General features: G+C 41.2%; 3 protein-coding genes across 3 annotated transcripts in view; all 3 read left to right on the top strand.

The window, feature by feature from the left end:
- The window catches only part of LOC126176865 (monocarboxylate transporter 13-like), a 6,281-nt gene extending 2,427 nt beyond the window's left edge, over window positions 1-3,854 (top strand). Inside the window, exons 2-3 of the mRNA XM_049924056.1 lie at window positions 255-446; window positions 3,082-3,854. Coding sequence (XP_049780013.1) covers window positions 255-446; window positions 3,082-3,221 — 332 coding nt within the window. The 3' untranslated portion in view covers window positions 3,222-3,854. The remainder of the gene's footprint in view (window positions 1-254; window positions 447-3,081) is intronic.
- A 61,949-nt stretch (window positions 3,855-65,803) lies between these two features.
- On the top strand, window positions 65,804-124,348 carry LOC126176464 (uncharacterized). The gene is made up of 4 exons (XM_049923620.1): window positions 65,804-66,085; window positions 80,030-80,156; window positions 103,222-103,709; window positions 124,211-124,348. The coding sequence occupies exons 1-4, from the start codon at window positions 65,804-65,806 to the stop codon at window positions 124,346-124,348; spliced, it is 1,035 nt and encodes a 344-aa protein (XP_049779577.1).
- A 19,829-nt stretch (window positions 124,349-144,177) lies between these two features.
- Window positions 144,178-144,179, top strand: part of LOC126176864 (monocarboxylate transporter 13-like) — a 16,645-nt gene continuing 16,643 nt past the window's right edge. The window contains exon 1 of the mRNA XM_049924055.1: window positions 144,178-144,179. This exon is cut by the window's right edge and continues 115 nt beyond it. The gene's annotated coding sequence lies outside the window, so the exon portion shown is untranslated.

Genomic DNA, 144,179 nt, shown 5'->3' with positions numbered 1-144,179 from the left:
GGGATGAACGATGATGATGAAGGCGACACACCAACACCCAGTCATCTCGGGGCAGGTGAATACCCTTCACCCCGCCGGAAATCGAACCCGGAAACCCGTGCGCGCGAAGCGAGAACACTACCGCGAGACCAGGAGCTGCGGACATGCACTAAATATAGTCTCGTGCAATCTAACAAATCTTTTCGAATCACGCTCCCTTTTCTACACGCAGCTTGACATCAGCGTGACCGCTCTGTTCGTGTTCTGTGTTCCAGTGTACATCTTCTTCACCGACTTCATGGCCATCGCGGTGCTGTGTGCGCTGCTGGGCTTCTGCAAGTGCTTCATGTTCGTGCTGGCGCCCCTCGTGGTGGCCGACTCGTGCAGCCAGGAGCGCTTCCCCGCCGCCCTCGGGATCCAGACTGTTATGGGCGGCGTAATGACCGTGGCGTTTGGACCTGCCATCGGTAAGTATACTTCCCAGGTTAATCAACAGAAAGGAAAAAAAACAAACAGGTGTTCCACAGTCGGAGACATGACGTCTAGAGGTACCGTGACAACTTCAGGTTCCGTCTGAGCCACTTTTTATGTTTGTGAAGCCTGACAATATCAGGAAAGGAGACAGAGGACTTACCATAATTTATTAAAAATTTTTTAAAAAATTACGAAACATTTTTACCGTTTCGACAGCAATTCACATAGGACAATTAAAACATGATAAAAGTTTCGGTTGTGTGTAACAACAACCTTCAGATTGTTCAAATCGTAAATGGAGGCGAATATGCATTGAACAGCATCAACAGAACATCGTGCAGAAACAAGCAATCGTATTAAAATAACAACTAGACCAAGGCAATACTCGTGTTAAAACAACATCAAGATGAACCGGGTCGTAACACATAATCTTGTGAGACGCAGGTAAAGAAAGAGGGGGGGCGGGGGGGTGAGGGGAGTTGCACCAGTAAAACTGCGTTAGTCTTCAATGGTTTAATGGGTCTAAGCACTATGGGACTTAACATCTGAGGTCATCAGCCCCCTAGACTTAGAACTACTTAAACCTAACTAACCTAAGGATATCACACTCATCCGTGCCCGAGGCAGGATTCGAACCTGCGATCGTAGCAGCAGCGCGGTTCCGCACTGAAGCGCCTAGAACCGCTCGGCCATAGCAGCCGGCGTGTCAGTCTTCCATTATGTCCATTTGTAAAACAGGTAATACACTGAGAAAGCCTTATGCAACGACCAACACGAATTAAAAACTGTTCTACATCGCGCTAATGATGGACTTCTCTCGTGTCAACCAGGGTTTGAAACAGTTTTTAATTGTAGTTGCCGTTGTATAAAGTTTTCTCCATATATTACCCGTTCTACAAATGGACATAATGCAAGACTGAAGAAATTTTACTTATGCAATTGTCCCCTCCCCCTTCCCCTCTTTTTTACCTGCATTTCGCAAGATCATGTCTTACCACCTGGCTCATCCTTGACGCTGCTTTTAATATCCGTGTTGTCTTAGTCTGTTAGTTTTTTTAACACAAATGCACGTTTTTGCGTTATCTTCACTACTGATAATGTTCAGCGCATATTCACCTGCACTTACGAGTTGAACATCTGAAGATGGTTCTTATGCACAACCAAAACGAGTCATTATGTATTAATTGTATAATGTCTAGACAGCAATTTTTTGTATAAAATTTGTTAATTTTAATAATTTTAATAAGTTTGTTTCAATTACCGCTTTCCACCTTTACTGCAGAACATTAATACATTCTGGATCTAAACAGCAAGGTCCAGCTCAAAAAGATCACATGAACGGTGTCTGCCTTTTCTCGTTATATTAAAAAAGCTATGGAGTGTGTTTGATCTTCATGTACGGAACCCTAGGGACGCACCACTGTATTTCATTAATATACTGCAATTAGGCAGTCCAATTTTACTGATGGTATAAATTCACATTATTGATTTCGAAATTATAATACTCCATGACAAAAAAAGTAAAGCACCCAAATGGAGAGGAATAAGCGAAAGCCATGCCCTGGTTCGCTTCCTCGATATCCTGGACGCCGACACTGGGACGGAGTTGACGTGAACTGGTTCCACACGTGTTACATCGAGGACTGATGTGGTTAAAAGCTGCGTACAAACTCTTTGTGAAACCGTAGTGTCGTAATATCTCCATAGCATGTTTTGATACAAAAACAGCCTAAGTGATGATTTGCCTGTGTGTGATATTCTGTGTAATGTAGGAGGCACAATACTTGCAACTACACTATCTCCAACATTAGCATGTAAAAACCTTCAAAGATTCATTTTGTCCGATTATCCCAGTACAACCCCCAAAAGACTACTACAACACAAGAGAGGCAGAAAAGCAAACATGTTAATGTCACAAAAATATTTATGTAAACAAACTCAGTTGAAAATTAGAATAATTTCTCCAAACGCGTTGCGCTAAGCATGAAAAAATAAGCAACTGGTGCAGTTTTCGTTATTTAAATCATGAAAATCATGAATGACACACGTTCAGGCTTTCCAAACACATTGATTACATTGAACAGAATTAAGCAGTATATATCCTAAGAACGCCATGAACTTGGACGTTTATTAAATAAAAGTCTGATTTAAGAGCTTTAATTTCTTGTTAAGAATACGAAGGTTAAAGAACTAACATAGAAACCAAAATTAGAGTAAAGTAATAAATATTATCATCCTCTCGATTTTCGTGTTCTCCAGCGACCAGATTTGCCAATATATTTATAAGAATGGAAACTGTAGGGTTCTATACAACCCATTACTAAAAAAACATGCACAGTATTTGTGTCACTCCGTTTCCACGCGAGAAATGTGTACATGAGGTAAACATCAGGCAAAGGTCGTAAGTTCTTACGAATGTTTTCTCTCAACACACACAACCTCATATTGCTTGTTTCCTAAAGTGCCAAATAGTAAATCAGCCAAGGCCTTTTTTCTACAGTAGAAGGTTTCTCCTACCATAATTATAAACAATCATAACTGTAATTTTTTTCTTCAACTTGGAAAGGATTATCTGGTTGTAGTATTGTTTGTTTCTAATCCAACTTTTATGTTTTTTGTTTTTTTTAGGTAAAGTCAGAGATGTGACTGGCAGCTTTACCGCGAGTTTTGTTGCAATCACTGTCCTCGGCCTCTTTTGTGTGGTACCGTGGACTCTGGAAATGGTTGTAACCGCAGTCAGGAGGCGGCGAAAGGTGATCAACAAGTGAACGACGCTGCGTCATGTCAAGTATTTTCTGCTCTAGAGGGTATAAGAGTCATCAATAATTTCCGTAAGAAGACTACAATGATTCACATCAGCTGTTACGAATCTGTGAGATAGAAAGGCTCCAACTTGACAAAGGTGTGAGAATCTTACTTTTTCTGAGCACGTGTATGATCAATTGATTTTTGTGTACAGGAAAATCACATTCCGAATAATGATTCACACAAGTATAGAGAGACCCAAATGAAACGGTGTGCCTCAAAAGGTGTGCTGTATCTGATTTTGTAATTAGTGTGAAGCTCATTCTGGAACAAAATAATACTTTATCGTAGAGTAATATCGTTTCCAATAATACAAAAAGATAACGCACACTATTTGACACGTGGTTTTATTCATTTTTCTGGTTAGCTTCATTGAACTCTGAGGCACTAAACGCTGCCCACACGCCTTTCGGTCTCCTGGGGACTCAACCAGTCCATCACAGCAACTGTAATTTTCCAACAGAGTGTGCAACATCATCACGAGAAGAGCTTATCAGCTATTACTGCGATACCTTTACAATATAGAGATTGACCGAATCTAAGCCAGCGGAATTCGTCTTGAACTTAAATGGGTCTGTAATCTGATTTGCTGTTATACTGAATGGTCTTGAAGATTACTACAAATGTAATCATTATTTGTTAGTAATTTATATCCTCTTGGACAATTTAAATATAATATTTTTTTCTCGTTAGAGAGAAATAATGCATAAAGAAATTATGTAAATATGCATGTAAATGAGAAAACTGAACTTTGTTAACTGAAATATATTTTAATTTATTTGGTATTCTATGCTCGTCCATTAGTTACAATTATTGTATTAAGTACACTTTGCATTTACAGTTATTATACATGTTTAAGACATCAAAATACCTCTTTTGAAAGACTCACGAGTATATTTTACCTGTTGGAAACCGTTCTTACGTCTGCTTTTTTCCTTCATTCTCTACTCCAGTGGGGCTACATTACATCCATGCCTGAGCCTCAGCGATTTTTTTCAGGCAAATATCACACGAGCTGGTAGTGCATCGTGACGAAATCTGGAATTTATAGATGGATAATTATTTTCGTCAGGTGATCACGGTGTCAAAGAAATGTCAGAAATTAGACACCACTGATAGGTTCAGGGCCCAGCTGATCAACATTTGAGCTAAAATCGTTCTTTGTGGCTAATCTGAGTTTCCACAGTAAATCGTCCCGCATTACATGTAAGAACGAAGCTCTGGAAACAACACCGCCTTATATCAGCTGACTATGGACCGTATACTAGTTGTAAAAATTACTTGTGCTCAACATAAAGAATAACGATTAGACTTAGATACAGGTTTCGCATCTATTTTTAATGCTGATTACATCTTCATTATTTGAGAGTAGAAATTAATACCTAATAGTAGCATACATTCAGATATAAAAATGACGTATACTGTACTGTTTTAATTGATAACGTATTTATTATAGATTTGAGGGTATATAATTCCTCCTCCTTGTTGGTTAAATGATTAAATGTTGTTTGTCCCATGTGATTAGCGAAAAAGCAGAGAGGAAGAAATCATGTTAACGACGGGGGTGAATTATTCGCCGTCAGCACAATCTATTGTTGGTCCGCTACTAATAAAGCGACGCATGGCGATGGAGAGTAATGTAGGTATTCCAACGCTGCTATTAGTGGAGAGGAGCAACAGTTCTTTGTGTGGATCGGATTTCTAAAACCAAATTCTTGTAAGACACTGATTCTTTATGAATCGTGCAGTTTCCATTTAAGGCAGCAGCAATGGCTGCCGATCAATGGCTTCACTGTATTAATAACAGCGACGTCGTCCTGTGCCCCTGGTTACAGCCGTGAAAATGCATTCAAAACAAGGTTAGGACAGAGAATAGTAACAATCAGATTCAAATCAAATGTAATCAGTCTAGACAGCACAACAGCATCACTTTTTGCTATCCGTGCAGACAGACAAGATGCTAAGAGACAAGTGGAGGGAAAGAAATCAAGATGGGGGTATCAAATGTTTGCAGACAGAAATATACCGAAAAATTACACAAGGTATGTCTTAATGGCCGTAGTATCTAATACTTTGGAGGTTGTGGATTTCCTTTCTTCCATTTTAAATGTACTGTTATATAGCCCCTTGGATGGAGTAGGAATAGTTTGTGATAGCTGACTTCACGACGCCGTTCAGCTAATTCCCACTGAGCACATGCATCACAATTCATTTGTAATTATAACCATTGTCGGTCAATACACATTACATTTTACACATACAGACATACTGACATAATTAAAACATTTTTTTTTTCTTTTCATCGTCCATAAATTTCTTGACTTGTTCCTTTTACTCCGAGTGTAGCGTCAATGCACCAGATACAAGTAAACACCCTTTAGATAAGTCATTTATAGAAGACTGAGAACTGTTATCACTACGCTGTTACAGTGAATGTAAGATAGTTCAGTTGATACAGTTTCAGTACTCGTCGATATGAACGTAGGAACAGGTGACAGGTGACAGATGACAGATGATGTCAGCAGCTATCACATACCGCCAGTCAGAAGGAGTGAGCCCAGGCGATGAGTTGTAGGCTTGGACTGGAATGTGGCATCATGGACCAACTGCGGTATCACTCGTTTAGGCCTCAGTTGTCTAGCATGGGCGACGTTCCATGGAAGAGTCGTACAGTGATATCAGAAATGTCTTTGAACGACTCACAACGGTTTTGCAGAATTAAAAGATAAAACGCAGCACAAGTGCATCCTTACAGGTCATTAAGAGATCCGCATATTACTTCTACAGTGACATCATTTTAGAGTTTATTTCCTATAACAGTCTATTCGTTTTACCTCGTAGTGGAATTCACTGGTTTCTTATTTATTATGCACCGCAATGAACGGTGAATCACCAAAATTCATAACAGGCACAATTTGCGCCCTCATTAGGCATACTTTCATATCAAGTCCGTTTCTGTTAGCTGGACACGTTTTAATGGTGCCGCCTGTGCGAAACTGGGCTTGACGCTGCGTGCATGCGCAGCTAAAGCTCACAGAGTCAGCTGGCGAAGAAGTGCGGTTGATGCCAAGTTCACTATATTTCTTGTTTAGAATTCCTCGTCCTATAATGCAAGAACATGCTTGTTCTGCACAGCGAACCACAGGCAACGAGCAACTCAAGGATTTGAGATCAGGTAAGTGAAATTTTCACCTCTTTACACCATCTGTGTCAACGAAATTGTCCGGTTGCACTATGCAACACCGCCAGACACAGGATTTCACTGACACATTATCCAGTACGTTAACACCCTTATTTCTGTCACGAGCGTTTAATTGTCCTTCTTCCAAGTGTACGAATAGGTTACATAGTAATTCCGACACTGGTTTTCACTTCATCATATTGTCATTTATGTTATACAAATATACTTCAAATGATTAACTGCAGATAGCGTTAGTCTTATTGTAACTAAAAGTAGTTTCATTATATTTACATGAAGGAAATGAAAAATGGTTCAAATAGTTCTAAGCACTATGGGACTTAACACCTGAGGCGATCAGTCCCCTTAACTTATAACTACTTAACCTAACTAACCTAAGGACATCATACACATCCATGCCCGAGGCAGGATTCGAATCTGCGACTGTAGCAGCAGCGCGATTCCGGACTGAAGGGCCGAGAACCGCTCGGCCACAGCGGTCAGCTGAAGGAAATTAATTCCACATCTATCTTTACACTTTCTTGTCATTATTTACAAAAGTACTTACGTTCTATAAAGTACCCCTCCTTTTCTGCGAGCTACTGATCGATTTATCTAATTCCTTTTCAAAGAATTACCGCAATAGGAACTCATCACGACTTAAAGTCGTCATTCCAGAACGTGACTCATCTGTTTAAAGCAGAATAATTATTACGTGCATGTGCAACAATACACACAAACCCAATTAAAATTCCAAAGTTATGCTCAATCAAAGGAGCATCATATCTTGTTATACGCACAACGTCCACGCTAAGGTATTCGTCCTTCGCTTAGTTACGTCTTATCTATTTACAATTAATGAACTAGAAATTGGCCTCATTCAGGGTAATGAATTTTCATTTTACAAATACAGACAATCAGAGAATAGTACAGCTATACTAAACCATTAATTATATCATAAATATTTACATTTTGTACCCTGCTTATGAGCTCATATTATCCTCAACTGCTTTACTGTTCTAGTCAAACAACCACTGTTTATTCAGAAAAAATCATCACGACTAATGTATACACATACAAGTAAGAACTTTTGACATTATAAAAGTGATGACCACTTTAAAAAGTCTATTTAGTTTACAGCAATTTAAGTAAGAGGCCCTTTTCAGAGTTACACTAGCTTTCCATTACCGTGCTTCTTTGCTTTTATGTGCATCAGTGTCACATATGAAATTATAAACTACATATGCAGTTTTCTTTTTTCTGGTTTATCCAGTTACATACAAAAAAAATTGTCTACAAATTTCAGGCAAAATAGCCCAGAGTTTTATGTAGCATTCGTTGTACGTAAATTGGTGCATCATAGTAAAACTATTCATGTACGAAATTGCTTAGAACAGATTTTTTACGTAAGTTACTGATTATAGATTTACACCTTTCACATTTTCCAACTCTAAAGAACCAATCATCACTACTACTCATGCAGATACTTTTGCAAATCTTGTTGGTGGTAAAATTCTTTAATTTTGAATGTTTTCGGAAAATTCAAAAGACAGCCCTCTGGATTTCGAATTATAGCCTGTTCAGTGAGTGGAATCAGTGTATTCCTTTTCTCCAGTGTTAATTCTTCTTTCAGCATCATAGCAGTGAGTTAATCCACTCTTTGGATTCTTTGCTGTTCATTAAGAGATTTGATGGTTTATACGGGGTTCTGTAAATGGGTGGGTTGTTTACTGTGTGTTAAAATGGTTCAATGATTTCCACCCAAAGTGTGTGTTGTGAACTTTCATCCGTTAGTGTTTTCAGTCGAGTTACTTTTCAAATGAAATCTTAGTATCAAAATGTGTTTGATGTTAATGTCCTCTAGGAAAGTGTTTTGCATGTAAACCTCGAAGCATTATTTGCTAGGAATGTGACAGGCTTACAGACTGCCTGTATGATATCCATAAGAATACTTCTGTTGATGCCAAGCGCTGTTGTGTCCTTTACTGGATACAATCTAACGTATTTCAAGAAAAGATCATAAAGAGCTACTAAGTATTTAACTCCACTTTGTACCTTTTCACATGAATCATCTGAGTACAAATTCAAGTTCTGCCAATGAACTGCCCTTTTGCACCTTGTGTACGCGATACTACCGCCGCCTAATATGTGCTTATCGCTATCCCATGACTTAACGTCACCTCAATGTAAATCTTTGGTTATGATACAAAATCAAATGTAGGTGCAAAGACAAATAACAGTTATTATTGTATGCAGAATAAATCGGATTTAATTAACAACTGAGGAAGAACGACTGAAAATGTTAATAAGTGTTGTTGTTTTGGTGTTAAGTTCAAAGACTGGTTCGATCCATCTCTCCGCACTAGTCTACCCTGTGCAAGCAATTTTCTCTCTGCATAACAGTTGCAGCCTACATCCTTTCGAACCTGCTTACCCGATTCTTTCTATGGTCTCTCTCTACAATTTTTAAACCCTCCTATACTTCTCTCTGATACCAAACTGACGAGTCCCATCAGCTGATATATTGTTTTAGTCAAGTTGCGCGATAAATTTACTTTCTCCGCAGTTTGATTCATTACCTCCTCATTAGTTACACGATCTACCTATCTAATCTTCAGTACTCCTCTGTATCACAGTATTTCAAAAGCTTCTGTTCTTCTTGTCTGAACTGCTTTTTGTCCAAATTTTGGTTTTGTACAAGCCTTCGCTCCAGACAAACGCCTTCAGAAAAGACTTCCTAATACTTCTATTTCCATTAGATGTTAACAAATTCTGCTTTCTCACAAATGCTTTCCTTACTATAACCAGTCTGTATTTCATCAAATTCTGCTTTCTCATAAATGCTTTCCTTGCTATAACCAGTCTGAATTTTATATCTCCTCTACTTCGGCCATTATGTTGTTTTGCTGCCCAAATAGCAAAACTCATTTACTACTTTTAGAGTCTCATTTCCTAATTTAATTCTGAGTTAATTCGACTCCATTCTATTAGAGGTGTTTTACTTGTTGATGTCCAGCTTATAACTTTCTTTCAAATCACTATCCATTCCCCTCAGCTGCTCTTTCAAGTTCTTTCCTGTACCTGGAAGAATTATAATGTCATTAGCAAACCCCAAAATTTTTGTTTCTTCTGCATGAACTTTAATGCCTTCTTCAAATTTTCTTTGCTTTCCTTTACCGCTTGCTTAGTTTACATGTCGAATAAAATCATGGCAGGCCGCAAGCCCTTCTTACTCCCTTCTCAGTCACTGATTCCCTTTCATTCTCTTTGACTTAGAACTGTAGTCCTGTTTTTGTACTAGTTGCAAATAACCATTCACTCCCTATATTTTATCGCTGCTACCTTCAGAACTTCAAAGAGTCAGTTCATTCAACATTGTCAAATGCATTCTCTAAGTCTACAAACACTGTACATGTAGGTTTGCCTTTCTTAACCATTATTGGAATGCTCTGTAGTAATTTACCAACTTCTATGTATTAAGCTCTTACGTGTCTATCACTCGCGATGAATCTTTGATGTCATATTTGAGTCCACTAATCGATTTTCGTTTTAGTCATTAAGATTTGTGAAGCGAGAGCGTCCTCACCTAGTGATAATTAAGGCGCTGACACTCCTCCATGGCTTTGGACTTTGGAGGCGAACAAAGCCTTCTTCTTTCTATTTGTTTTGAACTATTCTGAAGCACTGGAGTCCCTTTTTGTGTGCTATGATGTAATTTTGAGTGTGGCTGCACTGAATTACACAGAAATAGAGAAAGATAGACAGCAACATATGAAAGCAGGATACTGTCTGTGTTTATAATGTTTTCTCTATACGTCTACTCTGGAATACAAAGTAATGTGTTTTCTTATTTTCGACTTGTTGATCCTTAATGGAAGAGTATTCTTTCGTTATTAAAGCAGGAAGGCTGGCGGAGTGGTATTCTCGTTTATGACTAACGTGGGGCAGCTTCCAATCTGTTTACCCTTTGTGTTTGTTCATAATGAAGTTAAGCATTTAATTCACCTAAAGGTTTTTCCACATTGTGTATTTCACGGCTTTGTGTGACTGTTTTGTGGGTACCACGTTTCTATGTAATGTTAATCTTATAGTTGTTTGTAAAAACATTTTCATTCATTTATTTATTGATTCATTTATATTGCTTTCCTTTCATCAGTTTAATTGCATAAAGTATATTTTTCATTATGATAGTATGAGTGCCCAAAAGGGCTTGCAGTAATGCCTTGCATATGCAAAGTGAGGGAAATGATCTTGTACCTTCAGATCTATCACTGGATCGATAATAACCACGTCTCATGTAGTATGAACTGTGCACTGTGTTTACATGGGATGAACTGTGTTCACTACCCCAGTAGAACGGATCACTGATTGGAAATGGTTCTGTTCGCCTACTTCGAGACCATTCTCAGCAATTCATGGACTTCATTTTCCCAAACAACCGTGTCTTGTCACTGGACCACAGGTGTTCGTAAGTGGTTTGAAGAACATTCTGGACAATTCGAGCGAATGATTTGGCCACCCAGATCGTCCGACATGAATCCCATCGAAAATTTATGGGACATAATTGAGAGGTCAGTTCGTGTACAAAATCCTACACCGGCAACACTTCTGCACATACTGTCGGCTATAGAGACAGTATGGCTCAATATTTCCGTAGGGAAGTTCTAACAACTTGTTGAGTCCATGTCGCGTCGAGTTGTTGCTCTACGCCGGACTAAAAGATGTCCGACGCGGTACTGCGAGTTACCACATGACTTTTGTCACTTCAGTGCATAAGTTTTTCTAATATGGTGACACACAGTAAAGCTAAAGATCAGATGGACAGTTCGCGTAACCAATGAAGAGGTAATGCACCGAATTGGGCAGAAAATAAATTAACGCGTAAATTGACTTAAAGTATCATCTGATACATGCAGTCTGAGGCATCAAGGGCTCTTCAATTTAGTATTAGAGGGAAGTATAGGAGGGGTTACAATTGCAGAGGCAGAGAAAGAGAGAGAGAGAGAGAGAGAGAGAGAGAGAGAGAGAGAGAGAGAGAGAGAGGGGTCGAACCAGTCTTCGGACTGATCATCAGAACAGCAATAGTTATTAACATCTTCAGTCATTCTTCCTCAGTCCAGTTTGTTCTTTATACACAATAAGTGTTTATTGTCTTTTACAGTTGCATTTAATTTTTTATCATAACCAAACATATAAGTTCCTACTGGCACTGATATGTAGAAGGTATTAAGTTTTACAGCTGAAACACAGGAGCAAGCAGACCGTGTACATTAAGAAATAAATAATATGCACCACAAGATAAAACAGATATGATAACACACAAGTAATCAACCCGTTCATTTTCTCTGAAACAAGCAGCCACAAGGCACATGGTGCACAGACTCTGCAGAACACATCCAAACAAAGTTAACCATCGAGAAAGCAGCACATGACTATTAAAATAACAGAATTGATGTAACAGAAAGAACTTCATGCACGTACCTCAGTTATACTGTTGATTTTGCTGATATTTCAAAGCCAACATTTTAACTGCCAACAACTTTCCATAAATTAATGGAGTATTGCTTGCATCGAGGATGCTTGTTTCGGTGAAGGGTGGCGTAAAATTCCAGGCGGAGCGTCATTCAATTGACTGCAACAACAGCTCTGAAATTCTCTTCTTCTTAGCATTTTTAAACTCTAATTTCATTATAGGCCCCAAAAGTGCTATAACGTTGTATTTTACTCATTCATAACTGCAAATCTGAGGCACAAGCGTTTCGTGAAAGAAAAAATCTAAGGTGTCACTGATCAATGAAGATGCTAATCGCTTTCGTCATTGTTTCACAAGTCCCCAGTTGAGTTGAATAGAGACTGCAGATTTGTTTAAAAGTTCCATGCTTTTGGCAAGTTTCTCATTGATCTTCCTCAGGGTACTGAGATGCAGATGAAATGCCTGGGCTAGCAGGACAAGGCGGATTATGTCGTGGAAAGGGGCCAAAATAAATTGCTGTCAGTTGCACTCAACATACAAACTTTATGTATCAACACACAATATTAAAACACGGATGCGAAACACTCAAAACTTTAATCGACCTCCATGATTAACTTTAGATCAGCTGAAGGTCACGCTCAAAATCCAATACACAAGGCCTAAGCAAGAAATTGAAATACGAGGTTCTTCTGGAGCTTTCACCGAAAAATATTTTCAAATTAAACAGGCTGAAGGCCTTATCAATTCAATTTTCATGGAACTTGGCTGGAGGCCGCATATTAAGCAATAAGAAGAGTTTCAATCAAAAGGCAGAAGGCCTTATATTATTTCATGCAAAATTCGGCTGAAGGCCCCATAGAAAAGCATAACAATCTTATGCCTTAAGGGCAAGACAAGAACATTAATTTAAGAGATATTAAAACTTGGTTGAAGGCCGCACATCAGCAAATAATTGAACGGCTTAAGCCCTAGAAAGAAGAGTTTAAATTTTAAAAGGCAGAAGGCCGTATCTTAAAACATTTCGTATAAAATTCGGCTGAAAGCCCCCATAAAGAATAACAATCTCATCTATTAAGGGCAAGCCAAGAACATTAATTTAAGAGATATTGACACTCAGCTGAAGGCCACACATCAACCAAAAAACTAAAACCCAAACAGGGAAATTACTATGTAACACACAAGGAACGGCGCTTTAGAAGTTTCCGAGAGTCGGCCTGAGATTGTAACACTAACGCCCGTTTAGGTGAGATACGCAGGCTGTCATCTTAATCTGAAGGCAACCCAACCGACAGACAGCCGACCGACCAATCAACAAAATCAGTTCCGCTCCACGCAACCAGCAAAACGTCCATCAGGTTTTCAATACAATGACACACAGAATATTGGGGCCCAAAACGATCAACAACATCTCAGCTGTCGAACTACAAGCTGTGCTGGACAGCAGCAACACGACGAGGAAAATACACTGCGGAAAATTAAGTCAACGACCAGGGCAGGTAACCGGAACGTCAGCACCCACAAGGCAGAAGATACCGCCGATAAACTTCAATAACAGGGAATAAATTAAGTTAAACTCCACAGGAAGACTGCTGGAATCTTAGCCAACTTGAATACACACACACGTTGTTGCTCGCAGGAAAGTCCCAAAAGCGACAACCAGGATCAAACGAAGAAATGTAAACAGTTGAGGCTCGATAGTAGGTTAAGAGAGGATTCAACTGTCCATTATCGGTGGGCGACGAACTTCATAGCACCCGAAAGCAGCACCTCACGCTCCAACCGCGCGTGCACACTGCCAGCGGCCCCAGCCAGAGCACGCGCGACGGAGACTTCGTTGTTGCTCCACGCCAGCTGACCGACTGCCCTGGCCCAGAAACGGCGAATGGATCAAATATACGTCGGCCGATGAGACGTCCAACCGAACGTCCAACCAACGATCGTCCCACTCCAATCTCCCTCCATCGGATAGTTCATGTGTGTCGCCGCGGTCGGCGAGCACTGGCTGTCCGCACCTCACCAGCGCTCCGTCCCTGACTACACTGCTACTGCATCCCGACTGCACTCCTGGTCCGTCTCCAACTGACTGTCAAACACACGACAACCCGGAAAAATTAATTTATGCGACACAGATGTTCGTTATGTGCCTCAGAAATGTCATACTCCTTGCAAAATGAGCATCACTCATTAATTCACATTCACTGCACAAGGATGTGCTTTGAACACACTAACTTCACACCTTCCTTTTTCTAGAATTGTACGTATAGCAAAAAATATTTTAAAAAACACTATAAAAACGCATATCAGAATCACCTACAATCACGTAGCACAATCTTCGCGTCGACTGTTGCTTTGAATGCTATAAGCAACTGTTACAATGCACCACATTCTAGAAGCATCTCAGTGCACCACTAGAAGTCTGTTTGTGGTTTCATGCGAAAGGAATTGACACTTTATAAAATTAATAGAATGGCGTTTTCGGGCAGAAAATTTGCTTTGCTTATATACATAACAGCACGATCCGCAATCTTTGGAGATTTACATTATCATCCAACTGTTAGTTGGCAACCCTGTTAGCAGGCTTTACTTTACTACTTTACTTCATACTAAAGCGTCTCTCACAGTTCATAATGAAGTATACAACTTGCTGACAACCTTTACTCAATATAGTGTCCACCACAGGCAATAAGTAAACGTATCTAAAGCACATATGTGCGGCTTTTGGCGCTTTGAAACTTATACACTTATGCGTGTAGTTCGACATGCGGCGACACCTATGTTTGCAGCAACCGTTGCTGCTGTCTATTGGCGTGGTAGATGTCCCCTGCATGTGCTTCGATTTAACACTACCTATGGGTTTCTCAGGAGGTAGGTGGTGTCCATGGATTGACCACATGATTACAACTGTTAAGTCGGCTGAGGTGAGTACGTATTCACTGGACTTCTTCAAATGTCTCTAAATGTTTGTCCATGTGCGTCAATCGTAAGGGCGTCCTGTTGTAGCGCAGCAAGTTATTACGAGATAACTTCGTTGCAGGAAGGCACGCAGCTGTCTAGTACGGTGGCTGCAGGAGGACTATGTTTCATTTCGCTCTGCTCATAGCACAGCTGACGCTGCCTGCCGTGAGGACTGCATAGCGTAATATTAAGTCGATACGAAGATTCATACCCTCTGCGAATCTAAATAATCCACATTAGTTATTATCCGATTTTGTTCAAATTTGGTTCACAGCCTTTTCTTAGTAATGGAATTATGTCAAAATTTCAGATATTTATTTATTATAGTTCCGGAGATAAAGAGAATTACCTAAAATTCCTAAAACCTACGCTTGTTTTGTAAAACCAAGTTAGGAACAATAAGAGATTGACTTTCATTATCGTTGGAAGCAATTACAAAGTTGTCAGTGCATAAAAATCAATTATTTAGAATTTTCTTTTTAAAATTTTAGTCACTTTGCATTACGTAATACAAAAATCGGTGAAAATTATTATTTGATTATATTTTGTTGTGTGAGTGCATGAGAATTATTGAGAGAGTGTATGTGGGGCATACGTTTAAATTTAATATTTCATTTTACATAAAACCTTGCACAAATGAACCATGGGAAAGCTATGTTGCAACCACGATTCAGTTGACGTATATGTGAGCACACTTTTGTCTAAAAGCAGCCACAATGCAAGTTAGAGGCGGAATAAGTTTATTTATTAATTTGAAGAATATTTCGCACTTTCCTTATTTTGATTAAACATAATACAAGAAGTTGACGTTTTGCTGATGTTAATTACTGTCAAATTAGTGATGGATTTGCCGTGAGAATGATCAGGAAGGAACATTCTGATTGGTCGTTTAGATCAACAGCCAATCAGAATTAAGCTGTTCCCACATGAGAAGAGGAGTGTCCAGAGAGGAGAATACCCCGAGAGAGTCGCTTGCTAGCCGGCCTATGGACAACACGATGTTAGATCGCTCCTTAAAAATACTGTGTACGATGAGGAAATAGTGAACTAATTTCGGTTCGAACATATCGTGACTGAAGCGAATGGAGATACGAACATTTTAATGAAAATTTGGCATTTCCAAGTTAAATAGTTTAAGAGATATGAGGGTGTAAACTTTCTGGTCGTAGTAACAACTCCGCGTGGCATGTTTCGTGCTCTGTACGGAATATTTTGGCGAGCATTTCTTACGAAGAAGACCACTGAAACAAGCGAATGTTAAACTCGCGAATAGTTGTGGTTCTGTGACTGGTAGAACGTGAAAATTAGTCGGGTCGGACTTGGTAAACTTCTGGTTGCTTTTCGAGTGAATATTTGTAATACAGACAGTGAACTTTCAATGATAACGTTTCACCATATTAAATACGGGCTTCATAGCCATTTGATGTGTTTCAACATAAATAAAAAACGGAGTTAATCTAATTTTAAACGCTTTTCAGCAAATAGACTGAATATCCCGAATACCCGATTTGTTAATCTTGAACTTTCAGGAACTGACTTTCAACCAGAGTTACGCGACCTCTGTGTGGTAAGTATTAGGTAGTGGTTTCATCAACGCTGCTTTTCACTGCCTAGCACTTATCTGCTACCACACAGTGAATGACATCGGCAAGAATCTTATCAAGGTAGGTGGACTGAACGATAGCGTTAACAGCAACACGACCGACCCCGCCCTGCCGCACTGGTTCTCCACTTTAGTAAACATCAACTGTACTTAGAAGCACCAAATTCACACATTTGTCCATCTGCAATTACTTTTACACAGGAACGTATAAAGTCTCTATTTTAGACCCCGAGTCGTAAAATTTTCTTCTGTGATAGCAAGGATCAAATAGCCTAACTGTAGTTACAGAGTTCAGATCATACACAAAATCTTTCTTTTTTAGTAATATTTGGCAGTAATTCCTTGTATTGAACACAATGGCCTGACACAAATAAAAGTAAAAGAAAAGAAAATTGCATATTTCAGTACGGAGGATGCCAGCGTTTTATACCTGCACGTTAGGATATCTAACATCTCTCAGAACGAATCGGCAAGAAAAGTGGAAACAACCCAGCGTGACACAGTGGTCAGAATACTGGTCTCACATTCGAGAGGACGACGGTTCGAGCCCGTGTCCAACCATCCTCATTTGGGTTTTCCGTGATTTCCTTAAATCACTTCAGGCAAATGCCGGAATGGCTCCTTCGGAAAGGACACGGCCGACTTACTTCCCCATCCTTCCCTACTCCGATGGGACCGATGACCTACCTGTCTGGTCCCCTTTCACAAATCATCCTGCCAGCCTACCATGTATGCGAAAGAGAACCTGCATCCAAATACATGTAGCAAAAGATTTCTGGCTTCAGTTACAATCACACATGCAGTGAACAAGTCATGGCCCACATTACAAATGGCTCTGAGCACTATGGGACTTAACATCTGAGGTCATCAGTCCCCTAGAACTTAGAACTACTTAAACCTAACTAACCTAAGGACATCACACACATCCACGCCCAAGGCAAGATTCGAACCTGCGACCGTAGCGGTCGCGCGGTTCCAGACTGAAGCGCTTAGAACCGCTCGGCCACAACGGCCGATCCCACATTACAACTAATACCATGAGGTTCGGTTATTTATTATGTAAAGAGATCAAGAATTCACTTAAATAGCACTAACACAAATTAATCATTCATCTTACTTTAATTAAAAAGTACAAGAAACACCTCATGATTACTGGTATTTTTAAAAAAATATTACTCTGGTTTTTTTTTAAACTAAGATGATTTGTGTTGTACTATTTGTATATTACACACTGTATGAACAATTATGATTCTTTTATCAAATGTTCTATCTTCTAATTAGAGGATATATTATACTTAATCTATGCGACACAGAAGTTCGTAATGTGCCTCAGAAATGTCATACTCCATGCAAAATAAGCATCACTCATTAATTCACATTCACTATACAAGGATGTGCTTTGATCACACCTTCCTTTTGTACGTATGGCAGAAATATTAAAAAAACACAAAATGAAAAATAAATAGCTGTTTTCAGCTAGTAGTTACATAGATATCCACAAGAAATTAATGGTCGAAAGTCAACCAATTATCTCTGTCTTGTAAAAATGTCTCATGCTGAATGTGTAAGGCTTGTTCACATATGTACAAAACTGGAAGTCCACAGTTTCACCCACCTTTCACTTACTGAGTATGCAATAGCATCTTAGTAAACTACAATACTGATTTATATACAACATAGAGAAATGGACACGTAATGCTTGAATTTCGTCGATGAGCATATGAATTTAATTATCTGAAACCTAAAACCAAATACAAAATGACTGTAATACTGCAGGTACGTAACAAAAAATTTGGTATACTATATGGAAAAGCGCAACATGTTCTTATCACCTGAGCAGCTCGCACAATCAAAGTTAACGATACAACAATATGTTACAATTTATAATCAAACTAAGCAACACAACTTTGCACGGCAAAGTAAGCAAGTAACAAGCTGCTCATTATGTAGATAGCACTACCGCAATTTGTTAGACTTACATTCCTCCATATCAGCTCACATGCACCATTCAGCACGAGACAGCGGCTGCCTCTCAATGACGGTCTAGAGATAAAATTCCTAAATCTAAGTTCACAGCTCTCTACTACATACTTGCAAAAAACTTTACATGGAAGGGATGACCAAATTCTGTTGTCAATGTGACGGACGAGAGTATCACTTATTTCACGAAAAAAAAAAAAATAGGGGAACGCAACGGAATCTTCCCACTCTTAAGGTATAAAATGCTCATTAACAAACACGAGGTCAGTACCAGCAAGGAGCAGAGTTTCCTTGATTAGTTGGACTCTTCACACCAATTCAGTTCAGTTGGATAATCAAAATTTTGAAGCAAAAGCAAACGTCATTTTCATGCAGGCTGGGTAGTGTTGCTGCTCTCAGCGTTTGGTGTCCTTGCAGGAGAGGCAAGAAAACTAAAATTTTCTCTAGGGATGCCTGTGGCATCACGATGCCTCCTGCCCACAGCCAGCCCAGGGTGCTGGTTCTGTCCACAATATCACGAAGCAGACAGCAGCATAATTTCCACAAAAACTGCCTAGCTCCCTGTGGAGGGGCTCCTCTCCTAGCTAGATACACTGACTGCCTTCTGCTGACATCAGTGGTAATGTACCGTCCCAGGTTGAAAAACATGAAGCTTTTCTGATAAGCACTCAGGTCAAATGCTCAAAAAATACTAACCAAGAAATAGTGGGAGAGACTGAACCTTTATCACATAGCGATACGTGAGAGTAATGTCCCAAGCTGCAGCCATTGTTGAACAGGTGGTTCGACAACCCACATGCAGTGGAAATATTTTGGAGCCTTTATTTTCAAAGAGGCCTGACCTTATCCACAGTGTCAATACAGAAACAGTGATTATTGATCATAACATCATAGCGATGATGATTTCAGAGGTTAATAAATCCATCAATAAGGCTACGAGAATATTGTTGTTAGGAAGAGCCGATAAACAGTTGTCACAGTTTCACTTAGACTATGAATGGACATCATATACCTCCAATATGTTGGATTTAGAGGAATTATGGGGCAAAGTTCAAACTCATTATAAATGGCGAGAACTATGTGCCAAGTAAGTGGATTAAGACGGAAAAGACCCACTGTGGTTAAATAACAAAATTGGTAGAATACTGAGGAAATAGGGATTTTTACATTCTCAGTTCAAATAAAAATAATGGAAATGTCGACAGGTAAAGGGAAGTACAAATCTGTTGACCTATTTTATAAATTGAAGCTATAATTAAATATATAGGGTGATTATAATTTAAAAAACTTTCAAACCGCTGTACAAATAGCACAACTGGTCAGAATTACGTCATATTGGAACGGAATATTATCGGAGAAGGAGGAAAACCTAATAAATAGTTACAAAAAGTAACAATAAATGACGCTGTTAGCATCATCATTTAATAGTGGTCGACTACAAATGACAAATGAATCTTACAGCAATGCCTAAGTTGTACGTTTGACGGAAAACAAACTGTACTACTCAGTGTGCATGGCTGTACAGGTGTGATACTGTTAGTTATGTAAGTAAGGTCATAATATGTCACAGCATGGCTAGTTACAACAAGGTCAGATCACATCGGATGGGAAAAATCGGTTTTTAATTGTCCTGAGGCCAAAAACCGCGTAAAAAGCATCACTCACATCAGTTTTTAATTGTCCTGACGCCAAAAACCGCATAAAAAGCATCAATCACATCGGTTTTTAATTGTCCTGAGGCTAAAAACTGCATAAAACGCATCAATCAAAATTAAATCGGATTATTAATTTCCGTGTGACTGGCGCAAAACATGTTCAATATGCTGTCTACCGTTTTCTGCAACAAGTTGAAATCTAGAAACAGCATGTTCCACAACTGATCCAAATGATTCCGGGTAACGTTCAAAATGTGTTGTGCAATGCGTGCCTTCAATGTAGCTAAGTTTGCAATCGGAAGACTGAACACAACATCTTTCAGATAGCTCCACAACCAGAAGTCAGACGGATTAAGCCGGCCGGAGTGGCCGAGCGGTTCTAGGCGCTACAATCTGGAACTGCGTGACTGCTACGGTAGCAGGTTCGAATCGTGTCTCGGGCATGGATGTGTGTGATGTCCTTAGGTTAGTTAGGTTTAAGTAGTTCTAAGTTCTAGGGGACTGATCACCTCAGAAGTTAAGTCCCATAGTGCTCAGAGCCATTTGAGCCAGACGGATTAAGATCAGGTGATTGGAACGGCCAGGCTGTAGGGAAATGGCAGCTGATAATTCTAGACTTACCGAAATGGCGCTTCAGCAACTGCTTAACTGGATTTACAATGTGCGGAGGTGCGCCATCTCGCATAAAAATGATCCCATCCACACATCCACGCTGTTGGAGAGCTGGAATGACGTGGTTACGCAAAATACACCCATGGCGCTTACCAATTACGGTAAAGGTAACAGAACTGGAAGCACCTGTATCTTGGAAAAAATATGGCCCTATACTGAATGATGCCGTAAACCTGCATCACACCTTTTCAGGATGAGGTACTACTGGTTGATTTGCTTGGGGATTTTCCGTTGCCGTATTCGACAATTCTGTGTGTTGACTTATCCTGTAAGATGCAGGTGGGCTTCGTCTGTCCACAAAATCTTCCATGGCCAATCACTGTCCACTTCCATGCAAGCAAGAAATTCTAAAGCAAAGGTCACTCTTGCTGGCATGTCGACAGGAAGCAACTCGTGCACATGGGTAATTTTTATTGGATGGCAGAGAAGGATGTTTCATAGGATTTTACGCGCCATGCTCAGGGTATGTCCAATGTGCGGGCAATTCTCCGTGCACTACACATTTGCACACCACGACTCGTCTCCTCCTGCACTGCTGTGGCCACTGTTTCCACTGACGTCGAATCAATTCGTTTCCTCCTTCTACCTGGTTGCACAGCAAAAGAACCTGGCTTTTCGAATTTCCGAATTATTTTCTTCAGACCCATGGGAGTCATCGAACCAACGCCTTTTTTTTCAAAGTCTTCAGTGTCCGGAACTTCTGCACAGCGACGTGTGCGTAGTCATTAGTCTTGTAATACGCATTCTTGTAATACACATTCTTGTAATACACAGCTTACAAGCAGAGTGTGATCTTGCTCTTTCCGCTCGGGAAAACCACAGTAACTGCTGGGACTCGTGACTGTCTCTTGCCTACACTCAGCTCGCCCGTCACAATCCATCTCACAGCCAGCGATGGGAACAACAAATTAAAAACAATCGATTCAGTCGGTTGCTGGAAAACAATCGACGCATTCGGTTATAGTATTAGGTATCGGTTGAATAATTCATTCATTCATTCTTTGGAGTAAAACCTGTCTGTTGGAGTAGCTGCATGAAAACCATCGAGCAAGTCGGTTGTAGGTTTAGGTGTCAGCTGGATTATTGTTGATTTATTTCTTCGAGTGAAAGCAGTCTGTGGGAGCAATTGAATTGAAACATTGGACACCGTTGCAGCTTTGCCTACTGACTGAATTATTCACTCTTTCTTTTCAAATGAAAAACTCGTTATACAAAAAAGTTTTATATTTAAATAGTTATTTCCTAATTATTAGTCGGGAGTGTGTGTGTGAGAAGATTACAACAGAGACATGTGGTAAATGTCAGATTCATTTCATTTTCCCTTCAACTGAGTCAACCAATATATTGCTGCTTCCTACGTGTATCTCGCTGAAAGACCCCAAATGCAGAAAATAGGGAGAATCGATCTCAGGAGGAAGCTTAACAGCAGTCACTCTAAACTGCGAACAGAAAAACAGGGAAACAGCAGTGCTACACCAAGTGCTCTACTCCACACACGAGAAAACAAAGCGAGTTAATATTGTGTTGTCGTTCAGTTCTGAGCTAAGTTGAAAGTTTCAAGTATTTAGCTCATCGGAAAGCTAGCTTAAAATTAGTAGCAAAGTTTCTACCGAACTGACAGACATAGCGAAAAACAAACTACCCTTCAGCACACAACAGACCCTAAAGCGAGTTGCTATTGCAGTGTTATCCATTTGAGAGCTATGTTGAAAGTTTCAAGACTCTAGCTGATAGGGAAGTTAGCTTAAAATCAACAACAAAACTTTTACTGAACAAACAGACAAGAAACAGACCTAAGAAAAACGTGTTAAAAGTGAATGATCATTGTACATAAATTTGCAGTTCAGGACCAGATATTAAACTTTTGAAACCAACCAAATATTTATTTTTAGTGTCTCAATTAAAAAATTGGTATTTAAGTAAGTAAACGTGTAAATTTTGAAAATACTTTGTTTTAGAAATTTATTTTTATGCATGTCGTTGAAATAAAGCACTTTATTTTTCCCTAAAAATATTGTCGACCCTAGTCATGGTTCACGTATATCCGAAAACTCAAAACAAGTTTATAAAGAAAATCACTCAAACCCAGAGACTGAGTAAAAACATTCATATAACGGTTGCAGCAGACAGACTTCTGAGTCGGTTGTCTCGCATTGAATGAAACCACTGAAGCCCGGTGAGTGAGTGAAAACATTCATACAGCCGGTATGTCCGCAGAGACTAGTTTCATTCGGTTCTTTCATTCTACAGAAAAAAACCGACTGAACGAAAAAGCAATAGACTGGCCAATCGGTTATCAAAAACAATCGGTTGTCCCAAAGCTACTGACAGCTGGGCGCTCCAACCAACATTCACGCTGGCCCAAAACCGTCCTGTCAGATTCAGTCTGCCCTGCTGATAATGTAGCATGTGCTAGAAGATGTCCTCCGTCAAGCACTATACGTTAGCTTGCGAAGTGTGCACTACACCTGGTTGTTTTAAGCGTGTTAGATAATAATCATTGGCACGCCTGTTGTGTATTAATGTAAATTGGCGACATTTTCAACATTTCTAAAACAGTATTCGTCACACGGCAGTTTGAACACAACCTTTTAACAGCACTAATGTCAAAGTCAACACGAAAATCCCTAGCGTGGTGTAATCTTACTCTCACACACAGCACCATTCAAGTTCTCATTCTTCGCACAAAATTTGAAAACTCCGCGAGGAGTAAGACTACAAAAGAAGAACTTTTTTTACTTACCTTGATTATCTCGTTGTTGTCGATGGCTCAATGTCTTGTCTAGGGGTGCATTCTTGCAGCTGAAATTCTGATTTAACGTTGCGCGTTTTTTTTCACTAAATAACTGATGAAGATTTGCCTGTTGCTGTAAATATTATTTTATTTTATCCCATTCTTCTAAATCTCACCGACTTTACAATTTCCACATTCAAAACACCAATAATTACACTGTTGGTGACAAACTTAAGAAAACCTCTACTTCCACCTGACGCATGCCCACTGCTATTTACATTCTGCGGCACTCACAATTTCCAAAGAGTTTACAAAGCAAAAGAGTTTGCAAGCATTCTCGACAGGAGAACAATCTTTACCAAATCATATCATTAGTTCACAAATAAATCCAGAAACAAATTTAATAATTAGAGTAACATTAAGCAATTAATAATATAAATTTTAAGTATGCCACAGATTTTGTAATTTCAATTATTTCTAAAAGAAGAGTCATTTTAACTGTTAATACGTATCGATTGCAACACACTAATTTCTTTTTTGTACATTTTAGCCTGAAATAGAATACATCGTATATAAAATCATATGAATTCTTTTAGTGAAACAGCTGAGATATTTTGATCTATGCAAGAATCGAAGATATACATGGTATCAGTTATTTCTGTAAAAAAAAGGCAATGTTAGAGAAGGGTGACCCGTTATAGCGGTCACATTAAAAATTGTTTCTACCTCCTGTAAACCCTCCCTAGATGTGGTACACGTATTTTCGTTACCTTGCACATATGTATTAATATGTACTCGTCCGCATTTCTCCCAGTTTATAGGATAATGATGATGATGATTTATGGCGGAAGTTTATAGAAGTACAGTCCTGCTGAAAAGTATCCGAACTACTTTATTACATTTCGCCTGATTCGCATGCAACCCACATAACGCAGCTGTCTAGTAAGTCCTCTACTCGCTCCTCGGTACAGTCGTTTGACTATTGAAAATGGTACCAACAAGTCACCACTAGAAAACACTGCTCTGTATCGCAATAACTCAAGATGTAAAATAATACCAAAGTACTACAAGTATCAAGGAACCCCTTATCACAATTAAGACTGCCCTTATGACTTGTAAACTCACATTTATTACAATAAATGACATACCTGAAATGTTACCACTCTCATTATTACGTCAGATAGGTAATGCACGTAGTAAGTTCGTCGTATTCGTGATATCCTCTTCAAAGTAACATACCATACTTATTGTTTAACACAAAATGACAATAAAAATTTAAGTTATTCACGAGAAGCTAGTTGAGAATACGTACAAATGACACGACGAACAGCCTCGTTCTGGATATGGATTCAAACTCAGGTCATGCAGACTAAGCAAACTCTTCGGAACTGACGGAAACTAACAGTCATTCCTGACTAGGCGTACAGAGAGTGATATATCTTGATTTTAGACAGTATCATTTAGCAAATATTAACTTCAAATTACATAATGTAACCATTTTTAAGGGACGGGAATTAGTACCCAGCATCTATTGTCCTTTTTAACGAACTACGAAAGATGTTAAATATTGCTTCTTCACAAGTAACTTACTTGAAATTCCGTGCGGTAAAGCTTTGTATTGGACAGGGTTTCGAACCGAGAAACTAATCGTATTGTTATCGAAGCACAATCAAATCTGACATATCGCATTTTCTCGGAAGCAGCTAGATGTTTTAACTGAAATGACGAGACGAAGCACTAATTTTTTCCTTCCCAGAACTCCAACCTGCCACCTATTGCTATTATATTCTAGAGAAAACGAACGTTAAATATGGGTTTGTTACACTAGCAGCGCCATGTGATCATTCTTGAACTAGAAATAATATGAAGAAGAGTTCAGTGCTGACTGGGAATCGATCCACACACATATCGTTGTTGACTGCACACGAAGAGACGTCAGCTAGCGAATTTTTCTTCACCAGCAGCTCGGAATAACATCCTTGAACATACAATGATCTCGCAAATTGTTCTGTGTCCCACAGGGCGTCAAAAACGTCAGATATCGTTAGTGTTCACAACGAATGAAAATACATTAAAAACCTAAATTATTATCCACCAGCAGATAGGTGTTCTCATGCTAGAGCTTGATAATACATAATGGAAACTTTAGTGCCGGGCCAGGATTCGAACCCATTCACGCGCAATATGTGGAGATGTTGAGGAATCTGCACTTTTGAACAAACAACAAATTGTAGTCGAGCTGTATTGTCACAAAGGGATCAAATTCCGCGTTAAAGGCGGTCTGAGTTCCATTCCCCGTTCAGAAACAGTTTTATGGACATACAGAAGCTCAAATAAAAGATGGAATAAGTGTCCTGTGACCCTACATAGCGTTTGTTTCCTCATTAGAAATAAATAACTAGTATAAGAAAGATTACTGCTGTTAAAGCTTCTACATGACGCGACTTCTGACTTTATTGTGGTTCATCCTAACGTCTACTTGGTAAAGAAGGAATATCATGTTTAACGTGAATTTCAGACCACAGTGCCATTATACCTCCTTCACTTGGCGAAGCCAGAAGAGAATAGAATCTGTCTCTCATTATCAAGAATCGTGAGCAGAAGTTGGAGTCGAATCAAGACCATAAGTATATGAACTTATCATCAATCCAATAGACCAGCAAATCCTCTTCTCTGTGACTCTTCTTTCTATCATAACGACGTTGTGTCACACTAAATGAGAATTCGGACACACAGGCTCCCTGTAGTGGTTTGCAGCATGTTCAGTATATTCATTTACTTGGTTGACCGAGTCGCCATGAACTAGCTGCCTCGGCTACCCAGTGCATACATTTGACTATTTTGTAATCACCGAAATAAAATCACGTAACTGCCACCTACACAGAACTGCCAACAGTGTAGGATGCACAAATATAAATAGGAAGTGTTCCTTTCCACTTGAGCTACTCTATTGCGCTATCTGTTTGTTGAAAACGTCGTGAAGTACAAAAGTGAAGCTCTAACTCTCTGTCTTTCAGACGTTATCAGTTGGCATCGTGCCAAAATACGTCAGAAAGGTATTTTCTACGTTAACTGTCGTGTGATAGTGGAATTTTATTCTTCATTAAACCTTGTTTGACATCATTTATTCAGAACAACTTTTCTACGTGCATGTAATCAATAAACTGCATGTGCATTGTCAGACTGTTACAGATAACATCAGAGAATTCGCATATATCGTTGATGATTAATTTCTCACTCATGTTTAGTATTGTTTTAACAACACTAAAAGAAACCTTACGAAAACTGTGCTCTGTATTATAAGAAATGAAATAAAACTACCCACGATAACCTTACGACGAAACTCTGTTTCAATAAAACTGAGTATCTGTGCACAAGCGTGCCTGTATCGGCACGAGTTAGTAAACTACTATTCACTTAGATTTCGATTGGTCAATGTTGTGTTGACTGGTATTCTGTGACATACTTAAGTGGTATGCAAATGTGGCATTTCATAAATAAAGTTATGTATTCCTAGAAACCCAAAATTTGCTTGTCTGTAGCGGAAAGAGGCGTTACCTGTTGTGCAGCTTTGTAAGGTTTTCACCATTGCATTATGAGCCGGAAGTATTTTCTTGCGACTTCCTTATCGATGTTTGATCTGACTGCTTGTAGCTCTTTCACAGAAGAGACAAGAACGTTACAGTCAGCAGTACGGGCACCGCAAACTGTAACAAACACTTTCTCACAAATCAGCACGTTACCACATAGCTAGGGAAGATGCATGTGTCTACGCTTCCTTTTACGAGGCCAATAGTGGCTATAAATCGTAAACCGCTATTTATAGGACGGGATTAGTTGCAATTTTCACGTGCAACGACTTTCCGGGGCCGATAACCGTAAATTTACAATCTTTTGTTACACTTCAAGCAATAATAACTCAGAATATTCAATAAAAATGACAGGCAAAATCAAGTGAACTTTGATGCTTAATTCCGTGTACACCAGGAAGTAACTCGTCGATTGCAGAGTTGCCAAACATACCTTGCCTTGTTCGCAAATCTCAGTTACATTACCAGCAGAAAGAAGTTGAATCGATGTGATCCTCCAGCGAGCTGAGATGTGACCATAGCTGGCGTCTCAAAGATGCGGCTGCTACGGCCTGGATAGCGTAATCCGTCTGGTTCACATTTCTGTAACTAGGTTTAGGGAGTGGAGCGTAGTTACTAATAATACTCGGAACTGACTGAAAACTAAGCATCATAAATCAGTAACTCTCATAGTTGTTTTTATATTTATTTCGTAAGTTTACTCAAAACCAAAAAACTCATTGACAGACGTTTTCGGCCTCGCCGATAGTCGAGCACAACAAACAAACAAAAATAAAAAAGGAATGTGTGTGTGTGTGTGTGTGTGTGTGTGTGTGTGTGTGTGTGTGTGTGTTTGGTGAGTGAGAGAGAGAGAGAGAGAGAGAGAGAGAGAGAGAGAGAGAGAGAGAGAGAGAAAGGGGGGGAGGGAGGGGAGAGAAAGAGGGAGAGAGAGATGAAAATAAAAAAGAATAGGAGAGAGAGAGAAAGAGAGAAAAAAATTGTTGTAAAGAAATTGAATCATGTTTGTAAAGAAATCTTTAATTAAAATGGCATGTTCCACATCATTGCGAAATGTCGTATTCAAAATCTATGGGACAAGTACTAATCTAATTAAATCTAATCATATCATAATGCTGACTAGCCATGGAGAGGCATGAACTACCGAAATTTTCCCCAATATCAGTAACGAAATCTAAACTTGAAAATAAAAGACGTCAGTTTTCGTAATAAACCGAGACTCCTATCAAGACTATTTCGTCTCTGTTAACTAACCACGAAAGATGTCTGACATACTTTTGAATACATTATGGGCGTGACAATGATCAATGTGTTATAAATATTTACTATAAAACCAGTCTTGATCACGATTTATTTATTAAGGTGACCGGTTTCGACCACTACTGTGGTCATCTTCAGACCTACAAGTCGTATAGGTAGCTATAATTAGAGGGCTACATACATAAGGAAAATTCATAAAGCTATAAAGCTATAAAACGATGAATTACCATTGAGTAGGAACCTCTTTCTGCTGGAGAATCACTACTGGAGAAACCAGTGCACGTCTTACTGTATGTAATGGAGGCTCCACCCACTTCTGACGGCATGATGTCATTACTAACCAATGAGTTATAAGTCGAATAACAATGTAAAATTTCTTAGTAAAAGAATATTGTCAAGAAATAAAAATAAACACACACTAAATTTAGCTTATTAAACAGCTATTGTCAATTAAGAAGCGTTAAAAATATTTAAATATATAAGATAAATGAACATCGGTTTGGCAGTTCATGGGTTGCCCTCTGAAGGCCTGTTAGTGAACCATTTGGAACCACTGGTTGCCATGGCGAAGTTGGACGCCGTTCCAAATATGAGGCAGCAGGCTTCTTTCCACTGAAGCCGCTGTCAAGTCGATAGGCAAACTAGTGGTTGCCATGGTGAGGATAAACGCCAGTGCAAAGATGTGGCAGCAGGCTTCTTTCCGACGAAGTTGTTGCGAAAGTGGAATGGCGAAGACTGTCACGTCAGACGATGTATTATTGAGCAGCAACATGTCTTTATTGAAACGATTTTCAATGAGTAGGCTGCAATAATCTTTAGTTGACATGCATACTACATCCTGCACAAATACGATACGAAGTAGTTGTCCATATTTATGAAATATTGTCTATGAAGTTCGTATGTAGATTGCATTTTTTTAATTACATGTGACAATTTTTAAAAGGCATTGCTATTCCTTAAGTTGTATGCCAGTCTTATAAACAAATAAAAATAATGAAATAGGAAGGAATTTAAAATTATAATACTATGAGCTGTAGTGTCAAAAATAAAAGGATGTGAATTAGCAGTATGCAGTCTAAAAGCATATAATCAAACATTCTAAAACAGATAGTCAGTCATAAAATAATGTTTGGTGAAATAAAATTACAAAGTAAAGACAAAATATTTCCTAAAAATCTTGATAATTTTAAAAAAACTAAGGACAGAAGAGTGAACATTCTAAAGCAGATCATCGAAAAGCTGAAAGAAATGTTTTCTTTGAATTGAAGTTGTTCGTTTAAAACAGATAATGAATTACTTTTGTGAAGTGAAAAGATTTCAATTTCTTCTAAAGTATTTAGCAGTAGTTCTTTTGCCACAGTATGTAATATTTTCAAATTGTTAGAAATGCAACCCTCAGAATAATTGTATCCATCAATATGTTGACCAAATATTGATTTGGTACGTGCAGTACCAGCAGTATGTTCGATAAAACGTGTTAGAAAGTTACGGCCAATTTGTCCAATATACTGTTTCTCACAGTCATTACATATTATTGTGTAAACGCCTGACTTTTGGTATATATTTGATTCCCCAATTGTGTGTTTCAGTTTCATCTGTAGTGGGTTATTGGTTTTAAATGCTATTGTCACGCTTGTATTCCTAAATAATTTATTTATTTTATCTGAAATAGGTCCCTTGTATGTCATTTTTGTAAATCTCTTCTTGGAATTTATAACAGCAACATTTGTTTCTTCTAATTTTTGATATAATAGATAAACCTGACGGGAATTATACTTGTTAGCAACTGCTATCTGTTTTAATGTATCAATTTCCTTCTGGATTGCATCAGGTTGAAGAGATTTATTGCAGTATCCTATGCTCATAGTGTTTAAAAATGCCATTTTGTATCTTAATAGATGGCATTATGTAGCATTTATTATTACGTCGGTTGATGTGGGTTTTCTATAAACAGAAATATTATGTTTTCCATTTTTGTTTGTAATTGTGAGGTCCAGGAAATTAATGCTATTGTTACATTCGCGTTCTACTGTAAATACAAGTTTTGGATGTAAATTATTTAAGTTGTTAGCGAAAGCTTCAATTTCTTCCTTAGAACCGTTATATAATAGCAATATTTCGTCAACATATCTTTTGTAGTATAAAATTTTATTTGTTATTTCTGGATTATTTTTGAAATATTGAATTTCAATATAATTGACGAATATATCTGCTATAGTGCTAGCTGGGGAATTCCACATTGCAAGTCCACCTTCCTGAATATATATTTTATTATTAAATGCAAAATAATTAAAATCTAGAGTAATTCTTAACAGTTCAATGAACTCTACTATTTCTTTGGGGCTCATGATTTTCTGATACGTTAAGTTATCATTAATAATAGAGACAGTCTCTTGAATAGGTATATTCGTGTAAAGATATGTGATGTCCAATGACGCGAACCTTGTGTTTTTTAGAATATCCTCATCATAAATTAATTTAGTTAATTCGAAACTGTTTTTAATACTATAATTTCCTTCATAAATGTAAAAGGATTTTAAGATTTGATTAAGCTTTTTGTTCAGGTTATAAGAGGGACTGTTGGTATTATTAACAGTTGGACGAATTGGTAAATTTGGTTTGCGTAATTTGATTTGCGATCTCAACTTAGGTAAAGTGGGGTTCATAACTTTAAGTGTTATTTTATCTTTAGGTGAAAGTAAAGAGTCACTATCATCAATCAGCTTTTTAATTTTTGTTTGAAATCTTGAAGTCGGGTCTTTATTAACCTGTTTTTACAGTAAAAAAATGTCTGATATACCTCCATTCAGAAGTAACAAAGTGTGCATACGTTTAAAGATGAAGCGCATGATGTGACGTTCTGTGACGGAGATACGAACCCAACACGTAATCGGATTGTTAACTAAGTAAAATCAAATGTTATGTATCGGTTTTTCTTACCAGCTGCTAGGTGTTTCAATCTAAAATAAGGATACAAATTTTGTGCCTGAGCGACAATCGAACCGCACACCTACCGTCCTCCTTTATCACCCAAGAATACAGCTTAAGTATCAATTGCTTACTCACCAACAGTAAGAAGTGTGCATATTTGACCAGAAATAATGACACCTATTACGATTGTTGGCAACACATGAACAGACATCAAAAATTCACGTTAATTTTCACTAGCAGGCCGGTGTGCACGTGATAGTGCTTGAAATGAAATTATGAATATTTTTCTTCTGGATCAGGATTCGGACCCACATACTTACCTTTGGAGGAGACCTAGAGAAGATTGCAGTCTTGGGAAAAGGAACGAAGTAATTGAACTATAGTGTTCCGAGAGATTCAGATCCTCGAAAGAGGAGATACGAATTCGAATCACAGCCCAGTACCAAATTTTTCAACGTCCCTAGTTCAATCAGGTACCAATAAAATAAGAGCCCTGTTCCTTTAAATGGCTATCGGTTTATCAGATAAAATAAAATTTTCTAATGTAAGTAAGTTTCCTGGCGACAGTATTTCTGTTTACCATGACTTACGCCTATGTCATTTCCCAACTTAATGAAGGAACGTGATGTTTAATGCGGAATCTGGATTATAACGTCTTTCTCTTGACTTTACCAGAGGTAAAGGAAATCTGTTTGTGCCTCTTAAAAGTAAGTGCCTGAACCCACGCGTTGGACCTGTGATAGTTCGTTCCACCAGACAATTGTGGCCACATTTCCCAGCCCCAGGAGTGTGCTGTAACGGATGATGTGCTTAGGTTACAAAATTAGTCACGGTGTAAAAAATGCGAGTATATTAAATGGTTAAGTAGAAGCAAGCTTCTGACGCGGAGATTATGCTATTCTCATGTCAGCATGATGTAATGACTCTTCCAGGCATCATAGCCTCGATGCGAAAACATTTTGAAATTTTCACTAATTCAGCAAATTTCTTAGTTCGAGAAAACCCACTGTGAAGTGCGAAGTTACCGGATAATTCGATTATTACCGTCATTATTACTGTCATTTTCTTCATACCACTGCTGGAACACATGTGATTGAAGATCATTTAATGCCTTTTTGTCACTATAGAAGTAGTTGCCTACAAATGGGTTCTTTCCCTGTCTACGGAATCCTTTTCATGTTAATGTCAAACATCAGTAATTACTCGTAGATTACATTAAAACTAAAGTAACTACGCTCCAGTCGTTAAACCTAGTTACAGAAATGTGAATCAGACGGATTACGTTTTCCAGGACGTCACACAAAGATAGTAGATGGAAGGATTCTTATTTTTAATTTGTTTTCGGCGGAGCACGAAAACGTCTGTCAATGAGTTTCTTAGTTTTGAGTAAACTTACGAAAGAAATATAAAAACAACTATGAGAGTTACTGGTTTATGATGCTTAGTTTTCAGTCAGTTCTGAGTATTATTAGTAACTACGCTCCAGTCCCTAAACCTAGTTACAGAAATGTGAATTAGACGGATTACGTTTTCCAGGCTGTCACACAAAGTTAGTTGATGGAAGGATACTTTTTCTATTTTTATTTGTTTGTTGTGCTCGACTATCGGCGAGGCACGAAAACGTCTGTCAATGAGTTTCTTGGTTTTGAGTAAACTTACGAAATAAATATAAAAACAACTATGAGAGTTACTGATTTATGATGCTTAGTTTTCAGTCAGTTCTGAGTATTATTAGTAACTACCGTCCAGTCGTTAAACCTAGTTACAGAAATGTGAATCAGACGGATTACGTATTCCAGGCCGTAGCATCCGCGTCTTTGAGACGCCAGCTATGGTCACATCTCAGCCCGCTGTTGGATCACATCGGTTCAACTTCTTCCTGCTGGTAATGTAACTGAGATTTGCGAACAAGGCAAGGTATGTTTGCAACTCTGCTATCGACGAGTTACTTCCTGGTGTGCACGGAATTAAGCATCAAAGTTCACTTGATTTTTCCTGTCATTTCCGTTGAATATTCTGAGTTATTATTGCTTGAGGTGTAACAAAAGATTGTAAATTTACGGTTTTCGGCTTAGGAAAGTCGTTGCACGTGAAAATCGCAACAAATCCTGTCCTTTAAATAGCGGTTTACGAGTTCTAGCCACTATTGGCCTCGTAAAAGGAAGCATAGACACATGTTGGGAAGGCGGGTGCCACGTTGAGATTCGTTGGGAGAGAAACATCGATAAGGAAATTGAAAGAAAATACTTTCGGCTTATAGTGCAATGGTGAAAAACTTACAATGCTGCACAACAGGTAACGCCTCTTTACGCTGCTGACAAGCAAATTTTGAGTTTCCAGGAATACATAACTTTATTTATGAAATGCAACATTTTCATACCAGTTAAACACAGACCCAATCGAAATCTAAGTGAATAGTATTTTACTAATTCGTGCCGATAGAGACACGCTTGTGTACAGATACTCAGTTTTATTGAAACAGAGTTTCGTCGTAAGGTTATCGTGGGTAGTTTTATTTCATTTCTTACAATACAGAGCACAGTTTTCGTAAGGTTTCTTTTAGTGTTGTTAAAACGATAGTAAACATGAGAGAGAAATTAATCATCAACGATATATGCGAATTCTCTGATGTTATCTGAAACAGTCTGACAATGCACATGCAGTTTATTGATTACATGCATGTAGAAAAGTTGTTCTGAATAAATGATGTCAAACAAGGTTTGATGAAGAATAAAATTCCACTATCACACGACAGTTAACGTAGAAAATACCTTCCTGACGTATTTTGGCACGATGCGCTCTCCCCATACGTAATACAAAAGTTTCGAAATGCATCTACTGCCTGGCCGTCTATTAAACCTGAAAAGAACAAAATGTCTCAGAAGTTAGCCCTTTTTCCACGTGCGAGTATTTTGAGTTGAGGAGTGAAGAGAATTATGTTCAAAGTTCCATTAGACTGATAACGTCTGAAAGACAGACAGTTAGAGCTTCACTTTTGCACTACAAGACGTTTTCAACAAACAGATAGCGCAATAGAGTAGCTCAAGTGGAAAGGAACACTTCCTATTTAAATTTGTGCATCCTACACTGTTGGCAGTTCTGTGTAGGTGGCAGTTACGTGATTTTATTTCGGTGATTACAAAATAGAGTCGAATGTATGCACTGGGTAGCCGAGGCAGCTAGTTCATGGCGATTCGGTCAACCAAGTAAATGAATATACTAAACATGCTGCAAACCACTACAGGGAGCTGTGTGTCAGAATTCTCATCCAGTGTGACGCAACGTCGTTGTGATAGAAAGAAGAGTCACAGAGAAGAGGATTTGCTGGTCTATTGGATTGATGATAAGTTCATATACTTATGGTCTTGATTCGATTCCAACTTCTGCTCATGATTCTTGATAAGGAGAGACAGATTCTATTCTCTTCTGGCTTCGCCAAGTGAAGAAGGTATAATGGCACTGTGGTCTGAAATTCACGTTAAACATGATATTCCTTCTTTACCAAGTAGACGTTAGGATGAACCACAAAAACGTCAGAAGTCGCGTCATGTAGAAGCTTTAACAGCAGTAATCTTTCTTATACTAGTTATTTATTTCTAATGAGGAAACAAACGCTATGTAGGGTCACAGGACACTTATTCCATCTTTTATTTGAGCTTCTGTATGTCCATAAAACTGTTTCTGAACGGGGAATGGAACTCAGACCGCCTTTAACGCGGAATTTGATCCCTTTGTGACAATACAGCTCGACTACAATTTGTTGTTTGTTCAAAAGTGCTGATTTCTCAACATCTCCACATACTGCGCGTGAATGGGTTCGAATCCTGGCCCGGCACTAAAGTTTCCATTATGTATTATCAAGCTCTAGCATGAGAACACCTATCTGCTGGTGGATAATAGTTTAGTTTTTTAACGTATTTTCATTCGTTGTGAACACTAACTATATCTGACGTTTTTGACGCCCAGTGAGACACAGAACTATTAGCGAGGTCTCTGTAAGTTCAAGGATGTTATTCCGAGCTGCTGGTGGAGAAAAATTCGGTAGCTGACGTCTCTTCGTGTGCAGTCAACAACGATATGTCTGTGGTCCGATTCCCAGTCAGCACTGAACTCTTCTTCATATTATTTCTAGTTCAAACATGATCACATATCGCTGCTGGTGTAACAAACCCGTATTTAACGTTCGTTTTCAGTAGAATATAACAGCGATGGGTGCCAGGTTGGAGTTCTAGGAAGGAAAAAATTAATGTTTCGTCTCGTCATTTCAGTTAAAACATCTAGCTACTGCCGAGAAAATGCGATATGTCACAGTTGATTGTGCTTCGATAACAATGCGATTAAGTTCTGGTTTCGAATCCCTGTCCAACACAAAGCTTTACATCACGGAATTTCAAGTAAGTTACTTGTGAAGAAGCAATATTTAACATCTCCCTTAGTTCGTTAACAAGGACAATAGATGCTGGGTACGAATTCGCGTTCCTTAAAAATGTTTACATTATGTAATTCAAAGTTGATATTTGCTAACTGATACTGTCTAAAATCGAGATATATCACTCTCTGTATGCCTAGTCAGGAATGACTGTTAGTTTCCGTCAGTCACGAAGTGTTTGCTTGGTATGCATGACCTGGGTTTGAATCCATATGCAGAACGAGGCTGTTCGTCGTGTCATTTGTACGTATTCTCAACTAGCTGCTCGTGAATAACTTAAATTTTTACTGTCATTTTGTGTTAAACAATAAGTATGGTATGTTACTTTGAAGAGGATATCATGTATACGACGAACGTACTACGTGCACTTCCTATCTGACGTAATAATGAGACTGGTAACATTTCAGGTATATCATTTATTGTAATAAATGTGAGATTACAAGCCTTAAGAGCAGTCGTAATTGTGATAAGGGGTTCCCTGATATTTGTAGTACCTTGGTATTATTTTACATCTTGAGTTATTGCTATACAGAGCAGTGATTTCTAGTGGTGACTTGTTGGAAGCATTTTCAATAGTCAAACGACTGTACCGAGGAGCGATTAGAGGACCTGCTAGACAGCTGCGTTATGTGGGTTGCATGCGAATCAGGCGAAATGCAATTCAGGTAGTTCGGATACTTTTGAGCACGATTGTACCTGCGCTTAGTAAAACTGAAACATAGAAAAGAAAACTTCTACGAGTATTAATAACGAAAATAAACGGTTTACTATTCTAGACAACATATTAGAAACTAGGGAGGAGGAGTCTGTACGTTACACTATGAAGGATATGAAACAAAGATTTCGCTGCTGACACAGCAATGCTAAGTACGTCAGAGAGGCTGAATATGTCACCAGAGTAAAGGGAGCCTCTTGCCTTATCTCGCACTCGTGTGGGTGACGAGGACAATTATATACGAGCGGCAGAGCCAATTATATAATTCCATCCAGGTATGCCGAGTACCAGTAGAAATGAAACTGTAACTCTTCCACAGTGTCCTAGGTATCCTACTAAGGAGCACCGTGGTCTGTACAGAAAGGAGGCGTCTTTCCTACATCAACGTGACCCAGAAATCATCACATTATCTACAGGTAAGTTTCCTTCCTCTAGATTTCTTAAAGTACTGCACGACTAATGTAATACATACGACGGAGAGTGGCTTACAAACAGCTTGTTTTCACATACTTGGGAAGGAAGACAAATTTTGCAGGGTTCATAAAACCCCTCCAGGAAATATATCGTCCGGTATACGTCAAGCATATATGTGCTAAGCATGCTTTACCAAAGTAAAAGCTCCAGTTAGGCCAACGTCCAAAAAGTGCTGAAACTATAGTCGAAACCGAATCTCATGGCTACAAGACAGTCGGTTTGTCACCACCTTGTCTTACTCTGTAAATAACAATGAAAGCTGCTCATCTTCATTTCAATAAGTGCAACCTAAATGCATTTCAACATATAGCGAGATGACACAGAATATGATTTGAAAATTTTAAATCGATTGTTAGCAATTACGTTTAGACCCCTTGTTGCTGGTGTACTAAGGCTGGCGGCAGAGAAAATTAAATAAACTTGCCAAATGATGAATGTGGATCCAATGTGACGGGACATGCAATAGGAAAGTGAGTGCCGTGCACGAGCCACGGGCACTAGCTAGAAATGGGAGAAAACTACCGGTTATAACGATACCTGCATTTTAGTTCCGAGTAACCTTTATTTTTCGGTATTTCTTTGGTCTCGGTTATAACAGGCTTTTTAAATTTTTCGCTAGTAATCGGATAAAAAAGCAGCATATCGGTTTGCCATAGCAGCAGCGCCAGAACTATTGGCTTTTAATTTTTTAAAAAAAAAAAAGAGTCATATCTATTCGAAAAATTTCCATTGCTTTGAAATATTACATTATTATAAATTAAACCAAGGTCCGTCCGAACAAGTCTTGGAAGGCCCATAGTACATAGTGACGCCTGTCATAGTCAGTGGATGCGGTTATGGAAAAGCATGTTATCAACACGTCATTCTCCTGGCAGTTGTCAGTTTTCGTCACTTCGAGCCGCTACTTCTCAATCAAATAGTTCCTCGAAACTTCCTGGCAGATTAAAATTGTGTGCCCGACCGAGACTCGAACTCTGAACCTATGCCTTTCGCGGGCAAGTGCTCTACCATCTTTTTTTTTAACTCATTTTGTTCGCTTTTGTTCGTTGCATCTGGTCGGGACGGACGCCGTAAGACATCCGTTGAAGTTCGTTGATGATCGCTTCACTCATTTTTTTTTTTTTTATTACAGAGGGCACGTAGCCCTCTGACCGAACACGCTGAGCTACCGTGCCGGAAAAATATTACGCACCAAACAAGGTTTGAACTCAGATCCTTTCGCTTCGCAGCCAAACACTTTAACCACTACACTAACGCAGCTAGTCAGAAAGTAAACTTTTCACTCGAGGGAAGACTTAAACCAAGGACCTCTCGCTCCGCAGCTGCTCACACCTAACCACGGGACCACGGCGCCCCTTTTCATTGCATCTGCTCGGTGCGGACATCGTAAGTCATCCGTTTAAGTTCGTTGTTGATCGATTGACTCAGTTTTTTATTACAGAGGGGAGCTCACCCTCTGACCGAACACGCTAAGCTACCGTGCCGGCTATTTTTAAACCTAACTAACCTAAGGACATCACACAACACCCAGTCCTCACGAGGCAGAGAAAATCCCTGATCCCTGACGCTACCGCACGACCACGACCTGCGGACACCATCTGAGCTACCGAAGCACGACTCACGTCTCGGTCGGGCATACAGTTTTAATCTGCCAGGAAGTTTCGTATCAGCGCACACTCCACTGCAGAGTGAAAAACTCATTCTGAAATAGTTCCTCAATTGGTGCAAAGGGCTGAGTGCACCCCACTTCCTAATAGTTCTCGGCAGACCCGAAAGGTCACCCATTCAAGTGCTAGCCAAGACCAATAGCGCTTAACTTCGACGATTTAATGGGAACTAGTGTTACCATACCAATGCGGCAACGTCGTCGGCATTGCATTATTACAGAAATTGGGAAAAGCGATCATCACTATTCTACTAACAACGCCTGTAGTTAAATACTAGCAAGAAATGGAGTCGATAGAGCATTGCAAAGACGATAATGAATCCGTGACGGTGTGCTGTGGCCGCTTAGACGGCACGTCTATACGTGCAGTGTGCGAGGCTAGCCCCCACGTGGTCTGTACAGTAGTTTCTTGCTGCCACCCTTGGACATCAGTTGTACTGCAGAATGGTACCATCCCTGTTTTGGAAGTATTTTACGAACAGTGGTAGCAATGAAATACAATCTTCCATTTGCTTTAAAAGATGAAAAACTGGAGGAGCACAACGAACTCGCGACGTCATATAAGGAGAAAAAAATCCACAGTCATCCTTGGAATAGAAGGTAGATTTGACTGATAACACCTACTTTTTATTGAAGTGTTCTAGACCTTGGTTAATAAATGAACATTTGACTTTGTGGTTGTTTCAAGGTGAAACACAGACGACGTTTAAAAGTGACGATGCTGGGAAGTCATCATCTTGTGTCCTCTCTCTCTCGCTGTCTTCGCGCCCATCTGCTTCACCTTCGCAAACTTTGCTCGAGGCAATAAGATTGATTTCTACCGCAGCCGCAACCCCATGCCCATTGTGATCTCCTACACGTTCAGCTCCAATACAATTTTTCAATCTTTGTCCTAAGTTTATGATTTTTAGTGGAAGTAGAAGCAACTAAAAACCGAAAACCGGTTATTTCAGAAACCGAATATTTTGACTGGTTTTAACAGTAAGTTTAAAGTGGAACCGAGAAGAACCGGTTTAATCGAAAACCTGTTGTTTCAGTGACAACCACCATCCCTAATGGTTCAAATGGTTCTGAGCATTATGGGACTTAACAGCTGAGGTCATCAGTCCCCTTGAACTTAGAACTACTTAAGCCTAACTAACCTAAGGACATCACACACATCCATGCCCGAGGCAGGATTCGAACCTGCGACCGTAGTGGCCCCGCAGTTCCAGACTGAAGCGCCTAGAACCGCTCGACCACACCGGCCAGCCACCATCCCTGTAACTGGCACTTTGTTAAAAGATAGTGGGGGGGGGGGGGGGGGTTGCTGACTCGAAAGGCGCCAAATTGTCTGGTTTCGATGGTAACTTCAGTGACATGTGTTTTAGTGCTGGGTTCTTCGCTTTCTCGAGAATACATCGCCAGTATCTTGTTATTTAAATGGCTACTACCGTGGGAGTGGACTGCCCCTTTGATATGCCCTAGAAATAAGAAATAACAGCAAGGACCGTGATGCTTTTTGTTTTTAGTCCTCAGCTCGTGGTGTAGTGGTTAGGGTCGCTACCTCTAGACTGCGGGGTCCTGGCTTCATTTCCCAGACTGGGTGGACGTTTTCTTCGCTTGGGGACTGGATATTTATGTTGAACTGGTCATTTCATCTTACCTTCATCACATAGACACGCAAGTCGCTGAAGTGGCTCAGGTACGAAAGTCTTGCACCAGGGGATCACCCTAGCGAAGATATGAGTTGCAAATTGTGAAATTTATTGAGATAAGAGACTTTGACAAAGGGTGGATTATTATTACTACGCACAACCTCTGAACCAGTATCTCGAAAACGACGAAGCTGCTCGAATGTTCACGTGCTACTGTTGTGAGCATCTACAGAAAGAGATAGGACAGTGAAACTACCACTAGGTGCTAAATGGCTGGACATTCACATCTCTTCACAGAACGTGGGGTTCGGAGGCTTGTCTACTCTCTAAGGTAGGACAGATGGTGACCCGTGGCATCTCTGCCGAAAAAGCATAATGCTGGTGCACGCACAAGTGTTTCGTAAATTGTTGAACATGGAGCTCCGCAGCAGACCACTCCTAATTATACACAAGTTGAGCCAACGACATCGTCAATGGAAACGTGTCGGTTCTTCGGGTGAATCACATTTTTGCTACACCAGGTCGATGGTCGTCTCCACAAACGCAGTCATGGAACTGAACGGCAGCTAGAAACGTGCAGCGCTCCACTGACGCAGATTGTTGGTGGCAGTATAATGCTATGGGAGACACTCACCTGCTCTTGTATGGACCTGTGATAATAACCTAATACACGCTGACAGCTGCGAACCACTTGCACTTCTTCAGGCAGGATGTCTTCCACTACGGCGACGTCATCTTTGAACAGTGTAATTGTCCGTGTCTCGGAGCCAGACCAGTGCTACAGTAGTTTGAGAAGCGTTATAGTGAACTCACGTTGATGTTTCGGGTACCGAATTCGACTGACGTAAATCCTATGGAACCCATATGGGTCGCTATACGACGCCTGCACTGAGTACGCTAATCAGCGGCCGATTATTTACGCGAATTACGTGAGCTGTGCGTAGAGGTAAAGAGTATGTACAGGGTCAATAGTAGGTCGTATGGTTGCTTTAGTAGATATGTCATTAACTAACTTCTGAAGCTGGAGACGTTATTCAATTCTGTAATATATTGCTGGAGGTTATTCCAGAGACGGTTTCCTGCTAGTGAGAAGGACTTCTAGAGAGTGGCTGAACGATGGAGTGGGACAGAAAGTATTTGGCTTTGATGGGAACAGCGGTGTTGTTCGGGTATGATTGTTAAGATTGAGGAGAGATATGAGGGAGAGAGTTCGTTGATAAGACAGTAAGGAAGACAGAGGGTATGGAAATCTCTGCACTTGTCAGCACGCAGCCAAGATAGCTGTGCATACGAGGTGAAATGCAATCAAAGAATCGAACATCACATATATAACGAGGACAGGCGTTCATAACCAGTTCCAGTCACCGAGAGCTTTTCTGAGGAGGGTCTTGTAGGATAACATCGTTGCAATCGGTAATTGGAAGTATAGTGTTTGTACAAGTTTCTCTTTCAGATCAGGACAGGATAACTGCTTATATTTTTGTAGGTCATGGAGAGACGCTAATGTCTTCCTGCATATTGCAGTTATGTGCTCAGTCCAAATAAAATGGTTCAGATGGCTCTGAGCACTGTGGAACTTAACATCTGAGGTCATCAGTCCCCTAGAACTTAGAACTACTTAAGCCTAACTAACCTAAGGACATCACACACATCCATGCCCGAGGCAGAATTCGAACCTGTGACCGTAGCGGCCGCGCGGTTCCAGACTGAAGCGCCTAGAACCGCTCGGCCACATCGGCCGGCCTGTGCTCAGTCCAATTTAGATTTTTCCGGTTGTTACTCTTGGGCTATTTGCTGAAGGAGAGAAGTTATTTGTCCCATTTAGAGTTAAAGACAGTAGAGATTGCTGATATTTCGGTCTAATGATCCTATAATGACCAACCAGTACCTCTTGGGTTTTGGATAGCTTGAGCTCTAATCCTATAACCTGCGCCCATTTTGATAGTGCACACAGGTCGGTATTGAGATTCTTGATAGCTTTCTTCAGGTTATTTGATTTGGCTTAAATACAACTGGATGTCATCAGCGTACATGTGGTATTTACAGCAGGACAAAACTGATGAAACATCATTTACATACAACGAAAAGAATATAGGACCTAACACCACCCAGGGGGGACGTCTTACATTACCTGCCTCAATTGTGACTTTACATTGACCTGCCAGAACATTATGACCACCTACCTAATAGCCGGTATGTCCAACTTTGGCATGGATAAAAGCGGCGACGTGTCATGGCATGGAAGCAATGAGGCCTTGGGGGGATCTCTGGAGGGAGTTGGCACAACATCTGCACACACAAGTTGAAACGTCCCCTTTGAACATTTATACAAGACTGTGCTTAAACTGACACACAATATTTTTTTAGCGCAACGCAATCTGACTTTCAGAAATCCCTACAAAGGAATGGCCCTGACTAACATTAACCTGTACCTTTCACAAATCACTTACCTCAGCAAAAATCTTCGTTACTCGAACTACTGCAATACAGCGAGCGCCACTACTACCAGCTAAATAAAAAATTCAAACTACTGAAGGCACTAACTACTGATAGGCATAATTAGCAAATGAAAGATTTTAATAGAGAACAAACAATGTATTTACCTTAATAATCATAATATATATCGCAGTTCATGACATCCATTTTTACAAATTTCAAAACTGCGCCATTTCTCTCCCCACATCCACCACTGCTGGCGGCTCACCTCCAACTGCGCAACGCTACGCGCTGTTCACATCCAGCTGCCGCTGCCCAACACTACAATGGCAGACAACAATGCAAACTAGCCACAGACTGCACACAGCACAGCCAGTGATTTTCATACAGAGCGCTACGTAACGTTGCCAATAAGAAAACCTAAACAGCCTACTTACATAGCGCCCATGCTCCCCACAAAAAATTTTACAAATTGTTTTGGGCAGTGGCCAATAATGATTTGATAAAATTTTTCAGAAGTACAATAACAAAGATATCAAATGCACACACTTATTGATAAAATGTTGGCCAAAAGCTAAAAATTCCTCTCAGTCCATAAAGATAGTCCTGATCATTCATCATAATAGTAATTACAGTTTTTTTCACAAAGTCTCATTAGTAAAAGAAATTGCACACAGAAGTAGTGGATTTCCATGCAGTCTTGAAGAAGTAGTGTTGTCCTTCCAACGGAAAGACAGTGCTGACTCTTGACATGCAGACAGGTAATGGGCCACAACAGAGCAAACCCACAGCAGAGTCAGTCGAAGTTTTGAAGAATATTGGTAGGTAGGTCATCACAGAGTAGACCCTCTGTAGTCCTGGTAGAGATTACGGTATTGGTGGGCCACCAGAGGTGCAGACCCACTGCAGTCCTTGTAGAAATAATGGTACTGGTGAGTCAGCAAAGGTGTAGACCCACTGTAGTCCTTGTAGAAATAATGGTATTGGTGGGCCATCAAAGATGCAGACCCACTGTAGTCCTTGTAGAGATGGCCAGCAGCCATCTGCTGCGACTGTGCAGGTGCACAATCACCATCGAAGAGTCTTGCAGAGAAGATAGCAAGTCCATAAACCACCACTTGTGCACGCACAAAGTTTTTGGAATTGTCCTTAGAAGTCTTGCAGACAATATAGCAAGTCCATAAACCACCACTTGTACACTCACGAAGTTTTTGCAATTGTCCTTAGAACCAGCAATGCTGTTATCCAGTCCCTTGCTGAATTATTAACACATGTGTAAACACTAACAGTCCCTGCTTCTCACATATCGTCCATATACTATGACCAACAGAAACGTGTGCAGTGAAATGTAACATACAAGTTACTTAATATGATGAACTGGTGTCAATTACAATTTTATAACAATAGAATACAATTACAAAGGTACAAAATACATCATTAAAGAACATAACAATACAGATAACATTTGTAGTACAAGCTTTACAAAAGAATCGAAATAACATATACATCAGTGTTACAGGAATTATGACATGAGTACATTCATAAAAGATCAGAATAACTTGTGAAACATCAACTTCACACTTGAGCGTTAAAACAAAACAGAATAAATAATGTCTAAGCATATTTACAAGGCAAATAACATATTATTAATGCCAATTATATTTGAGGATAACAGTATTCCTCATCATAGTGAATATAGCTTAGTATTAGAAGAAGAAAAACTTCTATGAAACTTCACAGAGACAGGAAGAAAACAAATACACATGGGTACACAAAAACATAGTGGGATAACACAAAAGGAAAGGACAGGGTTTGTTTTCAATGTAACATTTGGTACTGCAGTCCAACCCAAAACTTCATTCCATAGATCTTTCGTCTTATTTCAACCTTTGTTTCCACCAATAAAATCCTATCCAAGCATGCTTTCTGTATTTTTCTCGCATAACCTCTCAGTGCATTTCTTCAAATTCCTCACAACTCATTCTCTTATAGGCTACCCCCTCTTAAGCTAACTTAAATCTACTGAGCTCAGATGCTAAACTAAGGGACGAGGCAATGCAGCAGCACAAAACAATTAACACGAACAGCAATGACAAAAAAATTCAAATTGGCAAAGTAAGCAACAATATTACAACTAATATAAGGCAATGAGCAGCAAACAAGAAAAATAAATCAGTAATAAACTGGCTTAGCAGAGTAACACAAAGTCAAATTCAGTAACACTATGCCTGGCAAACAGCAGCAGCAAATTAAATAACTTATATCTAAACATCACATAGCTCAAGCAGAAAGAAACATTACACTAAAGACAACAATGCAGACAAGGGAAATGTATATTCACATCTTAATGTCTATGTAATTAAAGTGGTGCACCACAAATTATTCTACAAAAGAAATTACCAAGTACTTGAAAAGAAAATTCTGTATGCAATTCCTGTGAAAGGAAATGTGTTTTTGTGCTCCTTCGTTTTTTTTTTTTTTTTAAGTACATCAAAGTTATTCTTTTTTTCTGGATCTGTAGGCATAAAATATTTATATTACTACATCTATAAAATTTTATTTTAACCAATGCTGCAGTGCAGCTAGGAACAAGATATTAAAGAAAATGAACAAATATTACAAAGGAAGGCATGAAACATCATTCATTAGCCATATGGCATTTCATAAGGTAGTTAAAAAATCTCTCAATTCTCGTAGAAAGGTACTTGTCATAATCAGGTGTGCAGATGTAGGAATGTTTCCAAGTAATGAGCGTGTCGTATTTTCGGTGCTTTCTATAAAGGAATGTCAATAGCGAGGTTAATGGCCTCCCCTTTTTTTTCTACCTGTGCCTCTGAAAAGGAAACACTAATGGCTTTTTCTCCAGCCGTCTGACACAGCTGGGTGCCCACGACGCGTTACGTGCAAGTGGTCACTTAACTTTCTGACGGAAATATTTACGACAGCAGTTTCCGCTACAGTGACAGTCTCATATAAAAATATTTCACAGGTCAAGAATTTACGTTGCAAATGTGTAGAAACAAAATCCTATAAATATAACAGTGTCCAAAAAATTTTCGCCGGCATCGTGATACATTCACGCATATACACACACAAATCATAACTCTTAAAGTACGATTCTTGGTTTCCAACATCCTTTATCACAAGTCAGAATCCCTAACCACTACTCATTATTGCTTACCTTATTACACATATATATATTCGTCGACACCTCTTCAATATTTCATCATAATAAATACGCAGCACAATCAAATTCCTCATATAACATCGGCTTATTGATCATAAACATACATCAACAGCATAATACACATCGTCGTCGTAATAATATCATAATATCTCAGTCAATTCTCAAAATCGTCGTAGCTTCCTCCAATAATTAAAAAAAATTCTCTGCTCATGTCAAAAGTGTCATCTGCCTCAAACGTACTTTAAAAATCGTGATCCCATACCAAATATATCATTCAAAGCTCTCATAATACCACAATGGGTCCGAAAAAATATGAACAGTTCACAAAGTACAGACAAAACACAATTTCGTAAGTGTGAAGTTATCCAACGGTGTAATTGCGTAAACGTGTGTCACTGATGTAGTAAAAAAATGTTTATCTCTCAGTTAAATGATCAGATAGCTGTGTAATTTGTGTATTAGAGAAATATGGTACCGATGTCTAAAGTTGTATAAGCAAATACCATATTAGCTAGGGCTGCTTGTGCTTGCCAAACACATGGTACACAAAGTAGACGTGCCCCCCTGAGGATTAATGTAATTATACCCTCAGGTGTTACAGATTACAGCAATGGAATGAAATGGATCACGGAAAACTTTCTCTGTAATTCAAAAATCTTTCAAAATAAATGTTTTAAGTACAAAATTTATCACAAAATGCGTGTCCTGTAGCGCTAAATGTGCATCTTGTTGTAAGGTAATATCTATGGAAGTGTCGTAGTTATTTTCCTCCAAAAGCTAAGTTCTGCAGAAGCCAATGTACTTACCTCATGATAAACAAAAGTGAAATGCTTTGCGTATAGATATCTTAGTTATTACGCTTATTGTTATGATGATGAAAGTACTGTGCTGTAACGTATTGTTGTGCTACGGAAAAGGCTGTCTCCTTGTAGCTATACCACAAAAGTTACTACTAAAACATGTTTTACTTTACAGAAGAATTCAGAAAAAACTGTGCAGATATAAAACAGATACACCGGAAAAGCAACATTGTAAATTGTCACTAATTAGCAGCGTCGTGATAAAATCGTGTAGCTGTCACACAAACCAACCACTGTGTCATCTGGCATTTCACAGAAAGCACCTCAAATCCAGAATTCACTCACAAGCAAACCAAAATGTTGCATTAAAATCTCATTAGCAGTGCCGGTTTATGTTCCAAGTATGTGAACCTCATAGTCGTCACGCGATCGTGCAACTAACAAGCAAGAATGTACAAACAACAACACTGCATCGTCCATTCACTATAACAATGCATTCGTAATTTCTGTTTAAATAAGTTCTCTTGGTTGTTGACTGGATATTTAACTTCAAACACTGTTGCATGTTAACAGATACTAAGTCTGACAAAGCATACTGGTAATGTAAAGTGAAAAGTTATATGGCAAAGACAAAGTTAAAAAGCAGATTATCTTTCAATAAACGGTTTTACATGTGATATGTGGTGTAAACCTTTACTCTTCCTAGTATGCAGAGTTTCAACTTCAACGCAATTTTCATGTGGTATACGTCAGATTCTGTAAGGTCCATTGTAAATTAGAAAGAATTTGTGACTCAAGTGTTTCTTCTTATGTGACAATGAATGAACTTTAATGAGAACTTTCTGACCAATATATAATTTCTTTGCATTTGCTTTACCGTGTAGTTTTCTCCTTTTGTCTGCTGCAGATTTTATATTTTTAAGAGCCAAATCAATTATGTCTTTGTGTCGAAGTTTACGTGTATTCGGAAAAGGTACAAGCTCTCTGATTCTGTTCGGTGGTTCTTCATTCTTCAGTACAAGAGTAGGTGGTAAAGCAGTGGAGTCATGAGGCATTTCATTCAGCACGTTTTGAAATAAGTATAAATATCTGTCCCAATGCTGAAGCTTTCTGTGACAATAAAGTCTGCAAAGCTTATTGATTTCTTGCATAATCCGTTCGGAGGGGTTACAATGTGGTGAGTACAATGAAATAAAAACAGGTTTGATTTTATGATTCCGAAGCATGCGTGACCAAACAGCAGATCTGAATTGCGGTCCGTTATCTGAAATGACTTTACGAACGTGTCCAACTTCACGGAAGAAATTTTTAACAAAGGCATTGGATACAGACCGTCCAGTGGCTTTACGTAACGGAGTGAAAGAAACAAATTTTGAAGTAAGTTCAACAGCGACTAGAACGTACGAAAATCCATTCGATGTTCTGACAAGGGGTCCCAAGAGATCAACAGCAGCAAATTCTTTTAATTTAGAAGGAATGATAGGAAACAGCGGAGCACGATGGTAGATAGTAGATGGTTTCGCCTTTTGACAAAGTTTACAAATAGACAAGACTCTTCGAATTCTCTTTTCCATATTGTTAAAATAACAAGTCGTTCGAAGAATATGATAACTTTTTCGTGGACCAAAATGTGCATAGCTGAAATGAATGTACCAAATGAGCTTATTAACAAAATCGTCAGGAATGCAAAGTACCCATAGCTTGTCATCCACAGTGTAGCGTTTGAACAGTATGTTGTTTCTAACCAGGTAATAATGCCGAATCTGAGTGTGTGTCTTTTCATGCCATTTACTTTTGATGTCTTTCCAAATCGGATCTTTATCTTGTTCATGAGCAATGTCCTTTAAAGATGTGGTGATGAAGTTTTCAAAGGCGACTTTCTGAATGTAAAGAATACTGAAATTTTTCTCAATGTTGCCTTCTGTGTTACTTTTCTCAAGCCCAGCCGGTGCGCGTAACAGCGCTTCCGCAACAATGTTCTCCTTGCCGGGAATGTAGACTATTGTGAAGCGGAATTCTTGCAGAAACAATGCCCAACATTTTAACCTGTCATGATTTAATTTTGAAGACATAAGAAATTGTAATGCACGATGGCCACTGTATACTTTTACGTGCTTACCAGAAAGAAAGGAACGGAATTTGTTAAATGCCCAAACGATAGCTAAAGCTTCTAATTCAGTAACGGAATAATTTTTTTCAGATTTTGTTAGCACACGGCTAGCAAAAGCAATGGTTTTCTGAACAGTAATGTCATTTTCTATGGCTTCTTGAAATAAATGGGCACCAAGACCGACTTTAGAAGAATCCGTGCTAAGGCAGAAATCTTGTGACAGATCTGGATGAGCTAATATTGGCGCGTGAAGTAACGCTTCTTTCAAAGAATTGAATTCCAACTGTGCTTGTTCGTCCCAGTTCTAAATAGTATTTTTTCCAGTGAGAGAACAAAGTTTTGGTGTAACTAGAATTTGCATATTCAGAAAACGAAGGTAAAAATTTACGAGACCTAGAAAACTGCGGACTTGTCTTTTTGTGGATGGAACTGGAATGGCTCTGATTGCTTCTAACTTTTCAGGATCCGGCTGAATGCCTTCAGAAGAAATAATATGTCCCAAAAACCTCACCTTTGACCTACCGAATTCAGACTTTTCCAAGTTAACTGTAATTCCAGATTCTGCAAAAATACGTAACAAACTGTTGAGGATGCGATTGTGTTGTTCCCATGAGGCTTCTGCTATCAGAATATCGTCCACATATAAGGTGATGTGACGTTTTAAGAACTCAGGTAATATGGAATTTAGCCCGCGAATGAATGCTGCTGAAGAAATGTTCAAACCAAAAGGAAGTTTCCGAAACTGATGATAAATACCGAAACAAAGAAAAGCTGTGTATTTTCTACATTCTGGATGAAGTTCGATCTGATAAAAGCTCGATCTGAGATCAATGGAAGACAACACTTTTACACCATTAAAATTTTGAAGAAGTTCTTCCATCGTCTGCGGCCTGTCTGTTTCAGGAATAATGATAGTATTTATTTGTCTCGAATCGAAGACAAGCCTGATCGATCCATTTTTCTTCTCAACAACATGTAACGGATTGTTGTATGAGCTTACTGCAGGCTCAATAATGCCCTCGTCAAGCATAGATTGTATTTCTGTTCTAACACGGTCCCTATAATGTGCTGGAATTACATATAGTCTAACACAAAATTTAGTATGCTCACGAACACGAAACTGGTATTGAAATCCCTTGATTGTTTCTGTTTTGTGAGTAAAAACTGTGGAATGTGCTTGTAAAATCTCAAAAAGGTCCTGTCTATCAGTGTCATTACAATTCTCAATTGTTTGAATTTTATTCTGAATTAACTCATTAACTTCAAATATGCCGTCGATATCATCCCTGTCAGTACTTGCAGAGTGATTGTTATTGTCTAGTTCCGTAGAAAATTCCGAACTGTTGTCTAACAGAAGGTAAAGCTGATTAATTTCCTCGTCATGGTTTGAGAGCCAATCTTCAAGTTTCAAAGCTATTGGCTTACCTTCCTTCTCTAAACTTATTTCAGCATCGTGAAAGTTTAAGATTGCTTTGTATTCATTCAAAAAGTCTACTCCCAATATAATTTCCGTCGACAATAATGGAACAATGAGAAAGTTCATAGAGAAGCTGTGGCTTTGACAAAAGAATTCTAAGTTGGTTTGTTGGCGTACATCTACACTTTTTCCGAAGATTGCACCTTGTAATTTAATCTTACGTAACGGAAGTGTGGGGCAATCGTTCGATTTGTTGCACTTGCTAAAAGCTGTTTCACTAATTACTGAAATGGGACTGCCAGAGCCAAGTACTGCCGTAAATTTTACGTCATTTACAGTAATGTGAATCACAGGATATGCAATGTTGTTAAGTTTTACGTCGTGTTCCTGGAGTAAGATGTCCCTAATGTCTTCAATTTTTACGTAATTACTAGCTATGGCAGCTGCGTCGTCAGTTTCATAAGTACGTTTTGCGGCTGCCAGCGGTGTGAGTCATTGCCTATTGTCTCTTTGTTGGCGCACGTCGTTATTGGGATTTGGAGACCTAACTTCTACAAATTCACCATGACGAGAGGGCCCTGCCCTGTTTAAATCCCGCCAGTTCTGATGCAGTTCAGGTCTGTCGTTCAGATCATATCGTCTGTCGTCATGTCGGTAGATTCCATAGTTTCTTTCTTGTTGGTCACGTGGTGGAGAATTTCTCCCTGAGTCGTAACTGCGCGCTAGACCGTTGCGTCTAAAGTTATTCTGTCTCCCTTGATAATAATTGTTTTGGATCCCATATTGCCTGTTTCTATTGTTATCTCTGTCATGTTCATTACTACAGAAATGCGATTTTCCTCCGTAACTATTACTCTGCCAGTGGTTGTCATATGGGTGGCGTCTGTTTTGGTCACGATTTGCGTTGTAAGAATAGACTTGTCGTGTCCAGTTATTGTTTCTCTCGTCACGGAATTGTGACGGATGTGACCTGTAGTGATTGTTTTCCTGTTTTCGCATCCCGCGATTGTCAGTGTCAATTTCCAGTTCTTGCAACAGTCCCTGAAAAGCTTCAATGTCGTCTTTGCAACGTCCTGCTAAAATAATATATCGTAAATGTTCAGGCAGTTTGATTAAGCAAATGCGGATGAGTTCTGAGGGGCTGTATGGGTTTGACAGGTACTGATTATTGTGCAACATGTCTTCAAAGTATTTCATAAGACTGGAAAATTCAGGTTGTTCGAAACGTTTCATCATTATGATGCTATGTTTTACTCAGTCTTGTGTGGCTTGAGACCAATATGCATGGTACAATTCTCCTTCACTGTGGCAATCGAGACTGACCGATCGCATTCTTACAGCTGGTTCATTCTCCAAGTAGCCACACATAAATTCTAATCTGTGTTCTAATGACCAGTTGGGAGGAAAACAATGAGAGAATTGATGGAGCCACGCTTGTGGATGAATGTCGTTGGCAGAATTCTTAAACGTTTTGAATTTACGTGTAGTAATTAACAGCTTATAGTGAAAATCATCATGTCGGCGAGTCGCATGTCGGTCATTGTTACGTCGTTTCGGCGGTTCCATCTCAAAATCCGGTGTACCTTGCCAATTTCTTTCATAATTTCCGAAGTGCTCTGTGTTATTATTTTGTGGCTGTTCCGTATTTCTATGTCCCTCTTCCCGTATTGGAGCGCGAGTGTCCTCTCAAATACGTAATTCTTGTATTACCTGTGTCAGCTGATCTTGTACTTCGCGGATTTCTCTTTGGTATTGTGTATTAATTTGATTCAGATTTTGTTTCAGTTTCCTAATTTGTTCGCTCTCTTCTGTGTCATTAAAGACTACTGGTTTTGTGTCATTCAGATTATCATCTACTTTCGTAGATAAATTATTTAGCTGATCCGAAAGTTCAACTACTTTCTCTGATAATGAACTAATTTCCTCCATGTGTCTTTCTACTGTGTCCTTTAAGTTTTCCTGAGTTTTTGCAAGTTGCGTAACCGAATCGGTAGATGCAACTGAGTCCATTTTAGCTTGCAAGGTCTCATGATTTTCATGAACAATAGTCTGCAGTTCTTTTATGGCTGCTTCGTGATTCTGTAATGCATTTTCATGACGCGAAAAAATAGGTTGGAAATGCTCACAAATTTGTGTTTTTACGTCATTACAGACTTTTTGACATTTCGATTCGATGTTATGTAACTCAGTAGTTAAATCTTCACGTGTTTGTTCAAGCATGGTGTCTAACTTTTGAAGATTTTGCTCCACTGTGTCTAACTTTTGAAGATTTTGTTCCATTGTGTCTAACTTTTGAAGCTTTTGCTGTGTTTGTCTCTGATTTTGTTCCATTTGTTGCATTAGCTGTAATAACAATGCATTAGTGTCTGGAATCTGTTCCTCTACGCTTTTCGGCAGTGTGGTTGCACCGGCAACATTCACATTTTGACAAGCAGAAAATGTGTATTGACTTATTTGAGGAAACGGTGAGGACGCAAAACCTGAATCTACAGTATTTGCAATATTGTGTTCTGTCATTTTGGATTCCTGAGGCGAGCTGTTGCCGACCGATCGATCGATAATGCTTCCCTGTTCACTAATTGTTTCACTGCCTACGCCATTGTTTGCCGCCCGCTCCATTTCCCTATGCACAATTACCAAATTACTATGTTGAACATTAGTTAATTCATTACACGGTGGCGCTAACACACTGCTTTCGTCTTCACTGTCATTTCTCAGTTTACTTTGGAGCCTAGTATTACGTTTTTCACACGCCATTATTGTCACAATATTTCACACGACAACACAGAAAAACACAATTTGAAGAGCAAAAATAGGGGAACACATTAACATAGCACTGAAAATAATATCTAGTTAATTGCAAGCGCAGCTGCGAAATACTTGGTGCAAATCTACAGGCATGCCACAAGTGTTTTACTGTACAACAATGTAAAACTGCAACTACAAAGGAAATTCTCTCTACAATTACGCGCTAGCAATAAACAAAATCTACACTAATTACACAAACTACAAGAAAAAAATCAGGAGATTCCAGTGAGGTATCCTGGCAGGGTCGACATATAAAACGTCCCCTTTGAACATTTATACAAGACTGTGCTTAAACTGACACACAATATTTTTTAGCGCAACGCAATCTGACTTTCAGAAATCCCTACAAAGGAATGGCCCTGACTAACATTAACCTGTACCTTTCACAAATCACTTACCTCACCAAAAATCTTCGTTACTCGAACTACTGCAATACAGCGAGCGCCACTACTGCCAGCTAAATAAAAAATTCAAACAACTGAAGGCACTAACTACTGATAGGCATAATTAACAAATGAAAGATTTTAATAGAGAACAAACAATGTATTTACCTTAATAATCATAATATATATAGCAGTTCATGACATCCATTTTTACAAATTTCAAAACAGCGCCATTTCTCTCGCCACATCCACCACTGCTGGCGGCTCACCTCCAACTGCGCAACGCTACGCGCTGTTCACATCCAGCTGCCGCTGCCCAACACTACAATGGCAGACAACAATGCAAACTAGCCACAGACTGTACACAGCACAGCCAGTGATTTTCATACAGAGCGCTACGTACCGTTGCCAATAAGAAAACCTAAACAGCCTACTTACAAAGTCACCCAATTCTCGTAAATTCCGGGGAGGGACACGATTATATCTGACTCCACGTTCAATCACATTCCGGATGTGTGCGATCGGGTTCAGATCTATCGAGTTGGGGGTCAGCACATCAACTGGAACTCGCCACTTTGTTCCTCTAATACTCCATCACACCCCTGGCCTTGTGACATAGCGCACTATCTTGTTGAAAAATACCACTGCCGTCGGGAAACATGATCGTCATGAAAGGGTGTACGTGGTCTGCAACCTGTATATGATACTCTTTGGCCGTCATGATATCTTGCATTAGCACCTCAGAGCATAATGGAGCTGCTGCCAGCTTGTCTCCGTCCTGCAGTACACGTGTCAAGGAGCCGTTCCCCTGGCAGGAAACGGATTCGCGCCCTTCCACCGACGAGATGAAGGAGGTATTGGGGTTCATCATACCATGCAACGCTCTGCCATTGCGCCAACGTCCAGTTTCGACAGTCACATGCCCATTTCAGTCGCAGTTGCCTATGTCATGGTGTTAACATTAGCACATGAAAGGGTCGTCGGCTGCGGTGGCCCATAGTTTGTAGTGTTCGGTGCACTGTTTGTTCAGACACACTTGTACTCCGCCCAGCATTAAAATCTGATGTTACACTCCTGGAAATTGAAATAAGAACACCGTGAATTCATTGTCCCAGGAAGGGGAAACTTTATTGACACATTCCTGGGGTCAGATACATCACATGATCACACTGACAGAACCACAGGCACATAGACACAGGCAACAGAGCATGCACAATGTCGGCACTAGTACAGTGTATATCCACCTTTCGCAGCAATGCAGGCTGCTATTCTCCCATGGAGACGATCGTAGACATGCTGGATGTAGTCCTGTGGAACGGCTTGCCATGCCATTGCCACCTGGCACCTCAGTTGGACCAGCGTTCGTGCTGGACGTGCAGACCGCGTGAGACGACGCTTCATCCAGTCCCAAACATGCTCAATGGGGGACAGATCCGGAGATCTTGCTGGCCAGGGTAGTTGACTTACACCTTCTAGAGCACGTTGGGTGGCACGGGATACATGCGGACGTGCATTGTTCTATTGGAACAGCAAGTTCCCTTGCCGGTCTAGGAATGGTAGAACGATGGGTTCGATGACGGTTTGGATGTACCGTGCACTATTCAGTGTCCCCTCGACGATCACCAGTGGTGTTCGGCCAGTGTAGGAGATCGCTCTCCACACCATGATGCCGGGTGTTGGCCCTGTGTGCCTCGGTCGTATGCAGTCCTGATTGTGGCGCTCACCTGCACGGCGCCAAACACGCATACGACCATCATTGGCACCAAGGCAGAAGCGACTCTCATCGCTGAAGACGACACGTCTCCATTCGTCCCTCCATTCACGCCTGTCGCGACACCACTGGAGGCGGGCTGCACGATGTTGGGGCGTGAGCTGAAGACGGCCTAACGGTGTGCGGGACCGTAGCCCAGCTTCATGGAGACGGTTGCGAATGGTCCTCGCCGATACCCCAGGAGCAACAGTGTCCCTAATTTGCTGCACCTTCCGCCGACCACTGGCGACAACATCGATGTACTGTGGAGACCTCACGCCCCACGTGTTGAGCAATTCGGCGGTACGTCCACCCGGGCTCCCGCATGCCCACTATACGCCCTCGCTCAAAGTCCGTCAACTGCACATACGGTTCACGTCCACGCTGTCGCGGCATGCTACCAGTGTTAAAGACTACGATGGAGCTCCGTATGTCACGGCAAACTGGCTGACACTGACGGCGGCGGTGCACAAATGCTGCGCAGCTAGCGCCATTCGACGGCCAACACCGCGGTTCCTGGTGTGTCCGCTGTGCCGTGCGTGTGATCATTGCTTGTACAGCCCTCTCGCAGTGTCCGGAGCAAGTATGGTGGGTCTGACACACCGGTGTCAATGTGTTCTTTTTTCCATTTCCAGGAGTGTAGTTCCACCACAGATCGCCGCCTATCCTATTTTGACTGTAGGCAGGCAGTGGGGATTGCTTGGGTGTCAAGTGGTTGCCTGTCTATAGGCACCTAGACTACTTCATATGTTTTCCCTGTAAAGACACATCTTATAAATTTTTCAGTAACTGTCAGCGGGTGCCACTGACGACGTTGCCGAACTTGGATGTCTTAGAGGGAACCTTTTAATTTTATTCACACATGTGACAATGTCGCACCCTTTCATGATCACACCACAGGAGAATGTGAAACAGGAGAATTCAAAAAGATGAATACCTTTTGCTACTTCGGATCACGTTCAAATTTCGGCGATTTGTTTTAAACGTTTCCTAGTGTTTCCACCTGTACATCAGAACAAAAATTGTGGTCACATTGCGCTCAAAAGGGGTACAATCACATTGACTGAAACTGCTAGGCCACGATGTCCTTAGAGAAGGGTTGAAGTTTCCAGCAGATCTCAGTAGTATCAAAGATTGTTAAAAACATCTTCTTGTTGCTCATCACACTGCAAACTGTCCTTTTAAACCTCGAAATTTTTGAGAATCAACGCCCCAACGGAATTGGTGGTCCCACTGACGACCTTTGCGCCACCTCCTAAGCCTTTTCGTGTTGCTTCTGAGCGGCGGTGTGTCTGAAATGTTGCCTTTCACCACCCGTAAGAAAACTGCTAGATTTCAATTAGGGGATCGCTTTTATGACCTACATCCCAGAGGCAGCAAAAGAAGAGGGGTGAAGTATGGGTAAGAGAGGCTGTCTCTACCTTCCCACCATGTGAAAAGTCAACAGTGGCATTCGACAGCATTGTGGTGAAATTTTGTGCTAATGAGTCATCATTAACTTCTGAACGTCATGAACTTCTGAGTTCTGGCCTTTATTTTGCATGTGGCGACACTTTGGTGTTTGAAGCGAGGGCGACGATGACGTCTCAGAGCGCCAGGCTTTTGCACCAGTAGAGAAACTAAATTTCTAACTTAGGCTTCGCAATGGGAGACAGTTACTGGGTGTCGTAGGTGATCCTTTAATTCTCTTGCGCAGTATATATTCTGGGCCTCTGCAACACTGACAGTGAATTAATAATACGGAAGAATGCGCCGCGATGGAGAATGGATGCACACTTGTGTGGAGACAACATGAATTGGAAAGCTGAGCTCACACTTCATGAAACTAGTATACGCTTAGCACTGGGGCTCACTGCTACCCTTCGGTCTAACTACTTTACAGGGTGTCCAAAAACATGTGTCAGAAACTTAAGGAATTTATTCTCGACGTCAAAACATTTCAACAAGTTCACTTGGACATGGGTCCGAAAATCTTTTGTTACGGATGTATGAAATTATTTATTATTGATGCCACAAAAACGATACGTTTACCAAACACATTTACATGTATGAAAGGATTCATTACTCATGGCACGTGGATGATACATTTACCAAACACATTCACATTTACCGAAACTGTTCCAAGTGACCACCTCCTAATTCCATGCATCTCCTGAGCCTGCGTTCCATGCTTTGCCACACGTTGTGGAAAACTCCTGGTGTGTTACGTATTTGGTCAGATACGTAGAAAAGCAGTCTCCCACTTGTCCATGAGCATTTCTGCTAGAAAGGGGGATAAAGGTGAGCCCATTGCCAGACCACCTGCTTGCTGATAATAGCTCCCTTAAAAAAAGAAATAATTTTGATTTAAATAACTTTCCACTGTACTGACAATGCTCAACTGCTCTTCTGGATTAATGTTGTGTGAAGAAGCCTGATCCAACCTTTGCAGAACATTGCCTGAGCAATAACCAGAAATACGTAATAGATGCATAACTTTTACACACAGAGGAAAAGGGCGCTAAACTCAACCAATTAGAGATTTTAGAAATTAAAAGACAGATGGGTACATCCCCATACCGATTATTAAACGAGCAAACCCAATTCAGTTATTCACTTCTTTTAGATGAGATCACAATCTTAGGATAGAAACAAAACTTTGGGCCCCAGTCAATCGGGGTTAAAAAGTTGTTGGCTCATGGATAACTTTAGACCTGTCATGTTAGTGTAATTGCTGACTTGTGTAATAATGTGTGAATTTGTGAAAAAAATGCTCACTGACATAGTTTTACATCACCTTAATAAGTTGAGATTACTATCTTTTCCTTGCCATCATGTGAATTTGTGCATTATCATCTTTGGGAATCAGTAGAGTACTTGAAAATGGGCTTATAACCCGAAACCTAGGTTGTGCAGTAACGTTAATAATAAAATTGTGAAATAAGGCAAAAAAAGTGTTTGTTTAGTTAATTTACAATGTTTCACAAGGAACCCACGATTGATTCAATTAAAATGACTCTTACTAACTTCGGCGACAGCGTGAAACATGGGCTAAAAAACACTAATTGAGAACGTACATCTTACCAAAAGGCGATTCTGGTAGCTGGAGTTGGTGTCTGTTAAACCATCCGAAAGAGGTTTTGTGGTGATACGCTAACACATACGTCTTTAGAAGTCAAATACCAATTGTCATAGAAATAGCTTTAAACATGTTCAACATAACGAAATATTTTCATAAAAATCTTCATCCCTTATTTCACCACCTAAGGGGCTGAATTTCTAAAAAAACACTAAAGCACTGAAACAAGTATTCTTTTATTTTTAACTGAGAAGCCAAATACAAATTTTCAGAGGTTTAGTTTCAAAAGTGCTTTCGTAATGAAATATTTCCATCAAAACTTTCATCCGCTATTTTACCCTGTTAAGGGTTTAATTTCCAAAAACTCTGAAACCCTTTTTTTGGTTTTACTTCTGACGGAGAAATCAAATACCAGTTTCCATAGACATAGCTTTAAAAACGTTTTAGTAGTACTTTAATAACAATTTATTTTCACAATAATCTTCCGCACACTATTTGACCCAATTAGTGGTTGCATTCTCCAATAATTCTGATATTTGTCGACGCAGAAACCAAATATCAGTTTTCATAGACCTAGCTTCAAAATTGTCTTAATAAAGACACATTTTCAAAAAAAACTTTCGTCACCAAATTCACCCTCTTAGGGACGAAATTCCGAACAATCCTTTACTAAACTATGCCTATTGTACAAAATCATACCCTTCTTCTTAATTTATGTAAACGACTGAATTTACATTGATCAGGGGATGGCCTCAGATATGGCCAAACCGATGCAGGTCATATTGGTAGTTCGCTTGTGTACGTCCTGAAATCTAAGAAACCAAAGACTACATCTTCTTCGCAGAATACTTAGATGATGCAATATATCTACTGACGAGAGTGCATATTCTATGTTTGCCCGTCCTCTGTTAGAGTGTTCCTGCGTGGTACGGGATCTTTACGAGATACGATTGACGGTGGACATCGAAAAACTTCAAAGAAGGGCAGCTCGTTTCTTATTATCGTGAAATATGGTGGCGAAATAGGGTGGCAATCATTAAAACAAGGCCGTTTCCCGTAGCGGTGAGATCTTTTCACGAAATTTCAATGTCCAACGTTCTTCTCCGAATGCGGAAATATTTTATTGACACCCATCTGCATAGGGAGCAACGATCATCATAATAAAATTAGAGAAATCAGAGGTTGCACGGGAAGATTTAAGTGTTCGTTTCTCCCGCGCGGTGTTGGAGGGTGGAACAGTAGAGCAATAGTGTGAAAGTGGTTCTATGAACCATCTGCCGAGCTCTTAAGTGTGCATTTCAGAGAATTCATGTAGATGTAGACTCAGAATAGTAAGAAGGTAGGCAAAAAAATTTGTGTAACGAATTGGGTTAGTCAAGAGTTGAAGTATTAAGTGTCGTTGTATGTAAGCAATTCCGAGTAATGCTTCTGTGAATTCATCACGAGGGACCACAGAAAATAGACTGCGAGGTGGTTATTTACATAGAAGCGGAGTACAGGATGTTTCAAAAGAGAAATGTGCTTGGATAAATGCAGCAGGAATTGCACAGCCGTGCGGATACAAGAATGATTCATAACATAATTCATGATCAGATTTCAGCACCGACTTTTCACGCGTTGTTGTGTGAGGTCGATCAAAATTAATTCTCGAAAAAAATATTTTTAAATGCAAACCAAGTATTTTTCTGCAAAATCTTCTGAACCAACGATGTAGTTGCGCGAAGATTCCATTCATTACATATTCTTGGTGCCGCTAGTACATTTGCACCGAATGACAAGTTGTTGTTTGTTGTTGTTGTGGTCTTCAGTTCTGAGACTGGTTTAACGCAGCTCTCCATGCTACTCTATCCTGTGCCAGCTTCTTCAACTCCCAGTACTTACTGCAACACTGCAACCTACATCCTTCTGAATCTGCTTAGTGTATTCATCTCTTGGTCTCCCACTCCAATTTTTCCCCTCCACGTTGCCCTCCAATACTAAATTAGTAATCCCCTGATGCCTCAGAACATGTCCTACCAACCGGTCCCTTCTTCTTGTCAAGTTGTGCCACAAACTCCTCCTCTCCCCAATTCTGTTCAATACTTCCTCATTAGTTATGTGATCTACCCATCTAATCTTCAGCATTCTTCTGTAGCACCACATTTCGAAAGCTTCTATTCTCTTCTTGTCCAAATAATTTATAGTCTACGTTTCACTTCCATACATGACTACATTCCACACAAATACTTTCAGAAACGGCCTCCTGACACTTAAATCTATACTCAATGTTAACAAATTTCTCTTCTTCAGAAACACTTTCCTTGCCATTGCTAGTCTACATTTTATATCCTCTCTACTTCGACCATCATCAGTTATTTTGTTCCCCAAATAGCAAAACTCCTTTACTACTTTAAGTGTCTCATTTCCTAATCTAATTCCCACAGCATCACCCGACTTAATTCGACTACATTCCCTTATCCTCGTTTTGCTTTTGTTTATGTTCATCTTATATCTTCCTTTCAAGACACTGTCCATTCCGTTCAACTGCTCTTCCAAGTCCTTTGCTGTCTCTGAGAGCATTATAATGTCATCGGCGAACCTCAAAGTTTTTATTTCTTCTCCATGGATTTTAATACCTACTCGAAATTTTTGTTTTGTTTCCTTTACTGCTTACTCAATATACAGATTGAATAACATCGGGGAGAGGCTACAATCCTGTCTCACTTCCTTCCCAACCGCTGCTTCCCTTTCATGTCCCTCGACTCTTATAACTGCCATCTGGTTTCTGTACAAATTGTAAATAGCCTTTCGCTCCCTGTATTTTACCCCTGCCACCTTTAGAATTTGAAAGAGAGTATTCCAGTCAACATTGTCAAAAGCTTTCTCTAAGTCTACAAATGCTAGAAATGTAGGTTTGCCTCAGTGTTCCAATATTTCTACGGAATCCAAACTGATCTTCCCCAAGGTTGGCTTCTACTAGTTTTTCCATTCGTCTGTAAAGAATTCGCGTTAGTATTTTGCAGCTGTGGCTTATTAAACTGATTGTTCGGTAATTTTTACATATGTCAACGCCTGCTTTCTTTGGGATTGGAATTATTATATTCTTGTTGAAGTCTGAGGGTATTTCGCCTGTCTCATACATCTTTCTCACCAGATGGTAGAGTTTTGTCAGGACTGGCTCTCCCAAGGCCATCAGTAGTTCTAATGGAATGTTGTCTACTCCCGGGGCCTTGTTTCGACTCAGGTCTTTCAGTGCTCTGTCAAACTCTTCACGCAGTATTGTATCTCCCATTTCGTCTTCATCTACATTCTCTTCTATTTCCAGATTATTGTCCTCAAGTTCATCGCCCTTGTATAGACCCTCTATATACTCCTTCCACCTTTCTGCTTTCCCTTCTTTACTTAGAACTGGGTTTCCATCTGAGCTCTTGATATTCATACAAGTGGTTCTCATTTCTCCAAAGGTCTCTTTAATTTGCTGTAGGCAGTATCTATCTTACCCCTAGTGAGATAAGCCTCTACATCCTTACATATGTCCTCTAGCCATCCCTGCTTCGCCATTTTGCACTTCCCGTCGATCTCATTTTTGAGACGTTTGTATTCCTTTTTCCCTGCTTCATTTACTGCATTTTTATATTTTCTCCTTTCATCAATTAAATTCAATATTTCTTCTGTTACCCAAGGATTTCTAGTAGCCCTCGTCTTTTTACCTATTTGATCGTCTGCTGCCTTCACTACTTCATCCCTCAGAGCTACCCATTCTTCTTCTACTGTATTTCTTTCCCCCATTTGTGACAGTTGTTCCCTAATGCTCTCCCTGAAACACTGTACAACCTCTGGTTTAATCAGTTTGTCCAGGTCTCATCTCCTTAAATTCCCACATTTTTGCAGTTTCTTCAATTTTAATCTACAACTCATAACCAATATATTGTGGTCAGAGTACACATCTGCCCCTGGAAATGTCTTACAATTTAATAACTGGTTCCTAAATCTCTGTCTTACCATTATATAATCTATCTGATACCTTCTACTATTTCTAGGATTTTTAGGATTTTTCCATGTGTACAACCTTCTTTTATGATTCTTGAACCAAGTGTTAGTTATGATTAAGTTATGCTCTGTGCAAAATTCTACCAGACGGCTTCCTCTTTCATTTCTTTCCCCCAATCCATATTCACCTACTATGTTTCCTACTCTCCCTTTTCCTACTCTCGAATTCCAGTCACCCATGAGTATTAAATTTTCGTCTCCCTTCACTACCTCAATAATTTCTTTTATCTCATCATATATTTCACCAACTTCTTCATCATCTGCAGAGCTAGTTGGCATATTAACTTGTACAACTGTGGTAGGCGTGGGCTTCGTGTCTATCTTGGCCACAATAACGCGTTCGCTATGCTGTTTGTAGTAGCTTACCTGCACTCTGCATGACAAGTATGATCTCTTTAACTGATCGAAGGAAAGTGAGGATGTGTAACAGAGTGAGTGAAAGAGCCATTCTCAGGCAACCAAGATTAAAATTTTAATTCTTTACTAATCCAAGTCGTGTGAAATATTTTTAATACCTTATTATTGCTTATTCATTCCCTTATTAACCCTCCTATTCCTACCAATTTCGATATGGAGAAAAACACAAATAAAAAGAAACTGCACAATGCATTTGAGAAACGAAGGCAGGTTCTCTAGAACCCATCGAAATGCCTTGATCGTTATTCCACTGGCGGTGTCGTTGAACAACCTGTGTGGACGCGTAATTCTTATATTCAAATTAAAAATATTCTTGGTTGCAATTTATTCTTTTACAGTATTTTAAAAACCTTAAAACGGCTCTATGGTAGAGTGAAGGACTCTTCAAATCACATGAATTCGTAGAGACCCTTTCGTTTTACAACATAAAAAAAACCATAAAAGGGCTCTGTACTACACTGAAACACGCATGGAATCAGATGAAACCTCAGATACTTTAATAATGTCGTATCAGCAGGTCAGAATGGTGCAATGGTAGAATCACACACACACACAAAATTCTACACATTCAAACGTAGTCCACCGTGCTGCCGTCGTAACTTCACGGCAAGAGCGTCAAGTGAGCACGCACACAGGTGAGCTGTAAAATGCCGTAGAAGGAAAATTTTGAGGTAATTTGAAGATTCCCTACGAAGGCGAAGCGCATCGCTAGTAAGGGAATAACATGCAACCAGGACTGGTTTTAGATGAAATGTTGCACATAAGTTTGCTGTACCAGAATGCCTAAGGGTGTGGAAGAAATTTTAGCTAAGTATCAGTTGTAAGACTTTTTCTTAGGTTTGCAGAAGAATACGCGTTTGCGAACACCTCTTATGATGATGAAAAATGCTCAGTTTTTAATTAACTGTTGTTCTCGTTAATTCTGAGGCGATTACGCGTGTTGAAATGTAGGTATGTTTTCTTAAAAATGAGGAGCGGGCGTTGAGTCAAACTATCGTAAAGTCTTTCATTTTAGGTTGTACGCAAGCGAACAGTGAAATATAAGCCGAATCGGTTGCCTGTATCAAAAACTTTCCGCTAGTGACTGCTAAAATTTGTGGGCTAGCATTGGGACACAAGTTGGCCGGCTGCTGCTGAAACACATGGAGTGCGTTTGTCACCCTACAGCCCAGACGCCCCAGTTCATACCGGCTGTAATCTGAGTTTCAGAAGACCGTGGATCGCCCTGTATGGCTTCGCGAAGGCGACGTGACGTCTGTTTGTCCAACAGTTGTGCTCTGCATGTACGGCGGTTTACGAGGGTGCAAACGTTGTCTCTCCAATATTCAGCATCGATACACGTTTCTGAAACAGGCTGTTCAGACATCTCCTCTACTCTCGCGCCACACACCACATCTAACCAGAACATTCGGGCGTGATGCAAGACCCATCAGCAAATATGACCAACCTGCCCATGACTTTTGGCATCTTAGTATATAAAGCTCAACTACACTTGCCGATCTTGCTGGTGCTCGAATACAGAGAAAGTGGCGTTCTTACTGTAACGCTGGAAATGCATATCCTCTTATTTCCAACTAGTGTACTGTAATTTTTTTCCTTGTTTTGTTACCTCAAGATATGACATTTCTGTCTCTTTGTATATTGTAATGGTTTTACTATTTGTATATTTATGCATTTATGTCGATGTATAATTGGTTTGTTTCGTAAATATTATTTGTATTTTTACGCTGGGTCTTGCCTAGGGAAAACTGCTATCGAACGATTACGTCGATAGGTCGTGTGAAGAATCAAAGTGTGTAGGATCTTTGGTAGTGTTAACTCTGCCGCGGAGAGCGCGGGCTGAGCAGACAGAGTCTGGCGGGAGTAGCGAGTGGAGCAGGTGTGTTGTGTGACGCTCCCGCGAGTTGCCGCGCTTTCGGGGTTTGGCAGCATGTAATTGCGCTCGACTCGCGATGATAGTTTCTAACATGGTGTCGCGGACGGGAAGCATTATCTGGCGCACATCAAGAGCCCGTTTCGTCTGGTGACCGTGTCGAGAAGAAGGCGCGCCAACATCAAGCTTCTGCAACAGCGACGGCCGACAATGAGTGACTGTCGCCACCTCCTCGATCGACGGCTTCAAACCTTCAATCAACCGACGAGGAAGACTGGACGCACGTAAAGTTTTAGAACTGTATGGCAGACCTCAGCTTTTCAAACTGTTCCATTTTCGTCACTATAATTACAGCAACTTAGCATGAACTTTTGTTGCTCATTGTCCCAATTGCATTACCAAGCAGAGTCCCTTCCTTTTCCGAAATGAACCCGAGTGTCGTTGAAATTCAAACGCCAGCATTAAAGTAATATAGCTAACTCGTTTTCACTGCTTTAATTTCAAAGTTCAATTATGGCATTAACAGCTGGCTACAATATTCAGATTACACAAGCACGAATTAAGAGTGCGAGCTTTGTTACCGTATTTTAGCTTACCTGTGACTGCAGCTCAGCTTGGTACGTACTAAATTTTACTATTGTTAATTGTTCAGAATCATTTAATTCAAGTTGAAAGTTAAATCCCTTCTTTCTAAATTGCGTAGATTCAAGTAGCTTCTGAAATGATTGTTGAGGTAGTCCAAGACTAACCGTATTTTACTGAATTTCGATGTGCTTCAGAAAGAAAGCTCACTATTAACTTCAGTCACTAAATTAACTTTCGATTTTCCGGTTTTATTAATTCTTTTGCTAAATTAAGTCAGGATGTAGCGAAATTTATTACTTCTGACAAACTTTCAGTTTTCACACTACACGTGTCAACCTTCAGTTGCCACGCTTCTAGTGCTAATTATATGTGTAATAACCTTTCTTTTTCAGTTACTATAGTAATTGTCCTTAGGACTGGCGACCGTGATTTCCCCCAAATCTCAAATACCTAATTACCGCTAGTTAATTGTTAACGTAACGGCTGCACATTTACTTTCTTTATTAACTTTACCCCTTTTCAAAATTAATTTCCACCAGTTTCATTAGCACATTTCCTTTCATCTAGATGTAACCCTTTCCTCCCTCTTTACCGACAGGTTAACTTCGGTGACGATTGCTTTTCCAAAACTCCCATTAGGTACACGCGGTTTCATTTTTCACTGTCATTAAGGTCGGTAAGTGAGGGGGAGGTTACATTACGACTGTTTCTTCTCGTTTCAGCGTTTACAGCGTGCTGTGACAATGCTCAACGACGATCAGCAGCACCAGACTGATGGGAATCGCGAAGAGCATCAGAGTGAGGAGGAGGAGGAGGAGCAGGAGGAAGAGGATAAGCAGATGAGGCCAGAGCAGCATGAGACCGAGAAGCTGCTGGCCACAGAAGAAGAGAGGGCTCGCGCGGCGTCGCCTGAACAGCAGCAGCAGCAGCCGCCACAGCAGGGGGGTGCGGTGGACGGCGGGCAGCCGCCGGCTCCAGATGGGGGCTGGGGGTGGGTCGTGGCCGCCGCAGTTGCCTTCTGTTGTGTGAGTAGCGCCGCGACAAGCCACACCGTGTGCTCACGTGTAAACGCCTTCCAAACACTGGAAAAAGTTTCAGGAGGAGGTGGTACATTTAACAAAACATTAGTTCAGAAACCTGGCGTTGCCCGAGTATTTTTTTATTCCAATCTTCTATTTAGCCTACCTCCTCCTCACTTCTCTCTGCGTCCATCTCCTCCATCACCCTCTCTCTGTCCATCTCTTCCTCCTCACTCTCCCTGTCAATTTGCTCCTCTCGCCTTTGTCCATTTGCACTTCAATAGTGGCAAGTATTTACAACTTATAGAAAACAGACACATGTTTTAAAGTTTTTACTGTCCTTCAGAGTAGTCACCAGCGCTGTTTATAATCTATTGCCAGACATGTGAAAGTCGTAAGAGACTCCTACGAGAGCCAGTTGTTGTGTTCTGCCCACTCGTCTAATATACGGTGCCTAGGAAAGATGCTTTCTCGGATCACTAGACAATTCAAGCAAATGGTATTAATGGAGTGTATTACAGTAAGATAAATGACAATAGTTAACTTCCCGTATTCACATAGGTGTGTCGCAAGCAAATGGCGACATGTAAACAATAAATGTCTTTCGGTATATACAATTCCAATGCAAGCAAAACAATACAGTTCATAAGTAACTACTGTAGCGTTCGGAGGACGGCTCCAGTCATGCCGCGGGTAGGCGACGCGGCTCTTATACATTCTCTTCGAGTAGAGGCCGCTCCTGTCTCGGAGTCGTCCTAGAGAGTGGTCGGTCAGCATATTATTGGCTGACGTCGTTTCACAGCCCTCTCTGCTCTTCCGTTCTTGATCGTCGTGCCGGCGCTTGATGTTACGCCGGAACACCAGTTACGTTGATAGTCCGAATGTGGCCGTCTATTCCCCGACGAATCTCTGTAATAGTTCTGAAGCGAAAGTCGTGAAGTTTTTCCTGATATTTAGGATTCAAAGAAGCCACAACGGCTTAAGTCCAGAGAGTGTGGTGGGCGGTACAGCATTTCCCAGCCCCATCGACCGAACAAAATCAGTCGCTACTTGCGGCTTATACGTCCGAGCATTGCCCTGCAAAACGATGGGAAGTCCTGTAGAAAGTGTAGCCGCTTCTTTCTCTAAGCTGTTCATTTTTGGAACACAGCCTGCAGCTAGCTTAGACAATAAACCGTCGACACATTCTGCAGCACCCGCACGTTATTTTGGAGGACAATGCTCAGGCGCATATGCCGCAAGAGGTGACTGATTTGTTCGATCGAGAGGGCTTGGAAGTGCTGTGCCATCCACCATACTCCCCGGAATTGAGATCTTCAACTTGATTCGTAAACCGAAGTAACCACTTCATGACATTTGCTTCAGAACTTTTACAGAAATTCGTCGCGCAATACACTGCTCCAGTCGAATTATCAACACAACTGCCTTGCTAAAGGTGTCTACGACTTCCGCATCGCTGCAGTGGTCTATACACTATGCTGGAGGCTACTCTGAAGGACAGTAAAACCTACGAAGCATGTATCTGTTTTATGTGATTCGCAAATAAACAGTTGCCACAATTAAAGTTCCAACCCTTGTAGGCGTAAATTTTTTATTGGTTGCAAATATACAATTGTGTGTGTGTGTGTGTGTGTATATGTGTGTGTGTGTGTGTGTGTGTGTCTGTGTCTGTCTGTGTGTTTTGTGCGGTGGCCAGGGCTCTACGTACGGTGGAGGTTACTTCCTCACGTGTAGAGTTTCTTATCGGGGACACCATTTATTTACATAAAATGGGGCACCAATTTGGTCTTTTGAGGGCATTTGGACACAAATATTGGTCCTTGAGGCACTCATACCTGGTATACTTAAGCGATTTCTATTATTCTTGATTTTTTAAACAGCTCCTAACTTACTCGTATCCTTATTCTTGATTTTAGAAGTGATCCTCACTTATTCGTGACCTAATAGACATTGGTACTCTTACTTTGTGCCAACGTGCTGACTGTACTGTTGCTAAATACTGGAGTTGGTTGCGTGTAGGCCTGAGTCTATGAGTCTATCTGCCTTTCAAAAAAGTCTTCTTGTAGCCTGGATAATTTGAGTTTCGGCTGTGGGCATGGCGATTTCTGTACGAATTTAGTCCGTGTTTGTCCACCATGGTGCATTTAATAAAAGTTTGAAGCATCTGTACCTGAGCACTCGTAGCTGTCTTTTGTTGGACTTGCTTGTAATTCCCCATGATGAGCAGCCATACAACATCATGGGTTCTATGATGGCCTTGTACATGTGAAGATTAGTTTTGTGGCGCATGTCCTTGCTTGCAAGTAGAAGATATATTCCATGAATTGCTCGTGATACTTAGTCGTTTGCCAGCAATGTATTGTTTGAAAAGCATCTTGTCGTCAATCGCTATTCCTAGGTACTTTACTTTGGTGGTCTATTCTGTTTGTCTACCATGTAACTCAATGGGGTCGTGAAGTATCGGTCACCGACGGGTGAACATAATTGCTGTAGTTTCTTCCTGGTTGATTTTCACTCTGTTTAGTGTAGCTCATTTTTCGGTGTTATTTACTTGTTCCTGGAGTCTTGTTATTGTGGTGTGGAGTCGTCGGTGCCGTGTCTTCGGCGAATTGTGCAATAATGGAGTTTTCTGTGGTTGGAATGACAAAAATGGTTCAAATGGCTATAAGCACTATGGGACTTAACATCTGAGGTCATCAGTCCCCTAGACTTAGAAATACTTAAACCTAACTAACCTAAGGACATCACACACATCCATGTCCGAGGCAGGATTCGAACCTGCGACCGTAGCAGCGGCGCGGTTCCGGACTGAAGCGCCTAGAACCGCTCGTCCATAGAGGCCGGCGGTTGGAATGTCGTTTACTTATACTGTGAAAAGCGTCGGTGACAGAAAGGAGGTCTGTGGTATTTCTTCTTGTAGTACTTCGACTGCAGATAGCTTTCCGTCACTTTGGACAAAGCATCTTCTGTTCTTTAGATAACTGTCCACGATCTTGGTGTAACTATCAGATATGTCTGTATCTTCCTTAATTCTGGTGACCAGATTATCCTTCCATAAGTTATCATATGCCTTTTCGACATCCAAGAAGACTGCAGCTGTATACCGAGAATAATTCATGTTTGTTGTGATGTATTCTGTAATTCTTAAAACTTCTAATTCGGCAGAGTGTGTTTCTTCAAAAGCAACCTGTTCCTTTCTGCTTATGTTTAGGTCTAGTAGTGGTTGTTTGGTGCGTGATAGTAGCACTCGCTCCAAAACTTCTTTAGGTCTTTTCCTGTTTTTGGTATTGAAAAGATTTGGGAAATCTTCCACACTTCTGGAAAGTAATGTTGTAAGAGGCAGGCGTTAAGGATTCAGGTAAGAAGGTCTACGGGTTTTCTCGGAAGATGTTGTTGTTGGGTGTCGGTAATTAGATCCGGTCCGGGTGCTGAGTTTGTACCAACTCAGCTTATAATTCTTTTTATTTCTGTTGGTGTCGTTATTTCTTGTTGGTTGCTAGGCGGTGTTTCCCTTACATTTCGGGCTACTGCCATAACACACCGTTCGAACTTCTTGGGAATATTCTTCTATCTCGATTTTGTTTTGCTGTTCGTACGTTGTAGCGTAAGGCATCAAAGACTAGGTTGTTGTCTTGCAGCAAGGCCGATTTATGTGGTCTGGTGCCTCTGATATTTTTGATTAATTTCCAGTCGTCTCTATTTCTAAGTTGAAGTGTGCTCATTCTATCTTCCCAGACTTATGCTTTCCACTCCAGCACGCGGTGGTGGATCTCCTTAGTCAGTCTGTTGACTTCTCTCTTGCCTTGTGGCTTCCGGGTGCGAAGCCATCTACGTATTGCTGTGTTTTTCAGGTATTTGAGGCCTTGGATAAGGGGTGGAAGGGTATGGAGATTGGAATGCTGGAAGATCACCTTTGTGGGTGCGCATCTGTATGCTGTTTTAATTTTGTCAGTCAATGTATCTATTGATTCCTCAATTCGTTGGTGTGAGCTGAGGTCTATTGTCGGGCGGGTGTTGTTGTTGAGCAGTCTTTTAAATTGTTCCCAGTCTGTGGCCATGCTGTGTCGCGGCTGAGGTAGTTTATTGCGTTTCCTATGTTTCCAACAACCGGGAGGTGATCGGAAGTGAGCTCCTCCATTGTCCTTAGGTGAGGGTCAGGATTCAAGTTTTTGGTGATGAAGATATCGATCACGTTGGTGTAGGTGATTGAAGGTGATCTAGGTCACCTCTTCTGGGGCCGTTATTACTGCATGTAGGCGTCCCTCCAAATCGTGTAGCTGATCACCGGGTGCATTGTTTCTACCTGAATTCCAAGCAGTATTTTTGGAATTTACTCGTAGATCCCTGCGGAGTAATACACGGTCATGGTTGTCGAAGATCTGGAGAAGGTCATTTTCGTCGAAAATTGCCCTGGGCCTGAGATAACGCAGCCACCAGGGTGACCTTGCCTTGCGATGTTTCGATAGTGACTATTGTAGCTTCGAAGGGCATCATGGGCGGTGTGAGTTCAGGGTTATGTCTGATGTGCGATCGGAGAAAGATGGCTGTGCCTGCTCTCTGACTGTTGGTACGGTCTGTCCTATGGCAAATCATATTTCGTAATTTGAAGGTTTCTGTGAGCTGAAAATGCGTCTCCGTAACAAACAGTACGTCAGTTTTTTGATTTTCGACAATTTCATTTAGTAGGTCCTTTTTGTTCTTCAACCCTGCGGCGTTGAAGTTACAAAAACTTAGGTTGTATCGTCTAGTGAGTCTAATTTCCATGTGTGTTTCCGAAAAATTTCATCACTCCTACAATTATGGTCAAAATTTTGGATAGTAAATCTGGTGCTGTGGTGAATTGGTGGACGGTTGATGTTACGATGGAGATGATGTTTGTCCATTGTATCCGTTCCCATACACTTTAAGTCTGGTTGATGACGTCGAAAAAGGCAGAGAGTCCGGCGATTGATTGGTTAATGTTGGAATGTGTTGGTTGTTGTGGTTGGTTGTTTGAGGTAGTGGGCTCGTTTGGTCGAATGTTTGCCGAAGTTCTCCTTCCCCTACGATAGTCTTCTGCAGGTATGGGCATTGGTGTTATCTTAATGCCTGCCTGAGTAGTTCTGGTTGCTGGTGCGGTGGTTTGAGTTCTTTGGGGGAGATGTGCCAGTATTGTCTTTTGGAACTGTTTACATCGTCTGAATGAAGCAGGGTGACAGTCTTGATTGCAATTGACACAACATGGGGTGGTGGTTTTCGGTTGCTCACAATCTCTCGCCCTGTGATCTCCACATCGTACACACCTCGTCGGCATTAAGTAGTAATTCGCTATGTGTAAGAATCTCTGATATTTTTTTACAATGAGGTGGGCCATCTTCGCTCTGACATGATTCTACTGTTATATTTGTGTCTAATATGTATCTTACGTGGTAGATTGTGTCGTTCTCGAGGTTCTTGTCGAGAGTGACGCAGAAGACGACCATGGGGCGTAAATCTTTGGTGTATTTATCCCTCTTTTTGTACTGGTGTACATCATGCAGCAATCAGTTTAGTAATTTGAGATCTTCCTCTACTTCTTGTTCTGGATCCGTTTCTTGGAGACCTTTTATGACTACTTTGAGGTGTCGTTCGCTCTGTGGTTGGTGTGTATAGTCATGGATGTTACGATGGCGGAAGAAATGCAGTGCGGTTCTTTGGTCCTCGATAGTTTCAAAGTGGTAATTGATAGTTTTACCCTTGTAAATGGCTTTAATTGGTCCTTCCATGTACTTTTTAATGCAGCGTTGAGTGTTAAATAGTGGCCTTCATACTGTATTGTAATTGGTGGTATTCTTGGTTTTTTCAGTGTAGTTTGAGGCGGGTTCAACGGAGTTTTTGTTTGTTATGTTGTGTCAGCAGTATCGGTGGTGTCTGTCGGTTTGCGGGACCTGTTAATTGATCAAAACGGTTTTCCGTATGTACATTAAACTGTTTCTGTGGTGCGCTGTCGTCACCAGAACTTTGCCGTTTGATTGTCTTTCGTGGAGGCAGGGTTTGAAATTCCCCTTCCCCATCGTCTTGTTCCATTTCTTCTGGTTCGCTTCATTCAGGGTCACAAGAATGATAATATCTGGTGTATTTTTCGTCGTCATCTGTTTGGTGATTGTCGTCGTCGTTCGTCTTGAGTTCGTTGGCGTCATTTGTCGTCCTGCATTCGGCCATCTTGGCGTCACGTTTGGCTGCCATTTCAGTGTCGTGTTGCACCTGGAACTTTTGAATCTGTCGATGCAGAGTCGTCTCGACGCTTAAGTCCGGTGCGGGGTTTTGGTTAGGCTCTGACCTACCCACGAGAGCTGCCTGTTCCCTACTCCTTGTTCTTGGCCTAAAGGAACGCCGGAGTACACCCCGCGGGGGTGGGGGCTCCTGTCGGTCCTCCCGGGCATGAGGCCCTGGCTCCTCATCATTACCTACGCTAGCCATCCTAACCCCAGCTAGCCTGGGTTTTCTCGCCTATCTCCAATCACGTCCTATGGCTCACATGGCTCTGAGCACTATGGGACTCAACATCTTAGGTCATAAGTCCCCTAGAACTTAGAACTACTTAAACCTAACTAACCTAAGGACATCACATACACCCATGCCCGAGGCAGGATTCGAACCTGCGACCGTAGCAGTCCCGCAGTTCCGGACTGCAGCGCTAGAACCGCTAGACCACCGCGGCCGGTAATCACGTGCTATGTCACGACAATTTTGCTTGTTATGCGCCAGGAGGTAAGACGGGTTGTAATACCACGTTCCTGTCGTGCACACACAGCTAGGCTGCTCGGAGAGCGATGAAGTTCTGTTTGAATTTGCATTAAGAAGTTTTTTAACTATGATTGTGATTGTTACTTGTTGGCAAATTCGACTGCATCGTTTAAGCATTCAAAAAGTATTTAGAATTGCTGAATACACCAATATGGTACTCTGCACGGGTTTTACAATGGAAAGTAGACTACTTATAGAAAATACGGAATAAGAATTCACAACCTCAGAGTGCCAGATTCAAGAGTGTTTATTTGCGTTTTCATTGCCCAACAGACTTATTTCATCTCAACGTACAACTGAACAGATGTGGGAAGGCATTATTCAGTTGGTAGAACGTAGTCCCTCAACAAGCACAAGTTGGATTTGTACACTTCTCGGTGTTCCACATACATGAATATACATGGACATTACGTATGTACGGTCTCTATCCTTATCTTTAAAACTGATTTAATACCTACTAGAAGGAGATTAAAGTAGAGGATTGGAGTTTTCTCGTTGACATATTCCAAATCGCTGAGTAGTCTCATTAATACTCTTAACTGACGAAGCCAATTACACTCGCGATTTTGTCAATAACACTCGCGACTCAGATCGGTGGACCGACGAATACACACAAGCCATTGTGAGACACAGTTTCAAGAACGCTTCTCTATAAATGTGTGGTGTGTTATTATACGACAATCAGCTGATTGGGCCTATTCTGTTACCTCATCCTACTACAGACCACGGTTACTCAGGCTTACTAGGAAACTAGCTTCCGGCCTTACTGAAAGAGGGTCCTCTGGCTACAAGGATGAGTATGTTCTTCTAGCATAACAAAGCTCCTGCACATCGTCAGGTAAAACACTATCTGAACCTAAATCCACCAGATAATAAACTGACAGATATGGCCACGATTCTTGGCCACCAATGAGCCCAAACATTAGATCATCAGATTTGCCTATGAGTACGGTAGAAAGGCGGAGTCGATACAGAAAAAGTAAACACAAGAGAAGAATCGATCGTTCGGACCTTGAGCAGTTCTGTCCTCGTAAAAGAACGCGAAGATGATCTTAGAACACCTATATGGGGTGTTTTGATGCAATAATTTACCAACAGCCTTATGTATTGTTGAAATGTATTTTATTTTATGCACTTCTATGTGCTACCAGTTTCGGCATTTCATTGATGCCATCTTCGGGCCCCACTCGTCATAGTCGTAAAATCGCTATACAGGGAAGGAGCCATATAGCTGGATCCGTGAATCAAATCGTCCTGCAACAGCTCAGGGTGGCCAGGCGACACAGACTCTGAGTCTGTCGGCGAACCTGAGAAGCTATATTGGATTCCCAGATGCATTCTCCAATTTTTTTCGCTTGTATTTTTTCATTTCGAAATTGGTAGGAATAGGAGGGTTAATAAAGTAAGTAGATCAATAAGGAATAATAACAAGGTTCGCAAATCAATTTCTCGAAAGACCTGGATTAGTAAAGAATTAATATTTTTATCCTGGTCGCTTTTAAATGGCTGTTTCACCCACTCTGTTCTATATCCTCAATTTCCTTCGAACTGCAGGATGGGCGTATAACATTCGAAGAAAATTTACCCTCGGCTACAAGAATATGTAACGAACGCAATCTTTGTCCCTTCGAATATTCGTCGGAAAACAGATTTGGTATTACAATTAAACATACATCTTTTTCGGGAATTTATTTTCATGCATATCACACATATGATAACATTGCCTGAAAAATCGGTACAGCAAGTTGGTCATCAATTGTGCTGTGAACCGTTATTGCATCCGTGCGATTGCGCAATTACAGTTGAATTTCCAGAAGCAGACTGCAGTTTAGAAGACACGAAATAATTTTTTTTTAAAGTTGGGGATAAAATAAACATCACATGGCTAAAACACAGATGCACAATTCGGTGGTATTACTTCTACCGTGTAAGTTAGTTGGCCCTTATCAGCTATGAACACGCTGTCATACTTGCCTGTATTAGTTTGTGCACATCAGGTATCTAGTAGCATTCAAAAATTGTTATCAGCAACGCATGGTTTTAAAATGTTCTCTAGGTTTTTTTTTTTTTTTTTGGTCATCAGTCTACTGACTGGTTTGATGCGGCCCGCCACGAATTCCTTTCCTGTGCTAACCTCTTCATCTCAGAGTAGCACTTGCAACCTACGTCCTCAATTATTTGCTTGACGTATTCCAATCTCTGTCTTCCTCTACACTTTTTGCCCTCTACAGCTCCCTCTAGTACCATGGAAGTCATTCCCTCATGTCTTAGCAGATGTCCTATCATCCTGTCCCTTCTCCTTATCAGTGTTTTCCACATATTCATTTCCTCTCCGATTCTGCGTAGAACCTCCTCATTCCTTACCTTATCAGTCCACCTAATTTTCAACATTCGTCTATAGCACCACATCTCAAATGCTTCGATTCTCTTCTGTTCCGGTTTTCCCACAGTCCATGTTTCACTACCATACAATGCTGTACTCCAGACGTACATCCTCAGAAATTTCTTCCTCAAATTAAGACCGGTATTTGATATTAGTAGACTTCTCTTGGCCAGAAATGCCTTTTTTGCCATAGCGAGTCTGCTTTTGATGTCCTCCTTAGCAGATGTCATTGGTTATTTTACTGCCTAGGTAGCAGAATTCCTTAACTTCATTGACTTCGTGACCATCAATCCTGATGTTAAGTTTCTCGCTGTTCTCATTTCTACTTCTTCTCATTACCTTCGTCTTTCTCCGATTTACTCTCAAACCATACTGTGTACTCATTAGACTGTTCATTCCGTTCAGCAGATCATTTAATTCTTCTTCACTTTCATTCACGATAGCAATGTCATCAGCGAATCGTATCATTGATATCATTTCACCTTGTATTTTAATTCCACTCCTGAACCTTTCTTTTATTTCTGTCATTGCTTCCTCGATTTACAGATTGAAGAGTAGGGGCGAAAGGCAACAGCTTTGTCTTACACCCTTCTTAATACGAGCACTTCGTTCTTGATCGTCCACTCTTATTATTCCCTCTTGGTTGTTGTACATATTGTATATGACCCGTCTCTCCCTATAGCTTACCCCTACTTTTTTCAGAATCTCGAACAGCTTGCATCATTTTATATTGTCGAACGCTTTTTCCAGGTCGACAAATCCTATGAAAGTGTCTTGATTTTTCTTTAGCCTTGCTTCCATTATTAGCCGTAACGTCAGATTTGCCTCTCTCGTCCCTTTACTTTTCCTAAAGCCAAACTGGTCGTCACCTAGCGCATTCTCAATTTTCTTTTCCATTCTTCTGTATATTATTCTTGTAAGCAGCTTCGATGCATGAGCTGTTAAGCTGATTGTGCGATAATTGTCGCACTTGTCAGCACTTGCCGTCATCGGAATTGTGTGGATGATGCTTTTCTGAAAGTCAGATGGTATATCGCCAGACTCATATATTCTACACACCAACGTGAATAGTCGTTTTGTTGCCACTTCCCCCAATGATTTTAGAAATTCTGATGGAATGTTATCTATCCTTTCTGCCTTATTTGACCGTAAGTCCTCCAAAGCTCTTTTAAATTCCGATTCTAATACTGGATCCCCTATCTCTTCTAAATCGACTGCTGTTTCTTCTTCCATCACATCAGACAAATCTTCACCCTCATAGAGGCTTTCAATGTATTCTTTCCACCTATCTGCTCTCTCCTCTGCATTTAACAGTGGAATTCCCGTTGCACTCTTAATGTTACCACCGTTGCTTTTAATGTCACCAAAGGTTGTTTTGACTTTCCTGTATGCTGAGTCTGTCCTTCCGACAATCATATCTTTTTCGATGTCTTCACATTTTTCCTGCAGCCATTTCGTCTTAGCTTCCATGCACTTCCTATTTATTTCATTCCTCAGCGACTTGTATTTCTGTATTCCTGATTTTCCCGGAACATGTTTGTACTTCCTCCTTTCATCAATCAACTGAAGTATTTCTTCTATTACCCATGGTTTCTTCGCAACTACCTTCTTTGTACCTATGTTTTCCTTCCCAACTTCTGTGATGGCCCTTTTTAGAGATGTCCATTCCTCTTCAACTGTACTGCCTACTGCGCTATTCCTTATTGCTGTATCTATAGCGTTAGAGAACTTCAAACGTATCTCGTCATTCCTTAGTACTTCCGTATCCCACTTCTTTGCGTATTGATTCTTCCTGACTAATGTCTTGAACTTGAGCCTACTCTTCATCACTACTATATTGTGATCTGAGTCTATATCTGCTCCTGGGTACGCCTTACAATCCAGTACCTGATTTCGGAATCTTTGTCTGACTATGATGTAATCTAATTGAAATCTTCCCGTATCTCCCGGCCTTTTCCAAGTATACCTCCTCCTCTTGTGATTCTTGAACAGGGTATTCGCTATTACTAGCTGAAACTTGTTACAGAACTCAATTAGTCTTTCTCCTCTTTCATTCCTTGTCCCAAGCCCATATTCTCCTGTAACCTTTTCTTCTACTCCTTCCCATACAACTGCATTCCAGTCGCCCATGACTATTAGATTTTCGTCCCCCTTTACATACTGCATTACCCTTTCAATGTCCTCATACACTTTCTCTATCTGTTCATCTTCAGCTTGCGACGTCGGCATGTATACCTGAACTATCGTTGTCGGTGTTGGTCTGCTGTCGATTCTGATTAGAACAACCCGGTCACTGAACTGTTCACAGTAACACACCCTCTGCCCTACCTTCCTATTCATAACGAATCCTACACCTGTTATACCATTTTCTGCTGCTGTTTATATTACCCGATACTCATCTGACCAGAAATCCTTGTCTTCCTTCCACTTCACTTCACTGACCCCTACTATATCTAGATTGAGCCTTTGCATTTCCCTTTTCAGATTTTCTAGTTTCCCTACCACGTTCAAGCTTCTGACATTCCACGCCCCGACTCGTAGAAGGTTATCCTTTCGTTGGTTATTCAATCTTTTTCTCATGGTAACCTCCCCCTTGGCAGTCCCCTCCCGGAGATCCGAATGGGGGACTATTCCGGAATCTTTTGCCAATGGAGAGATCATCATGACACTTCTTCAAATACAGGCCACATGTCCTGTTGATACACGTTACGTATCTTTAATGCAGTGGTTTTCATTGCCTTCTGCATCCTCATGTCGTTGATCATTGCTGATTCTTCCGTCCTCCAATTTCCCACCCCTAGGACAAGAGAGTGCCCTGAACCTCTATCCGCTCCTCCGCCCTCTTTAACAAGGCCGTTGGCAGAATGAGGCTGACTTCTTATGCCGGAAGTCTTCGGCCGCCAGTGCTGATTATTTATCAAATTTTAGGCAGTGGCGGGGATCGAACCCGGGACCAAAGACGTTTTGAATATGAATCAAAGACGGTACCCCTAGACCACGGGTTCTCTAGATATAGTTTGAAATTGAATTTGTTAGTTCCCGGATTTGGAGCAAGTAGCGTCCGTTAAACGATTGCCCACTCTTATACCCCTAAGAACAAATTAATCATTAGTTTCTTATAAGCACTCGACAACTATAGGCAATCATTTTCTAAACGCGCCATGTACAATGAGTTATTATATGTATACTGCAAACTGCGATAAGGGTTCGTGTCTCTCCGTAATGCGATAACTTACATCGAATGCTCGCCTTCGCAACAGTCTTACTCGGAGATTTTTTCAGACAACGAAGCTTAAAATTATACTTCCTTATAAATCCAAATCGTTTAAGAAATTTATTTACTTACATTGTTAATATTCCTTGTTGGTTAACTTACCGTATTAACCCTCCTATTCCTACCAATTTATTAACCCACCTACTCCTACCCATTTTGACACGGAAACAGATACAAATGAAAAAAAAAAAACTGGAGAAGCCATCTGGAAAACTTAAGCGAAGTCTCTGCTTCGCAATCAGATGCCTTGGTACTATGCTAGCGCCGCTTCCGTTGAATAGCGTTTACCTGATGGTACATAAATAGTAGCCGAAAAAGCTTTATTCCTTGATTTCTAGCAAAATTATATGTCATAGTGAAAAATGCTCAGTTTTCATTTATCTGTCAATCCCGTCAGTTTTGAATCGATATCGCCTTATAACTTCATCGGTGGTTTTCTCAAAAAGGGACCGGGGACCGGAGACTGGGGGAGGGAGGCACGGGGTGGGGGGTGGGGGGGCGTTGAGCCAAAATATCTAAGAGTCTTTCATTTTTTCATTTTCGGTTGTAAGGTAGCGACCTGCCAAACATGAGCCGAATCGGTTTCCCGTGTTGAGGCGCTCCCCCCTTGCGTAAGACTGCCCGCCCAATACAACACGGTACTCTCCGGAAGCATCAAAGAAGACCTCAGTTTACGGAAGGCCGGGGTATGCCAGATTCCGCACCAGTATTGCAAGACTTATATTAACTATTGAGTTTAGCTTCAGTTCGGGCTAGAGTGATATCCAACAGTGTCGATTAACATCATATATCGTCTCCAAGACTGTTACGTTGACAGTCACATAGGGGATGTAGAACTTGTGTAATTTGTTGAACGCCTCACTGGCTCAGGACACCAATGTCTATAATGGAGGCTCCTGCCTGGTGGAACTTGCGTATACTCATCATCAAATGCTTTTGGAACTTGATGCCTGTTGCCCGTTGAATAAGTCTGGGATTCTATTGGTCACCATCTCTCTTGAGACACTCAAACTCGCATCGAGTTCCCGAATATTTGCACCACTGACGTGGGTGGTACCTATTTGTGATTATGTTCCTGGATCTAATTAGTTTCCATTTCATTCAATGTTTTTGTGTGCTGGCTCTCTTTATCGAAGGAGTGCCAATTTCAAAAAAATGGTTCAAATGGCTCTGAGCACTATGGGACTTAACTTCTGAGGTCATCAGTCCCCTGGAACTTAGAACTATTTAAACCTAACTAACCTAAGGACATCGCACACATCCATGCCCGAGGCAGGATTCGAACCTGCGACCGTAGCGGTCAATTTCAGCAAATAATGATTTTTGACACATAAAATTGTATTATTGTTCCAGACATTCAATAATTTCACTATGCCATATGGGAATTGAATTGTATTGGTTCCTTAATTTTGCTTCACCCTTTCCATAAACATCTGTGCCTTAAAAATGTCAGTACTTGTAGTATACTATCCTCCCTTAGGCCTCTGACCTGCTGGACTGGCTACCGATGGTAATGATTATGTTGCAGGTGGTGATGCTGACGGCTGCGATGTCGTTCCCCTTCGTCTTCGCAGACTATCTGGAGCAGATCGGTCACGGCACGGAGGCCATGACTACTCTCACCAGTATATGCATGTCCATTTCCTCATTCTCCGGTAAGCAATACCGTAGTCGTAGTAGCTAACATTCTACTCATCCATCACTGCGAACATTTCATTCCTATCAATGATTCTCGTGTGGAGAGGCCATTATCGCTTTTACAGGGCGTCTCAGAAAACGTCAATACCAGTTCATGCTTACCGCACAGTATTACAGCTATAAGCGCATGTAAATACACAAACAATTTCTGAGTTGAGAGTTACTGGCAGATTAAAATTTTGTGCCGGACCGAGACTCGAACTAGGAACTTTTGCCCGCGAAAGGCAAAGGTCCCTACTTCGAGTCTCGGTCAGGCACACAGTTTTAATCTGCCAGGAAGTTTCATATCAGTGCGCACTCTGCTGCAGAGTGAAAATCTCATTCTGGAATTTCTGAGTCAAGCGAAAGACACCTTCAGATTGAGCAACTAGTCAAAACGTCATCTATCAAACGATTTATGGCAATTTCTCTTTACCTGTCGTTTCAGCTATAATCACAGATGTATGTAGTAATGGATACGATTTCTTAAGAGCTAGAAATAGATGCAGCTGATTCCATGGGGGTGTGCTTGCTTTCCTGGAATGAAATAGTAAATGAACATATAATTTAATAAGAGAAGAATTTCAAAAAGTGTACGTCATTATTAAACGGACAGCATTTGTAGAGTGGAGAAAGCTTTTGTCAATGTTGACTTGACACTCTCTAAGAAGTTATGAAGGTAGCAGAGACAAAATACAGGGCGCTAAAGCTTATTCACGACTTATACAAAAACCATAATGCAGTTATAAATGTTGAAGGATGTGAAAAGGAAGCAGTAGTTGAGAAGGGAATGAGGCAGGGTTGTGTCCTTATCCCCTATATTAATCAGTCTGCACAATGAGCAAGCTCCGACAGAAATCAACTTGATGGTTGGAGACGCAGTATCATTGTTACAAATAGTCTGCGAAAAAAGGTTCATAGATGTTGGCCACTGATGAATCGTCTATACGATTGGAGTTAACGTCCTCAGCGTCAGTTAACGCCTGAAGATGGCGCATTGAAGCAACGAAGTTGGCTGCCATACAATAAACAACATCGTAAGGACAGCTGTATATGTTCCATTTTATTATATAAATTTGATAACTGAATTAAAGTCATAGAGAACAAATAAAAACTTTGAGGTTTGCTTCATGTTGCTGTGGCCTTCAGTCCGAAGACTGGTTTGTTGCAAATCTTCATTCTACTCTGTCCTGTGCAAGTCTGTTCATCTCCGAATAACTAATGCAACCCATATACTTTTGAACATGCTTACTGTAATTCATGTCTTGGTCTCCCCTTACAATTTTTATCCCCCTTACTTCCCTCCAATACTAAGATTGTGATCCCTTCTTGTCTCTGAATGTGTCCTATCGACTGGTCCCGTCTTTTAGTCAACCAGTGCCCCAAATTTTTCTCCGTTATTCTATTCAGTTTCTCCTCATTTCTTACAAGATCTAATCTTCAGCATTCTCATGTAGCACCACATTTCAAAACCTACTATTCAATTTTTGTCTGAACTGTTTATCGCCCATATTTCAATTCCACTCAAGGCTACACATAGACAAATATCTTCATAAAAGACTTCTTAACTATCAATTCTGTTTCCTATTTCCTATTTCTTTTCTTCATAAAAGCTTTTTTTCCATTACCAGCCTAGATTTTATATCCTGTCTACTTCGGCCATCATCAGTTATTTTGCTGCCCAAATAGCAAAACTCATCTCGTTTCCTAATCAGACTCCGCTTATGACATTGATGTTCTGCCAAATACATCAAAGGACTTGGAAGATCAGCTGTTCGGAATGGGCAGTGTCTTGAAAAGAAGAACATCAACAAAGGAAAAGGGTAATAGAGTGTAGTTGTATTTATTTCAAATAGGTACTCCTTTCATAGTATTATACTTGATGGTCACTTCAATCTACCCTCAATTCGTTGCCAAAAATACATGTTTAAAGCCGATGGTAGGCAAAGGCGTCGTTCGTAATTGTACTGAATGCTTTCACATAAAACTGTTTCGAACAATTAATTCAGGAGCCTACTCGAATGGTAAACAGTTGCGATAATGTACTTGATCTCTTACCAACAAATAATGCCGAGCAAATAGGGAGCATCGTGGCGTACACAGGAAATAGTGGCCATAAACCATTTGTAAAGAGACTGAACACCGTAACATCCAAACCCACTATAAATAAAACCAAAGCAGGTAAAAAAATTTCTTGACGTCTCTAAGAGACAGTTTCCACTCTTTCCGATGTGATTATGTAAGCGTAGACCAGATATCGTTTGAATTCAAAGAAATTGTATCGAGGGCAGTTGAGAGATATATACTACGTAAATTAATAAAAGCTGGTGCTGATCCCCAGTGGTACACAAAACGAGTCATAAAATTGTTGCAGAAACAAGGAAAAGAAACATAACAAATTTAGAAGAACGCAAAATCGCCAATTTTGGCGAAGTTTAACAGAAGCCCGAAATTTAGCGCGAATTTCAATGCGAGATTCTTTTAATAGTTCCCACAACGAAACTCTATCTCGAAATGTGTCAGAAAACCCAAAGAGATTCTGAGAATTTGTGAAGTACTCCAGCGGTAAGACGCAATCAATACTTCACTGCGCGATAACAATGGCGATGTCATTGATGACAGTGCCACTATAGCAGAATTACTGAAACGGTTTTCCAAAACTTCTTCACCAAATAAGTCGAAGGAAATGTTTCAGAATTCGAATCTAGAACAACTGCCAACATGTATAACTTAGAAGCGAAGCAGCTTAAAACACTTAATAAAGGCAAGGCCTCCAGTCCAGATTGTGTACCAGTCAGGGTCCTTTAGAGTACGCTGATACAATAGCTCCCTACTTAGCAATCATATACAACCGCTCGCTCTTCGAAATATCCATACCTAAGGAGAGGGAAGTTGTACAAGTCACAGAGGAAATAAAAGCAATCCATTGAACTACAGACCCATATCACTAAAGTCGATTTGCAGTAGGATTTTGGAACATGTACTGTGTTCGAATATTATTAATTACTTCGAAGAAAAACGTTTATAGAGAAATAGTCAGCACTGATTCAGAAAATATCGTTCTTGTGAAAGACAACTAGCTCTCTATTCTCACGAAGTAATTAGTGCTATCCACAAGGGATATTAAATTGATTCCAGAAGGCTGTCGGCACCGGACTGGATATGTGATTTCGTATCAGAAGGGCCACAGTTCCTAGTAATTGACGGAAAGTTATCGAGTAAAACAGAAGCCATATCTGGCGTTCCCTAAGGAAGTTTTACAGGCCCTCTGCTGTTTTTGGTGTATATAAACGACATACTGGAGGAAGCAATTTGAGCAGACCTCTTAGATTGTGTGCAGATAATGTTGTCATTTACCGTCTTGTAAAGTCATCAGATGATCAGAACCAATTGCAGAATGATTTAGATAAGATATCTGTATGGTGCGAATAGTGGTAATTGACTCTGAATAATGAAAAGTTTGAAACGATCCACAAAAAAACTAAACAGAAATTCGCTAAATTTCTGTTACACGATACATCACACAAATCTAAAGACTGTAAATTCTAATAAATACTTAGGGATTACAGTTATCAATAACTTAAATTCGAACGATCACATAGATACTGTTGTTGGTAAACCAAATCAAGACTGCGATTTATTGGCAGAACACTTAGAAATAAAGTGACTGCTTACACCACGACTGCCCGCCCTCTTATAGAGTATTGCTATGCGATATGGGACCCGCGTCAGATGGGACTGATGGAGGACATCGAAAAAGTTCAAAGAAGAGAAGCTCGTTTTGTATTATCATGAATAGTGGAGAGATTCCCGCGGACATGATACATGAATGGGGGTGGCAGGCATTAAAACAAACGAGTCTTCCGTTTCGCAGAATCTTCTCGTGAAATTTCATTCACCGACTTTCTCGTGCGATTGCAAAATACTCTATTGGCACCAACCTACATAGGAAGAAATGATGATCATGATAAAATAAGTGAAATCAGAGCTCGCACAGAAAGATTGAAGTGCTCGTTTTTCCCGGGCGCTATTCGAGAGTGGACATGTAGAGAAATAGCTTGAATGTAGTTCAATGAACCCTCTTCCAGGAACTGAATTGTGAATTGCCGAGTACAAAGTATTACATCAAGCGATGAAATTGATGTAGGTTAGGGTAGTCATACAGGGATGAAACACCCGTGTTCGTTACTTTCCCAAAGTGTACTGAAGAGCTGACGTTTGTTGGTTGTGTGTTGCAGGTCTCCTGTGCAATCAGCTGTTCCGACGATTCTCCTGCAGGCAGATCGGTTTGGTCGGAGCTGCGTTTTACGTCCTCGCTCAGGGGCCGGTGGCGTTTGCTACGTCCTTCGTTCACTTCGTCCTGTCTTCGATTAGCGCTGGTGAGTGACTTACCGTAACGCTGTAGCTATGGAAGACTGACACATTTCCTTGATTTCGCATGACAGCAACTAGGCCGACGCTAGGCCGGCAACATTTTAACGACTTGATTGCTACCGTGGCAGTCATTAGTAAATTTGAGTAAAGCTGTGGTGATTATTATGGAGACTGAACAGCGAATGGAGTTACAAACTAACTTTCGGAAACGAAAAAATTGGCGAAGTGCAAAAAAAAAGTTATCATCAATTACTATTATTATTGTTATTATTATTATTGTTAGTATTATTTTCTTCAAAGAGCATGTCTGGCTTATGGAGTCGTGTTTTTTTCCTCCAATTACCAGGTCGGATCAGAGGAGTTCCCAGTTAGGACAAATGGGAAGGGATTGCTCGTTCCGAAATGTATTCTAACAGCCAAGGAAAACCTCCAGAAAGATTCGGTCAGAACCGGGAGATTGTACTACTTTTACTATATTTCAGGGAGTATGTTGTCCAAAACGGCCATTTTATTCTCTTCGAAATAAAAGGTCGCTAACGGAATGCAGACTCAGACAAAATGGCCCCGCTTTTTGAGAAAATCTCTGCACAAACAAGTAAGTACATTATTATAGAAACGGGGAAGCTATGAAGATAACAATGTCGTTTCGAAAATTGGCCGGCAGAATTACAAATATCTGCCCTGTCGCCATGAAGACTGCAAATGCCCGGCGCGTCCTATGACTAGAATGTCGTCATATCGCGCGCGCCAGCGCAAGAGCTATTTGCGCAAGACGCGCCGCACTGTGTGAGCGCATTTGATAACGACTCCTGGGCGCATTGTACACTTCATAGCAGACAATAGGCATCATGGGAGCCACTGTGTAAGGAGTGTAATGAGAGCTCGATTCAGAAAAAATGTCCGCCGCCTCACGGGCAACAATTAGTTCGTATCTGTCATCTTCAACTATCAAGAATTGTAGCATTGAATAGGAGAGACAGAGAGCTGCAAGTCACATGCCTTTCAGTGATGGACAGCGTCTGTCGGTGAACAGTGGTACCATGAATGTATGTATTTATTCCGATCTTCTGTTATTTCTTCTATTACTTCATCTCCTCCTCTTCCATCTCTTTGTTCTCCTCTTCCACCTCCACTCTTTGTCAAAATCCACCTGCCCCGCTCTATGACCGTCAGCTCCTCCCCCTACCTCCGTTCACTTTCTCCTACTCCTTCTGACCATCTCCTGCTCCCCCCTCTATATCCTCCTCACCACCTCTAAGACCATTACCGTCACTCCTCTCTCTGTCCACCTCCTCCTCCCCATGTCTCTGTGCATCTGCTCCTCCCTCCTCTCTCTGTCCGTCTGCTCCTCCCCCCCCCCCGACCCACTCTCTCTCCCCATCTCGTTCTGTAGCCTTTCTGACCATCTCCTCCTCCTACTCCCTCTTTCTGTCCATCTTCTGTCCTCCCTCCCACCTCACCCCCCACCGCCCGTTATCACACTCACAGTAGTTCTTTTCAACATAAGTGATACATGTAACAAGTTTTGTTGAAGTCGATCCGGTGGATTGGAAGGAAATGTGGAACATACATACATACATTAAGCGATCAAAAGTATCCGGACACCTGGCTGAAAATGAATTACAAGTTCGTCGCGACCTCCATCGGTAATGCTGGAATTCAGTATCGTGCTGGGCCACCCATTGCCTTGATGACAGCTTCCACTCTCGCAGGCATAGCATACGTTCAATCAGGTGCTGGAAGGTTTCTTGGGGAATGACAGCCCATTCTACGTGGAGTGCTGCACTGAGGAGAGATAACGATGTTGGTCGGTGAGGTGTGCACGAAGTCGGCGTTCCAAAACATCCCAAAGATGTTCTATATGATTCAGGTCAGGACACTGTGCAGGCTAGTCCGTTACAGGGATGTTATTCTCGTGTAACCACTCCGCCACAGGCCCTGCGTTGTGAACAGGTGCTCGATCTTTCTGAAGGATGCAGTATCCATCCCCGAATTTCTCTCCAACAGTGGGAACCAAGAAGGTGCTTAAAACATCAATGTAGGCCTGTGCAGTGATAATGCCACCCAAAACGACAAGAGGCGCAAGCCCCCTCCATGAGAACAGCGACCACACCATAACAACACCGCATCCGAATTTTACTGTTGGTTCAAAATGGGTCTGAGCACTATGGGACTTAACATCTGAGGTCATCAGTCTGCTAGACTTAGAACTACTTAAACCTAATTAACCTAAGGACATCACACGCATCCATGTCCGAGGCAGGATTCGAACCTGCGACCGTAGCAGCGGCGCGGTTCCGGACTGAAGCGCCTAGAACCGCTCGGCCACAACGGCCGGATTTACTGTTGGTACTACACACTGGCTGATGACATTCACCGGCCATTCGCCATACCCACACGCTGTCATCGGATCGCCACGTTATGTACCGTGATTCGTCACTCCACACAACGTTTTTCGGCTGTTTTATCGTCAATGTTTACGCTCCTTAGACCAAGCGAGTCGTCGTTTGGAATTTACCGGTGTGATGTGTGGTTTATGGGCAGCCGCTCGACCAAGAAATCCAAGTTTTCTCACCTCCCGCCTAACTGTCATAGCACTTGCAGTGGATCCTGATGCATTTTGGAATTCCTGTGTGATGGTCTGGATAGATGTCTGCGTACTACACATTACGACCCTCTGCAACTGTCGGCGGTCTTTGTCAGTCAACAGGGCCTGTACGTTTTTGTGCTGTACGTGTACCTTCACGTTTCAACTTCACTATTACATCGGAAACAGTGGACCTAGGGATGTTTAGGAGTGTGGAAATCTCGCGTACAGACGTATGACACAAGTGACACCCAATCACCTGAGCACGTTCGAAGTTCGTGAGTTCCTCAGAGCACCCCATTCTGCTCTTTCACGATGTCTAATGACTACTGAGGTCGCTGATATGGAATATCTGGCAGTAGGTGGCAGCACAATGCACCTAATATGAAAAACGTACGTTTTTTGGGGAGTCCGGATGCTTTTGATCACATAGTGTAGAGACATACATACGTCCATCCCTTTTAATTATATATATGGATTCCGAAGAAATAATATTCACATTCATACATCAATGTTATACTGACTATATATCAACTGTATCGTTCATTCACCATATATATCGAATTTTTATAATTTTCTATACTTTAGCTGGATATTTTACGTGAGTATCGAATGTTTCATCTCACAATTTGACAATTAAACTTAAATTATACTACACTAGTCTGCAAAACACCAGTATGGCATAATTTGTAATCACTGTTTTACGAAGAATGTATTGTGTACAAATATTCAGATATTTCAAAAGACATAAGGCCAGAATAATTTATTATTAGAAAACAGAGTGAAATATGACAGCTTCAGGTAAAATACAATCCTTTAAACAAATCATGGATCAGTTTTCAACAAATTTCACGAGTTTTTGAACACGACGAACGCCACTGAACGTTGGGTATCCCGACAGCTCACACTCATTAAAAAGCGCGCCGAGCAGAGCCAGCATGCTTTAAACGCCGACTCACATTGGCTGAGTGCTGCGTGTATCAATATCATATGGAGACGAAATACCAAAGCAAGCACTGGAAGAATGTGGATTCACCACCGCCGAGAAAGACGAAGACTCAAATACCTTCGAGCATGGTTATGATTGGTTTTTAGGACTGTCATGGCTTGATGCTCACAGATTATTTTCGTAAGGGGCAAACAGACGAAGCAGCATACCACGGAATTCTCCTGACTGACCTGACAACTGGTGACGGCTTCCTCTTGTCTCGGATGAAGAAAGGATTACGCACCAGGCAGTTCCAGAATTTTAGAGGTGTAACTTTCCTGAACAGCTAGAATGCAGACTTCTACAGCCAAAGTCTGTGCCAAGTACTCCATCGTCGGGAAAACTGTGTCGCATTTTGAGATTAATACGTAGAGAAGGGCTAACTTCACGACCAAGTTTAATGGCGCCAGCTAGATTTTTTCGAGTTGATAATAAATGTTTTGTGACTATACTTTTCAAAATTCGGAAGTGTTTAAGAAGCGTCTCATAATATGACAGCACTTCTTACATCTAATTACGTACTATAATCGCGACAAAAGGTAGCAAATTTGGTGATCCGTTGGGTATATGCTTGTCAGTCGTCTTGAGCAAATCTGGGATGCCATTTAAATGTTTCGAAAATGTTGAGACAACCCTTTATGCACAGTAACAGATTGTCAATCAGATATGATTCGATTTCTTTTTAAAAGTATTTGATTTTCTGTAAGATTCTTTATGTCACATGGTACGTGCCCAAAAAATTTTGTAACCGCTTACTTCATGGCTTTGTGTCGTACCTTGAACTTAAGTGATAGGACCCTGTCCGTCAGCTTTCTTCTGGTGTCGTATTTTGAAAGGAGCTATTACTTCTGAATTATGACTGGTTGTTGGCAATAAATTTCATACAGGAATGAATGTGCTGTTTCACTAAATAAAATCTTCTATATCACTGTTACTACGTTCATTGGTCTACAAGAGGTGCAAGTGTTAACACAAGGAAGATTAGGGTTTTTCGTACCGTCGATGACGGGGTTCTTAAGAGACGAAACTCACCAACGGGAAGGATGGAAAAGGATTGCAAGGCATATCGATTATGCTATTTTAAAAAGATCCTGCTTTAAACGATTTAGCGAAACCACGGGAAACTTAAATCTGGTGGTCGGAGGGGGTCTGGAACAGCCGTGAGTCTAGTGCTTACGACCGCATCACCTCGCTTAGTAAGTGTTAACACGCATCACAGCTGACCCTTCTAAACATTTAGATCTCCACTGAGGAGTTGGGAGCAAGTATCCGCAGCAAGCAAACATGAAAAGCTACCTGATCTTACAGCATGTTTATATGAAAATCTTGTTAATGAATGCAAATACTCTTATCGGGTTTGTTGTCAGATCGTATTACGCAAATACTACAGGATTTCGTCGATACAACAGTTCGACACCTTAAGATAGTAGTAGTTGCTGTTGCCAATGCTGCGAAGCGCGACTGCTGACACGGGCGCGACGGCGTCGAAATTTATCAGTCCAGGAGCAGGCAGCACGCTTGCGCCGGAAGACGCCTCCAGTTGGAGGAAAGGGGCGACTGTAGTGCCCCTTACCGGGAGCCGAAGAGAAGGCTTTCGAGCGTGTGCTGTGGGCAAAGACTGCGCCTCCGAACGGTCCCGTGGTCAAAAGCTGAACAAAATTCTGCAATACACTGTGTCCGGTCGCGAATCAGAGGTTCTGTTTCTTCTGTTCCGATTTCATATTAACCATTGTTGGATTCTAGGCGGCGCTTAGTTGAAAACCTGCATCCCTGTTGATAACATTATCCGCCGTACCTATATGTATGGCCTCCTTAAAAACCAGGTCCCGCTGTGAATAAAACTTCAGTCTACTTGTAAAACATATGACGCGTCGTGTCCAGGCAATCAGGTTGTCCCGGGTGTTTAACTCAACGTTCTTGCTCAACATCATACTTCCCACATCGGCATGGTATCATTTACACACCACGTTTCCTAAGGTCAAGATCGTCTTTGACTGAGCACAATAAATTCCTCAAATTTGCTGGTGGCCGAAAAACACACTTGGTGTGCATTCTGAGGATTCTTTCTATTCTTGAAGACATGTCGCGAATATGAAAGGGAAAAATGAGAGTGGAAGACCAAGAACGAAGTGCACGGATTAAAAAGTATGTAAGAAAGGGATATAGCCTTTCACCCCTACTGTTGAATCTATGCGTCGAAGAAGCAAAGACGGAAATAAAAGAAAGGTTCAAGAACGGAATTAAAATTCAACGTGAATGGATAGCAATGATACGATTCACTGATGACATTTCTATCCTCGGTGAAAATGAATAAGAATTCCAGAACATGTTGAATGGAAGAAACAGCCCGATGAATACAGAATGTGGACTGAGAGTGAATCGAAGTAAGACAAAAGAAATGAGAAGCTGCAGAGATTAGAAAAGCGAGATGCTTAACAACAGATTTGGGGCTCAAAAATTACATTAAAGAATTATTCTACATAGGCAGCAAAATAACCCTTAATGGACGGAGTAAGGAGGACATCGAAAGCAGACTAGCACCTGCAAGAAGGACATTCCTCGCCGAGGGAGGTCTACTAGTATCAAACGTAGCCCTTAATTTGAGGAAGAAATTTCTGAGAATGTACGTTTGGAGCACAGCATTGTATGATAATGGAACACAGACTGTGGTAAAACCGGAACAGAAGAGAATCGAAGAAATTGTGATGCGACAGACGAGTGTTGAAAATTAGGTGGATTGGTTAGGTAAGGTCCTCTGCAGAATCGACGAGGGAAGGAATATATGGAGAACACTGACAAGAAGACGGTACAGAATGATAGAACATGCGTCAAGAATTCAGGGAATAATTTCCATGGTCTAGAGGGAGCTGTAGAGGGTAAAAGTCACAGAGAAAGACAGAGATTGGGATACACTCAGCAAACAATTGCAAGTGCTGGTCTGAGGTGAAAAGGTTGGCACAGGAGAGGAATTCGTGGCGTCAAACCAGTCAGAAGACTGAAGACTCAAAAAATAAAAGAAGTTAATGAAATTTCTGCAACAAAACCTAAAAAAAGTGGCACCACAGCCAATAAAACGTACGAAGGAATGAGCGCTGATGTTGAACTAAGAGACTCTCAGGATAATTGCCTGTGTAAATAAGTACCGTTCTTTCAATGAGGTAACAAGTCGTTTGCTTTTACATGAATAGTAGAGATTGTGTATAGAAGTAACAAAGTCTGAATTCCAGTGCACAACAATCAATTGCGAGCAAAAATGTACGAGAGCGTGTTAATAAGTACTGCCTCCAAATTTTTCATCTGAAAACTCGTAAAGCCATTTAAATAAAGCAAACATTATTAACATTGAGCATCTTCATTCTTCATGTCTACCAATGTATTTGTCAACACACTCACCCAGACGAAGAACACATGTCTCCAGACGAGAGACCAGTTTGTTGATACCGTCGATGTAGAATATGTGACTTTGTTGACGGAGCCGCTACGTCGCCGCTGCTTGCACCGCTTCATCCCTAACAAAGTGAAGTCCTCGAATGTGTTCTCTAAGTTTTGGAAACCGATGAAAAGCTAATGAGGCCCAATCGGAATGCTATGCAGGATGGTCTACGACAGTGAGCTCAGGGTCTCGGGTTGTTGCAGATGTCGCAGCGCTCGTGCATGGTCTGGCATTATCGTGCTGAAGGAGAGGGTGCTCCGTGTGTGGACGAACTCTTCGAAACTTCATTACAGAACGTTGTTTCTCATGCACCGACAAACACTGACGGAAGAAAAATTGCACAACTAAGAAGGAGTAATGCAACATAAACGAAAATTGGTATGGGGGTTTGCACATCTGAAATATTATGTCCATTCAGATTTCGCATAAGGGTGGCGCTAGTAGCGCCACTATGAGGATTCAAAACAGGTTTGCTTTAAATACACGTTGTAACGGTCGTGAGCGTTAGTTACCTTTGAGACTGCGCATGGTCAGTTGAAGTTAGTCGAGAATGCCTTCAAGGTGACAAGGACTCCATTATCAGCACCTTTCTGAGTTTGAACGAAGTCATGTAATAAGTCTACGGCAAGCTGGATGTTCCTTCTGCAATATTGCAGAAAGTTTTGGTTGGAAAGCAGCCCTTGTACATGATTACTCGCAGCGGTGGTCACGAGAATGCAAGAAGACCGAGCTCCAGACGGCCACGTGGCACTACCGAGACGCAGGACCATCGTCTTAGGTCTGTGGTTCTGTCGCATCGTAGTGCATCAGCAGCAGCAATTTCAGCAGCAGTTGGCACCACAGCGCACAACAAACTGTTACAAATAGGTTTCTTCAAGGACAGCTCCGAGCCAGACGCCCTATAGAGTGCATTCCACAGACGCCAAACCACCGCCATTTGTGACTTCAGTGGTGTCAAGCGAGAGCTCGTTCGAGGGCAGGGTACAGGTCTGTTGTGTTTTCTGATGGAAGCTGATTCTGCCTCTGTATCAGTGATGGCCATGCCTTAGTTAGAGGGAGGCCAATTGAGGGCCTGTAACCAACCTACCTGCGTGCTAGAGAAACAGGTCCTACACCTGGAGTTATAGTCTGGGGTGAGACTTCATATGACAGCAGGAGCACTCGCTTGCTTAACACACGCTTCCTGACTGCAAAATTGTACTTCAATCTGCGGATTAGACCTGTCGTCTTTCCATTCATGAACATCATTCCAGTGGACGTGTTCCAACAGGATAACGCTCGCACACATACTGCTGTTATAACCCAACACATTCTACAGTGTGTCGACATGTTGTCTTTACCTCTTCCATCACGATATGTCTCCAGTCGAGCACTTACGAGACATCGCAAGACGACAACTCCAGTGTCACCTACAACCAGCATATCGTACTGACCGATTAAGTACAACAGGCATGGAACTCTGACCCACAAACTGAAATCCGGTATCTGTAAAACACAATGAAAGCACATCTGCATGCTTACATTTAACATTCTGGCGGTTACGCCGTTTATTAATGTACAAGCATTTCACATTTCCAAATTCTTATCTCTCGCTTACATTAATCTGTTATCTTGCAATGTTAATCACTAAAATATATGACCTAGACAAATTTATTCCCGAAATTTCATACCTCTACTTTTTTTTTTTTTTTTTTTTGCGTTGCGATTTTGTTTTCGTCAGTGTAGTTACATTATACACCGCCATGTTACACGCTACAGCGGAGACCTTTACGAACAGATGGTTGGAACTTGTGTCAGCGAAGCTCTAAAGTCGACTATATAGTATTTTCTTTTTTTGTCATGGGCTAGTTTTGTTAACAAAAAATGGCTCAGAGCACTATGGGACTTAACATCTGAGGTCACCAGTCCCCTAGAACGTACAACTACTTAAACTTAACTAACCTAAGGACATCACACACCCATGCCTGAAGCAGGATTCGAGCCTGCGACCGGAGCGGTCACGCGGTTCCAGACTGAAGCGCCTAGAACCGCACGGCCACACTCGGCCGGCTTTTGTTAACAAATAAACAGATTGTAATAATACTCAGAAAGTGTAATTTTTGTGCAAACACTAGTACTTTCCACCTCTACAATATTTGCGGCGCAAATTCTAGGTGATGGACCATGTATAACGAGCAGTGGTAAGAAATTCGACCACACAGAAAAGTAACGAGCAGCTCCCACGAAGCAGCTAATAACAGTAGAGAGAAATGAGTTTTTCGATTTTCTTAGTGTAAACAATAAAAGCTCATCGAACAGTAAAAACTGCTGCCTGTAAATGAAGAAAATCTACAGGTTGGTTATAATTAAACTTTCACAAGACCGTACAAATAACACCACTAGTCAGAATGACGTCAAATTGCAATGGAATTTTATCGGAGAAGGGGGAAAATGTATGGCAGAAGAAAAAAATAGTGTGAATATTGATCAGTAGATGGTGCTGTATGTGTCAGACTACGTAAATAAAAACACCTGTCATGCGTTCGATTCCCGGCGGGGTCAGGGATTTTCTCTGCCTCGTGATGACTGGGTGTTGTGTGATGTCCTTATGTTAGTTAGGTTTAAGTAGTTCTAAGTTCTAGCGGACTGATGACCATAGATGTTAAGTCCCATAGTGCACAGAGCCATTTTTTGATCATGTCATGCGCACGACCCACTGAAGTTGGTATAAACACGCCGGATACACGGCTTTTCCTCGTTTCGCATCTGCGACGTTTGCCATGACTGTCCCCATGCAGGATCGCGCTCTGCTTGTAAAGCTGTATCACAAGAATGATGACTGTACACACGTCGCTGTGCAGAAGTTCCGAACACTGAAGGGTTTGAAAAAAGGCGTTGGTCCGATGACTGCCGTAGGTCTGGAGAAAAAAATGATTAGGAAATTAGAAAAGACGGGTTCTTTTGGTGTGCAACCTGCTAGAGGGAGGAAACGAATTGATTCGACGCCAGTGGCAGCAGTGGCCACAGCAATGCAGAAGGAGAAGAGTGGTATTGTGCAAACGTGTAGTGCACGGAGAATTGCCCGAACATTGGACATACCTGTGAGCATGGTGCGTAAAATCCTACGAAACGTTATTCCTTGTTATCCATTCAAAATTACCCATGTGCACGAGTTGCTTCCTGTTGTCCTGCCAAAAAGAGAGACCTTTGCTGCAGAATTCCTTGTTCGCATGGAAGTGGACAATGATTGGCTGGGTAAGATTTTGTGGACAGACGAAGCCCACTTCCACCAGACAGAGTATGTCAATACACAGAATTGCCGAATATGGGCAACGGAAAATCCACACGCAAATCAACCAGTACCACTTCATCCTGAAAAGGTCACTGTGTGGTGCAGGTTTACTACATCATTTATCATACGGCCATATTTTTTCGAAGAGACAGATCCTGTTACGTGCACCGTCACTGGTAAGCGCCATGAGTATCTTTTGCGCAACCACGTCATTCCTGCTCTCCAACGGCGTGTGTGTGTGCATGGGATCATTTTCATGCAAGATGGCGCACGTCCGCACGTTGCAAATCCAGTTCAGCAGCTCTTGAAGCGTCATTTCGGAAATGCTAGAATTATCAGCCGCCATTTCCATACAGCCTGGCTGTCCCAATCACCTGATTTTAATCCGTGTGACTTCTGGCTGTGGGGCTACCTGGAAGATGTTGTGTTCAGTGTTGATTGCAAAGTTAGCTGCATTGAAGGCACGCATTGCGCAAGGCATTCTGAATGTGACCCTGTAAACACTTTGATCAGTTGTGGAACATGCTGTTTCTCGATTTTAACTTGTTGCAGATAACGGTGGACAGCATATTGAACATGTTTTGCGCCAATCACACGGAAATTAATAGTCCGATTTAATTTTGATTGATGCTTTGTAATGCGGTTTTTGGCCTCAGGACAATTAAAAACCGTTTTTTCCCATCCGATGTGATATGATCTAGACGTGGGGGATGGATTTACTTAACTAACAGTATCACACCTGTACACCCATGCACACTGAGTAGTACAGTTTGTTTAACGTCAAACGTACACCTTAGGCATCGTTGTATGATTCATTTGTCATTTGTAGTCGACCACTGTTAAATTATGATGTTACAGCGCCATCTATTGCTACATTATATGCCTATTTATTTTTCGTCTGACCTACGTTTCCCCCTTCTCCAATAATATTAATTTGAAGTTTGACGTCATTCTGACCAGTGGTGCTATTCCTACAGCGGTTTGAACGTTTAAGTGTAATTATAATCATCTTGTACATCAATTCCTATAGTTTGTTTCTCCACAGAGGTTCTTCCTTTCCCTCAAAAAATTAAAAACGAAATGTTTCGCATTTGCACGTATTTGCACAATTCTATGGGTTACCTCTGATTCGATTACGAGAAAACTGACTGGCGCACAAAATGGATTTTCTTCGTATCTTAAAGGTTCATATCACAGCTTGATATTAAAGTGCCTGTTTTTCCGATATTGGTCATAGTTACTATGATGCTTTGTTTCCAAGCACTCTGCAGCATAGAGTTTGAAGAGTCTGTAGTCAGAAACGTTTTCGCAGGCTACTTTACGTTTAGTTCATTTTACGTGATACGATGCCGTGTTCTAAATGTAGTTAACATATCTAAATTGTTTTTAAAGTTGGAAGGAGAGCCACATCTCACTATACTATGGAAAAATTAGGCGTTAAAGTATCTTAGTTGAGTGCGCTGGCGCTAAGAGCTCTGCCTAACGGTGCCACGAGCAAATAGCCTGAAGCTCAGTGGTGAACAATTCGCGCAAGTAGAGGCACGCTTCTCAAATATGTGATCGCCTTTTGTTGTTGTACTTACTGCTGGAAGAAAGTGATGAAGAAGAAGACATTCCACACACCAACAGGGACATAATGGAAAAGCTGAAACACATCTCATGTTTACGACAAAGCCTGACGGAAGTTTTTTTTATGACATATGAACCTACGTTTAATAAATGAATATGATTCGCACTACGTAATATGTTAACGTGAACTTATACGTCTGGGTCTAATTCGAAACACTTGTATACAGGGTGTTACAAAAAGGTACGACCAAACTTTCAGGAAACATTCTTCACACACAAATAAAGAAAAGATGTTATGGGGACATGTGTCCGGAAACGCTTAATTTCCATGTTAGAGCTCATTTTAGTTTCGTCATTATGTACTGTACTTCCTCGATTCACCGCCAGTTGGCCCATTTGAAGGAAGGTAATGCTGACTTCGGTGCTTGTGTTGACATGCGACTCATTGCTCTACAGTACTAGCATCAAGCACATCAGTACGTAGCATCAACAGGTTAGTGTTCATCACGAACGTGGTTTTGCAGTCAGTGAAATGTTTACAAATGCCGAGTTGGCAGATGCCCATTTGATGTATGGATTAGCACAGGGCAATAGCCGTGGCGCGGTACGTTTGTATCGAGAGCGATTTCCAGAACGATGGTGTCCCGACAGGAAGACGTTCGAAGCAATTGATCGGCGTATTAGGGAGCACGGAACATTCCAGCCTATGACTCGCGACTGGGGAAGACCTAGAACGACGAGGACACCTGCAATGGACGAGGAAATTCTTAGTGCAGTTGACGAATACCCTAATGTCAGCGTCAGAGAAGTTGCTGCTGTACTAGGTAACGTTGACCACGTCACTGTATGGAGAGTGTTACGAGAGAACCAGTTGTTTCCGTACCATGTACAGCGTGTGCAGGCACTATCAGCAGCTGATTGGCCTCCACGGGTACACTTCTGCGAATGGTTCATCCAACAATGTGTCAGTACTCATTTCAGTGCAAATGTTCTCTTTACGGATGAGGCTTCATTCCAACGTGATCAAATTGTAAATTTTCACAATCAACATGTGTGGGCTGACGAGAATCCGCACGCAATTGTCCAATCACGTCATCAACACAGATTTTCTGTGAACGTTTGGGCAGGCAGGCACTGTTGGTGATGTCTTGATTGGGCCCCATGTTCTTCCAGCTACGCTCAATGGAGCACATTATCATGATTTCATACGGGATACTCTACCTGTGCTGCAAGAACATGTGCCTTTACAAATACGACAAAACATGTGGTTCATGCACGATGGAGCTCCTGCACATTTCAGTCGAAGTGTTTGTATGCTTCTCAACAACAGATTCGGTGACCGATGGATTGGTAGAGGCGGACCAATTCCATGGCCTCCGCGCTCTCCTGACCTCAACCCTCTTGACTTTCATTTATGGGGGCATTTGAAAGCTCGTGTCTACGCAACCCCGGTACCAAATGTAGAGACGCTTCGTGCTCGTATTGCGGACGGCTGTAATACAATACGCCATTCTCCAGGGCTGCATCAGCGCATTAGGGATTCCATGCGACGGAGGGTGAATGCATGTATCCCCGCTAACGGAGGACATTTTGAACATTTCCTGTAACAAAGTGGTCGAAGTCACGCTGGTACGTTCTGTTGCTGTGTGTTTCCATTCCATGATTAATGTGATTTGAAGAGAAGTAATAAAATGAGCTCTAACATGGAAAGTAAGCGTTTCCGGACCAAAAAAAATGGTACAGAGATAGATTGAAGCTATTTCAGAAATTCTGTAGTACACACATTCATTGGTTTGAAGAATATAACGCGAAATATGCAACAATAATTACTCCATGATAAAGCTGTTTACTCTTTGACTTTCGAACTTTTTCACGTTTGTGAAAATGCTTTTAATGTTGATATCTTCTACGTAATACGACTCAACATAATAAATGCAGCTTTTATACAATCTTCTACGAGTTTAATCCATATTTTCACACTAATATGAGTCACAGACGCGGCACACTGAGCGTCACACTGAGCGTCATGCATCCCTTATAACTTCTTTCTTGCGTTCGAATTCCCGCGAACAGCTCATGAACACGCCATTGGTTAACGCATGGTACTTATGAGGCAGTAGCCATGAGCAATGCCGGGACTGCGCAAAAAGAGAGAGAGAGAAAGTCGGTAGAGCATCAGACTCTTTATCTCAGGGTCGTGGTTTCGAGACCCGCGCTGGGCGTCGCAGAATTTTGTTTCCACGCGGATGCAATCTGCCTCCTCTCTCGTGAGCCTTGCATAATGGACGTAACTGCTTACGACGTTGCCTAGCTGCGTATCAATATCAGAGGCATAGTATTTGAAGCCGAAAGTGCTTGGTAAAGCGAAATAAATGTCTTGTTTAGGAATTGAAGTTGTACATCGGTATCGTGTGAGATGTGTAGAAAAACAGCAGCTGTGCTCATTAAACGCAAATAATGGTCGCTAATGCTGTGCGTTTTCATCTACGATTCACTAGTACGTAAGAACGAAGTACCCTAAAACTGCGCTAGGAGACAATACAAAGAAAAAAAGAGACTGTAGCAGAGGATTCACAGTTATCCACACGTCGCTGGTTCAGATCCGGCCCAGAGGACTGGTTTTTTTTTTTTTTTTTTTTTTTTATCTCAGGAGCAAAGAGGCTCCAGAGCATGCCCACTGAGTCAGGACTTCCCTATGTTTTAAACCTATTTTAAAGGAAATTCATTTGCTCAGCTTGTAATAGCTAGCTGATAAGCAAGGGATTCGTAGCCTTCATAAGATATAAAAAAATTATTATGTTGTTAAAGTTATTGTTTGACGCTCAGGGGTTCCCAGGTGCATGTGCTGCCGAGATTGCTCTTTTTTTCTGCTCGCGTCTTTATGTTTACGTTGTTCACATCATCATTTTATCATCATCCACGTGAAAGTCACCGAAGAGGCGTCAAATAAAAAGATTTACACCAACTCCCGAACATCCCAATCGGGCTCTCTAGGCCAATAAAGCCACGCGCACATTTCATTTCATTTTACTGATAAGCGAGCGTAGCCGTGGGTAACAGCTAGCAAACAGTGCTGACACAGTCCTCAACGTGTTTAATCCACGCCAATCCACATTTCCATACTAAAATTACAAATGCGATAGTAACTCTGTTACAGTTTCACGAATAAACCACTGAAATTTGATATGAGATAGCTTGAATCCTGATAAAGAAGATAGGCTACTTTACTTTACAAACTATGTAGTACAAGATATTTATTGATTTGAAAAACATTACGCAAATTAAGAAAAATATTTACTCTCTGAAAAAGCCGTTTACTGTTCCACTTACAACTTTACGGTCGTTGTGAAAATTCTTTTATTGTTTGATATGGTATACGTAGTATAATTCAACGTAATCAGTACAACGTTTGTCCAATTCTCAAAGTGTTTCATCCATACTTCCATACTGATATTAATATTATTAATTACGAAAGAAACTCACTCTCTCACGTTTTCACGATTCTACCAGTGAATCGATTCCGATAATATATGGTATGGAGATAGCTTGAACCCTGAGGAAGACCATATCCTACTTTATAAAGTTGTATCTTTTTGAGTATTATTAGAATTTTTAAATATAGTGTATGCTAGTGATATACAAATGACACTGGCGCGATGGTGGGGGACTCTTAGTATCTACAGGTTATTCTGTGACAGTGCATATCCAATGCTGTTATGTGCTAGTTTATGATACTGAGTTCCTACACCACCTTGCATAACTGGAGAGTTTTGGTGGAGATCCAACAATAAAATCGGGTGGTAAGCCCGAATAATATATTTAGAACTATTACTAGAAGCCTCGCAAATGTAAGTCCAATTTAACACATACACTATATGATCAAAAGTATCCGGTCCCATATGTTTTTCATATTAGGTGCATTGTGCTGCCACCTACTGCCAGGTACTGCATATCAGCAATCTCACTAGTCATTAGACATCGTGAGAGAGCAGAATGGGGTGCTCAGTAGAACTCACGGACTTCTAACGTTGTCAGGTGATTGGGTGTCACTTGTGTCATACGTCTGTACGCGAGATTTCCACACTCCTAAACATCCCTAGGTCCACTGTTTTCGATGTGATAGTGAAGTGAAAACGTGAAGGGACACATACAACACAAAAGCGTACAGGCCGACCGGGCCGACCTCGTCTGTTGACTGACAGAGACAGCCGACAGTTGAAGAGGGTCGTAAAGTGTAGTAGGCAGACATCTACCCAGACCATCACACAGGAATTCCAAATTGCATAAGGATCCACTGCAAGTATTATGACAGTTAGGCGGAAGGTGAGCAAACTTGGATTTCATGGTCGAGCGGCTGCTCATAAGCCACACATCACGCCGATAAATGCCAAATGACGCCTCGCTTGGTGTAAGTTGCGTAAACATTGGACGATTAAACAGTGGAAAAACGTCGTGTGGAGCGACGAATCACGGTACACAATGCGGCGATCCGATGGCAGGGCGTGGGTATGGCGAATGCCCGGTGAACGTCATCAGCCAACATGTGCAGTGCCAGCAGTAAAATTCGGAGGCGATGGTGTTATGGAGTGGTCGTGTTTTTCGTGGAGGGGTCTTGCAGCCCTCGTGGTTTTTCGTGGCACTATCACAGCAGAGGCCTACAATGCTTCCCACTGTTGAAGAGCAATTCGGCGATAACTATTGCATCTTTCAATAAGATCGAGCACCTGTCCATAATACACAGCCTGTGGCAGAATGGTTACACGACAATAACATCCCTGTAATAGACTGGCCTGCACAGAGTGCTGACCTGAATCCTACAGAACACCTTTGTGATGTTTTGGAACGCCGACTTCGTGCCAGGCCTCGCCGATCGACATCGATACCTCTCCTCAGTGCAGCACTCCTTGAAGAATGGGCTGCCATTCCCCAAGAAACCTTCCAGCACCCGATTGAAGTATTCCTGTTAGAGTGGGAGCTGACAGCAAGGCTAAGGGTGGGCCAACGCCATATTGAATTCCAGCATTACCGAGGGATGGCGCCAATAACTTGTAAGTCATTTTCAGCTAGGTGTCCGGATACTTTTAATCACATAGTGTAGTCCTAAGAGAACTCAAACTGCAAAAGGTAGTCGAATCTAACTAATGATTGACAATCTCATGTCCGCCGGAAATTTGACGCAGACCGTCAGGCGGCCTTAAAAGCTACAGAGACAGTAGAACAGTCACAAGGCCGTCGCATTTTACACTCTGAGCGTCTCGCGTCTCACAGCTTCCAAGACGCTCGAAGACTCACAACGTCGGCGTCGTTTAAAGACTGTACGGCCAACAGAGTCGTACTTTTACATGTGGAACGTGAGAGGCTTTGGGTGAGGCTGCATTTTGATTATGATCTATTGACCATCTATGTTAATCATAAATTAGTCATCATAAGGGATGGATCAAAAATGAAGGTACCCTAACGCATTAAAATGGGAGGGAGGAACGGTTGGTATGTTTGCTCTGGTGGCAAAACCTCACACCCAGTACTAGGCGAGTCACAGAAACCACTAAAAATTCTACTTCTCCGCGATTGTAATAAATCGAGGCATTTTTAACTATAATCAGAAACTATAATGCATGCTTTCAGTTTGGACATACAAAAAATAATAGGAAGCCATTCATTATGTGCCTGCATACCAACACTGCATACATTTTATATACATGTCTCTACACCACTGTATACAAAGACATCTCGTAAAATTACTAGCTTACTTATTCGCTACCGCTCACCATAACAAAACTACTGAAAGGTGAGAGAAGTAGCGGGTAAGAGCTAGTGTGTTTAATATGTGTCAAATATACTTGATATGGGCGAGCAAAGCCATGGGTAAAAAGCTCATCCTAAACTCCTGGGACGATTTTAATTACATTAGCTACAATCTAGGAGGAAATACCGTGTGGATAAGAACCGCCAGCCTCATATTGGGGTGATTGTGATATCCTACGGAGAGAAGGGAGGACAAGGAGATGGACAGACAGCCAAGGAAAGGAGGTGGAGAAGAAGGAGAGAGGTTGGGGAGAGGGATGTGGACAGAGAGAGGGGAGAGAAGGAAATGGACAGAGAAAGGAAAGAGGAAGAGATGAACAGAGACAGGGACGGAAGGCAGAGGCAGAGATAGGGAAGAAGGAGATGAACAGACAGAGGTGGAGGAGAAAATGGACAGACAAATGAAAGAAGAAGAGATGGACAGAGAGAGGGATTAGATGAGACTAACAAAGGGAGACGGAGTATGAGTTGGAATTAGGGAGGGGTGGAGAGGATGGACGGATGGGGAAGGAGCAGATGGACAAATAGAGGGGGAGAAGGAGATGGATAGATAGGGGGAAGGCAGGAGGAGACTGAAAGAGAGAGGAGAAGGAGGATTTGGAATTGAGAGGGAAGTAGCAGATGGACAGAGGGGCAAGAGTAGATTGATAGAGTGTGTGGGATGGAGGAGGTGGACAGAGAGAGGGGGCTGGTGGAGATGGAAAGAGAGAGGGAGAAGGAAGAGTTGAACTAATAGAAGATTGGAATGAATACATACCCAGGCAATGCCAGGCACTCAGCTAGCATAATATATTATAGCCAATACATTTTATTTATACACTATTTAGTAAACTGAGTCTAATTACGTTCTGTTCATTAAGAGGTCTGAGAGCTCAATAGGCGTGAACTAACTGATTATTACCACTGTTGAGTATCGAATCCCAGCTACCTCCATCGTACTGCTTAGTTTAACCGCTACAGCACACAAGTCGTAAGTACTCCCACGCCATGTACAGTGGATGGTGTTCTCGTTGCAGGTATTGGCCTGGGGCTGGTGATGCCCGCGGCCTTCACGTGCTTCAACAGCTACTTCGAGCGCAGGAGGACGTTCGCCATGGGCCTGGTGCAGCTGGCGGTCGGTCTGGGCACGGTCGGCATCCCGTTCATGGCTCAGCAGCTGGTCGCCGCCATAGGCTTCAGGGCCACGCAGGGCGTGCTGTGCGCCATCAGCGCCTTGGTGTTTCCTGGAATTGCAGTGATGAGGCCAATTAAACACGCGGAAAAGCGTGAGGACTATGGAAGCAAGCTGAACTCCGCGTCACAAAACGGTAAAACAGTGGAAAATTTCGCAGAAAAGGAGACCGATACCAAAAATGGTGAGACGGTAGATTACACAGACAGGAATATCATTAACCCACAGAAGATGAAACCTGAAAATCATAATAGCTATGATGCTTTGGGCAACGACGCCAAATTCACAGAAAAAGAAAAGCAAGGTTTTCTGGAAAAGGAAGCAAACCTTACGGTAAGAATTCCAAGCAAGTAAGTCATTATTAAAACTTATCACTCACATCAAATAGTAACCAAAATCTGGTGAACACAGACGGCTCTAGAAGAAGTAGTAGCTCTTTATTTTTGCAGATTATCTACGGCTGGCGCCGATTCTCCGCAACCAGTCGCCATCTTCTTCTGTTTCGACTTCCCTCATCATTGGCATTCTTTGCTTCCACTGCTTCCTCCATCATTTAGCCGGTTGCATCGTGGGCGACCCGCTGGGATCGTGTCCTTCGTATTACCGTGTTTGGTATGCTGTCTTCTTTCATCCTATTCACATGGACAAAGTACATCAGCTGTTTATCTTGGACATCGTCACAGATATCCCTAACCATATTCAACCTTTGCTTCTGCTCCATACAAAGCCACACTCCGATCTATAGTCGTATTCACTCTCTTCTCCGTTGTTCTTTTTATCTTTTTGTTCCACAGAACAGAGCTCATTGCCCTTGTTACAGCTCGTCCTTTATTAATCCTACTTGGGATTCCATCATTACTTCTGCCCTCTTTATTAAACAATACTCCAAGGTATTTTGCAGTTTCCATATTTACAATTACTTCTCCATCCGAATTATTTACTTTTTCCGTTCCAACAAACAAGTACTCACACTTCTTCGTGTTCATCTTCAAGTCAGACTTATTGCACTCCTCTTTAAGCTTTCTTATCATTTACTTGAGATGAACTCCACTTTCTACTTGTACAACCTTTCATCTACAAAATACAGGCAAAATCTGTTGCTGTTCTCTACTGTCACTCCCATAACCTTGAATTTTCTATGCCAAGTCTGCAAGACGAGACCCATACCATGGTGCCTTTTTCATCTTAAGACTCCTCACAGCCTGCTGAAAAACTTTTATGTTTCAACGCCATACCTCTTCCTGAAACATCCCCTTCGAAAAATTTATGAATGACTGTGCTGATAAACCTCTCACATTATTTGATTTTCAAACAGCTGAGCAGAACTGAACGTACTCAGACATTTCGCTCTTTACCTATTCTGATCAACACTAAACTGACACACAATATTTTTAGCGCAACGCAATCTGACTTTCAAAAATCCATACAAAAGAATGGCCCTGATTAACAATAACCTACACCTTTCATGAATCACTTACCTCACAAAAATCTTCGTTACTCAAACTACTGCAATGCAACGTGCGCCAATACTGCCAGCTGAATAAAAGATTCTAACTACTGAAGGCATTAACTACTGATAGGCATAGTTACCAAATGAAAGGTTTTGATAGAGAACAAACAATGTATTCCTTAATAGTGTTCAAAAGTCATTATATATATATATATATATATATATATATATATATATATATATATATATATATATATACACGCCTGGAAATTGAAATAAGAACACCGTGAATTCATTGTCCCAGGAAGGGGAAACTTTATTGACACATTCCTGGGGTCAGATACATCACATGATCACACTGACAGAACCACAGGCACATAGACACAGGCAACAGAGCATGCACAATGTCGGCACTAGTACAGTGTATATCCACCTTTCGCAGCAATGCAGGCTGCTATTCTCCCATGGAGACGATCGTAGAGATGCTGGATGTAGTCCTGTGGAACGGCTTGCCATGCCATTTCCACCTGGCGCCTCAGTTGGACCAGCGTTCGTGCTGGACGTGCAGACCGCGTGAGACGACGCTTCATCCAGTCCCAAACATGCTCAATGGGGGACAGATCCGGAGATCTTGCTGGCCAGGGTAGTTGACTTACACCTTCTAAAGCACGTTGGGTGGCACGGGATACATGCGGACGTGCATTGTCCTGTTGGAACAGCAAGTTCCCTTGCCGGTCTAGGAATGGTAGAACGATGGGTTCGATTACGGTTTGGATGTGCCGTGCACTATTCAGCGTCCCCTCGACGATCACCAGTGGTGTACGGCCAGTGTAGGAGATCGCTCCCCACACCATGATGCCGGGTGTTGGCCCTGTGTGCCTCGGTCGTATGCAGTCCTGATTGTATCGCTCACCTGCACGGCGCCAAACACGCATACGACCATCATTGGCACCAAGGCAGAAGCGACTCTCATCGCTGAAGACGACACGTCTCCATTCGTCCCTCCATTCACGCCTGTCGCGACACCACTGGAGGCGGGCTGCACGATGTTGGGGCGTGAGCGGAAGACGGCCTAACGGTGTGCGGGACCGTAGCCCAACTTCATGGAGACGGTTGCGAATGGTCCTCGCCGATACCCCAGGAGCAACAGTGTCCCTAATTTGCTGGGAAGTGGCGGTGCGGTCCCCTACGGCACTGCGTAGGATCCTACGGTCTTGGCGTGCATCCGTGTGTCGCTGCGGTCCGGTCCCAGGTCGACGGGCACGTGCACCTTCCACCGACCACTGGCGACAACATCGATGTACTGTGGAGACCTCACGCCCCACGTGTTGAGCAATTCGGCGGTACGTCCACCCGGCCTCCCGCATGCCCACTATACGCCCTCGCTCAAAGTCCGTCAACTGCACATACGGTTCACGTCCACGCTGTCGCGGCATGCTACCAGTGTTAAAGACTGCAATGGAGCTCCGTATGCTACGGCAAACTGGCTGACACTGACGGCGGCGGTGCACAAATGCTGCGCAGCTAGCGCCATTCGACGGCCAACACCGCGGTTCCTGGTGTGTCTGCTGTGCCGTGCGTGTGATCATTGCTTGTACAGCCCTCTCGCAGTGTCCGGAGCAAGTATGGTGGGTCTGACACACCGGTGTCAATGTGTTCTTTTTTCCATTTCCAGGAGTGTATATATATGAGTTCATGAGATCCAGTCTTTACTGTCTCTGATGGACACACGTGAGATCATCCGCTCTCAAAACTCCGCCATCTCTCTCCCCACATCCACCACTGCTGGTGGTTCACCTCCAACTGTGCAACGCTACACGCTGTTAACAGCCAACTGCCCAACATTACAATAGCGAATATTGCAACATGCCGACCGACCTCAGACTGCACACAGCACAGTCAGTGATTTTCATATAGAGCGCTACATGGCGTTACCAACATAAAAACCTAAACAGCCTACTCACATAGCCCCCATGCTCCCCACAAAAAATTTTACAAATTGTTTTGGGCAGTGGCCAATACAGATTTGAAAAAAAATTTCATAATTACAATAACAAAGATGTCAAATGCACACACTTATTGATACACTGTTGGTCAAAAGCAAAAATTGTTCTCATAAAGACAGTCCTGATCATTCATCACAATAGTAATTACTTTTTTTTCACAAAGTCTCATTAGTAAAAGAAAATGCACATGGAAGTAGCGGATTTTCATGCAGTCTTGAAGAAGTAGTGTTGTCCTTCCAACGGAAAGACAGTGCTGACTCTTGACATGCAGACAGGTTATGGGTCACAACACTGCAAACCCACAGCAGAGTCAGTTGAAGTTTTGAAGAATATTGGTAGATAGGTCATCACAGAGCACACCCACTGTAGGCCTGGTAGAGATTATGGTATTGGCGGGCCATCAAAGGTGCAGACCCACTGTAGTCCTTGTAGAGATGGCTAGCAGCCATCCACTGTGATGGTGTGGGTGCACAGTCACCATTGAAAAGTCTTACGGATAACGTAGCAAGTCCATGAACCACCACTTTTGCACTCACGAAGTTTTTGGAATTGTTCTTAGAACCAGCAATGCTGTAACCAGTCCCTTGCTGAATTATTAACACAAGTGCAAACACTAACGGTCCCAACTTCTCACATATTGTGCATATACTATGGCCAACAGAAACGTGTGCTGTGAAATGTAACTTAATTTGGAGAACTGGTGTCTATACAATTATAAATTTACAATATAAGAATACAATTACAAAGGTACAAATACATCGTTAAAGAACATAATAGTACAGATAACATTTGTAGTAATACAGGCTTTAGAAAAGAATAGAAATAAATATATATACATCAGTGTTACAGGAATTATGACATAAGTAAATACATAAAATAATGAGAATAGTTTTCGAAACATTAATTTCACGCATGAGCATTAAAACAGAACAGAATAAATAATATCTAAACATCTTTACAAAGAAAATAACATATTATTAGAAAAATTCTACAACATAACTCTTATCAGATAAACACATAAAGACAGGAAGAACACAAATGCACAAGGGTACACAAACACATAGCGGAATAACACAAAAGGAAAGGACAGGGTTTGTTTTACTGCAGTATTTTACAAACAAGACTTTCTTTACTTCTTGGAGATCTCCCTTCATTCATCATTATTCCCAAAAAGTCCTATCTATACCTGCTGTCCCTAAGCCCTACTGTTTTGTTCATATCCTCTTTCAAAATAAATACTTCTCATTGTACAATACACAGTTTTGCCCAAATCTTTTTCGTATAACTTCTCAATGCATTCTTTCCCTATTCTTCATAGTTAGTTTCTTACATAGTCTACCCCTCTTAAGCTAACTTAAATTTACTGAGCTCAGAAGCATAAACTAAGGGACGAGGCAATGCAGCAACACATAACAATTTAACACAAACAGCAATGACAAAAAAAAATGCAAATTGGCAAAGCAACCAGCAGTATATTTAAATTAGCAAAGCAAATGCAACATTACAACAAATTTGAGCCAATGTGCAGTAAAAAGAAAAATATATCAGTAGTAAAACTGGCTTAACAGAGTAATAGAAAGTCAAATTCAGTAACACTATGCCTGGCAAACAGCAGCAGCAAATGCTAACTTATACCTAAACATGACAAAGCTCAAGCAGAAAAAAATAGTACACTAAAGACAACAATGCAGATAAGGGAAATGTCTATACACGTCTAAATGTCTGTGTAATTGAAGTGGTGCACCACAACTTATTCTACAAAAATATTACCAGGTACTTGAAAAGAAAATTATGTATTCAGTTACTGTTATTAGTCCCTTCTTATTGTTCTTTCCTTTCCAAATGCTCCTTTTTCGAAGAATGTGGATCATAAAATTATTATTTAATAGATCTGTTGACAGAAAGTGTTCACATTAGCAAACGCATTTAATTTTATTTTATAAAACCAATGCTGCAACACAGCTAGAAACCAGATATCAAACAAGCTAGGCAAATATATACATAAAGCAAGGCATGAAACACCATTCACTAGCCATATGGCATTTCGTAAGGCAGTAAAAAAAATCTCTCAACTAGAAAGACAGTGGTCATAATCAGGTGTATAGACATAAAATAATTCTCATCATTTCATTAGGCATTTCAGTAAATATCAGAAAGTACAAGCTCCACAGTATAATCATATGTTTCCAAGTAATATTGTGTCATATTTGCGATGATTTCTACAAAGGAATGTCAATAGTGAGGTTAATGACCTCTTTTTTGTCCATCTAATGGCTTTTTCTTCAGGCAGGAGGGCGCCCACAACGCATTACATCAAGGTCACTTAGCTTTCTTACCGAAATATTTACAACAACAGTTTGCACTACAGTGACAATCTCATATAAAAAAATTTCACAGGTCGAGAATTTACGTTACAAATGCATAGAAACAAAATCCTATAAATATAAGTGTCCAAAATATTTTCGCCATAATTATGAAACATTCACACATTTCATAACTCTTAAAGTACTATTCTTGGTTTCCAACATCCGTTTTCACAAATCAGAGTCCCTAAACACTACTCATTATTCCTTACCTTATTACACATATACATATTCGCCAACACTTTTCAATATTTCGTCATAATAAATATGTAGCATAATCAAATTCCTCATATAGCATCAGCTTATTGATCATAAACGTACCTCAACAGCATAATAAACATCGTCATCGTAATAATAACATCACATCACCTCAGTCAAATTTAAAAATCTTCATAGCTTCCTCCAATAATTTAAAAACCTAAAAAAATTCTCTGCTCATTTCACTAGTGTCATCTACCTCAAATGTACTTTAAAATCATGATCCCATACCAAACACATCATTCAAAGCTCTCATAGTATCACAATGGTTCTGAAAAAATATGAACAGTTCACGAAGTACAGACAAAATACAATTTCATAAGTGTGAAGTTATCCAAATGTGTACTTGCGTAAACATCTGTCACTTATGTAGTAAAAAAAATGTTTCTTTCTCTCAGTTAACTGATCAGATAGCTGTGTAATTCTGTGTTACAGAAATATGGTACCGATGTGTAAAGTTGTATAAGCGAATACCATATTAGCTAGGGCTCCTTGTGCTTGCCAAACACATGGTACACGAAGTAAGAGTATAACCCCCTGAGGATTAACGTAATTATACCCTCAGGTGTTACCGATTACAGCGATGGAATGAAATGTATCATGGAAAACCTTTGTATCTTTGTATTTCAAAAATCTTTAAACATAAATGATTTTGTTGTTGTGGTCTTCAGTCCTGAGACTGGTTTGATGCAGCTCTCCGTGCTACTCTATCCTGTGAAAGATTCTTCATCTCCCAGTAACTACATCCTTCTGAATCTGCTTAGTGTATTCATCTCTTGGTCTCCCTCTACGATTTTTACCCTCCACGCTGCCCTCCAGTACTAAATTGGTGATTACTTCATGCCTCAGAACATGTCTTACCAACCGATCCCTTCTTCTAGTCAAGTTGTGCCACAAATTTCTCTTCTCCCCAATCCTATTCAATACCTCCTCATTACGAGGTGCATTCAAGTTCTAAGGCCTCCGATTTTTTTCTCTGGACTGGAAAGAGATAGAAACATGCACATTGTTTTAAAATGAGGCCGCGTTCATTGTCAATATGTCCCAGAGATGGCAGCACCGTACGGCAGATGGAATTTTACCGCCAGCGGCGAGAATGAGAACTGTTTTAAATACTTAAAATGGCGACGTTTTCCTTACTTGAGCAGCGTGGAATCATTCGTTTTCTGAATTTGCGTGGTGTGAAATCAATTGAAATTCATCGACAGTTGAAGGAGACATGTGGTGATGGAGTTATGGATGTGTCGAAAGTGTGTTCGTGGGTGTGACAGTTTAATGAAGGCAGAACATCGTGTGACAACAAACCGAAACAACCTCGGGCTCGCACAAGCCGGTCTGACGACATGATCGAGAAAGTGGAGGGAATTGTTTTGGGGGATCGCCGAATGACTGTTGAACAGATCGCCTCCAGAGTTAGCATTTCTATGGGTTCTGTGCACACAATCCTGTATGACGACCTGAAAATGCGAAAACTGTCATCCAGGTGGGTGCCAGGAATGCTGACGGACGACCACATGGCTGCCCGTGTGGCATGTTGCCAAGCAATGTTGACACGCAACTACAGCATGAATGGAACTTTCTTTTCGTCGGTTGTGACAATGGATGAGACGTGGATGCCATTTTTCAATCCAGAAACAAAGCGCCAGTCAGCTCAATGGAAGCACACAGATTCACTGCCACCAAAAAAATTTCGGGTAACCGCCAGTGCTGAAAAAATGATGGTGTCCATGTTCTGGGACAGCGAGGGCGTAATCCTTACCCATTGCGTTCCAAAGGGCACTACGGTAACAGGTGCATCCTACGAAAATGTTTTGAAGAACAAATTCCTTCCTGCACTGCAACAAAAACGTCCGGGAAGGGCTGCGCGTGTGCTGTTTCACCAAGACAACGCACCCGCACATCGAGCTAACGTTGCGCAACAGTTTCTTCGTGATAACAACTTCGAAGTGATTCCTCATGCTCCCTACTCACCTGACCTGGCTCCTAGTGACTTTTGGCTTTTTCCGACAATAAAAGACACTGTCCGTGGCCGCACATTCACCAGCCGTGCTGCTATTGCCTCACCGATTTTCCAGTGGTCAAAACAGACTCCTAAAGAAGCCTTCGTCGCTGCCATGGAATCATGGCGTCAGCGTTGTGAAAAATGTGTACGTCTGCAGGGTGATTACGTCGAGAAGTAACGCCAGTTTCATCGATTTTGGGAGAGTAGTTAATTAGAAAAAAAATCGGAGGCCTTAGAACTTGAATGTACCTCGTAGTTATGTGGTCTACATAAATGTTTTAAGTACGAAATTAATCACTCAAATACGTCTCCTTTAGCGCTAAATGTGCGTCTTGCTGTAAGATAATTCTGTGGAAGTGTCGTAGTTATCGTCCTCCGTAAGCTAAGTTCTGCAGAAGTCAATGTACTTACCTCATTATAAACAAAAGTGAAATGCTATGCGTATAGATATCGTAGTTATTACGTACATTACCGTCATCAATAAAGTACTATACTGTAACGTATTGTTGTGCTACGAAAAAGGCTGTCTCATTGTAGCTATACCAGGAAAGTTACTACTAAAACATGTTTTACTTTCCAGAAGAATTCAGAAAAACTGTTCGGATATAAAACAGATACAGCACAAAAGCAACTATGTAAATTGTGTCACACATTTGTAGCGTCGTGATATAATCGTGTAGCTGTCAAAGAAATCAAATACTAAGTCATCTTTAATCTCACAGAAAGTGCTTCAAATAAAGAATGTCTTTTCTAGTAAACCAAATTGTTGCACTAAAATCTCATTAGCAGTGTATGCTCTAAGTATGTGAGCCTTATAGTCGTTACGTAATCGTGCAGCTAACAAGCAATAATGTACACACAATAACACTGTGTCGTCTGTTCACTATAACAATGCATTCGTAATTAGTTTAAATAAGTTGCTCAGGTTCTTGACTGGATAGTTAACTTTAAATCATTGTTGCATGTTAACAGTTTCTAAGTGTGTCAAAGCGTACTAGTAATGCGAAGTGAAAAATCTTATAGTAAAGACTAAGTTAAAAAGCAGATTATCTCTCAATTAGCGGTTTTACATGTGACGTGTAGTGCAATCCTTTACTCTTCATAGTACTCAGAGTTTCAACTTGAACGCAGTTCTCCGATAGTGAACTGATTTCTTCAGTGTGTTTTTCTGAACCAAGTTTCAGAGTGTCCATTTGTGTTGAAATCGTACCTACTGTGTCCTTTAAGTTTTCCTGAATTTTTGCAAGTTCCGTAACCGAATCGGTAGATGCAACTGAGTCAACTTTAGCTTCAAAGGTGTCGTGATTTTCGTGAACAATAGTTTGCAGTTCTTTTATGGCTGCTTCGTGATTCTGTAATGCATTTTCATGACGCGAAAAAATAGGTTGAAAATGCTCACAAATTTGTGTTTTTACGTCATTACAGACTTTTTGACATTTCGATTCGATTTTAAGTAACTCAGCAGTTAAACCTTCACGTGTTTGTTCAAGCGTTTGTTCCATTGAGTCTAACTTTTGAAGCAGTTGCTGTATTTGTCTCTGATTTTGTTCCATCGTGTCTAACTTTTGAAGATTTTGTTCCATTGTGTCTAACTTTTGCTGTGTTTGTCTCTGATTTTGTTCCATTGTGTCTAACTTTTGAAGCTTTTGTCCCATTTGTTGCATTAATAGTAATAACAATGCACTGGTGTCTGAAACATGTTCCTCAGTACTATTCGGCAGTACATTTGAACCTGCAATATTCGCGTTTTGAAAAGCAGAAAATGTTTCTTGACTTATTTGAGAAAATGGTGAGGGCGCAAAACCTGAATCTACAGTATTTGCAAGATTGTTTCACTGTCTACATCATTATTTGCCGCCCGCTCCATTTCCCTATGCACAGTTACCAAATTACTACTTTGAATGTCTGTTAATTCATTACACGGTGGTGCTGATAAGCTACGCTCGTCGTCACTATCATTTCTCAATTTACTTTGGAGCCTAGTGTTACGTTTTTCACACGCCATAATTATCACGTATTTCACACGATAACAAGTAAAGCACAATTTGAAGAGCAAAAATAAGAAAACACGTTAACATAGCACTAAAAATAATATCTAGTTAATTGCAAGAGCAGCTGCGAAACGCTTGGTGCAAATCTACATGCATGCCACAACTGTTTTACTGTACAACAATGAAAAACTACAACTACAAAGGAAATTCTCTCTATAATTACGCGCTAGCAATAAACAATAGCTACACTAATTACGCAAAGTACAAGAAAAAAATCAGAAGATTCCAGTGAGGTATCCTCGGCTAAAGGTCGACATATGAAACGTCCCCTTAGAAAAATTTATGAATGACTGTGCTGATAAACCTCTTACATTATTTGATTTTCAAACAGCTGAGCAGAACTGAACGTACTCAGACATTTCGTTCTTTACCCATTCAGATCAACACTAAACTGATAAACAATATTTTTAGCGCAACGCAATATGACTTTCAAAAATCCCTACAAAAGAATGGCCCTGACTAACAATAACTTATACCTTTTATGAATCACTTACCTCACAAAAATCTTCGTTACTCGAACTACTGCAATACAGCGAGCGCCACTACTGCCAGCTAAATAAAAGATTCTAACTCCTGAAGGCACTAACTACTGATAGGCATAGTCAGCAAGTGAAAGATTTTGATAGAGAACAAACAATGTATTTACCTTAATAATGTTCCAAAATCATCATATATATATCACTTCATGATATCCAATATTACAAATTTACTCTTTCTGATGGACACGCGTCCAGATCGTCCGCTCTCAAAATTCTGCCATTTCTCTCCCCACATCCACCACTGCTGGCAGCTCGCCTCCAACTGCGCAACGCTATGCGCTGTTCACATCCAACTGCCCAACACTACAATGGCGAATATTCCAACAATGCCAACCAGCTACAGACTGCACACAGCACAGCCAGTGATTTTCATACAGAGCGCTGGTGACGTTACCAACATAAAAACCTAAACAGCCTACTTACATTCCTGTTGCAGGACCTCACAACTACATGAAAACTCAGGCCGAATTTTCTGGAATAAGTTCTTAAAATGCGTTTCGCATTGACAATAACTAATATTATTATGAAGTTACTCGTCACCAGTTGACACTCGCATTGACTTGATCGTTCTTCATGATTCAGCTCTATGAGCCTCAGCAGTCATCCTCTCTATATTTCCACATATTTCTTCCCACACCTTGTTTTTTTCCTTTTTAGCATTTCTCTTTTTACTTCCCTATTTAGTGTCCTGTATCTGTCTCTACTTTGACTGTCATTCAGATTCAGGGCTTCAGGCCGGTCAGCATATTGCGACCTCTTCTGTTCACCATCACGTGGGATAATTAAAAGAATATGAAATTCATGCCTTATAACAGTCGTGACCAAATGCAGGAATAAGAAGTAAGATTTCAAACAAAGAAAACTACATCACCAGATAACCAAATTTCAATGATGGTACCCTGAGCTCTGGCAATACGTTGTTCACATCAAGGCATCAAAGTTGAGAAAGTATTTCTTGTGAGAGGTTAACGCCCCTTCGACGTGTTGTTCATTGGAGACAAAGTACACAGATTGATTCGACTAGGATGGCGAAGGAAATTAGTCTTACTCATGGATTAGTAGAAATACTTTCATTTGCCTTTGACGATTGCGCAAAAGTTTGAAACACCAAACTGGAATAAAAAGACAGAAAACTGAAACCTCTTTGTGTCAAAATTTAACCCACTATCATTACCTCTATGTCACTTTACACAGTAACTGTTTGGTATTTGAAACTTTGGCGTCAGCTTCTAATATATTTCAAAAAAAACATATAAGAGGGTGGTAATTATTTTATTAAGTGGAATTAGAGAAGTATTATGCTCATGAGAATATTTTGATTTCGTTTTGAATTACAGGTGTCAAATGAAAATATGTAAGATCCATTGTTGAATCGAAAACCTGCTGCATGACTAGGACATCTAAATTCTTTTGAAATCAAACATAAAATATTTAACACATGCGTTATCAAATTACTCCATTAACACAGTTGAGCAACACATGGAACACTTTATAAAGAGATAAAATGTGTCACCAAATATGAGGCTTGTGCCTCAAGTCTACTGGGCTGGGTGCTAGCTTTTTAACACAGCTACGTAAATGGTGAATTTATTTGGTCTGCTTATCACAAAGTGTTGGCGACTCACTACTTTGTTGGTGCAGTTAGTCGTCCGCATTTGTTCTTTGGAGTGGGGATAACGGACAGCAGTCCCCTGTCGCACCCTTGTTGAACAGTCGGCATATGACAGGTGAACTGGCATCCCACTAGCGCCATAATGGTACAATAATCGCCCCGCTGGCGACTGCCGAGTGGGTATGGACCAGTTGCAAAATATGACTAGCAGCTACGTCTGCTCGGACGTAGGTGGTTGATTGGCAAGACACAAAATTTGCGGTTGCTACTTGTAGAGCATGTCTTGTAAGACTCCGTCACACGAGTGAAAGCCAAAGAGGCTAATACAAACAAGCCCACTGAAGTGCCGCCCACGACACATTGCGATTCGTCAGTCCTCAATGCAGCGCGATCTCATCTCGTTTAATTATAATTCTGACAGTGTGTCAGAATGGCGTCGATCGGAACTGTAATAAAGTAAGAAAAAAATTTCAAAAAGACGAGGTGGCTAGTAAAGTATTTATTTAGATAAGCGGTTTCGGTAAGATTATGTTACCATCATCGGATCTGCAATGGGTAGAATCAAGTCGACAGGGTAAATAGGATTGCAAGTCAGGTACAACAATATACGAAGTTAATTGTTCGTACTCTTGGAAAAGTAACGTAACTTACGCACTACGAATTCGCATGAGCTCCTCCAACTGTGCTTTGTATCGTGTCGGACCACGAATATGCATATGAAGATCATGAAAATCAACGGATATCAGTATGTCAGATTTAAAATAAAGAGTATGTACAAACATAAGGATAGAGCGCCGAACCAAATCCTCGTGTTTACACTACACTTGACTACAGACTGAGATGCAAACACAGCAACTGTTTCATAAATCCACCAGGTGGTACCGTGGTAGCACAATTTTGAATCGTTTTGTGGAAAACAAAGGCATGAATATACAACACCAAATAATTGTTAATATGCTAATTGAAGAAATACCTTTCAAAAAAAGGGTTATTTGTATACAAAGCGTAATCCAAGTCAGAATCCTTGTGATTTTAAAACAACATTTTCTTAATAAAATATTTTAGGGAATTTTTAGCAGGTTCCATTCTATAAACATGTAAAATTGGTTTGTATGATGTAATCCAGTTAGTAATCAAGCCAAATATTCTTCACACTGCATAACATACGTCGGTAAAATCGTCAAATTTGTTTTTAGAACATCAGACTCAGAAACTAAATATACTAAGTGTTCAAAACAGAACCTCACACAGCTAAAGTTGACATGAGGCATAAACGGAAATCGCTGATTAGGAATTGTTTTGCCATTTACTCTTGTCATTTCCTCTCGCCCATTGGTGCATCTGGCGCGCTGTTTACGCGGCCATATTTCCTGCTACCACGTTACTGACATCCCTACACCAGTTCAACGATGTGCTCTAAAACTTAACAGTGCCGTACAGGCGGTATGAAGACCGCTAGTTACTATTGTTTCATAAAACGTACTTGTTACCAGTACTTGTTGTTTCACTATAACACAATTGTGCCTATTATTTTTTTCCTCTATAGTCACTCTCCAAGGCTTAATATAAGCCAATGATTGAGAAACTGTTTCTTCACTTACTTTAATTAGAGTTTCCAGCCCCTTGATGAGCTTCGCACTTTCTTTTTGCTGACAGGTTCCCTGCTACCATGCTACCGACCTCACTACAGCTGTCTGGAGGTTAGTTCCCAAATTTCCCCTTCCATAGCGCCACTTATCGCTGGAGTAAACTTATTTTATTTATCATTAGTTTTTTATATATTACTTATTACCCAGCTTATGTGCACTTACATTTTCGTTTATGCCTTATAACAACTACAGTCATGTAAGGTCTTGTTTTATTATTTCATCGTACTTTCCCCCACCCTAAGACCATTTTCAGGGACTACCAACCACATTTAAGCATTTACGAGCTCTTTTTGTATTAATGGATTCATCACAGTATTACATACTGTTCTTGTAATTTTTTTAGGGCCACAGCAACATGCTGCATGCATGTTATGTAGTTATTTGTAGATAATGCGATAGTTTTAAGTGTATACCACTTTTTGTCTTCAAATTTTTAAAATTTTAAAACTTTTCGTACTTAATTTTCACATCCATATCTAGCTTCTACTTATTTGTGGTACTTTTTTTCTGTACAGCCTTCTAAAGAAGCGTACTAAGTGCCTGAAATCGCTTAGGGTAATAAAATTCCTTTTATGCGACTTGTTGCTGATTATTTCTATACGTACAACTACAGCAACAAAATTGATAAAATACTAAATTTTAGCACTGCTGCTGTGGCTAATTGCCGTTTTTTACTCGGTTACTAATAAAAAATAAAAAAGCACCTGTTATAAACGAGTACAAGCAAATATCAAAAAATACCGGTTTTAACCGGTCGGTTTTTCCCATCCATATTGTCCAGTAGTATCCTGCATTTTCCGTCGATAATAAACGATGGCTGACAATTTCATCGCTTGTATAAATTCCCCACACGATAATACTGCCAGAGCAGAGCCCAACTGGCTACTGGGATTCTTCACTTCAGGAATTTCTGCACGTTATCATCATATAGTGAGGGTTTACTGCGATCGTCACTAGAGGCAAACCGCGACCGTGCTCTGGTGTACACCGGTAGTAGTTCTCTACCAGTAGTTACCGTTCTCTCTCGAAACTTACAAGGAGCAGAGGTCAACGTGAGGGGCGAGGGTTCTGCTGCACTATGACTCGCTTTTGCGGTGTTATAAAACGAGACAGATGAGGGACGGACACTAATGCTCATGGCATTTGACTCTAGCTGCAGGCCGGCCGTGGCGGCCGAGCGGTTCTAGGCGCTCAGTCCGGAACCGCGCGACTGCTACGGTCGTAGGTTCGAATCCTGCCTCTGGCATGGATGTGTGTGATGTCCTTAGGTTAGTTAGGTTTAAGTAGTTCTAAGTTCTAGGGGATTGATGACCTCAGATGTTAAGTCCCATAGTGCTCAGAGCCATTTGAACCATTTTTTTTCTAGCTGCAGCAGATTCCACCGAATCAAGGGACTGACAGTACAATCTCGGCGTGATACGGTGGTATTTAATGGAGCACAGCAATACCTCTGAGGCAACTGTGACCTGGTCGTACTCAGATATTCTGATATTTCATGACTTCTCCATTCTGCACTCGACACACGCCGACCACCAGTATTACCAGTACAAAATCTACAATAAGTACAATGACACACGCAATTAAAGAAACGAATCAGATTCTTACGTTTTACTTGCAACTAATTTTCTCCTAGATGCTTTACGATTACTACTGTTTCCTGTGAATGATCGCCAAACATGTGATCGAACAATTATAGACGTTTCCGGCAATTTATCATAACATGTGCCATTTGTTTACATTAAGAATTAACTGCAAGACCCAAGTATATATCTTTTGTGGGTTTTCAAGCATTTATATTTTTTTTTGTACGACTTCCTTACTCACAAAAGCACTGTGCACTAAGAGCGTCATAGAGCCTTACGCACAGTGTCTGGGCAGAAGTACGGGAAAATCACAAACATATCACATTACCATGTCTAATAGTGTGTAGGAAAGCCGTTGGCCTTCAGAACAGTTTCCAGTCATACCACTCTTCCTGCAAAATAGTGGCAAGTTCAGATAACAATGATGCAGCTGGATAGCAATCACACTACAATCTCTCCAAAGCAGACCACAAAGCCTCAATGACATTGACACCTAATGACTGTGGTAGCCAGGGGAGATGCAATAATTCATCTTCGTGTTCACAAAACCAGTCCTGGATAATGCGAGTTGTGTGAAAATCACCGGTGGGGAACAGACATTGTACTCTGGAATGGACCAGATCAGCCAAAATGGTCACATAATCTTTTTCGGTAATGCGACCTTGCACCCACCATTAGAGCACCAACAATTTGCCCCACGTTCAGCTTCACTTAACTCCGACATAATGCACTCACAACTACACAAAACACTGTTCTGACAGCTACCAACACTTGAAACGTATAGTGAACCGTATAGTGAACATTGTACAGGTGCCGTTGAAGATGAAATATAACAGCGAAACTTGCAGTCTTGGCCGGAATATACTTACATTCAAGCATTCATTTCGTGCGGCGTTTCCATATTTCTGTCGAACCTCGGTATTTTTTGAACAGTGACAGTCGTGTAATGTTCTTTGAGGTTACACCGAAAGCTAACTTTAGACCTGGTGATTCAAGAAGTGCTGAGTTATGTTGCCTAGGAAGTATACAATCTGGTGATAAAACCAATCCACTATATCTTGAGCTCATATTTTGTTCTCTAGGAGACAGCACAAAATTGCAACGATCGCCCTACGAAAGTCAAAGAATACAGAATCAATTTCGCCGCTGCTTTCAGGTGCCTTTTGGATCTCATTGACAGACACTGAGCATACGTTAAGGTGTTTCAGATCCGTCTATGGAACTTCTAAAATCCATATTTATTTTAACACACGCGTTTCGTTTTGTTGATTTAAAAATCGTCGTGGTTACATGTTGGCTTATTTTCGGCATACACCTAGCAGTAACTCTGCGTGTGTAATTCTAAGCAATTACGTTTCAACTGTGGACCCAACTGTGTCTTGGAAGCATATAGCTGAAGACTTCAAGCCATGGGAAATCCTACAGAAAGCAGGCATCAAGCAGACGATGCCGAATGAACAAACGGGCTCTAAACAAACACATCTATCGGTCCAGTAGCAATACAGGGTGGTCTATTGATCGAGCCCGGGCTAAATATCTCACGAAATAAGCGTCAAACGAAAAAACTACAAAGAACGAAATTTGTCTAGCTTGAAGGGGGAAACCAGATGGCGCTATGGTTGGCCCGCTAGATGGCGCTGCCATAGGTCAAACAGATATCAACTGCGTTTTTTTTTTAATAGGAATCCCCATTTTTATTACATATTCGTGTAGTACGTAAATAAATACGAATGTTTTAGTTGGACCACTTTTTTCGCTTTGAGATAGATGCCGCTGTAATAGTCACAAACATATGGCTCACAATTTTAGATGAACAGTTGGTAACAGACAGGTTTCTTAAATTAAAATACAGAACGTAGGTACGTTTGAACATTTTATTTCGGTTGTTCCAGTGTTATACATGTACCTTTGCGAACTTATCATTCCTGAGAACGCATGCTATTACAGTGTGATTACCTGTAAATACCACATTAATGCAATAAATGCTCAAAATGATGTCCGTCAACCTCAATGCATTTGGCAATACGTGTAACGACATTCCTCTCAACAGCGAGTAGTTCGCCTTCCGTAATGTTCGCACATGCATTGACAATGCGCTGACGCATGTTGTCAGGCGTTGTCGATGGATCACGATAGCAAATACACTTCAACTTTCCCCGCAGAAAGAAATCCTGGGACATCGGATCCGGTGAACGTGCGGGCCATAGTATGGTGCTTTGACGACCAATCCACCTGTCATGAAATGTGCTATTCAATACCGCTTCAACCGCACGCGAGCTATGTGCCGGACATCCATCATGTTGGAAGTATATCGCCATTCTGTCATGTAGTGAAACATCTTGTAGTAACATCTTGTAATGTGGAACATTACATAGAAAATCATCATACATTGCACCATTTAGATTGCCATCGATAAAATGGGGGCCAATTATCCTTCCTCCCATAATGCCGCACCATACATTAACCCGCCAAGGTCACTGATGTTCCACTTGTCGCAGCCATCGTGGATTTCCCGTTGCCCAATAGTGCATATTATGCCGGTTTACGTTATCGCTGTTAGTGAATGACGCTTCGTCGCTAAATAGAACGCGTGCAAAAAATCTGTCATCATCCCGTAATTTCTCTTGTGCCCAGTGGTAGAACTCTACACGACGTTCTAAGTCGTCGCCATGCAATTTCTGGTGCATAGACATATGATATGGATGCGATCGAAGTTGGTGTAGCATTCTCTACACCGACGTTTTTGAGATTCGCGATTCCCGCACAAGTGTCTGCTACTGATGTGCGGATCAGCCGCGACAGCAGCTAAAACACCTACTTGGGCACCATCATTTGTTGCAGCTCGTGGTTGACGTTTCACATGTGGCTCAACATTTCCTGTTTCCTTAAATAACGTAACTATCCGGCGAATGGTCCGGACACATGGATGATGTCGTCCAGGATACCGTGCAGCATACAAAGCACACGCCCGTTGGGCATTTTGATCGCAATAGCCATATATCAACACGATATCGACCTTTTCCGCAATTGATAAACGGTCCATTTTAACACGGGTAATATATCACGAAGCAAATACTGTCCGCACTGGCGGAATGTTACGTGATACCACTGAAACGGCCCCTTAGAAAAATTATACATGACTGTGCTTAAACTGACACACAATACTTTTAGCGCAACGCAATCTGACTTTCAAAAATCCCTACAAAAGAATGGCCCTGATTAACAATAACCTATATCTTTCATGAATCACTTACCTCACAAAAATCTTCGTTACTCAAACTACTGCAATGCAGTGTGCGCCAATACTGCCAGCTGAATAAAATATTCTAGCTACTGAAGGCATAAACTACTGATAGGCATAGTTACCAAATGAAAGATTTTGATAGAGAACAAACAATGTATTCCTTAATAGTGTTCAAAAGTCATTATATATATACACGCTGTTAACAGTCACCTGCCCAACACTACAATAGCGAATATTGCAACAATGCCGACCGACCTCAGACTGCACACAGCAGTCAGTGATTTTCATATAGAGCGCTACATGGCGTTACCAACATAAAAACCTAAACAGCCTACTTACACCACATACTTATACGTTTGTGACTGTTACAACGCCATCTATCACAAAGCGATAAAGTGGTCCAACTAAAACATTCATATTTCTTTACGTACTACACGAATATGTAATAAAAAATGAAGGTTCCTACTTTTAAAAAAAACGCAGTTGATATCCGTTTAACCTACGGCATCGCCAACCAGCGGGCCAACCACAGCGTCATCTGGTTTCCCCCTTCAAGCTAGACGAGTTTCGTTCTTTGAAGTTTTTTCGTTTGATGCTTATTTCGTGAGACATTTGGCCTCGCCAGTATCAATGGACCACCCTGTATATTTCACTTTTATGGAGTGCTCTAAAATTCCCTTTTAAACTTCTAGGATGTGTAGAGGGGACTGAGTAGATAATATTTCGAACTGGAACTCTCGTCTAGAAACGTACTGTTTCCGTGCTACAACCATTTGAAAACATGCCTGTAAGGTGACCCACTTTACCAGTAATTTATTAGGCATGGCTCAGTACATCATCCACATCGAATTGGTTGGTGGTTGATTTGGGGGCGAGGACCAAACAGCGAGGTCATCGGTCACATGGGCTTAGGAGAGGATGGTGAAGGAAGGCGACCGTACCCTTTCAAGGGAACCATCATGGCATTTGCCTGACGCGATTTAGGGAAATCACGGAAAACCTTAATCAGCCGATGGCCAGAATCGGGTTTGAACCGTCGTCCAGTACATCACTTGTTTTACAATTCCGCTCATTAATAACCAAAGATACAAACACGAAATTTATCAGTTATCACAGACACTGTTGTTTACATTTAAACTTGCCGTTTTTATCCTTTTCAAAGAGGGTTAGCATTTTGATCCACTGGAAGTAAGGTTCGATGTGGTGACCACCAAGTTCGGTGCACACATTGTATCTGCGAATGATGTTGTGGTACACACGCTCTATCACACCTGGTGTCTGTAGTCTCTTCCGCAGCGACCACAATTCGTGCTACCAAATCTTCTTCTGTCTGTACAGGAGTTTCATCAACCAAACTCTTCATTCGAACCATCGACCACGTGATTGAGGTTCAGACTACGTCAGTGAGTTAGGACAGACATCAAACAACGTCAGAAGCTCCGACATAAGCAACCCCCCCCCCCCCCCTACCATGCTCGTCCTACCACCATGCCCACCCATATCTACCTACAGTTGAGTTGGCGTAAGTTGATTCCTGACAGCTGGCAGCCCCCTTATCAGTTCTCAACTACGAAGCGCAAACTGCTGCAGGCGAAAACACTAGTCGTCTACAGAGCTCCGGCAGCACAGAGGCGTTGCTATAGAAAACTTTATAAAACCGCGTAATGTGATTGGTTGTAGTAGGCACGCGAAGTTGCTCCACCCAGTCCACTGTAACTGTCAGGGATTCTCTTACAGCGACTCGAGTACAGCAAACACATTTAAAAACGGCTGTAGCAGGGAAACGATACGTTTCAGAATACGGATTCCAACTTAAAATATTATCTATTCAGTCCCCTATACAAGTCCTAGAAGGTTTTAAGGGTAATTTTAGATTACCCTGTATAATTTAAAAATGGCGAACCTTTTCTTTGATGTGAATGAATCATCCTTGACAGTAATTAACATTCAGAATAAGGGTTTATGCATGTAAAATGTCTTTTGACAGTTTATACGGTTTGTATACAAATGTCACAATACAGGTTTGTGGTGGGGAGGAGTTTGCATGAATTCACGAAGATATAACTTCTGGTTGCAGGACGAGAACAGCGGCAGCAAGAAGGTTCAGCGCAAAGACGCCAGATGGCAGCCACGAGTCTCCGTCACCAGTGTTTCCAGCCTGCCATTCCCAGACGCTGTGGTCACCACGCCCAAGAAAGCGTCTAAAAGGTTCTAATTCCACCTACTCGATTACTAACTCGAATGCAAGAGTTTGAGTTCAACTCGAGAGCGAAAAAATATGGGCTTCTCTAACGGAGACACTGGTACCCTAACAGTAAGTGCCTTCTCCATGAAGATGCGTAACGTATTAGCAGTTCTCAGCATGATAGAGAACCTTCAGGGATTTGCAAGAAATAGAACCGATAAATACATTGTTCTGCATTGTTGGATAAAGCAGTCTGTCTCTGTCTACCTGGCGGCGCAGGGTGGGAATTCGGTTTGTAAAGCTTTTTCTAAGGGTCTAAGGGGATGTGGGAGGGGTTGGGGGGACAGCTGCCCTCATGTGACCTTCGCAGGTTTACGCCTGTGAACTACAATAAGTACAATAGTAAGCCTGTTTAAGAAAATCTGTCAGATTGTTCTGTTTAGATTTGCCAGATTACTGTAGTCTGTTTCGCTGTACTGTTGTTTTGACTCAAAATGGCTCATATGGCTCTGAGCACTATGGGACTTAACTACAGAGGTCATCAGTCCCCTAGAACTTAGAACTACTTAAACCTAACTAACCTAAGGACATCACACACATCCATGCCTGAGGCATGATTCGAACCTGCGACCGTAGCGGTCGCGCAGCTCCAGACTGAAGCGCCTAGAACCGCTCGGCCACCTCGGCCGGCTGTTGTTTTGAACATGTTTCCTTAGCTCATATACAATATCAAAATTTGAATGATCAGCATCTGTTGAAAATTTCAGAAATGCGTTCTTCACCCAGTGCTTTTAAAGATTCTTGCTTATTCAGAAGACGCAGATCTTCTTCATAAAATTTTCTGTTAGCTGATCGTCATCCCTACTGTTTATGCTGTTGAATGTAATGACACAGTCGATGACAATGTTGTCATCCGTGGGATTATTTGTCCACACATTTGTAATTTTGTTATAAATATTTTAACATGCAAGTCCATACACGCAGAGGCCGATGATGTGAGCGGTGTTCACCGCTTTACGGAAGGAACGCTTTGGTGGATGTGCGGTGACATGGATAAGCAGAGCAGGGAATCAGCTGTTGCCATTCTTAAAGTAAGGCGGGGACTTCATGACTAAACAATTTTACGTATTTTTATGTTTTGACGCTGAGTGCTTTTGAGGTGCATTTTATGCGGGGTTAACTTAGACAGCCAAATGATGGGAACCTGACTCTTGAAACGCTTTGTTGTGGACTACGTTCCTAATATTAGTGGTTCAAATGGCTTTGAGCACTATGGGACTTAACATCTTAGGTCATCAGTCACCTAGAACTTAGAACTACTTAAACCTAACTAACCTAAGGACATCACACACATCCATGCCCGAGGCAGGATTCGAACCTGCGACCGTAGCAGTCCCACGGCTCTGGACTGCAGCGCCTGGAACCGCACGGCCACCGCGGCCGGCCCTAATATTAGTGGTTATGTGGTAAAATATTTGTAATGATTCCCTTAGCACCCGCTACCTCCTGTGCTTAATGTGGAAAATAGTAGAATATTTATAATTTATTATAAATCATAAACACCAGAATATCGCATATCGTTTCAAAAGGTCGTTCGCGAGTGTTTCCATGTAGCGGTAGCACGTATTGGCTGCAAGCTAGCCGTTACACTCTTTTCCACGGTGGGTGGTTAATAACTGTGACAGAGCAAGATGAGAGATGTGATGCAAGAGTGTACCCGACTATAATAGCACGCAGATATCTGACTTCTGTGCGCCAAGGGACTATCCACAGAGAACTCGTCATTTCATATGTGTTGAGAGCTGAACTTCATGGAAAGCTCTATTCAACTGAGTGCAGAAATTCTACAAGGACGAAACAGAATCTCAACCAAGGAACTTCCTGGTCATCCTGTTAAGGTTTCCTGTTACGTCACATCGCAACGTGTTTAAGAAATGATCCGCAAAGACCGTCGCATGGTAGTAGATGATTCATCCACAACATCATACTTCTTAAGTCGCTGAATTTTCGTAAGTTTGTGCACATTGGGTCCGACGCCGGTTGGCTCCAGAGTACAAATGGAATACAAAGAGGCCATGTGTTACTTCATGCAGTTTCTTGAAGAAGGATATGATTGCTTCTGCACATCATCACATGGGGCGAGTCAGGGGTTCAGCACTACCAACCTAAGTCAAAGCTAGACTTACCATGCTCCAAGCAAAGAAAAATGAGTGAAATAAGTTGAGATGGTGGTTTAAGGCTGTTCCTTTGACCTCATGATGAAGCTATCTAGAAAGCACGTTCCTGCAGTACTTTTAGTATCTGCACCAGGCCATTTACCGCAAACGACTTGGACTCCTGTCAGTTAGTGATCGTCCGGATCACAAAGTCCGCCCCCACGCTGCAAGACGAGCTTAGTGGTTATTTGAGACTTAGCCTTCAGTGAAGATCATCTCTTGAAAACCGTGGGATGGGTAACACTCGGAACACCATGAGGATATACAGGGTGATTATAATTAAAGCTAAACTTTCAAACTGCTGTAGAAATAACACCACTGGTCAGAATGACATCAAATTGCAACGGAATATTATCGGAGAAGGGGGAAAACGTGTGGCGGAAGAAAAATAAATAGTTACAAAATGTAGCAATAGGCGGTGCTATAAGTAACATAATTTAATAGTGGTCGACTAGAAATGACAAATGAGTCGTACAACGATGCCTAAGGTGTACGTTTGACGTTAAACAAACTGTACTACTCAGTGTGCATGGGTGTACAGGTGTGATACTGTTAGTTAAGTAAATCCATCCCCCACGTCTAGATCATATCACATCGGATGGGAAAAATCGATTTTTAACTGTCCTGAGGCCAAAAACCGCATAAAAAGCATCAATCAAAATCAAATCGGATTATTAATTTCCGTGTGACTGGCGCAAAACATGTTCAATATGCTGTCCACCGTTTTCTGCAACAAGCTGAATCGAGAAACAGCATGTTCCACAACTGATCGAAGTGTTTCCGAAAGTGTTGCGCATGTGCGCCTTCAATATAACTAAGTCTGCAATCGTAACACTGAACACAACATCTTTCAGACAGCCTCACAGCCAAAAGTCACATGGATTAAGAACAGGTGATTGGGACAGCTAGGCTGTAGGGAAATGGCGGCTGATTATTCTAGCCTTTCCGAAATGGCGCTTCAGCAGTTGCTTAAGTGGATTTGCAATGAGCTTAGGTGCACCAGCTTGCATAAAAATGAACCCATCCACACATCCACGCTGTTGGAGACCTGGAATGACGTGGTTGCGCAACAGACACTCGTAGCGCACCTGTCTCTTTGAAAATATATGTCCCTATGATAAATGATGCCGTAAACCCGCACCACACAGTGACCTTTCCAAGATGAAGTGGTACTGGTTGATTTGCTTGTGGATTTTCCGTTGCCCATTTTCGACAATGCTGTGTATTGACATACTCTGTCAGATGGAACTGGGCTTCGTCTGTCCACAAAATCTTCCACGGCCAATGTTTGTCCACTTCAGTGCGACCAAAAAATTCTTTCTAAAGCAAAGGTATCTCTTTCTGGCAGGTCAACAGGAAGCAGCTCGTGCACATGGGTAATTTTGAATGGATAGCAAAGAAGGATGTTTCGTAGGATATGACGCACCATGCTCACAGGTATGTCCAATGTTCGGGCAACTCTCCGTGCACTACACGTTTGCACACCACCACTCTTCTCTTTCTGTATTGCTGTGGCCGCTGCTTCCACTGGCGTCGAATCATTTCGTTTCCTCCCTCTAACTGGTGACACACCAAAAGAACCCGTCTTCTCGAATTTGCAAATCATTTCCTCCAGACCCACGGCAGTCATCGGACCAACGCCTTTTTTTTAAACTCTTCAGCGTCCGGAACTTCTGCACAGCGACGTGTGCACAGTCATCATTCTTGTAATACAGCTTTACGAGCAGAGCGCGATCCTGCGTGGAGACAGTCATTTCGAACGTCACAGACATTAAAGGAGGAAAAGCCGTGTACCAGGCGTGTTTATACCAACTTCAGAGGGTCGTGGTCATTACACGTGTTTTCATTTACGTATTTTGTCACAAACAGTGCCGTCTATTGATCAATTTTCACATTATTCTTTTCTTCCGCCTTACGTTTTCCCCCTTCTCCGATAATATTCCGTTGCAATCTGACGTCAAACAGACTAGTGGTGTTATTTCTACAGCGTTTTGGAAGTTTAAGTTTAATTACTATCACCCTGTGGTCCGAGAGGTCACTTGTTGAATGCAACAGCTGTTGCAAGATTTCTATCCTGAAGGATTTGAAGGCCTTGTCAAACGATGTATTCAGTGTTTGAATTTACAAGGGGAATACGTTGTAAAGCAAATTAAATTTCAGACTGAATTAGTGACATTCGTGTCACTACCCCGTTTTGCGAATTATTTAACTCACCCCCGCATTTAAAATACTCAATAAAATGACTATATAGACAAATTATTTCTCTAGCTTCCTTGGAAGCAGCTCTCTTATAAATATATAAGAAGTTCAGTTGTTCTTACTTACTAAAGTCCGGGAATGAAAAAAGACTCTCATTTACAGAGTTCTCGATCTTCTCAATTACAGAGGTTCATGGGGATGAAAATGACGGCAACTGATGATTAGTCTCACGTATTGCGTTAACAGTCACGCAGATGTCCCATATCCAATTCTCACTTATCCATATTGTACTGTACATCTACATCTGTCTCTACGTGATTACTCGCTATTCACAATAAAGTGCCTGACAGAGGGTTCAATGAACCACCTTCAAGCTGTCTCTGTACCGTTCCACTCTCGAAGGGCACGCGGGAAAAACGAGCTCTTAAGTTTTCCTGTGCGAGCCCTGATATCTCTTATTTTTATCGTAATGATCATTTGTCCCTATGTAGGTGGTTGCCAACAGAATGTTTTCGCAATCAGAGGAGAAAACTGGTGATTGAAATTTCATGAGAAGATCCCGTCGCAACGAAAAACGCCTTTCTTTTAATGATTGCCACTCCAATTCACGTATGATGTCTGTGGCACTGTCTCCCTTATTTCGCGATAGTGCGAAGCGAGCCGCCCTTCTTTGAACTTTTCGATGTCATCCGTCAGTCCCACCTGATGCAGATCCCACACCGCACAGCAATACTCCAGAATAGGGCGAACAAGCTTGGTGTAAGCAATTTATTTAGTAGACCTGCTGCACCTTCTAAGTGTCCTGCCGATGAATCGCAGTATTTGGTTTGCTCTACCCACAACATTGTCTATGTGATCGTTCAAATTTAGGTTATTTGTAATTGTAATCCCTAAGCATTTAGTTGAATTTGCAGCATTAAGATTTGTGTGACTTATCACGTAATCGAAATTTAGCGGATTTCTTTTAGTACTCATGTGAATAACTTCACACTTTTCTTTATTCAGGGTCAATTGCCACTTTTCGCATTATATAGATATGTTACCTAAATCATTTAGCAATTCCTTTTGGTCATCTGATCATTTTACAAGACGGTAAATGACATAATCATCTGCAAACAATCTAATAGGGCTACTCAGATTGTCTCCTATGTCGTTAATATAGATCAGGAACAATAAAGGGTCTATAACACTTCCTTGGGCAACGCCGGATATTACTTCTGTTTTACTCGATGATTTTCCGTCTACTATTACGAAATGTGACCTTTCTGACAGGAAATCACGAATCTAGTCGCACAACTGAGGCGACATTCTATAGGCACGCAGTTTGGTTAGAAGACGATTGTGAGGAACGGTGTCGAAAGCCTTCTGGAAATATAAAAATATGGAATCAGTCTGACATCCCCTGCCGATAACAGTCATTACTTTATGAGTATAAAGAGCTAGTTGTGTTTCACAAGACTATTTTTCCTGAATCCGTGCCGACTATGTGTCAATAAATCGTTTTCTTCTAGGTAATTCATAATGTTCGAACAAAGCATATGTTCCAAAACCCTACTGCAAATCGACATCAGCGGATTACTCCTATTTCCCTTTTTGTGTGTTGGTGTGACTTGAGCAATTTTCTAGTCTTTAGGTACGGAACTTTTTGTGAACGAGCGGTTGTATATAATTGCTAAATATGGAGCTACTGTATGAGCATACTCTAAAAGGAAACTTACTGGTATACAATCTGGAGTGGAGGCCTTGACTTATTAAGTGATTTAAGGTGCTTTGCTACACCGAGGATATCTACTTCTATCTTTCTCATCTTTGCAGACTACTCTCAACATCTCAACATTTCTGCTTGTGTTTCCGTGAAACTTAGTCTTCTTATTTTGTCTTTGTGTGTCTAGTTCGTATTTCGGCCATTCCTAACAATGTTTTAAAACTGAGTGTATCAGTAGTCTTCCCTCGATTGAGGGTCACAACATTTTTACGTCACTCGCAAATACAAGAGCCTGTCGCTGTCGTCACATGACTTCGCCCCCTGTCACATAATTGATAATTCACGTGAGCCCTGTAGCATCTACTGGTAGAGTTTAATGCGGCGAGTTACAGAATGAAGTGTCACATCTCAGATTCATGTTGGCATAGAAAGAGGGTAAACCTGCACTTGCAGATAATTACTCGTCTTGAATAACAGCTCGGCCAGCTTATGTCTCCTTTTGATGAAACAGTACCACCCATCATCAACCCACTGCACTGTATCTGCAGACAGTTTGTTGATAAGGAACTATACGCATTTGTTACCATCTTTTCTGCCATTTCTGACCAGGTAATGGTGGTGAAAGAGTCTTCCGCCATTATAATTGCTAACCGTCCTTTATTGGAAAGGACTGGCCTTTAACCAGCGTTCCTGTATCTTCTTTTTTAATTATCAGCTGTTATTTAATTATTTGATTGGCTTGCTCACCTTAACTATGGAAAAACTAGACGAGATTTAACTTTTGGTGTGTTTTCAGTGTTGCAACCAACATGAAAAGCAAGCGTAAATCTCAATATGATAAGTAACTTCTTTATTTCAACTTCATTAACATTTTAAAAATTTAGACAACACAAGGCCTCAACAAATTATCGATTACTTTAAATGTTCTGTTTCTTTAGTTATTGCTTATTTAGAAAAACACTTTAATTTTGATGAAAATTCTAAATTTGACAGAAAGTCATTTCTAAAGCTGCTAAATAATTCATTTCCAACATACAAGAGACTTGTTGATGTTATTGATGTTTCAAAGCCAAATCAAAAACTGTCTTTGAATACATACATCCTTCTCAACTAATTCACGTTAATTCATAGTAACTTTTTTGACTCTATATGAAGCTCTGAACATTTGACAGAACTGCCAAACATCAAATGGCAAATGATGCATAATTTTAAAAAGCTTTGATATAATTTATGAGTATTTGAAAACTAGTTAAATATGTCTTTGTGATTCCTGCAACATCAACATAGTGTGCAAAAATTCTAGTGTCATGTCAACCAATTGAAGAATTGAAAAAAATATGTGTTCCATTAAACTCAGAAAGTGAATTATTTACGGACTGCAATTGCAAACAAATTTCTGAATTTCCTGAAAAAATGAAAGTTAATACACATGACTACATGTCTGCAAAAAACAAAGTAATTTTAAATAATAAGGAGTTTACTTTAGCTTTAGTTTCAAAAGTCCAAATACTTCTAAGAGTTTTTCTACTTTTCTGAACTTACATTTTGATGGAACTCCAATGAGTACTCTAATAATACACCACCAATAATTACGTAATTATTAAAATAAATTTTTGATTTTTTTAAGCTTGAAGGAACTTTCCAGTCTCATGAATATTAATAGTAAAATTACACAAAAATAAATTACAATCATAATGTGGAAAGAAGTAACATGAATATTATTTGTAGGGCCAAGGCTGTGATAGAGTACTTCGTTTTGGCACTTATAAACACCAACATTATTTAATTGATCTATTGCATAGCCAATGAGGAGAATGTTTGTCCTAAAATCAGCATGCAGTTCAATAATGACATGGCACTGATTGCAGAAAGTGAACAGAACTTGATCTTTTTTCCTATGGCTTCACCCATATATGCATTCAACAAATGTATTGCACACACATCCTTTGCCTGCTCAGGGTCCATCTCTTCTCCCATCCTTCTCTCTGTCCAGCTCATCCTCTCACTTCTATGTTTCTCTCTTCCACCTCCTTTCTTTGTCCAACTCCTCTACCCTGTATTGATTGTCTAGGCATGATTGAATTATAGACAACATGAGCAGTGTACCTCCTTCCTGGTGGAATGACTGGAACTGATCGGCTGTCGGACCCCTTTCATCTAATAGGCGTTGCTCATGCACGGTTGTTTACATCTTTGGGCTAGTTTAGTGACATCTCTGAACAGTCAAAGGAACTGCGACTGTGATACAATATCCACAGTCAACGTCTACCTTCAGGAGTTCTGGCAACTGGGGTGATGCTAAACTTTTTTTGTTGTGTGTATTATAAAGATCTATGTACATGTGCATGTATGTATATTCCACAGCTCCTCTTAAACCACAAAATGACGAAAGAAAATAAGTTTATCGGTTACTACATTTTTGCTACTCATGCAGTAAAACTGCAGCATCATGCATGACATTTTAATTTGTTTCTTCTTTACAACTAACTGTATTCGCGACACATTTTGCAGGCAGCATTCAGATGTACCACTGAATGCACTCGCAAAATTATATCATTGTGCAATACATTGTTCAGAAGATATAACATCATAAATATTAAGCTGCGTGAAAACGAAGCTGCACTGCGAAATTAGCTACAGGTTCTGGAGAAATATTTGCACAAATATGTGTGACATACGTTAAACATATGTTAAAGATATGTGACATGTTCGTACTTTGGGAAAGTTATGGGAAAAAAGCTCCTCCTAAACTCCTGGATCAATTTCAACCAAACTTGGTACACGTATTACTTACTAAGTGGAAAGAAATACCGAGGGGATGTGAAACACTAGCCTGCTATTGTGGTGAGAGTGATAACTTAATGATGGTGCGAGAAGGTGTGTAGGAAGGAGGAAGATATTCACAGAGAGGGGGAAGGACGAGATGAACAGAGATTAGGGCGAGGAGGTGGTGGACAGAGAGTGGTGGAGGAGGAAATGGACAGGTAATGAAAGAGTTTGAGATGAAGAGAGAGAGGGAGGAAGAGGAAATGAGCAGAAGGAGGGGGAGGAGGAGATGGGCAGAGAGGGGGGAATGAGGAGATTGACCGAGGGAGTGAGGAGGAGATGGACAAAGCGAGAGAGGAGGAGGGGGAATGTGCTTAGGTGGATGAGATTTGAACTTAGAGAGGGGGAGAGTAGACGAACTTAGAAAGGGCGAGATGGAGTTAGAGGTAGGAAGGAGGTGAAGCACAGAGAGAGGGGAATGAGCAGCTGGACAGAAAGAGGGGGAGGAGTGGATGGAGAGAGAGAAGGGCGGGAGCAGATGGACAGAGAGCAGAAAGAGAAGGAGATGGACTAACAGGCGATTGGGTGATTCAAAAAGAATACCACAACTTTAGGAATTTAAAACTCTGCAACGACAAAAGGCAGAGCTAAGCATTATCTGTCGGCGAATTAAGGGAGCTATAAAGTTTCATTTAGTTGTACATTTGTTCGCTTCAGGCGCTGTTGACTACGCGTCAGCGTCAGTTGATGCTAAGATGGCGACCGCTCAACAGAAAGCTTTTTGTGTTATTGAGTACGGCAGAAGTGAATCGACGACAGTTGTTCAGCGTGCATTTCGAACGAAGTATGGTGTTAAACCTCCTGATAGGTGGTGTATTAAACGTTGGTATAAACAGTTTACAGAGAATGAGTGTTTGTGCAAAGGGAAAAGTTCTGGACGGCCGAGAACGAGTGATGAAAATGTAGCACGCATCCAGCAAGCATTTGTTCGCAGCCCAGGAAAATCGACTCGCAGAGCTAGCAGAGAGCTGCAAATTCCACAATCAACTGTATGGAGAGTCCTACGAAAAAGGTTAGTTATGAAACCTTATCGTCTGAAATTGGTTCAAGCACTGTCTGCAGCTGATAAGATTAAAAGAATCGATTTCTGTGATTTTATCCTAGCTCAAATGGAAACAGATGAATGTTTCGTTTCAAAGATTGTGTTTAGTGATGAAGCAACTTTCCACACTAACCGGAAAGTCAACCGTCACAATGTCTGTATATGGGGCACTGAGAATCCGCGGGAAACAACTCAGTATGAACGTGACTCGCCTAAGATGAACGTTTTCTGTGCCATTTCAACCAATAAAGTTTTTGGTCCCTTTTTCTTCGAAGGTGCTACTGTAACTGGATTACAGTATCTGGAGATGTTAGAGAATTGGCTGTTCCCTCAGCTCGAACAAGAAGCACAACAATTCATATTTCAGCAGGATGGAGCGCCACCACATTGGCACTTATCTGTCCGTAACTACCTGAACGTCTACTACCCGAGGCGATGGACCGGCCGCCAGGCAGCCCGTGACAGAGCACTTCATCACTGGCCTCCAAGAAGCCCTGATCTTACCCCCTGCGATTTTTTGTTATGGGGGTATGTTAAGGATATGGTGTTTCGGCCACCTCTCCCAGCCACCATTGATGATTTGAAACGAGAAATAACAGCAGCTATCCAAACAGCAGCGAGTACTGTTTGTATAAAGCGTTTATTTTGCATTTTGTTTACGACCTTCCACTAAGGAAGGGATTCTATTTGTGTTTATCTGCTCTGCATAGTAACTAACAGTTCTTGATAAAACTTTACGTAGTTTTCGTGTTAGATTTCTTAGTGTTTTCTTGATCGTTTAGAACAGAAAGCGCCCTAAAACCGTCTTTTGTTTGTTTCGCGGCCGTTAGCCACTAGTCACTTGAATCAGCAGTTGTCTTGTGACAGCCAGAGCGAGAGCACCAGCAGCAGCGAGTACTGTTTGTATAAAGCGTTTTTGTACTTATTTGCTGCGCTTAGCTTTTAAATAGTTTTTCTGGGAAAACCTAGCGTAGTTTTCGCGTCAAGTATTTCAGTGAGTGTTTCTTGATTATCAGAGTAGCTCATCAGAAGATTATCTTGGGAATTTGTCATCGTATAGAGTAGAGTAAACATAGTCATGTGTAGGGACTGTGGTTGTTGTGAGCGGACGCAAGGAGAATTGGCCACTCTTCGGGGGCAGGTGGAGGCTTTGTCTGTTAGGCTCATCGAGCTCGAGGCGCAGGCGTCGGCTCGTAGTGGCGTTGGGGCAACTGTGGTGAGACCTATGCCTACTTCGGTGGCCTTGGAGTCACATGGAACCCCTGATGTCGCTGCGTCTTCCGGCAGTGAGCATCTTACCGGTCAGCCATCACTCCAGGGTGAATGGCGGACAGTGGTGGGCTCGCGCGTGCCTGGCCGAAAGGCGAAGGTGGGATCTGGCCGCGTGGCAGCTGCCTTACCCCTTTCCAACAGGTACGGGGTGCTTCCTAGTGGTGATGACATCGTTTCCGAGCCACCACAGGATGCCTCGCCTGTTGGGCCAGTGGCCGATTCTCCGGCAAGGTCCCGACAGTCACAGAGGGCGGGCCTATTAGTTATAGGGAGCTCCAACGTTAGGCGGGTTATGGAGCCCCTCAGGAAAATAGCGGGTAGGTCGGGGAAGAATGCCAGTGTGCACTCGGTGTGCTTGCCGGGGGGTCTCGTCCGTAATGTGGAGGAGGCCCTTCCGGCAGCTACTGAACGCACTGGGTGTGACCGGCTGCAGATAGTAGCACATGTCGGAACGAATGACGCCTGCAGCTTGGGTTCTGAGGCCATCCTTGGTTCCTTCCGGCGGCTGACTGATTTGGTGAAGACAACCAGCATCGCACGCGGAGTGCAAGCTGAGCTTAATATCTGCAGCATAGTGCCCAGAGTCGATCGCGGTCCTCTGGTTTGGAGCCGTGTGGAGGGTCTAAACCAGAGGCTCAGACGACTCTGCGACTATAATGGTTGCAAATTCATCGACCTCCGTTATTGGGTGGAGAACTGTAGGGCCCCCCTAGACAGGTCAGGCGTACACTACACACCGGAAGCAGCTACTAGGGTAGCAGAGTACGTGTGGCGTGCACACGGGGGTTTTTTAGGTTAGAGGGACCCCCCCCTTGGGCGAAACGATAAAATACCTGACGGCTTACCAGAGAGGACATTATCATCGTTGATAAAGAACGTCCGTCCTCAGAGACCAAAAACAGGAAAAGTTAACGTTATATTGGTAAACTGCAGGAGTATCCAGGGCAAGGTTCCTGAATTAGTATCTCTTATTGAAGGAAATAGTGCACATATAGTATTAGGAACTGAAAGTTGGTTAAAACCGGAAGTGAACAGTAACGAAATCCTAGACACAGAATGGAATATATACCGCAAGGATAGGATAAACGCCAATGGTGGAGGAGTATTTATAGCAGTAAAGAATTCAATAATATCCAGTGAAGTTATTAGCGAATGCGAATGTGAAATAATCTGGGTTAAGCTAAGTATCAAAGGTGGGTCAGATATGATAGTCGGATGCTTCTATAGACCACCTGCATCAGCAACCGTAGTAGTTGAGCGCCTCAGAGAGAACCTGCAGAACGTCGTGAAGAAGTTTCGTGATCATACTATTGTAATAGGGGGAGACTTCAATCTACCAGGTATAGAATGGGATAGTCACACAATCAGAACTGGAGCCAGGGACAGAGACTCTTGTGACATTATCCTGACTGCCTTGTCCGAGAATTACTTCGAGCAGATAGTTAGAGAACCAACTCGTGAAGCTAACGTTTTAGACCTCATAGCAACAAATAGACCGGAACTTTTCGACTCCGTGAATGTAGAAGAGGGTATCAGTGATCATAAGTCAGTGGTTGCATCAATGACTACAAGTGTAATAAGAAATGCCAAGAAAGGAAGGAAAATATATTTGCTTAACAAGAGTGATAGGGCACAAATCGCAGAATATCTGAGTGACCACCATCAAACGTTCATTTCTGAGGAAGAGGATGTGGAACAAAAATGGAAAAAATTCAGAAACATCGTCCAGTACGCCTTAGATAAGTTCGTACCGACTAAGGTCCAAAGCGAGGGGAAAGATCCACCGTGGTATAACAATCATGTACGAAAGGTACTACGGGAACAAAGAAAGCTTCATCATAGGTTTAAGAGTAGTCGAATCATAGCTGATAAGGAAAAGCTGATCGAAGCGAAAAAGAGCGTAAAGAGAGCAATGAGAGAAGCATTCAACGAATTCGAACATAAAACATTGGCAAACAATCTAAACAAGAACCCTAAAAAGTTTTGGTCATATGTAAAATCGGTAAGCGGATCTAAATCCCCTATTCAGTCACTCGTTGACCACGATGGCACCGAAACAGAGGACGACCGAAGAAAGGCAGAAATACTGAATTCAGTGTTCCGAAACTGTTTCACTGCGGAAAATCGTAACACGGTCCCTGACTTCAGCCGTCGCACGGACGCCAAAATGGAAAATATTGAAATAAACGATATCGGAATTGAAAAACAACTGCTATCACTTAGTAGCGGAAAAGCATCCGGACCAGACGAGATACCCTTAAGATTCTACAGTGATTATGCTAAAGAACTTGCCCCCTTTCTATCAGCAATTTATCGTAGATCGCTGGAAGAACGTAAAGTACCTAGCGACTGGAAGAAAGCGCAGGTCGTTCCCATTTTCAAGAAGGGTCATAAATCAGATGCGAATAATTATAGGCCTATTTCGCTTACGTCAATCTGTTGTAGAATAATGGAACATGTTTTGTGTTCTCGTATTATGACGTTCTTAGATAATACAAATCTCCTTCATCATAACCAACATGGATTCCGCAAACAGAGATCATGTGAAACTCAGCTCGCCCTATTTGCCCAAGAAATTCACAGTGCCGTAGACACTGGCGAGCAGATTGATGCCGTATTCCTGGACTTCAGGAAGGCATTTGATACGGTTCCGCACTTACGTTTAGTGAAAAAAATACGAGCTTACGGAATATTGGACCAGGTTTGTGATTGGATTCAGGATTTCCTAGAAGAAAGAACACAACATGTCATTCTTAACGGTTCAAAATCTGCAGATGTAGAGGTAATTTCGGGAGTACCGCAAGGAAGCGTGATAGGACCTTTATTGTTTACAATATACATAAATGACTTAGTTGACAACATCGGTAGCTCCGTGAGGCTATTTGCAGATGACACGGTTGTCTACAAGAAAGTAGCAACATCAGAAGACTCGTACGTACTCCAGGAAGACCTGCAGAGGATTAATGCATGGTGCGACAGCTGGCAGCTTTCCCTAAACGTAGATAAATGTAATATAATGCGCATACATAGGGGCAGAAATCCATTCCAGTACGATTATGCCATAGGTGGTAAATCATTGGAAGCGGTAACGACCGTAAAATACTTAGGAGTTACTATCCGGAGCGATCTGAAGTGGAATGATCACATAAAACAAATAGTGGGAAAAGCAGGCGCCAGGTTGAGATTCATAGGAAGAATTCTAAGAAAATGTGACTCATCGACGAAAGAAGTAGCTTACAAAACGCTTGTTCGTCCGATTCTTGAGTATTGCTCATCAGTATGGGACCCTTACCAGGTTGGATTAATAGAAGAGATAGACATGATCCAGCGAAAAGCAGCGCGATTCGTCATGGGGACATTTAGTCAGCGCGAGAGCGTTGCGGAGATGCTGAACAAGCTCCAGTGGCGGACACTTCAAGAAAGGCGTTACGCAATACGGAGAGGTTTATTATCGAAATTACGAGAGAGCACATTCCGGGAAGAGATGGGCAACATATTACTACCGCCCACATATATCTCGCGTAATGATCACAACGAAAAGATCCGAGAAATTAGAGCAAATACGGAGACTTACAACCAGTCGTTCTTCCCACGCACAATTCGTGAATGGAACAGGGAAGGGGGGATCAGATAGTGGTACAATAAGTACCCTCCGCCACACACCGTAAGGTGGCTCGCGGAGTATAGATGTAGATGTAGATGTAGATATGCTACAGAGAGTGTGGAACGAGTTGGAGTATCGGGTTGATATTGCTCGAGTGTCTGGAGAGGGCCATATTGAACATCTCTGGACTTGTTTTTGAGTGAAAAAAAAAACCTTTTTAAATACTCTTTGTAATGATGTATAACAGAAGGTTATATTATGTTTCTTTCATTAAATACACGTTTTTAAAGTTGTGGTATTCTTTTTGAATCACCCTGGGGCAACGCCAGGTACTCAGTTATAACTATAAAATGGAGTACCTTTCTCTTCAAGGTAACCATTGCGTAGGAAATTGTGAAATAACACGCCGAAAATTTTAGGGCGTGAGACACGTTAGGCGCCACTGCTATATGATTATAAATGATTCTAATCGTTGGGGTTAATAGCTCGAAGCCGTTTTCTGTCACTCGATGGGCAAGGCATAATCTATAGTTAGAATTTTTTATCACTTTCTGATGTAGAAACTCTTTTCAAACAAGCTGTCATCAAGGTCACTAAGAGCTCCCTTCAGGAGTAACATCACAGTTGTGCCTGGTGAACAGTTTGGTGGAAGGATTATAAACTGATTTCATTTTCTTCCCCGTAGCCGATTTTTTAAGTATCCCGTTATCATGTTCTTTCCCGTAAGCTTCGACGTCAACGCCCAAAGATTTACAATCTGTATCCACAATAATTAACATGACAATTGAAAAGACACCTTTGTAATGAAAAAATAGCGATCCATTCTTCTCTGGCGCTCTTATGTGAACGTATTTTCCATCTTTACCGATAACGCAATTAGGTATATTTCAGTTATGTCAAAATCCTTGTTATACGCGTGATTCTGATTCAGTAGGAGGTGGCATCAGTAGGAGCAACAGTCGTATTCTTAAAATCTTGAGTACATGTTTCACAACTATTCATATGTGGAATGGTGATATACGATATGCAAATGAAAAAGGCCGGTAGCTTTCGCCTGCAGCCAAGAGTCTAAGACAAATTAACACATGTAACTAATGTAGTTTCCATTTAAAGATGATGATTGTAGGAAGAAGTGGAAGTATTTAAAAGACCGTTACCAGAAGTCAAAGAAATACAAGAAGATATAGTGGTAAAATATCTGAGTTAACAAACAATGAAAGTTGTGAACCAGTACAGGAAAAAACGCGGTAATGTTGATAGAACAATGATATGATATTAAAAGTGTAGAAAAAAGGGATGCAAGTAGGCAAAATTCATTAGAAACATTTATGAAAAACAAAGATGGTTAATCTTCCGTAATACCAGCGAATTTGTAAAAATTTTACCTCTAGTTCAAAGGGTAGAAGTAAAAAATAAATTAGTAATATTGTTTCTCACTATGAAATACTCGCTGCACAGTGCAACGCATCAGTCATCGAGTGATACCAGCAGTCCTTCAACCTCCACACCTCTGGCACAGTATTCAATGTTAGAAAGTGATACTGACTCGCCAACTCATGGCAGGGCAGCACAACGTAACAATGTATGAAATTTTGTACATTTACTTCAGTGTAAAAAATAATTTTTCTTACGCTCTGTGGTTTTATTTCATATTTATTAAAATTGAGCACTAAGTGAAACTGTTTTTAATTAAACGCCACTAGCTCTTGGATATGGTTTCATCACTTAAAAAACGTTTTTAATCAATGCTGTGTAACTTTCTTCAGCTGCTCTACTTTTATATTAATGCATTGGCAGCTTTCGTCTGTTCCTGGTACGCAAAAAAAAATTTCATCAACTTTCTCTCCCAATAACAGTGCAGTAACCGCGATGGAGTTACCAGACACCTCGCGCCATTAGTTTTTCTTTTTCAATTCCAAGAATTTCTTAATAGTTTTGTAAACATTATTGTCACTCATTCAACACTAACTGTTCTCGTTCCTTCCGTGACTAGCTCTGATTTGCAAAAGAACAGCAAATTTCAAAATCTTACTCACAGCTGAGGTAGGACACGATCTCTGCGTTATAAGATATTATCGGATATAACACACTGATGGAAGAAAATCGCAACACCAAAAGGGAGCTGTGCAACACAAACGAAAGTTGGTGGGCGGGTTTTACATCTGGATGATGATGTCTGTTCAGATTTCATGCCAGCTGCATGAGAGCGCCACTATGAGAACGCAAATCAGGTTTGCTTTAAATACACGCTGTAGCGGTCGTAACCGTTAGCTTAGATTGGATGTAATGAGTTGCTGTTAGTCAAGAAAGCCTTTAAGGTGACAAAGATGCCATTATCAACACGTCACTGAGTTTGGAGGACAGCATCTAATAGGACCACAGGAAGCTGGATGTTTCTTCTGCGATACTGCAGAAAGACTTGGCAGCAATGTAGTCACTGTACATGATTGCTGGCAGCGGTGGTCACGAGAATGTACGGAAGCTAGATTAATAAAAGACAAACCTACGTTTCAAGCATTTGTAGACTTAGAGAAACTTTTTGACAATGTTGACTGGAAAACTCTCTTTCAAATTCTAAAGGTGGCAAGGGTAAAATACAGGGAGTGAAAGGCTATTTACAATTTGTAGAGAAACCAGATGGCAGTTATTAGAGTCGAGGAGCATGAAAGGGAAGCAGTGGTTGGGAAGGGAGTGAGACAGGGTTGTAGCCTACCCCGATGTTATTCAATCTGTATATTGAGCAAGCAGTGAAGGAAACAAAAGAAAAATTCAGAGTAGGAATTAAAATCCATGGAGAAGGAATAAAAACTTTGAGGTTTGCCGATGACATTGTAATTTTGTCAGAGACAGCAAAGGACCTGGAAGAGCAGTTGAACAGAATGGACAGTGTCTTGAAAGGAGGATATAAGATGAACACCAACAAAAGCAAAACGAGGATAATGGAATGTAGTCGAATTAAGTCGGGTGATGCTGAGGGTATTAGATTAGCAAATGAGTCACTTAAAGTAGTAAAGGAGTTTTGCTATTTGGGGAGCAAAATAACTGATGATGGTCGAAGTAGAGAGGATATAAAATGTAGGCTGGCAATGGTAAGGAAAGCGTTTCTGAAGAAGAGAAATTTGTTTACATTGAATATAGATTTAAGTGTCAGGTAGTCATTTCTGAAAGTATTTGTATGGAGTGTAGCCATGAATGGAAGTGAAACATGGACGATAAATAGTTTGGACAAGAAGAGAATAGAAGCTTTTGAAATGTGCTACAGAAAATGCTGAAGATTAGATGGATAGATCACATAACTAATGAGGAGGTATTGAATAGAATTGGGGAGGAGTTTGTGGCACAACTTGACTAGAAGAAGGGATCGGTTGGTAGCACATGTTCTGAGGCGTCAAGGGATCACCAATTTAGTATTGGAGGGCAGCGTGGAGGATAAAAACCGTAGGAGACCAAGAGATGAATACACTAAGCAGATTCAGAAGGATGTAGGCTGCAGTAAGTACTGGGAGATGAAGCAGCTTGCACAAGATAGAGTAGCATGGAGAGCTGCATCAAACCAGTCTCAGGACTGAAGACCACAACAACAACAACAAGATATTTATTACGACTCTGCGCCGTTATCATTTAGAAGAATGGCGCTGACCTGTGCACGAATGTTCCTCTATAAAATTTGCATAAATTATTGAAATCTATCACTTGATGAACATGAGAGCTGTTACAGAAAAACATTAGCGACACTTTTAAGTAATATTTCATTATATTTAGGCTAAATATTACACGAAACTTGCACGTTTTCGTGCCTCGTCACAAAATGGCTTCTTACACTGTGAAGAAACTAAAGGGAAGAGAGAGCGATCCTTTTGCAAAAGATCATGGATTGCAATTACATTCGCAGATCATATTAATTCATTATAGTGTTTGTTATTTTTCTGCGATAATATTTCTTCATGACTTCAGTTTTGGTATATTTGCGCTGTTATTCAATATCATTTTATCACGTTATGTGGCGTACCGCCACACATTCCGTCGACCCCAAATCACAGCCACTTACGTCTTCAGTGGTGTCAAGCGAGAGTTCATTGGAGGCTAGGGTGGAGGTCTCTTGTATTTTCTGATGAAAGCTGGTTCTGCCTCGGTGCGAGAGATAGTCATGTGTTGGTTAGAAGGAGGCAAGTTGATGACTTGTAATCAACCTGTCTGCGCGCTGGACACACTGGACCTACACCTGGAGTTACGGTCTAGGGTGCGATTTCGTATGAGAGGAGGAGCACTCTGTAATCATCCCATGCACCCTGACTGCAAATTTGTACATCAATCTCGTGGTTTGTTCTTTTGTGCTGCCTTTCATGAATAGTATTCCAGGTGCTGTTTTCCAACAGGATGACGCTCGCCCCCATACCATTGTTGTAACCCAGCGTGGTCTACATAGTGTCGACATGTTGCCTTGGCCTGCTCGATCACTAGATCTGTCTCCAGTCGAGCACATATGGGACGGCAACTCCAGCGTCATCCGCGAACAGCAGTAACCGTCCGTGTATTGACCGACAAAGTGCAACGGGCATGGAACTCCAACCCAAAAACTGACATTTGGCGCCTGTACAACACAATGCACGCATGTGTGCATGGTTGCGTTCAACCTTATGGCGGTTACACCGGTTATGAGTGTACCAGCATCTCTCATTTGCAATGGCTTACCTCAAGCTTACATTAAACTTTGGTCTTGCAATGTTTGTCACTTGGATATGCTACCTACACAAACATGTTCCCGAAATTTCATTACTCTGCGTTAATTATTTTTTACTGTGTGTATCCACAGCTGGTGGCTGACCGTGGTGGACCTGTTCGACCTGAGACTGCTGCAAGACCTGCGCTGCGCCAACATCCTGGTGGGCACGGCGCTGTCGCTGTTCATAGACCTGGTGTTCTTCACGCTGCTGCCGCTCTACCTGTTCCACAAGCAGTTCTCGCGACAGGACTCGGCGCTGTGCATGTCGGTGATG

This window comes from Schistocerca cancellata, chromosome 3 (genome assembly GCF_023864275.1).
Source record: "Schistocerca cancellata isolate TAMUIC-IGC-003103 chromosome 3, iqSchCanc2.1, whole genome shotgun sequence".
NCBI lineage: Eukaryota > Metazoa > Arthropoda > Insecta > Orthoptera > Acrididae > Schistocerca > Schistocerca cancellata.
The sequence above is the reverse complement of the archived record's forward strand: the minus strand, read 5'-3'. Positions and strand labels throughout refer to the sequence as shown.

Coding starts and splice junctions, on each gene's coding strand:
- LOC126176464 (XM_049923620.1), top strand. CDS start 65,804: ATGCTCAACGACGATCAGCAGCACCAGACTGATGGGAATCGCGAAGAG. Junction 66,086..80,029: donor CCGCAGTTGCCTTCTGTTGT/GTGAGTAGCGCC, acceptor ATTATGTTGCAG/GTGGTGATGCTGACGGCTGC. Junction 80,157..103,221: donor GTCCATTTCCTCATTCTCCG/GTAAGCAATACC, acceptor TTCTCGTTGCAG/GTATTGGCCTGGGGCTGGTG.